The following is a 123,428-nucleotide window of genomic DNA, read 5'->3' as shown; positions in this document are numbered from 1 at the left end:
GAATGTCCTGGGAGATTGAAGTGTTCTCCTACTGGTTTCTCTGTCTTGTGATTTCTGATGTCAGATTTATGTCCATTTATCCTTTGGCGTAGGGTTTGGCCTCTTTGTCCAATATAGAGAGCTGAAGGGCACCGTTGGCATTTGATGGCATACACAATGTTAGAAGATGAGCAATTAAATAGTCCTGAGATGGTATGTTGGATGTTGTTGGGGCCAGTAATGATGTTGTCCGGGTGTATGTGGCAGCAAAGTTGGCATCTGGGTTTATTGCAGGCTCTGGTACCAGTGTCCATGTTAAGTCTGGTGGTTGTATTATTGTGGGTGAGGAGTTGTTTAAGATTGGGTGGCTGTCTGTAGGCAATGAAAGGTCTTCCTCCCAGAGCTTGAGAAAGAGAGCTGTCATTGTCCAGGAGAGGCTGTAGATCACTGATGTTGCGTTGTACTGTTTTAACTTGGGAGCTGTATGTGATAACTAGTGATGGTCTGTTATTTTCTTTTTTGGGTCTGTCTTGCAGCAGGTTCTCTCTGCTTTCTTTGTTGTAAGCCAATTTGAGCATGATTTCTTAAAACTTTATTTAAAATTAATTTTCATTTTTCACATCACACATAAAACAGGATAACACACAACACATCAACCGCTTTGACAGTGGAACGGACTCCCTCAGGAGGTTGTGGACTCTCCTTCCTTGGAGGTTTTAAGTAGAGGTTGGATGGCCATCAGTCATGTATGATCTAGCTGAGGAGGTTCCTGCATTGCAGGGGGTTGGACCAGATGGCCTTTGGGGTGCCTTCCCACTCTACAATTCTGAGTCTATGCTTCTGGGATTGCAGCCCCAATGAAATGCATTTCTGATTCATTTCCAGAACTAACTACTCCTCCGTTAGAGCAATTACCTCTAATGATTTTAAGATCCAAAGAGGTTAAAGGAAACTTCAAGGAGCATCATTTGCATATGAATCAAAATCTAACTTTGAGTTTATTTTATTAAGCAATTTGGTTTGAGGGAGCGGTTTCAGAGCCGGCCAATTTTGAATTCATTGATAATCTCCTTGATGATCTCCTTCTATCCACTTGGGATAATTTCTTATTCACTACGTAAGTGGGTATCTCCTTAACTCTGTGATGAATTAATTCCTGAACTGCCTGGTAAACAAATCTTTGAATTTATGGATGAATTAAATAGATGGAACAAGTTCTTATATAACAGTGAGGAATTATACTTTTGGATCTAACTCTTGATTTACGATGAGAACATCAGAGTACATACCCTCCAACATTTCTCCAATAAAAATAGGGATGCCCTATTCCATTATTATTATTATTATTCCCCGCCCATCTGACTGGGTAGCCCCAGTCACTCTGGTGGCTTCCAGCATATATTAAAACATAACAAATCATTAACATTTTTTTAAAAAACCTCCCAACCATACCCTCCAACATTTCTCTGATGAAAATACAGTGGACGCTCAGGTAGCGAATGTGATCCATGTGGGAGGCACGTTCGCAACCCACAGCATTTGCAACCTGCAGCGCTGCATCTGCGCATGCACGGGTCACGATTCGGCGTTTCTGCGCAGGCGCAAAGTGCGATTTAGCGCTTCTGCACACGCACAGGTGCCGAAACCCGGAAGTAACCTGTTCCGGGACTTCCGGGTTCGGCACGGTGCACAACCCGAAAATGCGCAACCTGAAGCGGCCTCAACCCGCGGTATGACTGTAGGGACATTCTAAGGAAAAGCGGGACATTCCAGGATCAAATCAGAAACTGGGATGGCTTCCGTAAATCTGGGACTATCCCTGATTCATTCATTAGATGTGTATAGTTTTCTTTCACAGAGATGGGGAATCTGTGGACCCCAGATGTTGTTGACCTCCAGCTTGGGTGTGCTGCAGTCCTTCTTGGCCACCACTTGACGGCTGGGGGGTGACACAGCAGCTTAGCAGGTTGCGAGCCCAGCCATGGGCTGCGCTGCTTTTGGGAGCGGCGCACCCACATTGGGCAAAAGATTCCTGCATTGTCAGGGTTGGACTAAGTGATCCTTCTGGTCCCTTCCAACTCTATGATTCTGTATGCTCTTTCCTGCCCAGGTGATGAGGGGAAATGACATCACACAGAGCCCTCTCTACCAATTGCATTTCTATGGTCTGAGTAACTGCCTATCAGCAATACAGCTCTGTGGGCTTGGCCCCTTCTCATGCTAAGTAGCAAGACTATGCATTTGTTAGGTTTGGCTACTATTCTCACACACTGGTCTGCTGACCACACATGCTAAAGAACCTGCCCATGTTCAAGTAAGAACGAACTGTTAGCCCAATTGGCTTCTGAGCATGGAACACAGACGCCATTTTGTCCTTCATTGAGGTGGCAGAATGCCATTGGCTGGCCCTGTATACAGAAGAGGAAGTGTCTGCTGATGAAATAAAATTTGGGGAATCCCATGAGTATGAAATAATAGTTTCTGTTAGATCAAACAGTTATAAATGCAGGGTGTAACATTAATTTGATTCATTAATTGGCCAAGCCTTCTTCTTAAGATGGGTTTATTATTTGATGAGACATCACTGCCAATTTGTTCTGAATATCTCTGGTTACTGTATTATTAAAAGTGATGTATCTGGTGAGCGAGTGAAATAACTTTATGCATGGATCAAATAAGGACATTCAGGAAGTAGTTATGCTGTTTAATATGCTTTCTGTTCACACTCTATTAAAACTGGTTTGTGATTTCTCGGCAGATGTCTACCAGTGTCTTACAAAGAGGTTATTTTTTTAATAATAATTTTTTATTAGTTTTCAATTACAATCCAATAATAGCCTCATTATAACAACACCAATTTATAATACAATTATTAATACCAATCGTTCAAATAACAAATTATATGATTTAGATAAAGTGGCCCCCTGCGTACTAGATTTGATGGTTTGATTATTTGCTTTATTTCTGCATTCCAAAATCTTATTAATTTCCATTACATGCCAGTAATAATAATAACCCCCTATACAACTGCAATATTAACGGACTCCACTTTTCTCCGAAACCGCTTGACTAGTTGTGTTGAAATTTGGACACAACGGTCCACGGCAATACACGAGTGTTTGTATAACCTCACATTCTTCACATCTCATACCTAACACAGGTAAAAAATGTGTTTTTACGCAAACAAAAATAGCGCCCTCCAGTGGCATAATCCCCACAGCTCCTCCTCCTCTACCTCCTCCCTCCCCATGGAGACTAGGCCACACCCAACAGACTCTACCTCCGGCATGAGCTATGCCAGCCAGGGAGATCCATCCGCTAACAGTATCGGACACAGCCGACAGCAGCACATCCGCCTCCTCGGGAGCAAGACTGCTCCCTTAGACCCACGACACAAGCCTCAGTGTCGCCCCAAACTCCCGACGCACACGAACCCAGCCTGGTCCATAGCCCACTACGCCGCCCAAGACCAGAACCGTCCACTCCCCAGATCGTTCAACAGACCGCGACTCCACCGTCAATCCGGACCACACACGGACTTGCCCCTTTGAAGAGACCACACCGCCACCCGAGACCCCTGACGGAAATGGACCCAGGCCACTGTATACCTCTCCCCTCTGACCCACATCAGGGCCATCCATGGACCAAACACCCTCCTCATCCCTCCCCAACCCCTACCCCAGACCACAACCCTCCACAACCCTCCCCCCCAATACCAGGAACCCCCAGAACCCCTGCCCTCTCATCGACCCTCCCCTCCACCCCGAAAAATCCACACCACCCAGAGACTCAGACCATCCCAAGGGTGGCGACCAAGGTGTGGAGATACAGGGGGGAGACCCCAACAATCCCCGGGGACAACAGAGGGGGGCTATCCTACCATCCTCCACTGGGATACCTGCCCCTCACTGGGCCACAACAATGTGTGGCCGGGCCAGCTAGTGATTTATAAAATTACAAGTGAGGAACTCAAACTATATCCTTGTTCTTCCTGTGTGTGGCAATTATTCTGTCTGTGGTGTTTCTTCCTGTCCTTGTAAGATGTTATGCCTTTCTTTCCCACGGTTGTTGTTGCTATCCATCATGCCTTGGGCGGTGCCGATATACAACGTAGTGTGTATTTAAGGAATGAAAATCAATAAATTAGCAATAGCAGGGGCAGGGGCAGAGATGTTGAAAGGAAGCGCCAAACATTTGGACTATAAACTGATGGAAACAGAACACAAAATGGAGGAGACTAGTAACTATTTTAATTAAAAATAGGAACTAGAAATTAGAAAGGAACCAGAATGGGACAGATTTAACTTCTTATTACATTGCCTCTTAAAAGGTTGTTGGATACATTATGAGGGATAGCCAATGTGGTGTGTCCTTAGGTGAACTACAACTCCCATCAACACCAGCCAACATGGCCAATGGTCAGAGACCAAATATCTGGGTAGAACCACAATCACTACCCCACTTCAGAGTTTGCCTTCTCCTAGATGGGCTACCTTCCCAGGTTGATAAGCCCCATCTGCCCCTCACTGGCCTTCCCAGCACATGCAGAGACTGCATTCTTGACCGTTGGACCCATTCTTGGTCTCATCTGCTCTTTCCACCGGAGCCTGTCTTCGCAAGCAGGGTAAGTCCCTAACTCCCCAAGGATTTGAGACCCACCAACTACCCTCAGCTGGTTTAGCCAGCCAGTCAAAGCCATTCCTGGGGTATGGCTGCTGTCAGGGTGTGCCAACGTAATGCACACACTCTGCGGGGCAGGCCGACATCACATGCGCACACACGCACACTGTGGTAACACCGACAAACTCCGGGTCCCCTCTGTCACAGGGGCAAGACAGCATGCCTGGGCCTAGTTCTCCAATCTGTTAAGGTCATCTAGAATCCCAGTTCAGTGGCCCTAAAGAAGCCAGACTATCCTCCACAAGGGCCAGAGCCTTTTCAGTGATGGCACCGACCTGGTGGAATGCTCTGTCCCATGAGACTAGGGCCCTGCGGGACTTGATCTCCTTCCACAGGGCCTGTAAGACAGAGTTATTCAATTTAGCCTGATCTGTCATCTCTTTTCCCTTTCCTTTTTTATGAAGAAACCCTTCTGGGTCTCCACATCAAAAAATTTCCCTGGTCTCCTTGCTAGCCTTAGCAGGACTAACTTGGCCAGTTGCCCTGGTGATGCTATATTGATGTGTATTTTACGTTGTTTATAAGTTGTTTTTGGTTGATGTTTTATATTTGTTGTTAGCCGCCCTGAGCCCAGTTTCTAAACCGGGAAGGGCAGGGTATAAATAAAAATTTATTATTATTATTATTATTATTATTATTATTATAGATGCTCAGCCGATGGACACAAATGCTATGCACCAAAAGCCTTACTGTATGTTGTAAATTTGATTTTTTTTTTAAAAAAAAATTCTCATTAAAGGAGGTGCAGAAAGGAACCGTTGCTGGATGAGTCCTTCCTAGCTTGTCCTTGATTTGTGAAATGATTTCACCGCTAATGAGCAAATGCAGTTTATCAGGGAAAGCCCGTGCTAAATGCAGGGCTGTGGCTTTTTCTCATTTTCCATTGTGCAGCTAAGTGAAGTTTCACTCCAACTGGCAAAACAGAAATGATGGTTTCCGTGTGCAGGTGTCACAAGTTTCCATAGGACTACTCTTCAAACTCTGCCCCCCAAAATATCAGATGGATAAGCAATTGCTTAGCAGGTCAATAAATGACCATCTCTTTATATGTCAGGCCAGAGTAAAAAGCTACCCACCCTGTTCTGCATTCCACTTTAGGCGACACACCTAGAGATAGATTTCTTTCTTGTTTTTAGAATCTTCTAAAAGGTCAGTCAGGCAATTCTAAAATTTGATGGTTGTTGGCCAGTATACACAGAGTACAGAGTCCTCTTAGATCTTAACCCTTACCATCTACAGAAGGCAGTGACCCCTCCCAGCTCTCACCTGAGGTCTTCCTTTTCTCCTCAGCCTCTCACCCTGAGAGAGCAACATTTCCCTATTGGAACCATTTAAATCAAGGAGGAAGCACCTGCGAGACTCCAGTTGTTGTTGGGCTATAACTCCATCAGCCTCAGCCAGCATGACCAATGGTGAGCGATGATGGGAGCACATCCCTCATAAACATCCATCCCATGTTTTTTTAATTTTTAAGCAGCTCACCTGGGCTCGCTTCCTTGAATGCTGCCTGGGTGGAGCCCACATGGGAAGAGGAACAAAACTCCAGGTGTTAACCTCCAGGTGTTGAAAACCTTTCCCACACCCAAAGCATAGTATGGAAGCTTGGATTGTCAATACTGAGTCAGCGTTTGCAATGTTTACGTACAAGCTGTTTCTGCAAATGACACCCGGGTCAGGAACTCTTTGCCTACCCAAAGCCGACCAGACGCTCCAAATAAAATACAGTAAGGCCAAGCTATGGCGAGCAGTTTCTGGCAATACTTTTGAGACAAGTGGAGCTGAGCTTTCTCAGGTGATAGAACATTTCAGACATAGATTGAGGGCTTTTTTCCAGGTGGAACTCACCGGAACTCAGTTTCGGCACATCTCAGGTAGGTGCCATTGACATGATAAGAGAACGAGGGAGGAGTTTATGGTGAGTTCCAGCACCTATTTTTCTAGAAAAATAGCACTGCTTAGATCCTACCATTTTTGTTTCTTCAGGTGAGACGGTAATCTGTCATGTTTGGCTCTGCATAGAAAAAGTGGGTCATAAAATGACATAACAATTTAGAGAGAGCTCTCATTTTTGAGCACCACAGTTCAGAATAACCACGACAATTTCAAAAGCTCCAGAGTTCTAAATATTTGTTGGTATCTTCCATTCATTTTAAACCCTCTGTAGAAAAAGTGGAATCATTATTTGGTCATGCTCGATGGCCCTCTGACCATGGATGCTTTAGTCGAGATTCCTGTATTTCAGGGTCTCTTCCAACTCTGCAGTTCTATGATTCTATGTTCACACCATAACCTTAAACCCCAAAAGAATATTGGGAGTTGTAGTTTACCCCCACAAAGCTACAATTCCCAACACTCTTAAGAAACTTCAGTTCCCAGGGTTCTTCGATATCCCAAGGCTGCTAGGTAGAAGAGCTGGAAGCAGTAACCTTAAAAAAAACACAGGTGTGTTTTGGACAGCAAAAAGTTTGAAGGAGCGGCTCCATTTTATCATCAAAATTAGCATTCCTTATGTAATCGTAGCAACCAGCACAATTAAAAGTAAACTTGCCTCCTGATAAGCATTGCAGTTGGGCCCTAATGGCACATTTTAAATAGTTTAGTTAGGGAACAGACTGCAACAAACAACACCAGATCAAGGCAAGGTATTTGGGGAACAAAATATGACAGCATAACGGCAATATTCCTGTCAGATCCAGTATGAGAATCTTGGGCTGTGGGCAAATGGAGATGCTGTAAGCAGCAGGACGGGAAATGAAGGCATAATAAAGAGGGCACAAGTTGCTGCAGAAACAAGCAAGGACTGTGGAAAGGGATGCATATGTTCTACAATGGGGTGGGGGACCTGGATGTATGTGGGAGGGGAATATGTTAATTAACAGAAGCAGTGGGAGAAGATAACTTGTTTGCTTGCTTGTTTGTTGCAGGTGGGACCTTCTGGTTTGCTTCAGGGAGCAGGGAGCACTATAAACGAGAAACTGCGAACTCCTCGCAAAGGTGTACAGGTTGCCTTGAAGTGAAGAGGGTGCTGTAGATTTGGGGGGGGGGGCTTGCTAAACGCCATAAATTAATAAATGATAGGATTTTGATGCACGTGAAGGGAGAAATACAAGCTGCAGAGGAATTCCTGGGCTGGCCTATGCAAAACGACCTGGCCAAGTTACGGCCATTAAGAAACAATACAGGAAATGTGACCTCCCGTCAGTATAACTGGGCTAAAGTAAAGCAGCCTATTGAACTGGCACATTCAACGCTGTCTCGTCCATGCGCCTGAATGAGAAATTGGGCCTGGGGGGCTTCCTAGATGTGATTTCTGTTTGGAACTGCAACCGAGCATTCCCTAGTAATTCATGCCAGCCAGTGTGAAGTGTGTGGGATCTGTCAGCCGCAACATCAATGCTACTCCTCAAAATTGCTTAATTTTCTCTTTATGAGGCTAGAGCTTGATAGGTGTCTTAATTCAGAAGGGTAATTAACTTTTAGGAAAAGGAAGGTGGGTGGCAGAGCTTGGGCTTTAGAACAATATTTGTCTCATGTAATATCTCTGGCTGCGTTCCTTTTACTGGGATAACATTAGGCCAAATTCAATCACCCACTGTATGTCTTGGAGACTTCTGCTGGAAGGTCAACCCTGTCTGGGGTTTCTTTGGGGGATGTTATTTCTACCACTCCCCCCCCCCAATGTTCCAAACATTATTGCGGAATAAATAGTCGAACTGTTTTGTAGACATTTGGCAGACTCACCTACATAGTTCATCCAAAATACAGTGGTTCCTTGGTTTACGTACTTAATCTGTTGCGGAAGTCCGTTCTTAAACCAAAGCGTTCTTAAAGTCCATTACAAGTCATAGAGTGTAGTGGCGTTTGCGGGCAAGCCTGAGAGAAATCTGGGAGGGGGTGGGCTGTGAGTTAGGAGGAGTCACGGGGCGTGACTAGGGTTTGATTGACAGTCACTTCCAATATAACAATCCACACTCCTTTTGGTTTCTCATTCTTGAAAAAGCTGCGAATTCCCGCCCTCCCTCCGCTGCTTTTAGGCTTAGCTGGCACTGCTTGCCCGACAAGCGGGGTCGCCTGTATTCAGGGGCCCAGTAGGAATTTTTCCACTTGGCTGATTGGCTGTTGCCTTGTGGTTTTTGCCTACTGTCAAGCAATTGTCACAACTTGTTAGGTTGGCCGTTGTTGTTGTTGTTTAGTCGTTTAGTCGTGTCCGACTCTTCGTGACCCCATGGACCAGAGCACGCCAGGCACTCCTGTCTTCCACTGCCTCCCGCAGTTTGGTCAAACTCATGTTCGTAGCTTCGAGAACACTGTCCAACCATCTCGTCCTCTGTCGTCCCCTTCTCCTAGTGCCCTCCATCTTTCCCAACATCAAGGTCTTTTCCAAGGATTCTTCTCTTCTCATGAGGTGGCCAAAGTATTGGAGCCTCAGCTTCACGATCTGTCCTTCCAGTGAGCACTCAGGACTGATTTCCTTCAGAATGGATAGGTTTGATCTTCTTGCAGTCCATGGGACTCTCAAGAGTCTCCTCCAGCACCATAATTCAAAAGCATAAATTCTTCGGCGATCAGCCTTCTTTATGGTCCAGCTCTCACTTCCATACATCACTACTGGGAAAACCATAGCTTTAACTATACGGACCTTTGTAGGCAAGGTGATGTCTCTGCTTTTTAAGATGCTGTCTAGGTTTGTCATTGCTTTTCTCCCAAGAAGCAGGCGTCTTTTAATTTAGTGACTGCTGTCACCATCTGCAGTGATCAAGGAGCCCAAGAAAGTAAAATATCTCACTGCCTCCATTTCTTCCCCTTCTATTTGCGAGGAGGTAATGGGACCAGTGGCCATGATCTTGGTTTTTTTGATGTTGAGCTTCAGACCATATTTTGCGCTCTCCTCTTTCACCCTCATTAAAAGGTTCTTTAATTCCTCCTCACTTTCTGCCATCAAGGTTGTGTCATCTGCATATCTGAGGTTGTTGATATTTCTTCCGGCAATCTTAATTCCGGCTTTGGGTTGGTCGTTAGGCTTTGGTTAAATTGGTATAGGAGGGGCATGGCTTAAAATGCCTACCCCCCCTTTATTGCTCCTTATAGAAGTATTCCGTTAAAGGAATCCTGGGGCTCAGGGACTCTAGTCCATCATCCTGCCATAGGCAGGGTTGGTGTGTCCATTACAGAGCCGAGCCTTGGGGAACACTCCTAGGGGGAAGGAGAGTACAGTAAAACCGTACCTCCAATCCCTTGGGGGTGTTTACTTGACTTACCAACCCCTAGGTAAGTCGGAGCTGGTCCTGACCCAAATGGTCAGATGGAATTGGTCCTGCCCAACGGGGCAGATGGAAATGGTCCTGTCCCTTAGAGTGGACAGAAGGATTAACCAAAGACTAAGCCAACACTCAAAATTAATTTGTATTTTAAATAAAGTTGTGGCCCAAAATTAATGCCCAAAAACAAAAATTATTGTGTCTGTTGTGAGTTATTGGGATTTCTTGGGGCTTTGTCACGCAAACCAAGGCGTGCTTTCCCATAGCAGCGGGGGACTCAAATTACAAATGGAACACACTCAACAAGAAGTGGAACATGTTCTGCTTCCAAGGCAAAGTTCACAAACTAAAACACCTACTTCTGGGTTTGCAGTGTTCTTAATCCAAGTTGTTCATAAACTAAGCTGTTCTTAAACCAAGGTACCACTGTACAGAAGTATAATTACGATTTATCCATCTCTGCTAGCCATGATACAACAGGAGAGAGTTTTGCTCCTTGAACGTCCTTCATAAAAAACAACTCTCATTCCTGGAACGGCACATGCCCTCGGTTCATAGAGCTCCCAAGTTTGGACAGTGTGCATTTATTTTATGCTAAATTAATCACACCACACACCTTTCAAGCCGGTGTGAGTTTTCAAGACTAAAAGCCAATGCAAACACAGGACAGACTCTTGTTTGTGCTTAGCCAGTTTAGCACTGGTTGGAAAGAAGGAAGTCCAATAGGAAGTCCTTCTGCCATACAAACTGGTCCTTCAGCTTCACAGCACATAGTACTTTGACACATAGAACTTTATCCGAACGAGCTCCTAATTCTCTCTGACCCTCCTGTGCTCTCCTGCCTTCATGCCCTCCAACATGCCGCAGAGGAAAATCAGGATGCGTGACTTTCAGGGCTGCACTCCCACGCAAGTCATGTAACTTGCTTGAGAGCACGCCCCCCCAAAAAATGTGTGTCTTTGGGGTCCCCACTCTTGTGGGAGCCAGGTAACTTGCGAGAGAGCACAGCACCACAAAATGGACATCTTTCGGGGCTGCGCTCTCACAGGAGCCAAAGCGGGGCATCCCGGGATCCAATCAGAAGCCTGGATGGCTTCTGCAATTCTGGGGTGTCCCGTTCAAGTTGGAGCAGTTGGCAGCAGGTGTGCTTTCTGCGCTGAATCACTTCCATGGTAGTTGTTCCCTCAACCTGTGCCTTCCCTTTGAGTCAGTAACTTCCTATCTCTGTCTGCAGCGCCACAAATCCAACTCAGTGGTGTAACGTTGGAAAATGTCAATCACTTCTCCTACCTAGGCAGTTACCTTTCTACAAGGGCCAACATTGATGCTGAAATCCAGCATCGCCTGAGCTCTGCGAGTGCGGCTTTCTCCTGATTGAAGTGCAGAGTGTTTGAGGACATTCACAGGGAAACAAAAATGCTTGTTTACAAAGCTATTGTCCTACCAACCTTACTATATGCTTGTGAAACATGAACCACTTATAAACGCCATCTCCAACTCTTCAAAAGATTCCATCAACAGTGTCTCCGAAAATTTTTACACACAACTTGGGAAGACAGGCGAACTAATATCAGTGTACTGGAAGAAGCAAAGATCACCAGTGTTGAAGCAATGATTCTTCAACATCAACTTCGTTGGACTGGTCATGTTGTGCGGATGCCTGATGATCGTCTTCCAAAGCAACTACTCTATTCCGAACTTTAAAATGGAAAGCGTAATGCTGGTGGTCAACAAAAGAGGTTTAAAGACTGTCTCGAGGCAAATCTAAAAAAATGTACGGTAGTATAAACACTGACAACTGGGAAACACTGGCTTGTGAGCGCTCCAGTTGGAGAACAGCCTTTACCAAAGGTGTCATGGGCTTTGAAGTAACTCAATCTCAGGACACAAGGGAGAAACGTGCTAAGAGGAAGGCACGCTTGGCAAATCCACACCATGATCAACTCCCGCCTGGAAACCAATGTCCCCACTGTGGAAGGACGTGTGGATCCAGAATTGGCCTCCACAGTCACTTATGGACCCATTGTTAAAACCGTGTTTATGGAAGACAATCTTACTCGGCTACAAGTGACCGCCAAAGAAGAAAATCTGTCTGCTGCCCTCTCACTGAGTTCTACATACATGGATATAGTGCAGAGGCTTTCTTAATTTTCCCGTACTACATTCTCAGTTCCCTTTGTGGACCATGCATTTTGGCAATGACCGAAAGAGGCGTTTCTCAAATGTCAGCAACGTGTGCCCACCCTGCCCCTGCTCCTCCTGCTCTGGAACAGTTACCCATCTGGTTAGGACACCGGAAAAGGAAGTTTCCATTACAGGCAGCAAAATGAATAATCCTTGCAACCTTGTTGCCACTCATGACGAAATCCTTTGCTGTGACTGGAGTGAGTCAGGACACCTTCCTGAAGTGCAACAAACACTAACCTTTCGCCTCCTTTGCAATCCAACACGTTTGCAGCTCCATTCGGAAAACATCACAGAATCATAAACAGAGTAATAAGAGATGGAAGGGACCCTGAGAGTCATCTAGTCCAACCCCCCTGCAATGCAGGAATCTCAGCTAAAGCATCCAAGCCAGAGGGCCATCCAACCTCTGCTTAAAAACCTCCAAGGAAGGAGAGTCCACCACCTTCCAAGGGAGTCCGTTTCACTGTGGAACAGCTCTTACGGTCGGAAAGTTCTTCCTGATGTTTAGTCAGATTCTCCTTTCTTGTAACCAAAGAAAATGCAACATGTTGGAAATGCAACAAGGAACTTCTTAACCACTGTCCATAGTTCAGGATAGCAGCAGCAGCAGCAACAACAACAACAACAACAACAACAACAACAACAACAACAACAACTTGTAGCCAACAATCTTGGTATGATTTCTAAAACTTTGGCTTCAGCTAAATGTCATTTTGTAGCTCAGTTAGTTCTTCCACTACCCCAACTTCCTCAAGTATCTGAAAATGGATTTATTCACCTACCACAGAAGTATGATAGCTATTTTATAAAGAAAAGCAATGGCTATTGCCAATAAGTGGCTATTGCCAATCATGTGACTTGTGACAACTCAGCAGAGGCGGATTTAAGGCTGTGTGAGCGGTGTGGGTGCCTTCTCAAAGCCCGGCTTAGGGGAAGGAGGCATGAGAGGTCTGACAGGATCCTAGAGTCCACCTGTCTCTTCCCAAAGCCGGGCAAACCCTTGCCAGGCGTTAAGAATGAAGTGGGAGGGCTCTGGGACTCTCCCATTGTCTTGTGCCTCATTCCCAAAGGCCAAAGCCTGGCTTAAGCTCAAGCCACGAGGGCTGAGGGGAGGGCATCAAATATTGGCCTCACACAGACCGGCATATTACCAAGGTCCGCCCCTGAGCTCAGAATTGTATATGCAAACATGACCAAAGGAAATGACTCTGAAAAGGATAACAGCATTAAAATGTTAAATACAAAGCAAGCAAGGATGATTATTTTGCTCTAGGCTCGAGCCTGGACTAGGGCTGGCCAATGTTGGAATATTCTAGAAAGAACTTGAGAACTGGTCTTGAACAGGTTGCTAGGCAACAGAAAAATCTCCCCGGCAACAGGTGCCTTTATTAAGGGCATGTGGTCAATAAAGGTCAGTCAGTGTGTAGATGAACAGAAGTTGTAAATGAATCAGCAATTGAGTCTCAGAGCCGGATGGCTAGAGAAGAAGGAATTATGTTGTTTTGTTTTATTTGACCAGTGTAAATTTTTGTAAATAAGGAAGATGTTTTGTTCTAGGCTCTAGCTAGGGCTGGGCAATATATCAATATATCGTCCAAACTGGCTTTCAGTTTGGGTACTGTTTCAGGAAGTGTGAATTAGGTAAGGTATCCTTTAAATGCAAACTGAATCAAATTTCTCTTCCGTCCGTAACATGGAAGTGCACTTGGTTTTGTACACTGCAAGAACTCTACCTTTTTTGCAGGAATGTAGTGGTCATGATTCCCTCCTCTGAATCAGCATACGAAAGCTAATGAAACTGAGCCATTTGGCAAAACAGTTTTATTCATCACAGCAAGCAGTTTTTACTTCTAATAATAAAGCATCAGGTTGAATCCTTCCCGAAAAACCAGTTTCCTGTAGTGACACCCATACACACACGGGGGGGGGGAGGTAGGGAGGGAGAGATATGCTAATAGAGCCATGGAAGGGGCAATACACAGGCACCGTTTTGTTCTTGTGCTCTTCCCCTTCCATGGCTAATTGCCGCTTCAGGAGGCATTTGAATTGGGTGTACCGGTTTGTTGTTGTTGTTTAGTTGTTTAGTTGTGTCTGACTCTTCGTGACCCCATGGACTAGAGCACGCCAGGCACTCCTGTCTTCCACTGCCTCCCACAGTTTGGTCAAACTCATGTTGGTAGCTTCAAGAACACTGTCCAGCCACCTCGTCCTCTGTCGTCCCCTTCTCCTAGTGCCCTCAATCTTTCCCAACATCAGGGTCTTTTCCAAGGATTCTTCTCTTCTCATGAGGTGGCCAAAGTATTGGAGCCTCAGCTTCAGGATCTGTCCTTCCAGGGAGCACTCAGGGCTGATTTCCTTAAGAATGGATAGGTTTGATCTTCTTGCAGTCCATGGGACTCTCAAGAGTCTCCTCCAGCACCATAATTCAAAAGCATCAATTCTTCGGCGATCAGCCTTCTTTATAGTCCAGCTCTCACTTCCATACATCACTACTGGGAAAACCATAGCTTTAACTATACGGACCTTTGTCGGCAAGGTGATGCCTCTGCTTTTTAAGATGCTGTCTAGGTTTGTCATTGCTTTTCTCCTGAGAAGCAGGCGTCTTTTAATTTCGTGACTGCTGTCACCATCTGCAGTGATGGTGTACCGGTTACACTCCCGTCCTGTTTATTTGGCTTGCCATTAATCACAGTGGAAGACCCAGCTGTCTTCGGCCAGTAACTTTGGTGTTTTCATCCAGACAGCATAGATTATTCAGACCGCCAGCTATTTCTTGAAATGGTTAAGGCAGCCAAATTTCATATAGATAGGCAGGGCTGGCCCAGGATGTTTTGCCCCTAGAGGCAAAACAGAAAGGATGCCTCTGCCGCTTTGCACCTGCCTCCCGCCACTATGTGCCCACCCAGCCTCTGTGAAGTCTAGACAGTTGGCAAAAGTGCAGTGGAGGAGGATGCAGAGGTGGCCAAAAAGCACAGGAGGTGGAGCGACAGCCCCTCCCAGTTTCTCTGCCTCACCTTGCCTCATGGGTAGGCTGGCCCTGTAGATGGGACAAAAGGGTCCTCATTTTAGAGGCAATTTTAAAAGGCGCATCTCCTACAGGCTTCCCACTGGTTTCAGGGCGGGACCTAGCCAATCTTCTAATGTCTGTCATTTGAGTGTTTTCTACCCTATTGCCATGAAGGCTTCAGGCCTTTCGATACACCTCCGAAGGATTAGAGCAGCCACATTTCAGACAGATGGGATAATGGGCTCTCACTGTACAGACAATTTTGAAAGGCACCCAGCCTTCTATAAGCTAAACAGAGCTACAAGGCGACAGAGCGGAGGAATGAGCAACATCTCTAAGAAAATATCCAACAATCTGATACTTATTCTGACTCGGAGGTACTGCTAAGAAAAGAATCCTACAGATAAAACACTTTTCCGCTCTGAAAATTTCACTGCTCTCTCTTCTCTTCATCCTTCTCTGTAACCTTTCCTTTACCTGAACAGGCTGTTCCAGGACTGCCTTAAGAAATACTGGCCTAGGTGTAAAAAATTGTCTGACAAAGTATCTGGCAGTTTCCTGTGCACAGTGGCTTCCGAAGCACACAAGTTTATCTCGGACATGCTACTCTTAATGTCATAGGTACCATTTTCATGCATCAACACTGCCAAGAAGACCAATTTCTTCATCATCGTCTGCACTGTTCTCAGCAGGACTCCCACACCTATCAGTGACTTCTACTGCAAGAATAAAATCCCCAAACTATCATGAGTTTGCAACGCTGTTTCTGATCCACTGCAATTCATCTCCTACCAAAATCTACATTACTGTACTTGTCTCGCTGTCCACCAGGGCAAAATTATACAACTTTGCATTGTGAATTACATACCATGCACAACTTACAGAAATTGTATTGTCACTATGTTGTTCCATTGCACTATGGAAATGCAATGGAAATGTTATTCCACCCCACTATGGAAATGCAAAGTGTAAAGGAAATGCAATGCAAATGGATGAAAAAACATAATCAATTATGTATTGTTTGCAGACCAAAAGCAATTGCATAACAATTGCATTTACCAGATTGATTTCCACCTGGGACAAATAAGCAAATATCTGCAATATCCATACCCATTCCCATTTCCTTTGGAATCCTTGAGCATCCCTATCCAAGCCATTTTGGAGAGACTGAGTGAAGAGGTTAATGGGAAAGCCAAACCTTCAGCTGTATGATGGAAACCCATGAACAGTCATTGACCTCTCCTGAAGGAGTGTCTCCAGCCCCATCGTTCAGCCCGGATACTGAGGTCCAGCTCCGAGGGCCTTCTGGCGGTTCCCTCACTGCGAGAAGTGAGGTTACAGGGAACCAGGCAGAGGGCCTTCTTGGTAGTGGCGCCCACCCTGTGGAATGCCCTCCCTTCAGATGTGAAGGAAATAAAGAACTATCTGACTTTTAGAAGGCACCTGAAGGCAGCCCTGTTTAGGGAAGTTTTTAATGTTTGATGTTTTATCGTGTTTTTAATATTCTGTTGGAAGCCGCCCAGAGTGGCTGGGGAGGCCCGGCCAGATGGGTGGGGTATACCGGTAAGTAATATGTTGTGGTGGTGGTGGTGGTGGTGGTTGTTTCTCAAAAGTTTCCACATGCATTTCAAATACTACAGTGAACTAGGCATACAGAAGAAGGGAAGGAAAAAGGAGAATGTGGGCTGAAGGAAAACAGTAGGAACAGTATAAGTTGCTGAATTGGAAATCATTACCAAGCTTAAAACCATGGAAGCACCTGGGATGAATAGAGATATCGGATTCTTATCTCATTATGCATGATCAAGCTTTCTTTAGCACCTCAGCCCAGGACTAATTGCAGCCATCAGCAGCCATTAACACCCATCTACAGGTTTACCACTCCCATCAGCCCATCTCCCATTCCCACCCACCCCCACCACCCTCTGTATATATATAGGGTCTGACACTTCTGTTTCTAGTGTATCTGAAGAAGTGTGCATGCACACGAAAGCTCATACCAAAATATAAACTTAGTTGGTCTTTAAGGTGCTACTGAAGGAATTTTTTTATTTTGCTTCGACTCAGACCAACACGGCTACCTACCTGTAAGTAGGAACAGTGTTTTGCTTATGACAGGTAGTGGGAGATGATGTATTAGTCACCGAACTGCTGAAAGGAACACCCAGAAATTACACCCATCACCATCAGGTAAAGGCAACCCAGGTGACTATGGGCATATCTTTTTGATGTTCCTGCTGCACGGGGGCATGGGAATGTGGCTCTGCAATTGAGTACTGTACTGAATTGATGGTGGAAATTTCTCCTCCCAGTGTTGTAATATGTCAGCAAGACATAAAAGACCCATTGTTCCCGACCTTTACCTTGTCATTCCTGAATCCTGAGTGTCTTCAGAAAAATCAGCGGTGCCAAAAAAATCACCAAGTAAAAACTCCCATCCATGATTTTGCTTTTATTTTGCTTCAAATATTTTCTTTTAAACAATAATAATTATAATATTCAGGTTTTACAATAATGGCTATAGTATTCATTAATAGTGTTCTTCAGTGCTTCCCCCCCCAAAAAAAAGAATGTTTAGGGATACTCTCATTTTCCTACTCATATTGAAATACTGCCCATCAATGAGGCCAAACTTAGATTCACAAAATGTTTAGGGGTATGCATCCCCCCAGAAAAAAAAGCAATGGTGTTATTAGTAGGGGAGTGCCAGACGCTTAAATTCCTGGACCCAGTACATTCTAGAATTTAATCAAGCATCCTGGATCCAGCAAGGGTTGAAATATAAGCCAGGCCAATTTCCTGTTGAGATAATTGCCTGGAAGATGATCCAATAAGAAAGCAAAAGAAAGGTAATGAGCCATTCAGAAAGCCAAGGAAGGGGTGGGGCCCCTCCTCCAGCTCAGAGTTAGTTAGAAGGCAAAGCCAAAGTTTTAATTGGAGTCTTTAGGGTTGGCGGGTGGCGCTGTGGCGCTGTGGGTTAAACCACAGAGCTCAGGGCTTGCCAATCAGAAGATCAGTGGTTCAAATCCCTGCAATGGGGTGAGCTCCCTGCTCCTGCCAACCTAGCAGTTCGAAAGCACGTCAAAGTGCAAACAGATAAATAGGTACCGCTACAGCGGGAAGGTAAACAGCATTTCTGTGCGCTGCTCTGGTTCGCCAGAAGCAGCTTAGTCATGCTGGCCACATGACCTGGAAGCTGTACGCCGGCTCCCTCGGCCAATAATGCAAGATGAGCACCGCAGCCCTAGAGTCGGTCACGACTGGACCTAATGGTCAGGGGTCCCTTTACCTTTAGAGTTGGCTGTTATGTGAACTAGAGGAACAAAAGTTGCAGGCTGATAAAGGCAGCAAGCTGGAGAGCAGGTCAGAATTCTAGTTACAGGTAGGTAGCCGTGTTGGTCTGAGTTGAAGCAAAATAAGAAAATTCCTTCAGTAGCACCTTAAAGACCAACTAAGTTTATATTTTGGTATGAGCTTTCGTGTGCATGCACACTTCTTCAGATACACTAGAAACAGAAGTGTCAGACCCTATATATATACAGAGGGTGGTGGGTGGGAATGGGAGATGGGCTGATGGGAGTGGTAAACCTGTAGATGGGTGTTAATGGCTGCTGATGGCTGCAATTAGTCCTGGGCTGAGGTGCTAAAGAAAGCTTGATCATGCATAATGAGATAAGAATCCGATATCTCTATTCATCCCAGGTGCTTCCATGGTTTTAAGCTTGGTAATGATTTCCAATTCAGCAACTTCCCTTTCCAGTCTGTTCCTGAAATTTCTCTGTAATAAAACAGCTGCTTTGAGATCTTGTATAGAATGTCCTGGGAGATTGAAGTGTTCTCCTACTGGTTTTTCAGTCTTATGGTTCCTGATGTCAGATTTATGTCCATTTATCCTTTGGCGTCAGAGTGTGATGGTTGATTTCTGCTTGAATCCAAGGCTGTGGGAGAAACAAGACCCTTTTAGGGTGTTGGTGCTGTGAACCTTTTCATCGTTGGCTCACATTGTATATCTGTGATAAAGAAGCCATTTATACTAAAAACACCAAAGTCTCTGCCTCATTCCCAAAAGGAAACACAAACCCTGGGTTAAGCATTCTGAGCCCTTGGAATCCTGATAGGGGATGGCATGCAGCAACACCTCCAATGAATAAGGCTTTTCAATAACAGCTGGAATACATCACAGACAGAACACAAAAAACCCACAATATTATGGCAGTATACCAAGGGTTGTATCCAATGCTACTGTTATTCAGGGTAGACCTAATGCAGTTAATTAACACAACTAACTTACTAAGAACAACAATGAGCTTGGCATATTGTCTAATACAGACAACCTCCCATTTACGAGCGCGTTCAATATGTGGGCGACTCTGCACATGTGCATCCTGATGAAGCCAGAAATGAAAAAGTCACCAAAAAAAAAGACGGCAGAATGGGGCAAGGGGCAGGCAGAATGGGGTTTTTGCAGGCTTTTTCTACAGTGTTTCAAATACCCTGTTTCTCCAAAAAAATAAGACATACCCATAAAATAAGCCGTAGCGGGATTTCTAAGCATTTGCGCTATATAAGCCATACCCCGAAAATAAGACATAGTGATAGGCGCAGTTCTGGAGGGCGCCAAGGAAGAGGTGAGGCTGGACACGTAATTTAAAAATAAGACATCCCCTGAAAATAAGCCACCGTGGTTTTTTTTTAGGAAAAATAAATATAAGACGGTGTCTTATTTTTGGAGAAACAAGGTATGCACGATTTCACTGACACGTGCCAAGCCTCGGATTGTGACCCCTGCGTAAATGGGATTGCTTGTATGTCTGTCAGCAAAGTGCTTCAAACTTCAAATGCAAATCAGTCCTGACCAACGAAATAGGTGTTGCTCAGAAGGTCATCTGATACACGTTCCTATAACAGCGCCATTGCTTCAGATATTGATGACGCCTGTCATCAATTTGTTCAGCTGGTGTAAAGGGCAGCACCTGCAAAACGTGGGGAGGGCGTTGGCCAAATATGATTGGCTGTTGTCCAAGGAAATGGTACTAATACATTCCGTCTACTGTCACACAATCCACAGTAATTGGTGGCTCACCTGTCACATGACTTTCTCGGTGCCTTAGGACAGAAGGGAACGATCATATTTCTTCAGTGTACCACTGCAGGAGAGTCAGTGGAAAAATACACCTCGTACGGCTATGTCTACTTTTATTTTTCTCAATTGCTTCTCTCATCACCAGCTTCTTTTGAAATTCTTTCCCACCAATGTAGGGGTTTTTTCTCCTTCGTTTCCACAACTCTCAGAGCATTGATTTCACACAATAAACCCTTCATTGCAACATTCCTCATATTTGACATTCAGGAGGAATCCTCCAGGTTGCTGCAGCGGAAGTTTCTTCCAGTATAGGTTTGATAGTGTTTATACTGCCATTAAAGAGATGAACTGAGCCTCTTGCGCTTGCCGATCAGAAGGTCGGCGGTTCGAATCCCCGTGACGGGGTGAGCCCCCTTTGCTCTGTACCAGCTCCTGCCCGCCTAGCAGTTCAAAAGCATGCCAGTGCAAGCGGATAAATAGGTACCGCTGCGGCAGGAAGGTAAACGGCATTTCCATGCACTCTGGTTTCTGTCACAGTGTACTGTTGCACCAGAAGCGGTTTAGTCATGCTGGCCACATGCCTGTGGACAAACACCAACTCCTTCAGTCTAAAAGCGAGATGAGCACCACAACCCCATAGTCGCCTTTGACTGGACATAACCGTCCAGGGGTCCTTTACCTTTACCAGACATGGACAGTACCTTGTGTTTTCATTCAAAACAATATCATTCTGCAAGATATCATGATGTGACTGGACTCACCAGGTGTGGCTTTTAAACAGTATTGTTTTAATATTATTGTCTAATATTGTTATCGCTTGTGTCCACTTACAGCTCTGCTATACTCCTTGCCGTCAGCTTCACCACCTTCCTCTATTTCATATAAAGGAGATGGTGTAATTTACTGCACCCCCCCCAAAAAAAAGGTCATCCAGGAACCCAATCAAGTTTGTAAAATGTTTCTGTTGGTTGGAAGATATAGATATTTATCTGTGTATGTTAGACAGAAGCTGCATAGCTAGGCTTTTAACAGGTTAATGCATAGTTGTCAAATTTCGGATTTGAAAATAAGGGATCAGCAGCAGCCTCACCTGTCCCGGGGACAGTCTACGGTATATCTAACAATCCAGGATAGCAGCAGGAAACAGCACTGGAATAAGGGAATTTCCAGCAGAAAAAGGGAAGGCTGCCAGCTGTGGCTTGGAATAAGGGAGTTTCCCGCAAAAAAGGGAGGGTTGACAGCTGTGGGTTAATGATCCCTGGCATTATTACATGAAGATCAAGAGACAGATTAAAACTCAAAGATGGAAATCCTAGGAGGAATAATTAAAAGCAAAAACAAGCTTTGAGGGCTCAAGGTGAAAAGAAGAAGAAGCCTGTTTTACTCTTGATCTTGTTGATTAAAACAACCCTAGAAAAACAACAACCCTAAAATCTTTCCTCCAGATCTTTGTTCCTCCCTCTGTTTCCTGCCTGTTTTAAAAAGCTTGTGTATTTGGGTCACTGTTTTGTGGTGGTATTCAGTCACACCCCTGCAAATCCAGGCTGTGCAACTCAAGCTGGTTTGGAGAAACAAACACACTGACCCCCAAAAAGATCTGGCCCTTTTTCCTTCTTGGAAAGCGGTGGTGAAATGCACTGAAAAGTGTAGATTAACATTTGCTTTGTCGCAACGCCAACTGAAAGCAACTGACTCAAGGGTTGCACAAGGCAGGCCGAGCAGTGAAAGCAGGAAAGGCCAAAATACAGGTGATGTGGAAGGGAGATCTCTGATCAGATCTCCTGATCTGTGTTTTCCTTTAAAGTAGCCACAGGGATTGAGGTTTGTGGTTGTAGCCGTGTCCAGATTCGATCAGAACATTGACAGTTGGATGGGGATGATTCAGAGCCTCTGTAGCTGCTCCTGAACTAAAAATACTAGGACTGTTTCATGATCACCTGCTTCCAGTTTGTCACTTATGCTGTATGTGTGTTGAGATCGCCGTTGGAGGCCTTAATAATAATAATAATAATAATAATAATAATAATAATAATAATAATATATTATTTATACCCCGCCCATCTGGCTGGGTTTCCCCAGCCACTCTGGGCAGCTTCCAACAGAAAAATAAAACACAATAATCTATTAAACATTAAAAGCCTCCCTGAACAGGGCTGCCTTCAGATGTCTTCTAAAAGTCTGGTAGTTGTTTTCCTCTTTGACATCTGTTGGGAGGGCGTTCCACATGCTCAACTGTCTGTGTGCCAATGAGTAGGCATATGGAGGATTGCATTGTACATTTGCATTGTTTACAAAGTAGGCAGCAATAAATAATACTTCTGGCAGGCTCTTGTGGTTAAATTGCAAAGGAAGAACATACTATGTATCCTCAGAGGTATTCTCTTCAGCCAGCCTAGCTAAGGTTACAGACCACTCAACTGAACTGCTTTAAGAGGGACAATCCTGGAATTACAGAAGCCATCCTAGCTTCTGATTGGATCCGGGGAAGTCCCGCAAGAGTGCGGCCCCAAGAGACTCCCATTTTTGCAGGCCATGTTCTCACACAAGTCACGTGACTCACATGGGAGCGTGGACGTGAAAAACAAATGTCCCAATTTTCCTCTGCAGCATGTCAGAGGGCATGAGGTTGTATGTGGGAGGCTTCCCATTTCTAAGAACAGTCTTGATTCAAATCAATACAGTCAAACCTCGGTTTGCGACTGCTTCGGTTTCTGACCACTGTGGACCCGGAAGTGTTTACATCTGGGTTCCACAGCACTCGGATGCACAGAAGCGTTCTGCGCAGTGTGCGTGTGCGCAGAAGTGCTCTATCAGCGCTTCACGCACGTGTAGAAGCATGCCTTCGGCGAGCGACTGATTCGGGGAGCGACCGGCTCCGCGGAACGGATTGTGGTCGGAAACTGAGGTACCACTGTACTAGTTGAAACTTCATATGGCTGAGGTTCCCTTTATTACCCCTGTTTTAAAACAGCTGCATTGGTTGCCAGTTCATTTCCAGGCCCAGTTCAAGATGCTCACACGAGAGCTTAAACTAAGCCATAAACAACTTATGCCCGGAATATCTGAAAGACATCCTCCTTCGCTATAGACCACCTCAGGTTTTAACAGTGGCAAAGGGGACTCTCTTGGTAATTCCCCTCAGAAATATTGGGGGGAGTGGCAGCCTGGAAGGGGACAATCTCCATGGCAACTCCTTGGTCATTCTTCCCCCCAAAAGTGTGCCTGGCACCTTCACTACATAGTTTCACCGTATGCTGAAGACACACCCTTTGGCCCTGGCCTGAGATAGGCATATTCAGGATCAGGACCTACCCTGTTCCTGTTCCTGTAATTTGCTTTATTTGTTTTCTCTATAGGTTTTTACATTGTTGTAACCCGTCCTGGGACCTGATAGCGAAGTATGGGTAATAAACTGAAATAGCAACAGCAATGGGGGCACGAATTGCCTCAGATAGACCATAGCTCTACAGGAGGACCTTGTTGCCTCAGATGAGCTTGCCCACCAACTGAGATATGCTTCTGAAACCCTACTCTAGATGCCTCCACCTTCAGAGATTAGGCAAACGACTAATAGGAAGAGGGGGGCCTTTTCAACAGTTGTGGAACAGAGTGCCCAAAGAGCTACTGCATTTGCCCGCTGACGTATTTCCTATATACTACAGATGCCAGTCCATCCTGTTTGCCTGGACTTTTAATGCTAACCAATACCTGCTCATCACAATGGTTTTCAGCATTAAGACTTGCTTAATCTGTTGCTAAGGGCAGCTCTCTTTGTTTGTGCTTGTTGTTGAACGATGCACAGCATGCAAACTGCCCGGGAGGCTATGTTGAGGGCAAAGGCGGGGTAAACTTAAAAATCACATACTCAACATACATTTAACCATCCTTTGCCTCTTCCATTAAGAAAAACATACTCTTAATGTAAAATGTGGCATAGATGCAAAAGGGACAGGAAGTGCCAGTGCCTCATGCATCCTGTTCCTGCATCTTCATCTCATTTAACCTATGATGTCCTCGTCTCCCTTGCTGCAGGGGATGCAGCGGCTGGGATTAGTTGATGAGCCACAGTTTTGTATGCATAAAGATTTTGTTCCTCGGCATCTCCAGATGGAGGACCTGACGCTCCGTAGCTGATGAATGGAAAGTAGCCGATGGAAAACCATTTTAAACCCAAGGGGTTCGGGGAGAGCCATGAAACTGCAGGCTAGCTGGCTTGACACCTGTTCTGGAAAAACTGGCAGAAAGCATAATTATCGGTGACATTATTCCAGCCTACAGAAGAAAATAAGACTTGTTGAAGAAGGGTCGCCATGGGAAGGGTAAGTCCTCTTTCACTAAATGTTTTTGAGAGTAAATAAGCATGGGATTGGAGTGATCTGATAAGACAGCATGTCTTTTGACTTTCATAAAGCAGTCCTTTGCTAAAGGACAACTGTGTAAACTTCACAGTCGTGGGGTAAGAGGAGGGGCCTATTTATCAGTTGACAACCACTTAAAGTGCAGGGGAAGATTGTAGACTGTTGCGATTTTCACGAGGGGTTCAGTCACAAAGCGGCAAATTCAGGTTGCCCAGTTCAGATCGATCGGAAGCTCTTGAACAAGAAAATTGCTTCCCCTGCCTCCTGGAAGTTTTGCGACAAGGAAAGTGATGAGGAAATGCACTAGAAAGCATGAGGTGGCTTTTGCTCGATGCAACTTCGTCTAATCTCCCAGCAAACAAATCAGGGCGAATGCTCAATAAGCAGGTCATCAGGAAGCAGGGAGAATAAACAATTCTTGCAATGGGTGCTCCGCGTCCCCGCAAAGGACTTCTGTTTTGGGACCAGAACATTTGAACTTGCTCATCCATGAACTGCAGACGGGAGTGAGCAGCTAGACAGCCAAGGATGCCGATGACACAACAGTAAAAGCAAAATCTAACCATGAAGAAATACAGAAGGATCCGCCCCAAACTAGAGGAACAGGCATAAAAATTACAAATGTGGTTCAGTGTAAGAAAGTGTGACACAGGGATGGGGAAAATCTGTTGGTTTCAGTTTCTCATTTTGAAATCCTTAAGTTCACTTCTGCACATTTCCATATTGCTTTGTGTTTTGTTTTTTTAAAGTCTCCATGAAGCTCAACAAATTTCACCTCAATATACACATTTTGGGGGACAGGGAGTTCCTTAATGCATTTTATGTTGTTTTCACTAATGCACAGTACCCGATTACCGAATAGGCACCAGCCTATGGGCCTTTTCGGTTCCCCACAACAGCGGATCAAAATAATATTGATTTGATTTTGAAAGAAAACTAAAACTAAGCTTTCTTAGTTCAATGTCATCCCACTAGAGTGATGCACAAGGGGGGACCCGAGATTTCAGCTGCCTAGGAATCTCCACAGGGTTTAATCTGGCACAGCTAATATATGCATTTTAAAGTAAAAAAGTGCCCCTATATATGCATTTTGTACACATGACTTGGCTTGGGAACTGCATTGCAAAATTCAGAACATTGCAAAATTTTGAAGGATGGCTGTTTGTTGGTCCATGTATGGTTCTGGCAAGCATGGCGTGTGAATATTCACCTTTAAATACGAACTGAATCAAATATCTAGTGTCAAATCACACACGTGGGGCAGTGTAGGAAGCCTAACTCCACATCTCCATCACTGACAGTGACAGATCAGGGAAGGGATGTTGAGGTCATGGTGAATTTCTCAACCAAAACATTGACTCAGTTTGCAGCAGCTGTGAAACGGGTGGATTCCATGTCAGGAATCATCAGCCAAGGGATTAAAAATAAATCTGCCAGAATGATTGTACAATCTATGTTGCAACTGTACTTGTAATACTGGGTGCCGTTCTGGTCGCTCTGCCTCGAAAAATATACCGTCAGTGGAAAAGTTGCAGAAAAAAACAATCAAAATGGAGGTTGGGATCTCTGAGAAAAGGGAGTTTTAAAAAGGCAAGGGGGACATGATAGAGGTGTTTGAAGTTATGCATAGTGTGGTCGATTGTGTGTGAATAAACATGGTATAGAGAGGAAATCGATGCAGAGAAGTTGAGAAGTTTTTCTTCCTCTCCCATAATACTAGACTTCTGGATGACCCAATAAAGGTGAATGGAAATGCTCCTTTCACACACTGCACAGTTAAACCATGGAACCCCTACCACAAGATGTGATGATGGCTGTCAGCTTGGGACAGCCTCTACACGGGGATTAGGCAAATTCACAGGGAACAATACAGTACTGTAACAATAGCTAGTAGTCAGGGTGGCCTATATAACTTACCTGCAGCATTAGAAGCGGCAGGCCTTTGAACACCAGTTTAATAAAGTGCTTTCCTCTCACCACTTGAGACAAAGACTTTTATTCACTTAACTTGCACAGTGTTCAAGAACATTAACAACCACAGCAGCTGTCACGGTCCGGTCGGCGGGCGGTTGAAGCCCTGGCTGAGGACGTCAGGACCAGAGGCAAGATGGTGGTGTAGAAGCAGGAACAGGTGCAGGGCTGAGGATCCAGCAGCAGGCAGTCGCAGAGTCAAGGAGCAAGGCAGAGGCAAAGGTCTGGGAGTCAAAGAGCAAGGCGTCGGCAAGGCGAAGGTCCAAGTGTCGAGGAGCAAGGCGGCGGCAAGGCGAAGGTCCAAGGGTCGAGGAGCTACCGAAGGCAAGGCAAGTCTCCAAGGAGCAAGGCGTCGGCAAGGCAAGGGTCGAGGATCAAGGCGTCAGCAAGGCAAGGGTCCAAGGAGCACGGAGCAAGAGGCCAGATGCAACCAGGCAGGGATAGTGTTGCTGTGGCAAAGAGCTGAAGGGAAATGCTGAGCTTTTATCCCTCCCAGCTCCTGCCACCAGGTGCAGTGAGGTATCAAGTGGCCTCACCTGAGTGGCCACTCCTTGCTTCTCCAGCACAAGCTGAGGCAGGCCCCAGTCCTGCAAAGCACTACAGGCCCCAGAGCATGACTCCTGCCCATACTCCTGACAGCAGCCGATGAATATGAAAAATAAAAATGTGAGACGAAAAGAAACAATCATGCCAAATAGCAACAGCATGATTAGAAATGGATTCAAAATGTTCCACAGAACAGGGATCCCCATAAACCAGGGGTGGGAAACTTATGGTCCTTCAGATGCTTTTGTAGATGCATTTCCACTAGATCTCTAAAACAAGTTTGAGACACACTTGGATTTTTAATACATAAAATGCCTTGTGAGTCCCCATCTAATCTTGCCCATTTCGTTGCCCCCCCCCAAATTATTTTTATTATTTCCCCAAATTATTACAAATCAAACCAAATGAATTTAATACAATTTCTTAAAAATGAGGTTTCCCATCCCTGTTCCAAACATATGATCATTATCATTTCCTCGCATAGCCACATCATTTCTTATTTAGACTCCAGTTGACACCCTTCACTTGCCGTTAAACCATTCTTCCAGCTGGCCGCTTTTTTCACCTTACAAACAACACCTCCGTTACATTTTATAAATAATTAATCCATTTCATTGTTGGTCCGGACCTTGTGCGCTGGGAAAGTTAATTACTACTGTATCTTCCATTGTTTGGTTCTCTGCAGTGTTTATCTGGATGGGACAAGGTGACATTCCATTCCTTCCGCTGTTTACAGACTAGCTTATGAGCTGCAGCCATAAATTCATGGAGTACATATCCAAACTCTGCCATTAAAGTTCCACTTTGGAGTTCTTCCTTTGCACACAGTTAAAAGCAATATCTTTTCTCAAATTCGGCCTCATTTACCGCATCTGTTCGGCAGCAGTCCGTTCCCCTTCCACTCCATCCCTCCAACAGCACTCCTAGTCCAGTCCAGGAAATTTTTAAGAAATTGCATTCAGCCTTGGTCGCGTGAGGAAGGCATAGTAAAACCTTGTCAGTCCAGGAGTGCCTCTTGATTAATGCCAATTGTCCGGATTATTTAGGAACCAACCACAAAATCATGCCTGAGACGGAGGCTCGTCCATGGCAGGGACACACTCCCAGGTCTGCCTTTCAAGTTGGCCGACACTGTCATAGTCCTGTGGTGCCAGCCACAGCAGAGCTCAGTGGAGGGGGAAGCCAGCCAACCAGCCAAGTCTCAGAGGGGAACTTGCCTGGAGGCAGAGTCCGCAAACAAGGTCCAGTCCAGTCCTAAGGTCAGGAGTATCTCAGTTCACGTAGTCAGACGATCTGGGGTTCAAGAAAGCCGAGGGTCTATGGTCACGAGAAGTAAGAAGCAGCAAGGTCTGGTCAGGAATGGCGAATGTCGTTTCCAGCGACTGACTGAGTCTGGAAACCCTGCTTAAGAAAGCTGGAGCCAGCTGGTTCTCATCAGGAGCAAGAAGGCTGATCAGCAGCAGGTAGAATCACTTCTGCTCCTTCAGACTGCTGCTCAGCAGGTGAAGCCGACTCCTGGCCCATGACAGACACAGGCTTGAGTGGCGCAGCGGGATGCAGTGAGCTCCCCAGACCCCACTGAGGAACACTGCCAGGATTTTTGCATCATAAATCCTGGCTTTCCCCTGTCTGAACATCCGCACTGCCCGCTGGGCAGCGAGGAGTTACTGCCATTGACTTGTGACATAGCTGGAAACCTAATCTTCTAACATTTAGTTATTGGTGTGTGTTTTCCTTTTTGTAAATCTACCGAAGACTAGCCAAAAATATAAGCTGGATTTAGGGGTTTTCTCAGGACGATGGAGGGTATGTGGGCTGTGTCCCGTTGGCAGAGTGGTGGCAGCCCTTATTCTGATAGGAAGTGCTCCGCCGTTGGGGGACAAAAATAAATAAATGGGTTGAGGAGGGTCAGTTGGTGGGGAGTGAGAAATGTCTCTATTTTCATCTGAGGAATATGGGAGGGTACTAAAAAAAAGCATTGGTCCTAGCATGAGGAAGGTGTTTGGTGCTTTGCTTCAGGCTGCAAAAGGCTCTCATTGTCACTGGCATTCTAAGTTTGCAAAAGAGGCGGGTTTGGGTGGGAGTCAGAGAAATGGGATAATCTGGGAGGCGGTTGGTTCTTTCCCATTATCTTTGGGGAAATCGGGAGCTGTCAGCTTTTCCTGCATTTGTGGTTTTAGGGGCAGAGTCTCGGGATTTTCTCTGTGTAGGCAGCAGGAACCTTTGCAAAATATCCTCGGATGCGGTCTCCTCTGTGCAGTGGCATTAATCACACTAATGATCAGGAAGAGCCTTTGTTTTGCCACAACAGCCCGAGATGCCCTGTGGGCGGCTGTGGAATTTCTTGGCAGCAGAAGTCAGGCTGCCTGGCGAGGGCAGGAACCCAAGTGAACAGGGAGTGACTCAATATATTGCCGGGCCCTGCCACACGTTGTCGGTGTCTTCACCTGTGCTCTCGGTCTGACTGGCAGGTTGTTTGGCTGCCTCCAAACTAGGATATACACTGCAGGATTCAGGATCAGCTGTGGTTTGGCAGGAGGGTCTGAACTCCAAAGCAGGACGGATGAAAGAAGAAGGGGAAACCCACGTAGCCAAGATATCAGGTACGGAGAGGAGAGTGAACAGGGGTACGTACATTTATTGGCTAACAGGGGCAAGGAGCTAACTTGGCCCAGTGGTTTTGTTTTCTGAGAAATAAAACGAAAGAAGTAACTTGTGAAGGGGACGACTCCGTGGCAGGTTAAGTCACTGCACAAGAAAACTGAGAACCTCGGGATAATATATCGTGCGGTAGGAAGGCACTGGAGGATGAGAGAGCCTTGAAGGCAGAAGTTCACAGCTTAGGAGAATTCCACCGCATTTATTAACTGACAGTTTAAAATGAAGGCGGATTAGAAATCAAAGCATTTTTAAAAAGACCCAATAATACTAAAAGAAAAATCTCACAGAAATAAGCAAACATATGTACCGCCAGACAAGATGCCACATTAGTGTAAAGCTGAATTTTGGAATGCATTGGCCTCATGTTTGGTGGAAGGGGAGAGAAGCAGAGTTTTAACCAAAGCCTAGTGCAGCTGGCAGTGGGGTGATCATCTTATAAAGTAGTTGTGTTCTATGTTACAGATCAAGCACTGCTAGGAGATTCCTGGGAACTGCAGTTTGTTATGGTGCTGGGCGTTGCAGTTCTGTGAGTGGTCACGTACAGTTCCCAGGATTCTTTGGGGGGGGGCTTTATGCTCTGAGCCTCTCTCCAGCTTGCTGCCTTTATCAGCATACACATCCCTCTAGGTCACATCACAGACAACTCTCAACTCTCTGCTTCAAACACCGGATTTATCTTCTAACTTAACTCTGAGCTGAGGCTGGCACAGAGCCCCCTCTCCTTGGCTTTCTTAAAGGCCCATTACCTTCCCTCCTAATGGCTCGTCTCCCAGGTGATCTCCTGGACGTGGGGAGCTGGCTCCAGGGTTTAGCAGTCTGGCGTCCAGTTTAGCTCCCCAAGCCTTGACTAAATTCTAACACCTACTAGACCTAGGGAATTAGGGGAGCCTGGCACCTAGAAACCCATAACAATATGTTAGTGGCTGAAAGATTCCACTGTTGGGATTAGATGAGTGAAAACATGTGAGGAGAGGCAAGTCCGAAGGAAGGAATATGGGGGCTGTGAAAATGTTCCACCAAAGAAACATAAGACAGAAGAAAACTTCCAGAGACAGTTCTACCAGGTCTTGCTTCCTGTTGATAGGAGGCACCCGCACTAGACATTTAAAGCAATATCATACCACATACCAAAAGGGACCCAGGTGGCGCTGTGGTTAAACCACTGAGCCTAGGGCTTGCTGATCAGAAGGTCGGCGGTTCGAATCCCTGTGACGGGGTGAGCTCCCGTTGCTTGGTCCCAGCTCCTGCCAACCTAGCAGTTCGAAAGCACGTCAAAGTGCAAGTAGATAAATAGGAACCGCTACAGCGGGAAGGTAAACGGCGTTTCCATGTGCTGCTCTGGTTTGCCAGAAGCGGCTTTGTCATGCTGGCCACATGACCTGGAAGCTATACGCTGGCTCCCTCGGCCAATAATGCGAGATGAGCGCGCAACCCCAGAGTCGGTCACGACTGGACCTAATGGTCAGGGGTCCCTTTACCTTTACCTTTACCATACCACTTTAAACTGTCATGGCTTTTCCCAAAGGATACTGGAAAGTGTACTTTGTTACGGGTGATGAGAATTGTTAGGAGAACTGTATTCCCTTCACACCGCTACATTTGCCAGATCTCCTTGGGAAGAGGGATTGACTGTTAAACCACTCTGAGGATTGTACCTCTGAGAGGGGAATAGGGGGGTCACCTAACAACTCTGGACACCTTTAAGAACCTACAGTCCTTGTGGTGGCGGGGGCGGAAACATAGGTGCTTAGATGTTGCTTTAAATTCACATGGAGCCTTAGGTCTGCTTTGTAACAGTTGCATTTGTATTTACCATATATACTCAAGTATAAGCCTACTTTTCAGCACCAAAAATGTGCTGAAACAGCCACCCTCGGATTATATTAGAGTGAAGCGGGCGGCGGCAGAGAAAGGCACAGGACCGGGGGTTTGGAGAACTGCGACTCTCTGAACCCCCGTCCTATGCCTGCTCTGTGTGAGGCGGCGGGGAGGGAGAAGTGGCGAGGAAGGGATCCTTCCTCGTCGCTTCTCCACACACACACCCCGCCGCCAACAGCTGGGAAAGGCATAGGATGGTATTTATTTTTGTTTTTGAAATTTACTAGTAGCTGCTGCATTTCCCACCCTCGGCTTATACTCGAGTCAATAAGTTTTCCCAGTTTTTTTGAGGTAAAATTAGGTGCCTCGGCTTATATTCGGGTCGGCTTATACTCAAGTATATACGTATATAGTAATATGCATAGAAATAACACACAGAGGAAGAGAGGCCCACCTACATGGCAGCAGATCCAGTACCTATATCAGAATTCGAGAGAGAGAGAGATCTAATACTCCAAGCTTCAGTCAACTCAGCACAACACAACTCCCTCTCTGTGTCCCCGTCTTTCATTCAGAAACAAAGGGCACTGCTGCGTGAGCTGCTCACCGAGCACGTATCCTGATTTGTTTGCAGGGAGATTAGGCAACAGCTGCATGCACACCATATCTTTAAAGCACGCACCCCAAAGTAATCCTGGGAATTGTCGTCTGTACCCTCACAGATCTACAAATCCTAGCTCCCATAACAAACTACAGCTCCAGGGATTATTTGGAAGGTGGGGAGTGATGTCACATTATTTAAATGTATAGGGTATATGCAGCCAGAAGCTATTTAATGAATATTCATTCTGATTTGCTGGTGGAGTGGTTAGATGACATTCCTTCAAAGGAAGTGTCATCCTACATTTCCCAATAGTTTTGCTTATCACAAAAACTCTGAGATTTTGGGGGAAGCGGGTTTGCTGAGCAAGGCCTCAGAATCGACAAAAATTGTGCAACCTGAGTTTGCAAGTGTTTGACTGAAACCCATCCAGCAATTTTCAAGAGTCTGGAGGTGCTCAGAGAGGCATTCCCAACCGCCAAGAGATCGTCTCCTATTAGTTCCCATGAATGAAACATCAAGCAACCATCCTGGACTACAAACCAGCAATCTGCCTGACAAAGGAATATTCTGCTAGCAGCTGTCATGCTAATGTTGAAGGAAGTAAACAGGCCTAGCCCTGCAATCTGGGCCAAGTGACCTGCTTCAAGTGGAGCAGATGAAGGCAGGGACTATAATGCCTGAACAAGGCCTCAAGGCCTCTTGAAAGGTTGGCCTTAGCTGTGGGTAAATCAGAGAAAGGGGGATGTTATGTACTAAGTACATACCTAGTACATAACAGGGGAGAAGGAGACAGAAGGAAAGAAACTGATGAGGGAACAGGCATGAAGAAAAGAGTGGACAAAAGAGGATGACCGTGAAAGTCAAAAGGAAATGGAAATGCGGAAGAGGGGAGGAAGGGAAGTCCAGTGCTGGCTGGACCAGAGGTTATCAAGCTTGAATCACTGCAGGATTATGGGGCTGGCATGCTTCAGAGAAGGTTTCCCCAAGCCTGGGTTGTTTACTGAGGTTTCACTCTGGAAAGGAACAGAAGGCTGGAGACAGAAAGCCAGGCGTTAGCAAACCTGGCAGGTAAGGCTTAAACAGGGCACTTCCAGACCGCCACAGTTTTCGGTTGGGATTCGATCACATACCTGCCAGTTAAGGTTGCCCAATTGCAGTTGGTCAGGAGGCCTTGCACAACAAACCACTTTCTGAAATGTTTGGATTTTTTTCCGACAAGGAAAGCATTGGGGAAATGCTTTGGAAAGTGTGGCATAACTCCTGCTTGAGGCAAGTCATCTAACCTCCGCACGAGCAAATTGGGTTGCATGTAGGATAAGCCTATCAATGACAACAAGCCAGTGTCAGAGGCAATAAGCCTCTGAGTACCAGTTCCTGGGAATCAGAAATTGCATACAAAGTGTCCTGATTTTCCAGGGACAGTCCTGGAATTACAAAAGCCACCCCGGTTTTTCATTTGATACTGCAATGTCCTTATTTGCCCCACCAGCGTTGAGCTCAGGGGGGGAGAATGAGCTGGCCACTGCTTGCCAGCCTTCCTTCGGCAGCTTGTAGCCGCTGCTGGAGAGCAGGTGAAGAGGAGGAGAGGCTGCCGCTACCGCCAAAGCCCAGCCTTGCGTGACAGCCAGGGGCGAACGGAGCGGAGTGTGAAGAATCTTGATTTGATTTTTTTTAATATAAAAAATGCTTTGTGCATCTGCATCTAATCTCACCCCTTTCTAAAATTTATTTATTGGTGTGTGTTTTTCTTTTTGTAAATCTACCAAAGAATAAACTAAAATAAAACCAGGATTAAGGGGTTTTCTCAGGACGGTGGAGGGCGCCTGTGCTGTGCCCCGTTGGTGTCATGGTGGTGTCACTTCTGAAAGGAAATTCTCTTCGGGACGGGGACAAAAAAAAAGAGGGGGTGTTGCGCAGGGTCAGTTGGTAGGGAGTGAGGAATGTCCATTTTCATCTGAGGAATGTTGGAGGGTGTGATATTAGGAAAGTGTTGTTGCGCCAGGTCCTGTGTGGCCACTGTGAGACCAGGCAGCTGTCAGGGACCGTGCTGCGGAGGGCTGCAATGAGGAGGAATGGTGGGAGCCACCTCCTCCTCCCTGCTCTGCTCCTGAATCTTCCCAGGAGCAGGAGGACAGTATAGATTTAGAACAGTGGTTTGCAGAGGGGCATAGTTCAGAAGGCAGAAGCTGGCAAATACTGGATGGGGAACAGCTAGCAGAAGAAACACGAAGAGAGAGAGAGTTAACAGATTCACAGTCTCTGGATAGTATCCACCCCCCATCTCCAAATTCACAGAGAACTCAGAAAATGTCAGAACAGAAAGCACAGAGGCTACAGGCCCAGAATACAAGATGTAGGAGTGACGTAGATTAATTAGGGACGGAGGGGGGAGTGACCCTTATTTGGGAGCACCTCCATTCTGGGTAGATGCTTTCTTTTGTCCTTCGCTGTGTTTATTAAAGAAACTAACTGGTAAGAACTCCTTTCGCTTGATCTGCTCATTTACAGCCATGGTGGAGGAAGCCGATTCCCCAAAGCCTGACAGCTGCAGGACTAGATGGGCCTTTGGCCTGATCTACTGGGGCTCTTCCTGTGTCCTCAAATCATCCTGGAAGCCGAGGAAGAGAATTCTGTGCTTTCCCCCTTCGCCCCACAGCCCAGTTTGGCTCAGGCTCACCCCAAATAACGCAAACACACTGACTAGATTCGGTGTGGGGGAGGCAGGAGGCCTTCCATGGGCATCGCTCCCCGAACAAGTCCATCTTCTCTATGTCACAGTGCATTCTCCCCATTTTTTTTTGTGATGAGCCCAATGTGGCTAACACCCAGAAGGAGAGGGCAAGGCAGGTATAGACAGCCATTTCCTCTCTTCGCTTGTGTGGTTGCTTGCATAGGACAGATGAACAGGAAGTGAGGGCAAGGAGGGGGCTAAAGGCTCTGAGGGTCGGCAGTGGGGCCCTTGTTGTGGAGTGTAGCTCAGTTAATGCCCAGTGGTACCAAATCCAGGTGCTGGCCCTGGGTAGAATTCCAATGCAGGTTTCTGCCTGAGCCCTAACCTCCCCTTTCCCACCCCTACCCCTGTCTCTCCACAGATGTCCATCATCCTCTCAGGTCTTATCCATCTCTTTCGGCCATTGCTGTCCTCCCTCTCCGGTGCACTCGACTGCGAGGGCTTGAACCCATGGTACTTCCTGCTGGGCCTCCGCATCATGGCCATCTTCTTCGCCAACGGCCCCTGGGACAGGATCAAAGACGACACCAGCTGCAGTATCGTCGAGCCCGACCGCGACCTGTCGCGAGAGTTCTGCACAGCCCTGTGCTTCGACCAACATTTCCCCGTCTCCATCGGAGCGACGTGGGCGCTGGTATTCATCGCGTTGATCCTTCTTGTAGGGCTCCTGCGGCTCACCACCCCCAAGGAGAAGAAGAAGAAGAAGAAGAAGAGAGAGAAAGAGGATAGGGATAGAAGGGAAGGCTTGTCCATTGTTGCCACAGCATCCCACACTGGCGCCCCTGACATATCCACAATCTACAACGTTGGGCGCGGTGGTCTCACTAGGCACTATGGCCACGAATTCCACCACAATCTCCACCCTGCCCACCATCCTTACTATACCCACTGGAATGATTGGCACGGGGGGCATGCGGCCCCCATGGCCGAGGGGTATGGCCCCAGTGTGAGCTATGGTCCAACAGACACTAGGCCGGACAAGATGGCCGCACATCAAGGCCACATGCGGCAAACCACTGCGGCATCCTATTGCGGCGAAAAGGAGCAGTGCCACGTGGCCACCAAGAGCACCCCGGCCTCCCTTAGCGGCTCACCTTACATAGGCAAAATGCCCCCTCAGTGTTGGTCAGGGGACGAGCACAGAGAGCCCCTCCATTGGAGATATACCGACCCTCAAGACTCGGGTGGTTTGGCTAATGACGGGTATGCAATGGGCATACCTAAAAGATACATCGGCCAAGGTATTCGTGAAGGTGGCAAATACAGCACGGCCACCAAATGTAAGTCAGACACTGAAGGCAGCATGGGCTACGTCCCCGCCCATCCCAGGGTAGAAGAAAAAGCAAACATGGCCATCAAACGCAGGCCGGCTCAGGGGTGTAAGGTGCACGTCCAGCGCCATGTAACCTTTGACGCCACAGGCAGGAGTGATGGGGACTTTGGAAGCAATGTGTGCAACCAGCCGTGGATGGCTGGAGACTCCCACTGCAAGCCCGTTGGCCAGGCAAAGGTCATGGCTGGACCAGGCACGGCTGCCAGGCCGATGCTGTGTTACCATGGAGACACGGCCTGCACATGCACCGAGGCTGAGCCATGTCACGCGACCCCGCCGGGTGAAGCTGCCCACCACGACGACCGACACAGAGAATCTTCTTCTAGGCGGAAGAAGAGGCCCAGGATCACTAACATCTGTGGTGTCCCCCTCTTTGATATCTGGGTGGGACTTATCCTTGCCTTGGAGATCTCTTTCCTCTGTGTCATCTTCATCTTCCAGATGCCCAGGCTTTTGGGTGCGTATTGGATATGCACCCCGTCGAGTGCCAGGTGCCAGCAGAGGATTGAGTGTGCTGTGAGGGGCAGGGCTGAGAAGCGGGTGGCGCTGTGGGGGCTGGTCTTCACCTCCGTCCTTTTCATCATCACCTGCGCCGGCTACTTCCACCTGCGGATGTGCTGGAACGAGAGCTGCCAGAGAATGTGCGGGGAGAAGGAAGAGGAAAGCCACGAAGAAGTGTGCTCGGAGGAGACGGAGGAGAAGGAGGAGGACGACAACAGCAGCAACAGACGGCCTGAAGTGGGGGTGTGAGAAGGGTGGCGAGAGGCCCAGACAACCACGTCAAGCCTCGGGTCACAGGCTCGCATCAGAACTGAACGTTCCTCCATACAAAAAGAAGTCCCCTCTCAGGAAAAATCAAAAGGAGGATTCTGGGAACTGTAGTTTGTTGAAGGTGCTAAGGGTTGTTGGGAGACCTGTATTCCCACCCCAAAGCTACAATTCCCAGAGTTCCCAATGAAGAGGGATTGGTTGTTAATTTGCTGTTTAGGGAAGTTTTAAATGTTTGATGCTGTACTGTTTTTAATATTCGGTTGGAAGCCGCCCAGAGTGGCTGGGGAAACCCAGCCAGATGGGCAGGGTATAAATAATAAATTATTATTATTATTATATTATTATTATTATTATTATTGCTCTGAAAATTGCAGTGGGGGGGTTATCAGCCGGAGCATACGGGAGCGCAGTTCTGGCACCTCTCGCATGGGCACCATTGTAGGCCGGCGCTTCGCCTGCCCACTTCTGTTGTTGGAAAGATCTTTGCAAAGTTTAGACTTTGCTTGATTTTCTTGCGCTACTGGTAAAGAGTGCTAGCAATGTATTTATTTTACTTCCTTTCCTTTTTTTTTTAAATGTGCCATTTCAGTGCAGTGCTTATTTGTGACAGCTCACGCTGGTTCTGCGAATGGGGAGTACCAATTAGTCGAGAGAGATTTTTGTGGTAGATGAGAGTGCTATAAAATTAAAGGTTGTTATATGGGCCGGGTGAATGCTAATTTGGATTGTCACACTGCTGTTTATGAAGCAAGATTAAAAAATGGGGCGGGGGGGGGGAGGAGAGAATAAAGCAAGATGCTTCCTGAGCCATTTCCCCGCAGCAAGTTAGCTATAATGACTTCAAGAAATCCCTTAAGATCTGGAATCAAAGGAATGTAATTTGGATGAAGTTCAGATGAAGGAGCAGAATGAATGCATACACACAGAAGGAAGGATAATTTCATTTCTTTTTAAACCACAGCACGCTCATTAGTTTAATTAGCCTCTAACCAACTTTGAGCAAAAGGGACGAGTTACAACTCCTTTGAAAGCACAGTCAAGAGGTAAGAAGTACATACAACCGCCACCCTGAAACTGTGCCCCACCCCAGCCTGTAATAAGAGCGGGCAAATCAACCCCAGGGTTGATTTAGGCCCCTAATGCCTTCTCCTGTTTACCCATACAGGTGAACAACCAGTTTCTATTAAGGAGAGCCCAGGAGTCCTGGCATAGGGATCCTGCAAACTAACTGTATGCAAGACAAAAACACCACGAGCAGAAATTAGAGCAATTCATTCCCGCGTTCTGAACGCCGCCTTTGTTTTCTTTGAGATGAAGAGCTTTCATTAAATCACTTTTGCACCTTCCTTGGCAAGATTTGAAAGGTTCAAATCGTCAGGATATGAATGCTTAAAACCATTGTTTGATTGTATTCAATATCAATAAACTGAATTTTAGTATTATACAATATAAAAAGATGGGTCTACTGCGTGTCACTCGGAACTGATTGAAAATAGTGGGTTTCGACATCGTTCCAAACCACGCTCCAAAAAATTAAACCAAAGTAAAACTTCTTTATTGATATATTTTGATATGGCAACACACACAAAATAAATCTGTGGGGGGAAACACAACAAATTGATGCAAACAGCAATTGAATATAAAGTGAACACTACACAGGGTTATCAAGAGGGTGAATGGAGGAGAGCCAAGTTGGGAAAATGGCAGATGGCCTCTTGCACAGCTCTTCCTATTTATTTCATTGGGGCTTGTGCGGGCGAACACTGTTGCAGATTATGACCTGCAGCAGAAATTTAAATTGGAGCAAAACCGGGATAATTGCCATGTTTTCTCCTCCAATGAACTTTGGAACCTGTAATTCTGTGAGGATTTTAAAGCATCTGTCTTGTGGTGGTGCCCTAACACTGGCTTTCAGAAAAGCAATAAAAAACTTTTGGAGATTCTTTGGTTTGGTTTCCCTAAGTGCCTATTCACAAAAGTATCGTTAACAATTTGGTACTAATAAGTATGAGATGATTACCACATATTATCTCAGCCAAAACAACAGTGTAGCTTCTTTCATCTTAGGCAAACAAATTTTGTATGTGGCATAAGTATTTGTGGATTAGAAGCCACTTCATCAGATAAAGAGGATTCAAGTTATTAATTCATTTGTCTCTATGGTGCCTTAAGCCTCTTTGTTGTTTTTGCTGCTACCTCTCAGGAAATTGTTGCCTCACACTCCAAATGAGTTAGAATCCTCAACTCCTGGTTAAATAAATCACGGAGAACTCTCTCCAATGCCTTGATAATTGGTCCAAAGAGGCAACAATCTGTAATGTTGTAAACCCACTTAACTGTAATGGTTATCCAGAAATAAATATTGCCCATCAGTCTGGCTACACTCCTCCTATCTGTGGTCTACTTTAAATTACAAGCATCTATACTCTGCTTACCCTGGAACAGATCCTGGAGAATTGGCTAATAAGGGTTCGTTCACTGGCTGCTTGAAAAGATGTACTTTTGATATGATACAAAGCAGTAAGCTGTCTGGTTGGAAAGATTTGGGATGATACCTGAATTACGGTAAATAAGAAGAGTGTCCATATGTCCACTGGCCTATATAGATTTAAAGAATAGGGTTGGGATATCTGGTTAGCCTATTCGCACTTCTGCGCTAAAAGTCCCCCGCAAACTGGTTCTGATAATAGGGCTCATCGCCCACAACTATTTTCGACGTGGTGGAAAATTGCAGCAAATTTGACGTCGTCAATTTACCCTCTTTCTGAAAATGGCGACCAAGACTTTCTGCTACAAATAGAAGGCCCTTGTTTCTCCAGCACAACCTCCCTCCTCTTTGTAGCCCTGGATTTTCCACCTGCACAACCACACCAAGCTGCGAAAAAGCAACAGCTCAAACCCCTTGTCTTCTAGAAGGAAAAAGAGGTTTGGTGAGACTAAGGCAAAGGTGGCTGGGAAACCAGGACTCCTGGTTTAAGATCACTGTCTCTACCTTGCAGATACCATACAAACAGGAAAAAGGATGTGGTCGGAAACACTGGTGATGCAAGCGTTTCTCTCTTGGGCTCCTCTGCCCTTCCACCAGCTCCTAACGGACCGGGGAGAGGGCCAATGGAGTGTCCTAATCTACTTGAAGGGGGGTAGAAAGGGGCATACAGTAAGAAGTGTGTCCTCCATTGGTCATTGCGGAAGAGGCTACTCCTGGTTAGCTGGGGGTGGAGATAACACGATCTCCTGAGAGGACTGCATGGTGGATTCTGGGAGTTTACCATTTGCCTGCCCAGAAGCCTCTGGGCTGGAGCCTCCGCCAGCATCTCTACAAAGCAGTTTCTGGTTCTCCTCTCTCTCTCCTTTCTCGCCTATTTCCTCCATGGCTACTGAAGGCACCCTCGACTGACGCTTGCCGGAGAACGTGATGAGTGTGTTGCGCTTGGTCTCCTCCTCCTTTGCAGGCGCTGCCCCTTGCTCGACATCCCGGTCCAAGGCCAAGTCGTCTGGCAGCGCTGCCTGTCCTGCCCACCTTTCATTGAAGCTGGTTGAGCCAGAGCGGCGCCTTCGCCTGCAAAGGAGGACAGCAATCAAGACGATCAGGAGCAGAAGGGCACAGAGGACAGCGGCCACAATTATTCCAGTGTGGTTCTTCTTCTCCTCAGGGCTTGCTCTTGGGACACGGGCAGTGCCTGGTGTTTGGGGGACAGCTGTCGTGGTTGGGGGCCGCTGAGCAGGCCGAAGGGTGCGGTTGTCAGTCGTTTTGGTGTCATCTAACACATCTTGTTTTGGTGTCGGACTTGGACGTGCTTCACCCTTGGTAGTCTGTTTTGAATTTGACCTTGGTTTGAGGCCGAGTGAACTTCCAACGGACGTCTTGAGAGGGGCTGTTGTTGTATTGAGAGGGTTCGCCATGCCACTGGTTGTACCAGATTTTTGTCCCACAACAGCTGCTTCCATGGTAGGGCTGGTCGCAAATTTTTGTCCCACAACAGCTGCTTCTGTGGTAGGGCTGGTCGCAAATTTTTGTCCCACAACAGCTGCTTCTGTGGTAGGGCTGGTCGCAATTTTTTGTCCCACAACAGCTGCTTCTGTGGTAGGGCTGACTGCAATTTTTTGTCCCACAACAGCTGTTTCTGTGGTAGAGGGATGGATGCTTGATCTATGGTCATCTTCATCTGTGCTGCTATCTTGGAGAGTAGCCTCTGCAGTGGTTGCTTTTAGAGACGTTTTTTTAGCTGCAGCAGTGGACTGAGACAAGGGGAGAGCAGAAGGCTTGGCTGGAGAGGGTGAGGTTGCAAGCTCTGTGCTCACCCTTTCAGATGTGAGACCTGGCGTGGGGGTAAAGGAGGTGCTCCCCACAGGCCGTGTGTTTGAAGTAGCAGAAACTTGCCCATCAACCTGTGCAGCCACGGTCAAAAGAATAAGGATGCCAAAGGGCATGCCGTAGCCAATTATTTGCCTGAGAAGGGATCGCGTTTCCATGGTGGCAGAACTCAAGAGGGCAGGGCCTGCTTGGCTAGTGATATGTAGCGGAGCAACACGGAACAGCAACCTGAGAACAAAATGTGAAAAGTTTTTTTAAAAACATTTTTTCCTGGAAGATTGCACTGAAAGGAGAGAGGAGTAAGAGGATATCTCAGCACCTGGGATTTTTAAATTAGGGACACGTGAATCCTTCTGATGGGTTGGGAACTTCGTGCTCAGATCATGTGGAGCTACACATCATGGACATCTCCTAGGCCATTGTGTCTTGTTTGGCGCCTGGCTCAGGGCATCCCAGAGAAAAATTCCTTTCCAGCGTTTAACAAGGTCTGGAGCTGACCGCACCCTTTCTCTAGTTTTGCAAACTAGTTTTATTTGGTGAATTGATTTGTATTGCTTTAATGTAAATGTTGTTCGCTAGTAACATAAAAGGAAGCTGTCTTATATGCAGTCAAACCACTTGGTCCATCTAACTCAGTGCTCTCCCCACTCACTGCTAATGGCTCTCCGGGATTTCAGACAGGGATCTTTTCCCCAGCCCTGGGGGTTAAACCCTGGACATTCTGCACTCAAAGCAGATGCTCTAACCACTGTGCTATCAACCTTCCCCAGCTGCTTTGAAATGAACATGATATATGCTGGATAAGAGAGAAAAAGCAAGCAAGCAAGCAAGCAAGCAAGCAAGCAAGCAAGCAAGAAAGAAAGAAAGAAAGAAAGAAAGAAAGAAAGAAAGAAAGAAAGAAAGATGTATGCAAATCTAGGACAGAAGCCATAAAAGGATGTATTTGTGGGATACTCAGTCCCATATAACCAACATGTTGTTGTTTAGTCGTTTAGTCGTGTCCGACTCTTCGTGACCCCATGGACCATAGCACGCCAGGCACTCCTGTCTTCCACTGCCTCCCGCAGTTTGGTCAAACTCATGTTCGTAGCTTCGAGAACACTGTCCAACCATCTCATCCTCTGTCGCCCCCTTCTCCTAGCTTAACTCTAATTAATGCATGAAGGGGTTAAGACCACAGAGTAAGCTGTCCTGCCAGGCTTAGGTCATTCTCCCTCATCTTGGGAGAAAGGGTTATCAAGCCTTGTTCTTCCCATTACACCCTTTGCACTCCTGCAAGCAAGGAGGCTAAGCTGGTTGCTCCCGCTTAGCTTCATGGCTTTCTGCAAACTGTCCTTGTGTTTCTAGGCAAATAAACATTCACCATAGCTGTCAAGTTCTCCCTTTTTTTAAAGGGAAATTCCCTTATGCTGAATAGGCTTCCTCGCAAGAAAAGGGAGAACTTGACAGCTATGCATCCACCACTTTGGAACCTTAGTTTTACTGCCTGTCTTTTTCTGACTCCTGTATGGGAAAGCACATGAATCTGATCTTTGAAGGTTTAGTATGTAAACCATATTTAACTTCCCAAACATGTAATTTCTTTCTGTGCTAAGGGAAGAGGAGGACTTGGGAAGCATCTTGGAAGGGGATATTTCAAAGATCCAACAGCCTTTATTTCCATGCTTTGCTGTGTATTTTTAAAATTTCAAATCTCTGCTTGGGTTTAAAATTTCAAATCTCTACTTGTGCCAAACATGGATCTTGGCATCTGTGAATTCTCTTTTAAACTAGACAACAAATGAACCAGCAGTATTTTCAAGTGAGATGCATGAGAACGTAAAAAAAAGGGGGGGGCTCCAATCAAGAGGAATTCCTAAGGAATATGGTGGACAGGAGCACTCACTATTTTGTGCCTGGGGATTGGGTGAGGGCAGAATTGCCTACAGCCGTTCTAGAAAGGATTACCATAAGGCAGGAGTACCAAGCAGACACATTTCTCATGTCTGAAATCCACATACATCTGCAGGAGGGCAGCAAATGATGCATCACCAGAAAAGGAGGAACTGCATCATTCAAAAAAAGTTAACAAACGATGGCACATATAATTAATATGCATAGCTGAAAATTTAGAATTAATGATGGGGAGGGGCTGAGAAGAGAAGAGAAATGTTAATTGTGTGTTTCATGATCCACGGCCAGTTAAGCAGGGGTGGAGAAACACAGCCCAATGTCGACAGGTGGGCAGGGCAGCCCATTTGTCAATCATGTGACATCACTGAGGTTTCATGTGATTGACAGGCAGGTTGTCCCTCCCACCTGTCAAAATCTCTTGTGTGAGGTTCCCAAGCGCCCGGCGGCCAGCTTGACTGTTGGGTGCTTGACCCTTTGTTTATTTTTTCCAATAAATAATTTTTATTGAGTTTTCAGTTTCTTACATTTCCAAATAAACGTTTTACAAACTTTAAAATATCCAGTGACTTCCCTTTTTCTCCTTCCATGGTTCATATTGCATAGCATACATTCCTGCATATTTTACTATAACCATTCAAAACAATTTTCCACTTTTACACCATTCAAATGTTAACTCTGTTGAATGCTGCCAGCGTTTTCAGCTAAGTACAATTACCGTATTTTCCATATATTCAATAAATATGTTCCACTCTTCTTTAAATATACGTTCTTCTTGTTCTCTTATTCTGTGTGTTAAGCCTGCAAGTTCTAACATCTTAAGTTGGCAATCCTCTTTACATGGGACCTCGCTCACTTTCCATTCTTGGGCTAACTGAACACACTGTTGTTGCATACATCAATAAACTTCTGGCACCTGGGAAATTCTGTTCGGGTTATTCCCAACAAAAAGGACTCTGGTTTTTTGGAGAAGGAAAACTTAAACATTTTTTTCAACTCATTATAAATCATTTCCCAGTATTCTTTTACCTTTCTGCATGTCCACCACATATGAAAAAAGTTCTTCTCATTTCTTTACATTTCCAACACGTATCTGATTCAGCTTGATACATCTTAGCCATCCTACTCGGAGTTAAATACCATCTATGAATCATTTTCAAATAGTTCTCTTTCAGAAAAGAACACACAATCAATTTCTAATCTCTTTTCCAGAGTTTCTCCCAGAGGTTTAAATCTATATTGTGTCCTATATCTAATGCCCAGTGTGGAGTGCTTGACCCTTTGGGAAGTACTGAACATAGGGCTGGAAAAGTATCTCCCCCCCCCAAAAAAAAATCAGCTAGTAGAGGTGGAGATAGCTCAGATTTTGCAGGTATCAACAACATGGAGGAGAACTCCTTTGCACAGCCCATGTTCACAAAATGCTTCCAGAACAAGACACAGGAGCACATCTTGCTTGCAAAGGAACAAGCGGGACTTTCCTTTAAGCTTCCAGTAGTTACTGTGAAGTCACATCTGGGCATCGTTTGGGGGGGAAACAACTCTCATGGGCCAAATTGGGACCTGTGGCAGGTCAGGTTTGGCCCATGGGCTGGTGGTTCCCCACCCGATTGAAGGGATCTCTTTTAAGACTATTAGGGTTCAGGGTCTAGATTCGAATTAGCTCACTGTGCCACTTGGACGGGACACGCCTTCCTACAGAGGTGCCATTCAAACAAAGGGCTGCTGTCCTCTGTAAAGTGGGAGACAGGACCAGTTTATTTCTGCAGCCTTCTCAAGTCTTACCCCCAAATCAAATTAAACTAGGAAGAACTGAAAGAGCAGGAAAGGGCGGGGAGCAAGGCTGATGAGGTTTGGGGGGGGGGAAGGAAGCAGGGATCGGAAGAGGAAGGTGTGGAACGAGCCGATAGTTGAGAAAGACAAGTGAGGAAGACCACAAACGAACAGGATTCCATGCTCCAGATTTCCTCTGTGGTTTTAATTTGAATGCATTATAGACACGAGCATTTTTTTTTTTAACATTTCAGAAGCTGTAGATTGCATGAGTGATGGCTCAGAGCTCAGCGGTAGAGCTAAAGATGCCAGGAGCTGCAATGAAAGATGAGCCCTATCAGACCAGGCGTTGTTCGGGACCTGGAGAGAGGCTCTGTATATATATTGGGGTGGGGTGGGGGGAACCAGAGAAGAGTCTAGAATGGAGTTGCCACCTTTGGAATCTCATTTGTGCTTATGCATTTTTCAGAGTTATATCATGCCTGGGCTCTTTCGGGGTAAGAACTTGCTGGATCAGGCCAGTGGCCCATCTAATCCAGCATCCTGTTCTCACTAGCAGTCAGAGTACAACACCTCTACTCCCCCCTCCTGCAGTTTCCAGCAACTGGGATTCAGCAGCATTACTGCCTCCAACAGAACAGAGTCACCACCATAACTAGTCATTGATAGCCTTGCCTTCATGAATGGGTTTAATTTTCTTTTAAAGCTATCCAAATTGGTGGACATCAGAGCTGTGGCCTAGCTGGTGAGGGCTGCCCAACTCAATGGTTTGGAGGGACAAAATCTCCCCAACCAGCAGGGCCACACCCAGGATTTTCCACTCAGGAAGAATAACTCATTTTGCCGACGGAAGTGGCCTGTAGTACGAGCGGCAGAGCTAACCGCTCACAACGCCACCTCGCCATCCAGTACTAACGGGTAACTAGGGGGAAGGAGGAACCATTCAATCCTGCCCTCATTTAAAGGCGAGCCTACCTAATCCGCACTTTCTGAAACAATACATGAACTAAAACACAGCCGTCCTTTGCAGCTCGCCACTTTTGCAGCATGGTTCTCCAGCTGAGTCACATGTACAGAAATGCAACAAAGTGTGCACACAAAAAATGCACATGTGGGTGAAAATATTGTACAAAAATGCATTCTATTGGGGGAAATTGCTTTGCAAAAATGTGTAGACTAGGCACAATTGCATGCAAAAATAAAAATAAAAATATGTATATTAGGAGAAATGGGCACTGAAATTTTCACCCACACTCTTTTTTAAAAATTGTCAGTTGATGTGGAAATGTGAAGAGTTGAAGATATGAGAAATGGAGAGAAACTGAAAATGGGCAGATATACCCACCATTCCTTCCCAATCCAGTGGGTGTGGTCAGAGGCAGTGGGCGCTGAGTATAGGGAGCGGTTTAGCTGTGATATAGCAAATCGAGCAGAATGGAAGGCGAGAGGTGGGGCTGTCAAATTTTGGCTTGCAAAGGATGCCACTGAAATTTGAAAGAGCAAAGTCCCGCTCTTGGTGCGCCAAAGGCACATGAGTCTACTCCCTTATGGATGCAAAGAAGGCTCAATGCTGATCGGTGCCTGGATGGGAGACCAGCTGAGAACTTACATGTACACTGCCTTGAGTTCCATAAGAAGAGAAAGGTGGGATACCATTGTAAGAAGGACAGTAGGAGTCAACCCAAAACCTGCCGAAATCCCATGCTGGCTGGATGCTGAGGAAGACAGCAAGCAAATGGCCCAGTCCTCATGCCCACCCAGAAGGAGAGGCTAGCAGAGACTGCGACTCCTTCAGCTCACTTGTCACATTTTCCTCACTCGCTCAGTGAAGGTTAGCAAAAGGCGGTGGCAGCCAGGGCTGGCGGTTAGTCCCCTGGTCAGGAATGGGCCGTGACACCTGCTCAGCCATACCATACCCTCCAAGACCTTGAAGCCAAAATCCAGGACGCCATCTTCCTGGGCTGCATTTCCCCATTTTTTATCATGAGAACCTCATGGTCATTTGGGTTGCTATGATCTTGCATGATTTTGCACCATGCCCCTTCGTCGCCAGTATTAAATTGTGGGTAAGCATAGCAGACGACACAGCAATCTCTCCAAAGCAGCACTTTATTTGGAAGATGGAACAGAACTGAACTGCATTGCTGAGCCGGCCTGCTTTTATAGAGGCTGGCTCAAACAATGTATCAAACATAATTCAAAGTTCCCTCCTAAAGTTCCCTGCTAAAGTTCCCTCCTAAAACAACTGACAAGGACCTGAGGACCTGAGGGAAAACTATATACACTAATACATAACACCCCCCTCCAAAAAAAGAGCACTCATTTGGGCAAGGCACCCAAAAATGAGTGCTTGGGGATACCTTGTGAGATCACGTTCTGAAGAAAGTGCTTTTCTGGGGGTGGGGGGGATTGCGCCACAAAACCATGCAAGATCACAGCAACCCAAATGGCCACTGTTCTCTTGCGATAAAAAAAGGATGCCCCATTTTCCCCTGGGACACTTGTGGGGTATGCAATATCAACTTCTGATACCTCCACCGTGCCCCAGAGCTGGGATTAGGAATATGTGTGTATATGTGTGCCTGTTGAATAGGAAGCTGGCAACTGGTGGTGGCTATGAAGAAATTTCTTCAGACAAGGGACCGTTTCCTCTCATGGGAACCTGGCTGCTCTTCCATATCAACAGGGAAGACTCAGGCTAGGCTTTCCAGAAAGAAACATCCAAGGGTGCAGCCTGGAAAGTTATGATAGAGCACATGACATAGTATTTGAGGGAATACTTCAAGGGCAAGTGGTATTGCTGAGGGAGCTGGGTGATGCAGTGGAAGCTGAAGCCCACTGAGGGACATCTTGGCCAAGGCCTGCTCTGAAACCTTAAACTAGCACTGCCCAAGGCCCTACCTGCTGCCACTTGCAGCTGAAGAATTTCCCTCACGTACCAAGTCATGTGCCCAGTGCAAATATCCTTGCCAACCAACTTGGCACCACAGTAATTATGGCCATTAGAGAACTACTTGTAAATTCAGAGGCTCCTGGTTTTTTTTGTCACCCTGCACCCTTGAACGTTTCCTTCATCTTAACAAGCTGCCAGGCTCCTACGAAAGGAGACAGCCCTTTAGGTATCCTTGTCTGACACTGAAACATTCTCTTAATGAGATAATTGGGTAGAAATGGTGCCTGTGTGCTGCTGTGTGCGTTGTGTACGTTTATTATATTTCTATCCTGCCTTTCACAGGAAACCACAATGTGCCTCATGGAAGGAGCATAAAACAAAAATGGGTCAAATGAGGCCAATGGAAGGGGCCCCACAAAATGGCTGACCACTGAGAGAACCTGGGGAGAGGAGGGGCCAGGTGGCAGTTGTGTAAGATGGGTGGATGGAAAGGGCCGCTCCCTCTTCCTGCCACAGCCTGATGCTTCTCTTTCTAGTGTTTTTCTCATACTGCCATAATTAATAGAAATAGAAGCAAGCAAGCAAGAAAGTCGAAGGATCAGTGTTGTTCCAGCGGCCAGCCCAAGAGAGTTCTCTGCCTGAAGCATTGCTAGGCCCAACCCTCTAAAAAATATTGCAGTGCCATTTGGACACCCATTTCATGTGTTTCCCTTGGTGTCTTTCTAAGAGGGCAGGCTCCAAGTCAGGGAAAGATCCTGGTATAATATTCCTTCTAGAGCAGTTTATCCTCCACCCTGAGGATAAAGGATGATTATAGCTGCCCATTTCAATTTCTCTCAGTTTCCCAGTCTTAAATTAACATCTTTGCATTCCCACAGCAAATTGCAATCTGTTTTTTAAAAAAATGCTCGTGAAAATTCCTCAGGTTTTTTTAGTGCAAAATCCTCTCCAAAAACCCACATTTTTTTTGTAAGCGGTTTCCCATAATACAATGGATTTTTCTACATTATATTTGCTAACATATGCATTTTTATGCCTACTGTATGCTAACACAGGGTTCCCAAATTGTGCTTGCGGACTACCAGTGGCTCATAAGCTTCATTCAGATGGTCTGTGGCATCTCCACAAAGGACACTTGCACTCTGAAGTCTATCAAATCCTATGGAATTTAAAGTGCAGTACTGTACAAACAAGTACAGTATAACAAATAAAAGCAGCAACAAAAATGCAGCGTCTAACATGGTGCATTGCAATTGCTACAGCAGGCAGGGGGAAAAAATAACCAAGGGGTCTGTCAAGACCCTCAACAATTCATGTGGGAGGTGGAAAATTGGAGAAGCACTAACATATGGATTTTTGCACACCTTCTAGGTTTGGAGATCTACATTGCAAAATCCGGAAAGGTGCAAATTCCAAAGGATAATTCATTGTGCATTGGCTTGAGAAGCCTGGATTAGGAAGTTTCTCATTAGAATGCAAATAAATCTGAATTTCTACCTCATCCCATCCCCTGAGGGGCCAGAGAAGTGCCATGAGAGGCTGCCCTGAAAGAAACTTGTCCTCTCTGAGTGCTTTTCCTGCGGTTTTTGGGAGGGGGATTCCCCACATCTCACCACAATGGACCATCCTCTGTCAGTTCCTGCGTAGGAAGCTCAGACAGGAGATGCCAAGTGTGTGTACATTGTGCCTCCTCCGCTGCGTCTCTTCTGAATCTACTGTGAGATATCGTAATCTAAGGCGGGTGTAGGGGAAACATGAGGGCTGCGCACTTTCACTCATCCACGCAGCATGGAACCTGTGACTTATCACTATAGAAAAAGACTTCACTATAGAAAAAGACTTCACTATCACTGACTTTCCATGTTTCGGCATGTGTTATTCACAAGCAGCGAAGAGTTTAAGAAATGCGGCCAGCACCCAGGAAGGAAAATGTGGCTGTAGACTATAAAGCTATATAGCTGCCTAGATTATAAGGGTGAAATCAGAAACCTGATTTAGCCCTCACAATGCAGTCCTGTGGAGACTCCTGTGCCAACACAAGTCATTTTGCCGCCTGAAGCTGAGCCCCAGAAGTACCACTTCCCTTCTGTTAGGGCCGGCACTTCAAAAATTCAAATTCCTGTCTTTCCCCATCTCTCTATCATGGTCCTGCCTGAAGCAGATTTCTCTACTTTGCCGCTTGGTCGAGATGTTGGGTTCTCTGCATAAAGCAGCCTCTTTTCCACTGTTCTTCCAGCACTTTCAGCTCTTAATCCCAGCTCAGGGCAGACTACTTAGCAGACAAAGTGTTTGATTTAGAGCCATGTTCAAATCCCGCCTCAGCTAGTCGCTAACCTACCTCACAGGGCTGCTGTGAAGATAAAATAGATGCCCCACAGAACTTCTTCGAGGGATGACAGGTGGACGATACAACAAACGCACTTTAACAATGCACCTCTCATTTCCGCAGCCGCCACCCCACCTTCCCCACAACCATTTCCACCCATCCTGCTCCCCTCTACCTTTTGCTTAGGAAGGCTTCACACAACGCTGGTCCCACCTTTTGAGGGAAGGTTCTTGTGGGGCAGGCCTCAGCTTTGCCTTTGCCTCGCCAATTTTCTGCTTGGCCAGGCAGGAAGGAGTGAATGAAACCGAGAAGGAGGTGGCGGTGGAGAAATACTGAAAAAGAAGAAGCAACCGTTAAATGCACACAGAGAGAGGAAGTGGTGTAGTCAGCTTGGCAATGCATCGCGGGTGTGAGAGGGGCCTTTTTGGCCCACATTGGGATATGTGGGGGGACCGAGAGGCTCTTGGAACCAAGGACCTCCAAAGTTATCCACCCTCCCACACAAAATGCCAGGGCGGCAAATGTGAAGAAAGGGTGCCTCAGAGCTCATGCAGAGCGCACTTGCCTCTCCAGTAAGCAAGCCCGATCAGCCCCTGCTCAGCTCCGCTTCCTGCACCCTACAGCAGAGGAAGGCGCAACCACAGAATGGCCGAGGAAAATGAGATTGATGGGCTTGCCAGGCAAGCAGACTGGCTGTGCAAGTGGGTGGTGGTTTTCAGACTAGGGCAGTAACGTTCCTTTTTATTCATCTAGATATCAGTATGGCATCCACAGGCTCCCTGAAGCTGGCAAGCGCTTATCTCCTTTTGCACCTGTCAGAGGTTGTTATGGCTACTCTTGAGTAACGACTTTCCACATACTTGTCTTTAACAGATTCTTTATTGGTGCACGTTATTTACAGTGTAGAGAGCTGTCGGTTTCATGTCCTCTCATTCCGTTTCAGAATCCGGCACTGTCCCTTTTCGCGACTTTGACCAACATAACAGCCTCGGGACAGTGAATCTCCTCCCCTTTCTCCTCCTCCTTAATTCTGGTGCCGGGGGGAAAGGGTCTACGCTCCATCTTTTCCCTGTGCCCCCTTTCCGCCTCTCTCTCTCTCCCCGCCTGTGGAGCAGGGGCTCTCCCATGCTGCCGGAGACCTGGCACTCTCTCTCCACTTCCTGACTAGCCCCTTCAGACCCCACACTTTCATGGCTGCTTGGGGATGAACTGCTCCTGATGAGAGGGGGAGGTTCTCTGTAATCTCTCCCCCTTACAGCACCTCTTCCCCTTATTGCTGTGGGACTGGGTGGGGTATGTGTGGGTGTGGGTGTGTGACTTCTCTAAGTCTTCCTCCCATCTCTAGAACATTCAGACCTGATAATGTCTCGGTGGTTCCACTTCCACCATCTTTGGGCAAACCGCAATGGAGAGGGGTCAGTGTGGTATAGTGGTTAGAGCATCAAACTAGGAGCTGGGAGATCAGGGTTCCAATCCCCGCTCGACCGTGAAGCGTGGCCTTGGGCTGGTCACTGTCTCTCAGCTTCACCTAATGCACAGGGCTGTTGCCAGGATAAAACGGAAAGGGGGAGAACCATAATAATAATAATAATAATAATAATAATAATAATAATAATAATAATTTATTATTTATACCCCACCCATCTGGCCGGGTTCCTCCAGCCACTCTGGGCGGCTTCCAACAAAATATTAAAATACAGAAATCCATCAAACATTAAAAGCTTCCCTAAACAGGGCTGCCTTAAGATGCCTTCTAAAGGTCTGGTAATTGTTATTCTATTTGACCTCTGGTGGGAGGGCATTCCACAGGGTGGGCGCCACTACCGAGAAGGCCCTCTGCCTGGTTCCCTGTAACTTGGCTTCTCGTAGCGAGGGAACCGCCAGAACATATTGAGTATGGGGGGAAATTGATATGTAAATGAAATAGATAAATGCATTCCTAGTGCCCACCCACTCCCTCAGGGGATGGAGCCAGTCGCCTGCTGAGGCCCACCAAAAATCTTGAAGCTCAACACTTTAGGGGCGAGCTACACCCAACATTGACCCTCCTTGAACATAAGCATTTTCTTTTACAAATTGACTGGGCTGTAGTGTGGGTGGATCCAGAGGTGGAAGGTGGAAGTGCTTTAAGCCTCTTGGCCCCTGCCGTGGTTCCAGTTCAGACTGAGAGGAGTCCCATACCTGCAATTTGCACTGCAGAAAAGCTCCCACTGGAAGCTTTAAAAGATTTTATTGATGCTTTAATGTCCCCGGTGGATTTTTTCTTATTTTGTTGCCCTTCCTTCAGTCTTCCCGTTCATCAGTGTCTCGGGGAAAAACAGAGCATCCCATTTTTTTCACGCGAGATCGCAAGGGGCATTTGGGGTGCTGGGACGCTGTGCAATCTCACAGCAAAATCACGCCCCGAAAAAGTGCTCTTTCAGGGCCACAATCTTGCATGGCACCCCAAAATGCATTTTTTGGGGGTGATTACGACCGGGGGGGGAGGGGAAGCACTTTTCCAGGGGTAGATCACAGCACAGGTCATGGACCAGGAGCGCGTCCCAGAAGACGAACAACCCACTTTTTGACCTGAAAAAATTGGACAGTATGTCACCATTTATTGGATGTTTTCATTATTGCCTTGGCGTGTCCCTTGCTATCATTCTAGGATGGGGAACCTAAGAACTGAGTGCCAAATGTGGCCCTCCATACCTGTAGGGCCCTCAGAACTCTCCCATTCCATCTCTTACTTGTCCTGCTTTGTATCCTCCCTGAATATTTTTGTCTGACTGGAGCATGTCCTCAAACTTTGAGAATGCCTTGTCTCTCCCTTGATGGGGGATAAAGAGAGTTGTGTGAGAGAGCAGGTGCAGAAACTCGCCTGCACTAAGAAGGTAGGTTGTACCTTTGTTGCCCCACCCCTTTTGCCTCTGGCCCCACCCACAATTGCCACATGGCCCTCGGGAAGGTGGCCCGGAAGGGAATGCGGCCCAGTGCCTGAAGAAAGCATTCACCATTCAGTTTTTATTTGCTGAGAATTTTCTATTCTTTAAAAAAATAAAACAAATGATAACAAACAAACACATAAAAAGACCAGGACAGGCCTAGCCATGGAATGTGAGGTGATCTCCTTCAGACGCCACCATGAAACGGTGGGAAATAGATGAAGGTGAATTAAAAGAGATGTTTTAAAGCACTATAACTCCCATCATCCCTTTCCTCTTGCCCTTCTGGCCTGAGCTGATGGGAGTTGGAGTCCAACAGCATTGGGAGAAGCACAGCATCTCCCCACCCCCGTTTTAAATGGTTGGCCCAAGGGCTAGAGGCCCATTTCAAGCAGCAAAACGTTTTTGTTGCCTCCCCAGTCTCTGTACCCACCAGTGTTGTGGCAGATGTATGCAAATCTTGTGTTGGCATGTAGGACTACCAGACTAACCTTGTCTTCTGAGAAGGAAAGTGCATTGCACTCTAGGGAGTTTACTCCCAGGTAAGTGGAGTTAGGTTTGTAATTAGACTGGGTCCCTTTCTGACCTGGCCCATGTCTGCAGCCTGGTTCTTGTTTGTCTAATCCAGTGTTTCTCAACCTTTTTGGGGCCATGGCACACTTGTTCCGTGAAAAAAATCACGAGGCACACCACCATTTAAAAAGTTAAAAAAATTAACTCTGTGCCGCCCTATATTATAATTATGACTGTAAGAAACACTTGCCAAATATTGCTTTCCGGCGGGTCAGCGCTGTGTATTGGCGGCTGCCAGGCTCGTTTGCACTGAGCTTTGGGAAAGAGGAGGAGAAATATTGCTTTCCAGCGGGTTAGTGCTGTATATTGGCAGCCGCCAGGCACGTGACAATGCAAATCGCCCTTCTCGTCGCCGCACGTCGCGGCACACCAGCCAGCGTCTCGCGGCACACTAGTGTGCCGCGGAACAGTGGTTGAGAAACGCTGGTCTAATCTAATACGGTGGTACCTTGGTTTTCGAACAGCTTACTTAGTTAAAGAAGAACTTGGAACCCAAACGCTGCAAAACCGGAAGTAGGTGTTCCAGTTTTCAAACTTTTTTTGTGGAATGTGCTCTGTTTTGCATGTGTGCCCCCCCCCCGGTGAGTTTCCTGTTGTGCTACTAATTTGCGTCCCCCCATTGTAATTCAAGCCTTCCGTTTCCAATTGCAGTGTTCTATGGTGTCTTTGGAGCTTATATTTGGTGCTTTTGTTTTTGCTATTTATTTTGCGTTTTTTGATTTGAGGCTGTTTCAGTTAATTTGTTTTTGTGACTGTGTGGATCCCAGCTCAGCTATTGATTGATTGATTGATTGATTGTGTGACTGCGGAAATGGATAAAAGCCTCCCATCCAAATAATGACTATCATCAGTGCAGGTAAGAAAAAATAATAATTTTATTTTTTATAATCTACAATACTGTTTTATTTATTTTATTTTATAGTACAGTACATTGATTGTTGCTTTCTTTTTTGGATCAATGGTCTCGTTAGATAGTAAGATTCATGTTAAATTGCTGTTTATGGGGTTGTTTTTAAAAGTCTGTAATGGATTAATCGGTTTTGCATTACTTTCTATGGGAAAGCATGCCTTCGTTTTGGAACAGACTTCAGGAACAGATTCAGTTTGAGAACCAAGGTACCACTGTAATATTTTTTATTTGCAAATTTAACAAGGAAAACAGCTGGGGGGGGGTGACAATAAAAAATCAAGAAGAAAATAAAAATATATGAACATTTGCAGTCTGGTTCTTCTTCTCCTTACATCATGTTTTTAAATCATCATTTTAATTTATTATTGTTTCAAAGAAAACAAACACCCCCAGTATGAACAAAACTCCTCCCCAGTAAAAGCCGAGGAAACCAACATGTCAAAATCCTTTGAACAGTAAATGCAATCCCATGATTACACAGCAAACTCAAACGATCAGGAAAATCCTCCCCCAATATCCTCTATACTTCCCAAATAATATTTATTCATTTGCTTATATATTTATATATTTGTATTTAATATCTATAGATTCCACTATTCATAAAAAAAACCCAGTCATTTTCAACAATCATATGAACAATCACACACATAACAGAAATCAGCCAACTATTTTGAAAAGATGCATTCTTCATTGCCTGCATAAGCCTGACTGAATAGAAAGGTTTTTGGGCAGGTTTTCAAAAGGTGAATCAGAGGGTGCCTGCTGAATCTATTCCCAGGACTGAGCTGATGACACTGAATACTTGGTTTCTTCCCAAGCAACACTTGGGAAGGCAATATAAATGATTCCCTAGTTGCTTCACTTTCAGAAGTAGAATCCAGGGCTATTTTAAAATAAGCACACACTGAGCCCCTGGCCCACCTCGCCTAGTCAGTATTGGCTCTCCAGGGTCTTCAGCACTGCGCCACCATTACGTATTTCAGCTGGAAGAGGGAGCTGAACCTTTGAAAGGCCATAGCTCAGTGGCAGAGCAAACCCTCTGCACACACAACTTCGCCGGTTCAATTCCCAGCATCTCCAGGCTTGGAAACGCCCCTAGTGGAAACCCTAGACAAACCACTATGTTCCCCCATGGGACTCCCTGCTCAGCTACCCCTGAATTGTGGCCCCCTTCCAAAACATGGAGATTCAAGGAATTGGACCCAGGGCCTTGTTGCACCCAGTCCCTGAACAAACACCCCACTCCTAGTGGCGCAGCAAGAAAACCGCTAGCACATTTGCAAAGCTAAGCAGGGCCCAGTATGGATTCAAATTGGATGGGAGTGCGGTGTGTTGAGATGCCTTCCAATGCTACAATCTTACGATGAACTGCTCCGACACTTGGGCTCAGGCCCGGCTCTAGGGGTAGTCTCGGTGGCGGGGGGTGCCCGGGCGCCCAACCAGCTTGAGACGGCCCTGCTTGGGCTTCATGGTGGCCACTGTCAGCGTGGTGCATTGGGAAGGCAAATTTAAGCCTTCTCTCCCCTGTTGCAGTCTCGGTAATAATGCCCCCCAAATGGTTGATTCCAAATGAGATGTCTGGCTCACGTGGGGCCTCAGCAGGGGTGGCAGAGCAAAAAAACTTCTCCGGGCACCGAGATATGCGCAAAGGGAAGCTTTTCACTTGCTCAGTTCTGGCATGGCAGTTTTGTTTCAGGCTGCAGGGCACAAAGAAACGAAAGTCACGGGAGGGATGCCCGTCTGGGGCAGCCTGATAAGGGCCCATGAACTGCAGCGGTTGAACAACAAAAGGAGTCGATAAGGCAAGACCAACGCAGGAACAGCTGGGTGGTGAAACGGCAAAGTTAGATGGGTTAATCTAGGTCTTCAAGGTCTTGAGGTGAGAGGAAGGTAATCGAGGAGGAACACAGTCTCATCAATGTAACACAGTCCGAGAGCTTAAAGGGCTGATCTCGGAGCGATTCGTTCAAAAAACATAGAATTTATTTCACACAAACACACACTATATTTGGGGCTTAAGTGTTTGGAAGTGGAGGAAATGTCCCAGGCGTATTTTCAGCATTACTGCAATCCTACCACATCCATGAGTGAGCCGACTTCATGGTTTGGGAGCCCCACATCAACCAAGGGGGTCAGATGAGTGTCAGAAGGAGAGCAGGAGAGAGAAGACCACGGCCATGATGATTCCAAGGCTTACTGTCAGATCACCAGATCCACAAAATGCAGCTGATGCGGTGGTTGATGTTCGGCAGCCAGCCCCACAGCCCCTGTTACCAGGGGTTTGGGTTGAATTCCGCTCAACTGACTTAGGCGGTGCCCTCATTTCTCCTTCCCCCTCAGCCTGTCCTGGTTTTGCTCTTGGCTTTTCGCCGGGTGAACTCTCAGTGGTGCTGATGGTTGCATTCGGAGGCCGTTTTGCAGCTGCAGCCAATTCTTCGGAAGGAGGCTCCAAGGCAGCAGAGGTTTTGTTCTTTCCATGTTCTCCGGACGGATGAATTGTCTCGGAAGTGGCTGCATTTTGAGACGATTCGGTAGCTGACAAAGGGGAGCTAACAAGGGGAGCAGAAGATTTGTCTGGAGGGTGTGTGGTTGCAGAGTCATCACCATTTGCGGCCATGGCCAAAAGGATTAGGAAGCCAAAAGGCACGCTGTAGCCCATTATTTGCCTGAGAAGAGATCTTGTTTCCATAGTGTCAGAACTCCAGAGGGCAGGGGCTAGAGATATGCAGTAAAGCAACAAGGAACAGCAACCTGAGGACAAAATGTAAAAGAAATATCCATGCATTGAGAAGAGAGGGCAGCCAGCGACTACTTCAGTTCATAGGCCAGGCTTCCTCAACCTCAGTCCTCCAGATGTTTTAGGCCTACAACTCCCATGATCCCTAGCTAGCAGGACCAGTGGTCAGGGATGATGGGAATTGTAGTCTCAAAACATCTGGAGGGCCAAGGTTGAGGAAGCCTGAAGGAGCGTCTCCACCTCCATCGCTCTGCCCGGACACTGAGGTCCAGTGCCGAGGGCCTTCTGGCGGTTTCCTCGCTGCGAGAAGCCAAGTTACAGGGAACCGAGACAGAGGGCCTTCTTGGTAGTGGCACCCGCCCTGTGGAACGCCCTCCCACCAGATGTCAAAAAGAAAAATAACTACCAGACTTTTAGAGGACATCTGAAGGCAGCCCTGTTTAGGGAAGCTTTTAATCTTTAAGAAATTAGTGTATTTTAATATTTATGTTGGAAGCCGCCCAGAGTGGCCAGCCAGATGAGCAGGGTATAAATAATAAATTATTATTATCATAGGCTTTTAAATCAGAGAAGTGCTAGTTTGAAAGGGTAGTTGTGTTTGGTTCATTGGTTTGGAAAACGCAAATCTGATGCTTTTGAATTTACCTAATTGGTTATGAATGAATTTCTCTCCATCTCTACAGTTCAGCCCCATCATCATGTTTATCCAGTTGCAAGGGTTTCATTATGGCCTCTGCCTGTGGGACAGAGAGGAGTTTGGGTGGAGATGAGCTTTCCCTTTCATCCATCCACAGGGATGGAGTCGATGCCATTCTCCACCGGCTTCCATGTAGCAACTGACCGAGGATCTGGACCAAGGATTTCTACAGCGCTTGGGGACACGGCCCTATTTAGGTGGTATCGAGGTGGTCCGAGGGCTTGATTCCCCTTCCCCACTAGCCCTGCAGTCTGTGGGTGCCGCACAAGACCCCCATCTCTATCGGTGTCATCAGCCGACCACATTTCAACACTTGGTTGCTTTAAGAGAGCCAGTGTGGTGTAGTGGTTAAGAGCGGTAGACTCGTAATCTGGGGAACCGGGTTCGCGCCTCCGCTCCTCCACATGCAGCTGCTGGGTGACCTTGGGCTAGTCACACTTCTCTGAAGTCTCTCAGCCCCACTCACCTCACAGGGTGTCTGTTGTGGGGGAGGAAGGGAAAGGAGATTGTTAGCCGCTTTGAGACTCCTTCGGGTAGTGATAAAGCGGGATATCAAATCCAAACTTCTCTTCTTCTTAAGTTTCGTGGGGGTGCTGTAACCTGGTCTGTGGGAATGCAGGATAGCAACTGCACCAGGTGCCCGGGGGGGGATATATTAAATACATATAATTAGCATTTGCAACCTGCAGCTCAACATATTAAAAGGGTGCAGGACTGCAGGTGGTGAATCCTAGAATGTGGCCAGGCGTGCAGAATCCGGCTGAAACACTGGACTTCCCATGTTTCAACAGGCCTTCTTCCTCAACATGTGGCAACCTTATCATTTCTAGACAGCTGTCAGCTCTCCATTTTCAACTCACGGCTGGCGCCACCACCAAGCAAGGTCGGGCATCTGCCAAGGCCCACGGATATTGACAGGGCCTGCCAGATTGAACCAAACAGGAAGTCTGTCCCAAACCCAGAGCTTCCCAGCAGTTAGAAGGCCGCCGGGATTGTGGAGCTCAGCAAGAGCTGAGAACAGCCTCCATGGAAGCTTCTCAGGGCCAAACAACATGACATGTGAGGGGCTGGTGACTGGCTCTCCCAATGTCACACGGGGGTAGAGGAGAATTTACAGTAATTTGCTTTGCATTTTTAAGCAAACTGACCTAATTTGCACCTCCCAGACTAATATACAAATTGGAACATCATTCGCCCTCAGATTTTGCATGTCTCCAAAAAATGCAATATATTTTTCAGGTCGAATACAGTTCTTAAAATGCATTACAAAACATGTGTTTTAGGATAAAATTGGTTTTAAAATGTATACATTGAAATAATAATAATAATAATACAGTAATAATAATTTATTATTTATACCCCGCCCATCTGGGTGGGTTTCCCCAGCCACTCTGGGTGGCTTCCAACAGAAAAATAAAATACAATAATCTATTAAACATTAAAAGCCTCCCTAAACAGGGCTGCCTTCAGATGTCTTCTAAAAATCTGGTACTGTAGTTGTTTTTCTCTTTGAGATCTGATGGGAGGGCGTTCCACAGGGAATGCATATCTAAGTACATATTTTGTTAGGGAAAGTATCAATTTAAGGACACATTTAAATAGAAAGTTGCATTTCTGTGGTGGTCTAGGTTAAGCACACTCCAGCAACAGACTTGTTTCTCTGCCCACCCACTCCCATCCCACCTGCTCATCTGTTTTTCAGCTATTAAAAAAATATATTGGGAGACCAGAATTTTTTAAGTTACAACCATCCCAGAAGAGATTAACATAAGTAGTGGCACTTGCTACCAGATATTTCCCACTTCTCAAATCAACATACGCTTGCAAGAGGGGAGTAAGTATGCATCACCAAAAAAGAAGAAATGCATGGCCCAGAAAGCAAACAAAAGATGGCATAGATTTACGAGGTCTTTGCATGTGTAAATGTATATGTATAGCTGCAAATGAAAACTAACATTGACTGTCGGTGACCTGTCTACCTCCTTGGCCTATTGTTCAGGTAATAATAATAATAATAATAATAATAATAATAATAATAATAATATATTAGTTACATCCCGCCCATCTGGCTGAGTTTCCCCAGCCACTTTGGGTGGCTCCCAACAGAATAATAATAATAATAATAATAATAATAATAATAATAAAGCAATGGCAACAGTTGGTGGGCAAATTCCAGGCACCTCCTGCAATGTACGCAGCATCATTTAAATATCTGGCAGTTGGCCCCTTTCAGATAGTGTTCACATACATAGCCAGGCCCATGCTGAAATTTCTGGAATGACTGAGAAAATCCTGACCCGTGTCAGAAGGGTGTATTTCGGGATTTTCCTTAAAAATAGCTCTCTCTTTTTTTAAAAAAAAAGCTCAATAAATTTTGTGTCTGGATTTTCACTTTTTTAAATATGGCAACAGACAAACAGGTGGCTCAGAGGCCTTGCTGGAGAGCTTACTACTACGCTTTGCAGACTCCTAGGCCTCATGATGTTCTCATGAGAACATTATGTTCTCATGAAAACATCTAGATGTTCCTAGAGAACATGTTCATGAGAACATCTAGGAGAACATCTCATGTTCTCCTAGGCCTCATGATGTGCTCATGATGTTATCATGTTTGTTCTTGAAGCTACGAACGTGAGTTTGACCAAACTGCGGGAGGCAGTGCAAGACAGGAGTGGCTGGCGTGCTCTGGTCCATGGGGTCACGAAGAGTCGGACACGACAAAACGACTCAACAACAACAACAGGCCTCATGAAGAATAAAGTTCTGTTCTACTATTAATTTGGTTTGTCGCGAGTTTTTTTCATAAACAGCAGAAGGCATCTCGACTATTATACCCCATTATTATTCTATACCCCACCTTTTTTACAAGGAGCCCAAGGTGGTGTGCATGGTTTCCCGCCTCAACACTTAATCCCCACAATGTCCCTGTTAGGTAGGTTAGGCTGAGAGGCAATGACTGGCCCCCAGGGGTGAAAACAGGAGCCTATTTCAGCTTTCATAATGCATGAGGGCAGCAGCGGGGAGAGGAAGACTGGCTCACTTTATTAGCCCCATTAGATTTATCTGTGGCTGAAACATCCTTTCTGGCAGAGCTTCCGTGCTCTTGGTTGCAGTGGGTACAAGCTCCCCTCCTCTGGCATGAAGGCAGCATACTACACCTGTGGAATTTCTGCCTGCCACTCAGCTGCTAAATTGCAGAAGACCCTTTGCCAGAGCTCCCCAAGCTGTCCTGCAGGGAACGCAGTGCTGGCCTGAGACCTTTTGCTGCTTGAAGCCGAGTCCAAACAGTGGGCATGCCACACACATACACACAGCTAGAGCCAACACTTTAAAAAATTCAAATTTCTGCCTTCCTCTATCACAGGAAAGAAAAAGAAGAGACGAAAAGGTGGGACTCGGAATGGAGCAAAGCCTTACCCACTGAAAAACGCCATTCCCGACCCTGTTTCCGCCCCCACCCTTTTGAAAAGCAAAAAACCAACAGGGAAGGGCAGCACTGGCAGAGAGCAAGCGGGTGGATTGGGGGCGAGTGGGGTGGCTTCTTTGCCATACCTGCCAATGGTCTTGTCGAGCAGTTGCGTCCAGACCAGGCTAGCAAGGTCCCTCTCTGAGCATCTGCACATCTGCAAGGCGACAAACATTTATTGACGTCCTCGGCTGCTTATCTCCCCTTGCCTGTCTTCCTTATCGGCGCTGGACTGCGGGTGCTGAGAGGGCTTTCGCCAGGCCCTCCTCCCAACATTTTCACATCCAGTCCAGAGAATGCCTTGGTGGTGCCACCGTTATTTGGCAGCCGCTATGGAGAGGGTATTCTCCGGGGTGGACCCACAGCTAGCTTGAGGAGAAGCGTGGGCTCCCCGGCCCTGTCCAAGGTAGTTGCTACGTGTGTACTTGGGCTCTGCTTCAGGCAGCAAAATGCCTTGGGCCTTGTCTTTGTCACCTGCACTCTCTCTGCCCCCATCACTGTGGTTGTGGCTAAGATCTTTGTACGCATGTAACTGTTGTGTGCATGACAGCACTAGACTAACCTCGCTAGAGTTTTTCTCTCCGAGTGACCGGTAGTGTAGGTGCCTTTCCCTGCATTGATGGGCTGACTGTTGCAGGAGCATTTCGTGGGCCCGTCACCGAAGTCATTTGGTGATACGCTAACTGTCCCTTCCTAGCAGCCATTGTGTGACTGTCGCCCAAGGAGACATTCTCAAAATTCCAAATATGACCACTGGCCCCCAAATGTTGGCAACTTACATTGTTCCAAAGCTTTTTTTCCCCACCCACCAAAGCCACTGGTTGCCCAGAAAATTGATAGGACACATACATTGTTATTCGAGGTAGTGAAGGACCATGATAGAGAGCGGTTATTATTCAAGAATTCTGTACAATATAATGATTTCCTGTCCAATAAGTTAAGTATAAATCTTTTCCCCCAAAAAATTAGCGAAAATGTATGGAGGGCCGAGCCCTCAATGCTGGCGTTGTAAAAAAGAAATTGGATCATATTACCACATGTGGTGGACCTGCCAGGAGATCAAAAGATATTGGAACAATATACATGAAGAAATAAAAAAATTATTTAAACAATCAATCAAAAAAAGGCCAAAAATATTTTTGTTAAATATACTACCACCAGAAATCCAAAAAGAAACAAAATCTCTGCTGCTGTATGCAATGACCGCGGCCAGGATATTAGTGGCAAGAAAGTGGAAGAGTGAGAACTTACCCACTGTAATTGAGTGGCAAACGCTCATGTTAGAATATGTACAACTGGCTAAACTTACTGACTCAATAAGGGGATCATCAACACAAGATGTATCCAAAGAATGGAGTGTTTACAAAAAATATTTAAAAATGTATTATCCTAACTATTCCATACTAGCAGCTATAGAATAACGTTTGAAAATATAAAAGTGAGATCAGGAAAAACCAAGAAAAGAAAGGAGGAAATTCATAATGCAGGCCCATGGAAAATAAAGAATCTGCTATTGAATTGTTAAAAGGACGGGAAGTATCTAAGAGGGAAGAAATAGGATGAAATACAAGGATGGCATACTGTTCACATTGCGAATAATTTATTTTGAATTATATAATTTGTTTTGCATATTTTTTCTGTATGTGATTCAACGAGAAGAAAATGTATGTTGTAGTTATATATATGTTATGTTTTGTATTATTTTAAACAATAAAGTATTTCTAATTTTAAAAAAGTATGTCTTTCCATCTTTGTGCATATGAAAGCCTTGCTATTATATAGTCATGTATTAGAAGCTCAATAATCTCATTGTTTGTTGTTTGTTAAAACAGACACCTCCAGGATGCTACACTGAAGCTTTGTTCATATCATACATCTGTCTTACAGAGTACAATTCAACTACAGTTTTCTTTTATAATGTACTAGCTGGCCCTGCACGCGTTGCTGTGCGTTAGTCTGTGAGGTGAAGGGTAATAGCCCCCTTCAGATCCCCCTGAGCCTCAGAGTCCCCCTGAGCCGAGGCGAGATACTGTGGAGAGGGCAGGTTTCATTCTAATTGGCAATGTTGGGCCTTGTTGCTGGAAAAGGCCTGTTTTCAGTTGGTTTGGCCTTCATGGATGTGAGTGGTGGATCTCGTGCTGGAGGCGGGGTTTGTGGGTGTGGTGTAGATTTCACAGGAAGGGAGGGGGTGTAGGAGGATGAGCTGAGGGAATAACGCCACATGAGGGCGCTGTTTTAGTTTGTGGAAAAGCAGGTCTGTACCTGCGCAGGTAAGAGATGTGAGGCATCCGTGGTTCTGCAATCACTCGGGAAGTGTCATGGATCATTGTGTCCAAATTTCAGGGGGATCGGTCAAGCGGTTACTGAGAAAAGTGAAGCCCACAGTTTACATTTTTATATATATAGATCAAACAGTCTGTGCCATTTGACATGAGTATTTTAAGTTTCTAAGTTACTTCACCTATGTATATATCCTGCTTTAATATTTTAATCAATAAACATTTTAACTGTTACTGTAACTTCTACTTGAGAACAAAGAGGGAAGACAGTTAGGCATTTCAGGATCAGATAAGGAGTACCAGTTAGGCGTTCAGATACAGATAAAGGGAAAGGGAAAGGGAGGGTGGCAGTTTCAGGTTCTTGGAATGATGTGATCTTTGTTAATTAGTTTCAAATTCCTGTTAGTTTTCTGTAAGTTTCGTTTTCCTATAAATCACGTTTTCCAAGAAATCAGGTAGTAACTAGTCGCTTGTAGAGGGTATAAGAAGGCAACCCACCCCAGAAGGTGTGTGCAGATTGCGAGCTTATTGCGCTGCACCTTTGCTTAAAGGTAAAGGGGCCCCTGACCATCAGGTCCAGTCGTGTCCGACTCTGGGGTTGCGGCGCTCATCTCGCTCTATAGGCCGAGGGAGCCGGCGTTTGTCCGCAGACAGCTTCCAGGTCATGTGGCCAGCATGACAAAGCTGCTTCTGGCGAACCAGAGCAGTACACGGAAACGCCGTTTACCTTCCCGCCGGAGCGGTCCCTATTTATCTACTTGCACTTTGATGTGCTTTCGAACTGCTAGGCTGGCAGGAGCTGGGACCGAGCAACGGGAGCTCACCCTGTTGCAGGGATTCGAACCGCCGACCTTCTGATCAGCAAGCCCTAGACTCTGTGATTTAACCCACAGCGCCACCTGGGTCCCTGCACCTTTGCTTAGCATATGCTAAACAAATAAACCTTGTTGTATCCTGCCTGGCGTGTTGCCTCTTTGTGTTGGTTCCATTGCTCCTATTACCCGGGTGGGACTTAGGTCCTACAGTAGTAATAGTATCTTTTTCTAGAACAAAATGGTGCATGTTCCTAAATAAATAGGATTAGAATCGAGGGCAACAGGTCCAAAACCGGTTTGACCTGAACCTGTGACTGGTGCTGTGATTCAAATGAGTTTAAAAATGCAAAACTTATTCAACAACAGAATACAATTCCTTATTCTAAAACTTCTAAAATCAGTTTTAAAAACCAACCATCTAAACCAGTTAAAAACTCTAAAAAACTTCTTTGAAAGAGTAATCAACGTGGGCAGGGATTATTGGTAGGAATGTCCCTGTTTTCCTATGACATTAGCGACCGCCTAAAAAATGGTGAAAATTAGCAGAAATTTATCCAGGTATGGGGAAAGAGTGAAGATTTTCTCCTGCTCAATTTTGGCATGTTAGCCTGTCCTTAAAGGCTGTGGGGCAAGAAAAACGAAAGAAATATGAGGAGGCGAGGTCTTTGACAGCCTGCGAATGGCTTGAGGACAGCAAGAGCTGAGTTAAACGTAGAAGACACCACAAGACCAACCACAGGAAAGGCTGGGCATGGGAACTGCAAAGGTTATGCGAGATAATCTGCATCTAGTGTGTTTCAAAGGATGTGATGGGGCGTTTATATCTGAAAAGCCTGCTTCTTAATATAAGCAAGAAGTAGATAGTTGAGAAAAGATGCATGTAATCTAGGGTGAGATCAGGCCCTCTATCCCAGCCAAATATCTTGAGGGCCAGTGCTGGGTGCGGCTGCTTCCAGAAGATATAGAGGCCAGATTTGCATGATACATTGAAATTTCTGTGGTTCCACTTTAAACTTGCCATGGCTTCTCCCAAAGAATCCTGGGAACTGTGGTTTGATAAGGCTGCTAAGTGTTGTTAAGAGACCCCCATTCCCCTCCCAGACTTACAGATCCCCTGTGAAAGGGATCATCTGTTAAATCACTCTAGGGATTTTAGTCCTATGAGGGAAACAGAGCTCTCCTTAACAACTCTCAGCAGCATCCTGACCAAACTACAGCTCCCAGGATGCTTCGGGGGAAGAAGACATGACTGTTTAAAGTGGCATCATAGTGCTTTCAATGTCTCAGGTCAATGTGGCCAGAATGTGCTCCTTATACCATAGCTGCCAAGTTTTCCCTTTTCTCGCGAGGAAGCCTATTAAGCATAAGGGAAAATCCCTTTAAAAAAGGGATAACTTGGCAGCTATGCCTTATACACAGACAACCCCTTGCTCTGTTGGGGGTTGGTGTGCGTGTGGAAGTCGAGGGGCCGCAGGGGGCATATTTTCAGGTCATGATTTGACCCATCCACCCCACTTCTATAGGCAAGAGAGGGCAGTGGGCCCATTTTACCAGTGAGGGTTAGAGGGGGTGAGAGCAGTGACGCAGCTACATAATTTTAGTCCTTGTGGACTGCCTCATTTGTGAAGCACATGTTGTTGTTGTTGTTTAGTCGTTTAGTCGTGTCCGACTCTTCGTGACCCCATGGACCAGAGCACGCCAGGCACTCCTGTCTTGCACTGCCTCCCGCAGTTTGGTCAAACTCATGTTCGTAGCTTCAAGAACACTGTCCAACCACCTCGTCCTCTGTCTTCTCCTTGTGCCCTCCATCTTTCCCAACATCAGGGTATTTTCCAGGGAGTCTTCTCTTCTCATGAGGTGGCCAAAGTATTGGAGCCTCAGCTTCAGGATCTGTCCTTCCAGTGAGCACTCAGGGCTGATCTCCTTCAGAATGGATAGGTTTGATCTTCTTACAGTCCATGGGACTCTCAAGAATCTCCTCCAGCACCATAATTTAAAAGCATCAATTCTTCGGCAATCAGCCTTCTTTATGGTTATAAAGCACATAATTATCATTTATTTTAAATCCCTCCTGCAATCCACTCACTCAAGACCACTCCATGTTTTACACCTGCTTCTCTGTTCCTGATAGGTTACAGCAGAAGAAAAAGAAAGAAAGATGCTAAGCGTGTGCGGTTATCAGTCATGAGTACAGGGATAAACTGGAACTTGCCTCTGCTGGCACCAATGTGAGACATATTTGAGAACAAGCACAGTTCAGAGCAGCGAACCATAGAGAGACAGAAGGCCAAAAAAGCTCCAGGCGCAGACTGGGTCTCTCCTCTTTGCTTGAAATAGTGTTCTGCACACTCCGATCCTCACACAGATATTTAACAGGTATTTTGTATAAAGTACATTTACATTGCAATGTCGCCGAAGCAAAATTCCAAGTACAGTCGTACCTCGGGTTACGAACACCTCGGTTTGCGAACAGTTCGGGTTACGAACTGCGCAAACCCGGAAGTGTTTTCGCCGCGCGTGTGTGTGCAGAGGCGGTGTGCGCGGTCTGCGCATGCGCAAAATGGCACCTCACGACACGTTCGGTTTACGAACTATTCGGTTTACGAACTGCGATCCGGAACGGATCGCGTCCGTAACCCGAGGTATTACTGTATGTTGGTACTTGGCCAATAAATTATTATTCTATTCTATTCTATTCTATATTAAAACCATCATCTCTTTTAATCGTGATATTTAAAAGTCTGAGCAGTGCAACAAATAAAACTTCCAAATCAAATAGAGCTCCGAGACTTAAAAAGTCCTAAAACATGTTATGAAAAGCCTCCAGCATAGCCACCAACTCCCTGGGGCCTTGAGCACCCACAAAATTCCCCATGAAGGAGGAGACCAGAGATTATTTATGTATGCTACAACCGCGGCAAGGACTTTAATAGCCCAAAAATGGAAATTACAAGAGATACCGACAATTGAGGAGTGGCAGACGAAAATGATTGACTATGCAGAGCTAGCAAAGTTGACCTGCGGGATCCGTGACCAGGGAGAGACAAAGTTCCAAAGGGAATGGAGTAAATTCATTGACTATATAGAGAAGAACTGTAGAAGTTTAAAGACACTTGCAGGACGGAAATAAATCCTACGAACTGGTTTAAAATGTGGGTAAAAAGGAACTGCGAGATAAGAGTGAGAAATAAAGCCGAATGACGGGAGGGAGGGAAGTCACAGCACAGCAGAGCGAAACGAACTGAGATGGGTGAACATAAGATGAATTGTATTTTAAAAAATGTTTTTGTTTTGCTTGTTTGTTTGGAAAATTTAATACAAATTATTTGGGGAAAAGAATTCCCCATGAAGGGACTGGGCACCCATAAATTTCAGTGGCAGGGCCATGCACGCTGCATGGCACCCACAGCCCTGGGCACTCACGGGACCAAGTTGGCACTCCTGGCCTCAAGGTAAATTAAAAGCTGACAATAATGTTACACACACACCCTATCTCCAAGTGGTGAGAGACTCCAGGGGTTGTTAAGCGCTGTGTTACTTTTTGAACAATGAGGCACAGCAGAGACTGTGGTGTCTTTATGGTGCATGGTTTATTTACACATCTATGCATCTAAGTCTAGATGGGGTGGCTCAAAGCATCACTTTCCAAGGGGTTTTTGTTCTTATGGCTGCAGCCTTGCAGCCCAGCGGCAAAAAGTCATGTCCCTCTGACCCCCAACTTCTGTCAGCTTGCATCACGATGCTCCTCCTAAGCTTTCATTGCCTCTGCAAGGCCCCACTCCTTTGGTGTGCGAATAACTCATTCTCCCCTGGAAATTAGGCTGGCTCTAGAACCTTTCAACACCTAGTGATTTCCTAGGATTAAGGAGACCCTAATGCAGTTTAGGAAGTTTGTGCAGCAAAAATTAGGTTCCAGACATGCTAATTAAATGATTAGAAGCGGCGAGTACAGAGGTCAAATACACACACGGATCTGCCTTAAACACACAAGTCTGGCTTTTTCCTGGTGCGAACACACAAGCTCTAATTAAATTCTGATGTTTGCTGAACCCAGGCATTTCACACCCTGTATCAATAAGGAGAGATCTGCTGGATCAGGCCAGCAGCCCATCTAGCGCAGCATCCTGTTCTCACAGTGGCCAACCAGAAAAAGAATTGGATTCGAACCCAAGAGCACTCTCCCTTTCTGCAGTTTCCGCCAAGTGGTATTCGGAAGCATTGCCGCTTCCCATTGTGGATGAGAGCCGAGCCATCAACCTGCCATCAACGAGGCTTCTTGAGAACATCTCACAACGGCAGGGTGTTGGGTGGCGATGACAGAAAAGGCTTTTTTGCGTCACTTCAAAAAGCAGTAACAACACCCACTGAGAATGACAGGATAAAAACCCAGCAGCCCATCACTTAGTTATTTTAAATTCTTTTTTTATTTTCTATACAAACTTAAAATGCTGCCTACTGTAATAAAATGTAAAACAAGCCGCAGGTCAACCATTTTTTTTTAATCAGCATATTAGCATAAACTGCCAAGAGCACAAAAACCATTACAAAATGTCCGCCGTTTGCTTCGTTGCCACATTCACTCTTGCGCATGTCAGACGTACAGTTGCGGTTTCTGAAAGCCTGCTTTCATCCTGCATCAGCAGCAGGTTGGTCTAGTTGAGCTCTGAAGGTCCTTAAGGGCTGATGACTTGTAGGAAACCAGAGGGCCCCAACCCTTTATGCCGAAATGGCATATTTTGCATGGGAGATGTATGAAGCGAGTCAGGTTGGAAAGCTTTAAAAAAAATGGGTATTTGATGAAGCAAAACCTCTGTGGGTTTTCTAATTACTTATTATTATTATTTTTTAAAACAACTTTCCATTTTTGCCTCCTTCTCCAGCACACCGAGATGTTAACTCCTTGGTCCCAGAATTCTCATTCCTGATGTCCTTTAATCATAGCCTATGTTCACACCAACCAGCAGGGTATTAAAAAAAAACCATTTCCCACACACTCCCTCCCAAGCACTAACACCCCAAGAGTGAAATTTTCCATCTCACACCCCCCAGTGACCTTTGAGCTTTCTTGGATTCAGGAAGGAGTGGGCAGGGAAGGTTTTGGGCGCCTTAAGTGAAACCAGCCATGGAACACTCTAGGTACCCCGACCGCTGTGCTGGAAAAAGCTCTCTAGGTCCTGCAGGGTGACGCGTGGCTGTATCCTCCAGGTGGGTTCGCCGTCATCCCAGAAAGGGGCAGAGCTGCTTGGGCTCTGTGTCTCCATCTGGGTATCTTCGGGGGAATCGCAGCTCCCTTGCTCCAGAAACCAGTCGTTTGAGCGCTGGATCCAAAGGGGCACCGTTTCTGACGGCCTAGATAGGAGATCTGGCTCCCTACGGCTCCTGGAAGGCTCGATCCACAGCGTCCCGCCTTGCCTCCAGACAGACGGCAGCCCCCTTCTCTCTGAGGGCAGGGACCCACGGAAGACCCGGTCGCAGAGGATGGCCGAGATCACGATGAAAAGGCCGGCAACGAAGGCGATGCCGGTCATGATCAGCAGGCAACTGCCGCACTCGCTGAGCGGGGAGGCCACAGAGGAAGGAGGCATCTGGGCTCCCGTCGAGGGGGCCGGCGTTGACAGCGTAGCAGGGGGTGGACCACTGCGATGGAGCCACATCAAAGCCGCATCCAGAATCAGAACGGGCGTGTCAGAACTGTGGAGAAAGCGAGAGGAGGCAAATCACCAATTTGTATCAGGGCGGTCGTATTGGGCTTTATTTTTGATGGAATCGAGGGATGTGGGTGGAGTGGTATTAAAAAATAAAAATAAAACCTCAGCCCTTTTTTAAAAAAAAAAGAAAAGAAAAATACAATGGTACCTCAGATTACAGACACTTAAAAAGGTTACAGACTCCACTAACTCAGAAATAGTACCTCGGGTTAAGAACTTTGCTTCAGGATGAGAATAGAAATCGCACGGTGGTGGCACAGCTCAACCCATTTGTGAAGTCCCGCTCAGTCCTAGTCCAATTTTCTGAGACCCTCCCAGGATGGCTCAGTCGGTACAGCACGAGACTTTTCATCTCAGAGTAGTAGGTTCGAGGCCCACGTTGGGCAAAAGATTACAGAGGCATTTGGGCTAGATGCCCCCGGTGGCCCCTTCCACCTCTACAATCCTAGGATTCTCACCCCGCTTAACTTTGCAGCCATAAAGATAATGGTGATAACTTTTATTTTGTACCCTGCCCATCTGACTGGGCAGAGTAGATGCTCTGCCACTCTCCCACAGCAGGGCTGGGGAGCTTGTGGTCTTCCCATCAGCCCCAGCCAGCATGCCCAATGGTTAGGGGTGATGGGAGCAGAGGTGCAGCAAGGCATGGAGGGGCCCAGATTTCCCACCTCTACATGGGCCTCTTCCTCTGCGTGTTTCCCACATCAGGAAATGAAGAGGGAAACTGTCTCCCACCTACTAATGGCTGGGTCCGGTAGAGGAGTGGGGAAGTGGAGAGGAAAGGGAAGACCAAAAATATATAAAACCTCACCTGATAAGCGCCAGATTCCTTGGTTTGCGGACACCCAAGTGTGCAGTTCTGCCTTAGAGGAACTTCCCAGACAAAGCAAAGGTTGCCTCCACTTTGACAACAGTGGAAGAAAAGGATGTGGTCGAGGCGTCCTGATTGCATCATTTCCTGAGCACGCCCTGCGAGGCTGGGAGCCCACAGAAGGGCACTTCCTGCTTACAATCTCACTGGGGCAGGTGCACACCCCAAACCGCCCCTTGAAACCAACCTGCTGCCCCAGCAGAACTGGAAGTGGGATCCAGATGTGCAAGAGAGTTGCCAGGAAGAGTGCTTTTACATTCAAAGGGTAGAATAATAATAATAATAATAATAATAATAATAATAATAATAATAATAATAATAATAATAGGAAGAGAAATTAAAAAATTCACAGGAGAAAAATACACAGCATAAATTTAATTCAGCTACCATGGAGCACAATTAAATTAGGAGGAGAAAAAATTATTACAGCCAAGACAGTTCAAGTTTCCAGGTTGTTGGTTGTGGTTTTTTTTTTTTCATTTTCTTTTTCAGGGACAAAGGAAAAATGCACACACGCACACACGCATTCAGGATTTGAGTTTCTAAAAACCGACGGGGTCATAAATTAATGAATGAAACTGAAAAAATTAATAATAATAAAAACATCCAACGGCCCCCCCTCTCCTGCAAAAAAAGTCAGGAAAGCAAAATACAAATTAATCAACAACAGAAGTATGAAAGTTCAACACCCCCCCACACCCCGGCTAAAAATAACAAACACACAAACCAAACACACACTAGGAGAAAAGAGGTAGATTTTCGAACGGGTGTGGAAATAAGGAAGGAATAAATGTCCTTGAGGAGTGCTAAGAAGAACTAGGGTGGTTTCCTGGCTGCAGAGTGGGGTGGTGGGAGAAGGAAACTTTCAGAGATTCTGCTGACAGGATGAAGGCCTAACAAAACTATACAGTAAACCCCAGCAGTGATTTTTATTTTTTATTTAAAGGCCACGTTGGGCGATGACAAAATGGAGCCAAGTGGTACCTCAGGTGTTTTTCTTTCTGGGGGTTGGTGGTAGGACAACTGGAGCAAGCAGACAAGGAAAGGCTTGGGCCCCCCTCTGCCACACACACTTCAAATCCCCGCCCCAGGCTTTCACTGTAATTTTTACTTACTTAAAAAACCTATTGGTGTTCCATCACTGATCATATTTACTCAGGCCCAGAGTCCCCTTTTCTGATTGTAAGAAGTGGCAGAATATTCAGTGTGAACAATATGGTTGATAAAGGCTGTATGGATACCAGCTAGGAAATTGGGTTCCCCCCCCCTCCAAAGCTGTGGTTCTTTTGGGACAGTGCATTTAGGGGAACTAATACAACATGCCGCTTATTTACGGGACGGTTGCCTTGCAGACAGGAGGGAAGACGCAGCCAGTAAGAAGACCCTTCACTGATCCTAAAGAGAATTTTTTTTGGGGGGGAGGTGGGGGGGACAGCAGGGTTTGGTGCAGAATGGGCGGAACATACTGGGAAAAGCAAACACCCCTTCGCTCCAATAGCTGCAAACCCTCTAGAGCAAGACAAAACCCTAATAACGCAGGAACAGGGAGGGAAGGGTTACTCAGCCAGGAGATGGACAAATACAGGCGTGTCGGGGAACAGTGCAGTTTGGGGGTGAGTTTGCGGACAGGGAGAGTTGCACAAGGAGAATACCTACAACCTAAAGGGTTTTCCAGTGCAGAACAATAAAGGTGGAGGGGGGAAAAAGACATCAATTGATGCAAAAAACAATCCCTTCCCAACCCTCCCACCCACCCCCAAATAATAATAATAATAAAAAAGACACAGACGTTTCCCCCCCAATCCCAAATGTTTGTCCATGAGTCAAAATATTCAAGAGTGCAGGATTAAGAAGAGTGGTTGTTTATTCTTCTTCTTCTTCTTTCTCTCTCTCCATCACCCGATGAAAAGGCTCTCTCATTCTGCCCTTCTCCTTTGCTTTCCCTTTTTCTTCTTCTTCTCCTTCCTTCTCTTTCTCCCCACCCTGTCCACTGGGCGCCTTCATCTCTCCTCCTTTTTGGATACTTTGGAGGAATGCCACGCCGTGGAGCTGCCAAGTGGAAACAAGAAGAGTTTAAAGATCCTCATTTCTAGGCCAAAAACCCACTCCTAAGGTATAGTGGATGGGGGGATTCCAGCTAGGCCATGGGTGGGGGGGAGCCCCGCACACTCACCGGATGAAGGTTTTGAAGGCAGCCGACTGGGGGTTGATGCAGAGGGGGACGCGTTTCCCCCGCTGCTGGTCCAAGATAAACCTGTGCACCAGCTCTGGAAAGGGAGAAAGGGGTCCCTGTCATTCCAGTCTTCCCATTTATTCACCTCTCTTTTCCATGCCCAGTTCACCCCCAGCCTCACCGTTGCTCTCCCATCCCAGCTCTATTCTTCCCCCGAGTTCAAGCAGCTCTTCATATCTGTAAATGTGCTTTAAAACTTGTTCCTTCCCACCCAGGGCTCCTTTCTTTCCTGCCCCAAGGCCTGCCGGACAATCACACTTGGACACAAAACTTACTGCCATCATTGATTTGATGAAGTGAAGGGCCGCAAGGCCAACCAAAGCTGTTGACCTTTACTTAAGATTGAAGTTGTTGAGATTTGGGGGGGGATTTTACCCCAGGAAATAAACTGCCACAGGGGCCAGATTAAAGTGACCAGCAGGCTGCATTGGGCCCCCGAAACGGACTTTGGGTTTAGGCTGCATGCTGGGGCCAATCTAAGCAAACCCATTTTGCCAGCTCTCAACTTAGCCTTGCAGGCCGGGGGCCTGTTTCCGAGCTCAGTTCAGAGTGCTGGTGTTTGGCCTTTTATTTTGTTGCATTCATACCCCACCTGTCACGGCGCAGGCAGGCAAGGATGCCCCTGTGGTGCACAGGTGTTTTTATGACCTTGTTGCTGTTTCAACCTTGTCGCTGTGTGTTTCCCCCCTACGTTCCTGCACACAGACACACATAGGAAACCACAGGTTGAGCAAGCCTGCAGGGCGGGTGACAGCCTGGAGCCCTCCAAAGGTTTCAGGCTGCAGCTCCCATCGATGAGCCTGGCGCCACTGGCCAACACGGCGGGACACTGCCAAAGAGCAGCGGGGGTTCAGGCGGGCCCCTCACTGCCCCGTTGCTCATCGCCGAGGCCCCCCACTGCTGTTACAGCGGTGGGCAGGCAGGGTTAGCATGTCGGCATAGGAGTGAAACTCAACTTCCGCCCGGGGGAGCCACCTGTCATCTTCATTTACCCAGAATGCAATGCTCTTCTGCCGATGCAGATTCTGATCCCGGTCAGTGAACGGAGAGAAAAGGGACTAAGGGGACTGTGAAAAGCACCCCATTATACCCTGTGGAGTGATGGGCCATGTGGCTGATCCAACTATGGGGCTGTGGGGGGGGTCAGGGCACGGTGCTGAGGGCCCCCTGCAGTCTGGCGCTGGCCCTGCCCCTCATTTATAACCACTTGGAGGTGCAGGCTGGGGCTGCTGGGAGATAGAGGGCGCCAGAGTAAGGAAGGCTGGCCTAATCCTGCCTGCTCCTAGATCCGGCAGACGCTCCTTCTCCTGACCTCCAGAGCCCCCTTCCGTCTTCTCTCCCTCAGTTATTAAACCCCGCTGTAGCCCTTGGCCACAATCGTGGCTCCTCCACCTCCTTATCCCCCTTCCAGGGCCTGAGGGTCTCCTTACAAGTAATGTAGGAATCTCTTATCCTTTGCTCGCTCTGGCTCAGCACTGCCCACACTCACTGGCAGCAGCTCTCCAGGGTTTCAGGCAAGGAGACTCTCCCAGCCCTGCCTTGGGGGGTTGAACCTGGCAACTTCTGTACACGGAACATGTGCTCTAACCACTGAGCTACGACCCTTTGCTGCCCTTCGCATGCTTAGAACGGCCTCCTGGGTCAGCGGCACGATGCCCCTCCCTTCCTCCTTCTTAAAAACGGCATTTTCCACGACCCGTTTGGCGGCACATGAGTTCCCAGACCCCTCCTGTGACTCAGACGGTAACTCAGCCCCACACAAGTTTCCCCATTTCCTTCCACTTTCCCTGCTATTAATTTCAAACCGTTAACATGCAGCTTTTCATTTCTTAAAAACAAAACAAAAAAGCATTGCAACAATTAAAAGACACATTGCGAGTTTCAGAATCTAACGTGGCGATAGGCTGCAAATGTATGGTTGCAATTCTCCTGCTTTTAAACCGTTGCTATGCTTTCTTTACAAATACAAGATGTTTTAAAAGATACAGGCATGCTGCCTTTCTGAAGAACAACAACAACAAAATCCTCCCGAGCAGCTTTTCCCACATAGACGTATCGGCTGGGTGATGTTACAGAGGGTGGGTCCCTGTCAGATGCTAGATTTTCTCCTCCTTGAAGAAAGGACCTGCCCTGCTGTTGGGCCTCTGTATATATAATTTAACAAACCGCCTTGTTCATGTTTACATGCAGGTAAGTCCCGCTGTCTCCAACTGGGCACACCCCTTGCAAGCGAGCCTAACAGTGCAACCTTTCTAGATTATCCAGGAGTCCAAGTGGGGCGCAGGTGGGGGTGGGGCAAACCTTTGGCCCTCCAGATTTTCAAGACCCACAACCTTTGGGGGGGGGCACCACAGGGACCCAGGTGGCGCTGTGGTTAAACCACTGAGCCTAGGGCTTGCTGATCAGAAGGTCAGCGGTTCGAATCCCTGTGACGGGGTGAGCTCCCGTTGCTTGGTCCCAGCTCCTGCCAACCTAGCAGTTCGAAAGCACGTCAAAATGCAAGTAGATAAATAGGAACCGCTCCTGCGGGAAGGTAAACGGCGTTTCCGTGTGCTGCTCTGGTTTGCCAGAAGCGGCTTTGTCATGCTGGCCACATGACCTGGAAGCTATACGCCGGCTCCCTCGGCCAATAATGCGAGATGAGCGCCGCAATTCCAGAGTCGTCCGCGACTGGACCTAATGGTCAGGGGTCCCTTTACCTTTACCTTTACCACGTTTCCTACCCTTGTCTCAGTTTCCAGGCAGTTTTCCTCTGCTCATTTTTTTTCTGCTGCTGCTGTTTCAAAACGTATTAATTACAACTTAATTGCATACGCTATCAGCATCAGTTGCCTGGGGGATCCTGGTGTGGCAAGCCAAGATAGAAATTAAAATAGCAAAGGAGGAAGGAAGAAAGCCAAGGGTGGAACCGACCGTGTGCTCAGAGTTCTTGGCAAGGAGGGAGCCCTGGGGAGGAGGACACTCTACCTTTGACCTGCCAGACGGAGGTGAGGCTCTTCTCGTAGGATCCATCAAACTTCGGGTCGGCCCGGGGTTCAAAGTCACTGGTGTAGACGCGGCCCGAGGACACGGAAAAGCAGCAGGTGCACATGCAGGTGTGGTAGCGGAGCCGGCCCTCGTCCAGGTAAGGGTGGGAGAGGGCATCCTTGGCAGAGATCCGCTTGGCCTGCAGGCAGGAGAAGGAGAGTCAGACAAACATTGAATGTTTTTCGCCACAATTTGAACAGCGGAAGCTGAATATTCAAATGAGAACGAAGCACCTTGCACTTGGAATTTCACACCTGAAAAGCAAAACGTGGCTCACCACAATTCACTTTAAGCTCTGCGTTTGGTCTGCAATGAAACATTTCTGTTCCAAAATTATATTAACTTCCGCTTTAAGGCAGGGCTTCTGTTGAGGGCAGTTCTTTGGGCGATCTGCTCTCGAATGGAATTCAGGTGGTTTGGATTATCAAAATTAGACAATCTAGCACTTCAAGGAACCTGCAGTGGGTACCAAAAAACCAGCAGGTTCTGAGGCTCAAGTCTGGCTGGCTGAGAAAGCAAAGGCTGTGTCCCCCACCCCCGAGGGCCACAGACTGTGGAATGGAAGAACATACAGTCGTATCTTGGATCCCAGACGCCTAGCGAGTCAAACGTTTTGGCTCCTATCACCACAAACCCGGAAGTGAGTGTTCCAGTTTGTGGATGTTCTTTGGAACCTGAACATCCGACATGGCTTCCGCAGCTTCCGATTGGCTGCAGGAGCTTCCTGCAGCCAATTGGAAGCCATGCCTTGGTTTCCTAAAATTTTGGAAGTTGAACGGACTTCCGGAATGGATTCCGTTCGACTTCCGAGGTACCACTTTACACACTTTGTGCTTGCAGGTGGTGGAAGTGAGGAAGCATCACCGGAACGGCTTCTTTCCCATGCAGTGGGCAGGGGAGAGAGCAGCAGCCTACCGTTTCATCGTTTATTTTTATTTCATTACTTTTACACCCCACCTTTCTTCCAGAGAGCTAAAAAACGCAGACATGGTTTTCCCCCCCTTTCTGTTTCACCCTCACAACATTCATGTGAGGTAGGCCAACCCAAGAGGCCGTCACGGGGTCAATACCTTCCCTGACACCAACTCACCGGGTCAAAGACCAGCATCCGGCAGAGCAGATGGACGGCTTCGTGGGTGGCTTCTCCAGAGAGCATGTAAAGGACAGACAGCGACGGCTGGAAAGAGACAAAGAGGGTTGAGTCTGCGAGGGGGGGGGGCACATGCCTGGTGCCATTCTCTTCCTCTTTCCCTCCCTCCCCGTCCTCACAGTTCCCCCCCCCAACAGACAGTCCCAGCTGTACTCACTGGCTTGTGGTTGCCACGCAGAATGTGGGCCCGAGCCCCCTCACAGGCTGAATGGAGGGCGGCCACAGGAGGAGTCCCCAGGAGGTCTGTGATCAGGTCCAGCTGCCGACCGCAGAACAGTGCAAAGGAGCCGCGAGGCCGGAAGGGAGAAGGAGGGAGCAGCGAGAGGGAGCAGGAGGACAGGAAAGAAAGAAATTTACTGCTCCTGCGTTATGATCAGCTACAGAGCCCCTCCCCCTTGAATGCCCACAGGTACAATCCATTACGTTGCCAGCCAAAGGCGGGGCCTTCTCAGTGGTGGCCCTGAAGTTGCAGAACTCCCTCCCTAATGGCACTTCCAGGCACAGGCCTTCAAAAGCGGCTGGAAATCCAGCCTGCCTTTCCTTTTTTTTTCCTGGGATTTTTTGCCCTCATGGAAGGGGGCCAGCTTTCGTTCTTTTTTTTCATAATAATGTTTATTCATTTTATAAGAAAACAACAGCATACAAATAGCATTTTTAATGAATGGTGAATTCACTTGATATTACACACATATTAACACAAAAATTAAGCTAAACGAAAAAAGAAACACAAAAAACAAAAATGCATAAAATATTTCTTATATGTACCTTAATTTCATTCACTTCTTCAAATGACTTCCATCATTCCTTTCGTTCTGATTTTCATTATAATACATCTTTAGCAGTTTATTCCTCATCTTTAGTAATCAAAGCTTTATTTAATCATTCCTTACTTTTTTTTAATTATTCCTTACTTTATTAACCAATTTCTAAATTCTATACTATCTAACACTACATCAACTCCTATTTTGACGCATACAACCTATATATCTTCACAAAGGAAATAACATTTTAATCAAAATGATTCCAGATTTTTACTTTGCCTGATTTTTAATGTGTGAGTTTGTTTTCTAAACCTATTCAAAAGTATCTCAATCAGACCTCCTTTAGTTGCACGCCATCTTATGAGGACCCTATAAAACAATATGTTTTATGGCACAGCATCTTGCTTAGTGTGCTGAAGGTCCCAGGTTTAATCTCTAGGCTGAGGTGGGAACGCCCCTTGTCCGCAACCCTGGAGAAGTTGCTGCCAGACTGTGAAGGCAATACTGAGTGAGATGGACGAGTGGTGAGACCAATAGCAGCCAATGTGGCAGGACTCTGGCTGATGCATCCATCCGGCCCCAACCTCACTGCCCTGCCTCACCCCAGTGCCTCCAGGCACCTGGTGTCAATTTGGGAGTGATCAACATCCTTAGAAGCCTAATATGCAATGTCATTTTCATGTCACCCATCATTAAGGAAAATGAGAATTTGTCTTTTTAGCATTATAGGTGGATGGATTGCTGTTTGGTGCCCACTGGTGGCTGTTTTGTAGAATTACAAGCACCGGTGATATGGGACTCAGCTACAACGGCAAAGAAAAAGCACTTTATATGCATTGTTTATGCATTCTAAGACTGTGCCACCAGATGGTGCTGTGGAGTCCCATTTTTTGCCAACCTGATTTCTCATACGAAGTTTACAACACATTTAACTGAAACGCCTCTAGATCCAGCCAGGCTCTTTGCCACCAACAGCTTCCCACCCTTTCTCCAATACAGTACAGTGGTACCTCTACTTACGAATGTTTCTACTTACGAATGTTTCTACTTACGAATGGAGCTCCGTCCGCCATCTTGGATGCGGTTTAGATAGGATTTTTTCTACTTACGAATTTTTAGATAGGGTTGCTTCTACTTACGAATTTTTTCTCCCAATGCATTCCTATGGGATTCGACTTACAAATTTTTTCGACTTACGAATGTGCATTCGGAACGCATTAAATTCGCAAGTAGAGGTACCACTGTATTGGCTTTCTATACATTACCTGCTGAATTGGGCTCTGGGCCTGGAAGAGGATACGCCTGCCCAAAAGTTCCGCGAAGATGCAGCCCACCGACCAAATATCAATTGGGCGTCCGTAGTGCCTGGTGCCCATCAGGATCTCAGGGGCCCGGTAATATTGAGTTACCACTTCTTGAGTCATGTGCTGGGACTCATCTGGCTCCTCTACCCGGGCCAAGCCAAAATCGCAGATCTGAAGGGAAGACAAGGAGCGTGTCAAGCGGTAGAAGGAGGACAAAGATCATAGACATCTGGTCCCAAATCCTCTCCAACTTCAGCCTGGTGTGCAGCGCCCCCTGGTGGAATGAACAGACTTCCTTCAAAGCCACAAGTGACCCTGATTCCATTAGAGGTGCTGGGGCTCAAGCCTTCCAGAAAGTCACGCCCTTTGACCCGGAAGGATTTTCTTATGGATCCCAGCTGGGTATTGGTGGGCTGTGGTGATTCATTGCATAGTAAGAAACAAAAAAAGCTTTTTCTGAGCGTGACACTACGTTCCTTTCCTTCACTGTTGTCTCATGTCTTCCACGTCAAGTCCTGGCACTATAAAATGGTTTCACTTCAAAATGAGAAGAAGAAAAAAGCCTCCTGGTTCACCTCCGTTATCAGGGGAAAGCTGCCCTCTGCCAAAATGAGGGTGGAAATCTACAGCATTGCTTAATTTGAACATTTAGCTGTGCAGATTTATTCATTCTTTACAAAGGCCAAAATTGCCTTTTAATCCTTACCTCCTTTGTCCCCGTTACAAGATGCAGGTCTGTTTTAGTTCCATTGCAGGGGAACTGAGCTGGAGGCGAGCAAATCGTTTGGAGGCAACCGATGGATCTACTACAGAGGATGGACTTGAGCCAAAGTCTTCCAGCGGGGGGGGGGGGGCTGTGAGGACCCCATGGCCCTACAAATGCTGTTGGGACTCCAGCATGCCGAGTAACTTGCAACCCAGCAACTACTTTTCCTTGGGTTGGGGCGGTGGCAACAGGATCCCCACCCCTGTTTTAAAGTACTGTTCTTAAGGGCAGGACTAGAATTGGTAGAAATTGCAAGGAAGCAGATTTCATAGAATCTTAGAATCATAGAGTTGGAAAAGACCACAAGGGCCATCCAGTCCAACCCCCTGCCGAGCAGGAAACACCATCAAAGCATTCTTGACATATGCCTGTCAAGCCTCTGCTTAAAGACCTCCAAAGAAGGAGACTCCACCACACTCCTTGGTAGCAAATTCCACTGCCGAACAGCTCTTACTATCAGGAAGTTCTTTCTAATGTTTAGGTGGAATCTTCTTTCTTGTAGTTTGAATCCATTGCTCCGTGTCCGCTTCTCTGGAGCAGCAGAAAACAACCTTTATCCCTCCTCTATATGACATCCTTTTATATATTTAAACATGGCTATCATATCATCCCTTAACCTTCTCTTCTCCAGGCTAAACGTACCCAGCTCCCTAAGCCGTTCCTCATAAGGCATCGTTTCCAGGCCTTTGACCATTTTCGTTGCCCTCTTCTGGACACGTTCCAGCTTGTCAGTATCCTTCTTGAACTGTGGTGCCCAGAACTGGACACAGTTCTCCAGGTGAGGTTTGACCAGAGCAGAATACAGTGGTAGTATTACTTCCCTTGATCTAGATGCTATACTCCTATTGATGCAGCCCAGAATTGCATTGGCCTTTTTAGCTGCTGCATCACACTGCTGACTCATGTCAAGTTTGTGGTCTACCAAGACTCCTAGATCCTTTTCACATGTACTGCTCTCAAGCCAGATGTCACCCATCCTGTATTCGTGCCTTTCATTTTTTTTGCCCAAGTGTAGTACTTTACATTTCTCCTTGTTAAAATTCATCTTGTTTGCTTTGGCCCAGTTGTCTAATCTGTTAAGGTCATTTTGAAGTGTGATCCTGTCCTCTGGGGTATTAGCCACCCCTCCCAATTTGGTGTCATCTGCAAACTTGCTCAGGATGCCCTCAAGCCCATCATCCAAGTCACTGATAAAGATGTTGAATAAGATTGGGCCCAAGACAGAACCCTGTGGCACCCCACTAGTCACTACTCTCCAGGATGAGGAGGAGCCATTGAAGAGCACCCTTTGGGTTCGGTCAGTCAGCCAGTTAAAAATCCACTGAATGGTAGCATTGTCTAGCCCGCATTTTACCAGCTTCTTTACAAGAATATCATGGGGCACCTTGTCAAAGGCCTTGCTGAAATCAAGATAGGCTACATCCACAGCATTCCCTTCATCTACCAGGCTTGTAATTCTGTCAAAAAATGAGATCAGATTAGTCTGACATGACTTATTTTTCAGAAACCCATGCTGACTTTTAGTGATCACAGAGTTTCTTTCTAGGTGCTCACAGACCGTTTGCTTAATGATCTGCTCTAGAATCTTTCCTGGTATTGATGTCAGGCTGACTGGGCGGTCATTGTTTGGATCCTCTCTTTTCCCCTTTTTGAAAATAGGGACAACATTTGCCCTCCTCCAGTCTGCTGGAACTTCGCCTGTTCTCCAGGAATTTTCAAAGATTATTGCCAGTGGTTCTGAAATCACCTCTGCCAGTTCTTTTAATACTCTTGGATGTAGTTCATCTGTAGTTCATTTCGATGAACCATTAGGAGATACTTCCAAGCTGCTCATCATAAGAACCTCATAGCACTGAAGGATTTGTTGCCCAAGTCTGCTTAGAATCATAGAACGGTAGGGCTGGAAGGGCCACGAGGGTCATCTAGTCCAACCCCCTGCAATGCAGGAATCTTTCACCCCATGTGATGCTCAAACCCACAACCCTGGGATTAAGAGTCTCATACTCTACCGGCTGAGCTATCCAGCCTCATCCAGCTTGTTTTCCTTTCCCTCCACATCCTGTTTTTCCTTTCGTTACATGTCTTCTTAGACTGCAAGCCTGAGAGCAAGAGCTATGTTATTTCTATGGACCTACAAGTCACCGTGGGAGCTTTTTGCAGTTAATGGGGGGGGGGGGCATTAATGCTACGAATAAAGAAAGGGTCACTTGGCACAGAGTTTTCCTTCTTCACAAATGGTCACAATCTGAACAGACGTTTTCAGTGAGCAACAACCATGAGATGTCCTATTTAGTAGGGTTGCCATACATCCAGAATTTCCTGGACACAGCCAGGATTCGGCCGTTGGGAACTGTGTCCAGGAGGAAATCCCTGAAATGTCCAGGAAAATCCAGACGCATGGCAACCCATATCGGAAGTGGCCATTTCTTGAAAAAAATAGCTCTAAAACCTGAAAAAAAAATTTGCTCAACAAGCTCAACAACTTTGGCCAAAAAACAAAACGGACCAAAAAACATATTTGCCTAAAAAAGCTCAACAACTTTTCTGTCCGGATTTCCACTTTCTGAAATATGGCAAACCTATGATTAGCAATCACAATACAGTATTAATTAGTGGGATAAGAGACAATTGCACCCAAGGGCTCCCCCTAGTGGCTACAAGGCTGAATTACCTTGAGGACACAGTTGCTGTTGACCAGCAAATTCCCAGGTTTGATGTCCCGATGGAGAACACCGGCAGAGTGCAAATATTTCAGCCCTGGCGGAGAGAGAGAAAAGAATTTGCAGTGTCACAAAACTTCCCTGCACCAAATGGGCTGACTGAAGCAAAAAGGAAAAGGGCTGAGATGTTTGATTAGAATGGCTCCAATTAATTTTTTAAGGATATTTTTTAAATAAAAAATGTGCAACTACTTATAAAAACTAGAGGGCTAAACACTATTCTTTAAAAGAGGCATTTTTTTCCCGCCACCATCTTTTCTCAAAGTGTTGGTGCTGACCTTTAAAGCCCTAAACAGCCTCGCCCCAGTATACCTGAAGGAGCATCTCCCACCCCCATCGTTCTGCCTGGACACTGAGATCCAGCACCAAGTGCCTTCTGGCGGTTCCCTCACTGCGAGAAGCAAAGCTACAGGGAACCAGTGGAACACCCTCCCATCAGATGTCAAAGAGATAAATAACTACCTGACATTTAGAAGACATATGAAAGCAGCCCTGTTCAGTGAATTTTTTAAATGTGTGACATTTTAATGTATTTTAAATTTTTGTTGGAAGCCGCCCAGAGTGGCTGGGGAAACCCAGCCAGATGGGCAGTGTACAAATAATGAATTATTATTATTATTATTATCATATTCTCTTAAAGGTAAAGGGAACCTGACCATTAGGTCCAGCCGTGACCGACTCTGGGGTTGCGGTGCTCATCTCACATTATTGGCCGAGGGAGCCGGCGTATAGCTTCCAGGTCATGTGGCCAGCATGACAATGCCGCTTCTGGTAAACCAGAGCAGCTCACGGAACACCATTTGCCTTCCCGCTGTAGCAGTACCTATTTATCTACTTGCACTTTGATGTGCCTTCGAACTGCTGGGTTGCCAGGAGCTGGGACCGAGCAACGGGAGCTCACCCCGTTGTGGGGATTCGAACCGCCGACCTTCTGATCGGAAAGCCCTAGGCTCTGTAGTTTAACCCACAGCGCCACCCGTGTCCCATCTATTGTATATTCTCTTACAAAGCAGGTAATGCCTCTTCTAAAATGACATGCTTGCGTGATCTAAAAACAAAAGAAATTATGCTTCTGGCTTCAGAACTATCATTTTACCCATATGCCAGCATTATTGATAAATCAATTAACAACAACTCATACGATTAATGGACTAAAAACTGTGGTTAATCCGGTTTTCAGCTCTGCAAAGAACAAAAACCTCAGAGAAGGAAGGAAGGAAGTGATTGAAAGGCAGTAAAAAATACATGAAGCGTGATAGAACGAGGTTGAGAAAGAATTGAGAAAGTGCAGGTGAGGGACAGAAGAAAATAGCAATAAAAGTCAAAAGGGAAGAGAAGCATGAAAGAGAGGAGAATAATTTAAGACAGGCATCCCCAAATTTCAGCCCTCCAGATGTTTTGAACTACAATTCCCATCATCCCTGACCACTGGTCCTGTTAGCTAGGGATCATAGGAGTTGTAGGCCAAAACATCTGGAGGGCCACAGTTTGGGGGTGCCTGATTTAAGACGATGGAAGGAAGAGGGATTCTAGGGATGGAACTTCAGAGCTGGGTTGGACATCAACCCTCCTACAATAAAAGGTTGTGGCATCTCCACATCCTACAGAGATCCTCTGATGGGCACTTCAAGTGGCTTCTCATATCCCTGAGGTTCAGTTGCCCTTGACCAGGCATCCCCAAACTTCTGCCCTCCAGATGTTTTGGACTACAATTCCCATCTTCCCCGACCACTGGTCCTGTTAGATAGGGACATAGCTGCCAAGTCTTCCGTATTCCCTGGGAAATCCCCGTTTTTCCAGCTGTCCCCAGCCGAAAAAACGGATTTTTTTGTTTTCCCCCGGTTTATTCTGGCGCAGTGGCCATTTTGGAACTGGGCGGAGCATGCTCAGAAGCGACATTTGATGCTGCTCTGCCCAGTTCCAAAATGGCTGCAGCGCGACTTCTGGTGCGGCGGCCATTATGGAACTGGGCACAGCAGCATCAAAAGTCACTTCTGAGCATGCTCCGCCCATTTCTAAAATGGCGGCAGCGCTACTTCCGGTATGCTACTTCCGAGGAACTTGGCAGGTATGGATAGGGATCATGGGAGTTGTAGGCCAAAACATCTGGAGGGCGGAAGTTTGGGGATGCCTGGCCTTGACTATGGGCCAAGCCTTTAATGTGGCAGGCGCTGCGCTGGGGAATTCCTTGCCACTAGAAGTTCAGCAAGAATCATCCCTGTCTACTTGCTATGGTAATGGTGTTATTCAGATGAGCCTTTGAAACATGATTCCCATCCCATAACGAGCTTTTATTGTTGTTTTTCTAAAAGCTACTGTAATTTGGTGTGTTGCATACGGACTGCCTTGCGGCATATTGTGAATGAACAGCTCAGTTTAGAAATGTTTAGATACTCACCCCTGAGGATCTGATACAGAAAGACCTTGATGTGGTCAGCGCTGAGAGGTTGTGGAGACACAATGACTTTGTGAAGGTCACTTTGCATCAACTCAGTGATGACGTAACTGGTGGACATCGTCAAGGAGGATGCGGGAGATGGGACCAGAGAACGACCAGGTATCTGAGCGCCCAGCCCCTTCCCATCGTAAGCAAAAAAGAAAAATTGGTTCTCCGCCACTTAGTTGAACCAACTGCTTCCAGCAAAATTAGGAGGCAGAAAGCACAGAACACACAAAGGCAAGGGCAAGGGAAAATCAAGGCAAGTGTAAAAAATAACAATTATACAGATGGACCAAAGACAGGTAAAAGGAAAGTAAAACACACTGCAAAATGAAAGAATGTCATCAAGACAATTGAAACGATGGAAAAGGCCAATGCTGCTTGTAAAGGAGACACCAAGAATGAATTTTTTTTGGGGGGGGGAGCGGATTATTGAAAACAAAAGCGGATCTAATGGAGGTTATAATTGGGGAGGACAGACAAGTAGTGTTAACAGCAGAAGGAAGTAAAATAAGAAGAAACAGTCAGGGGAATGAATGATGATATTCTTGAAAGCAAATAGGTTACAGAAAAAGGGAGACCCTGAGGAGTGAAGGAAAACGAAGACAATAAAAAGAAAAGAACTGAAATGAAGCCAAGAAGAAGCCGTGAAACAATTGCATTGGGAGGGGGGGGGGGACTGAGAAATGCTTGACAAACTGTAAATTAAGGAAGCTGAACACAGATAGGAAACAAAAATTAATTTGGAAAAAAAGCATGGCAGAAAAATTATAGGGGGGGGACCCCAAACCAACACAATCCCTGAAAACTGTAAGAAAAGCAATTACAAAATAAATAAATGAACGAACACATAAAAGGGGTGGGTGGGAAGGAGACAACAAAAAGAAAATACCTATATTGGCCTCTCCAGCAAAGGATAGAGGTGGGGGGCAGAAATGATAAGCAAAGGAATGCTGGGAAGATAACTGAGCAACAGGCCCACCGGCCTGCGTGTGGGACGAAGGATACATCTCCTCAAAACAGTCGATTTGTGGAGGTTGGAGAATGTCCAACGCTGAGAGGACCTGAGAGAACAAGAGAAAGAACCTTCAACAGTTGGGTTTTTGTTTTTTTAATGTCCAGTCAGAGAAAGTTATGTGGGGTGAGCTATCTCAATGCATTACCAATGTAACTGTTACGGCTCCTCGGCCCTCTTTTATCACTCAGGGGAAAGATTATTTTGCTACTTCAGATACCCTTGTGAAAGACGGAGACACAAATAGGATCCAGTCACAACAAAGTGGTCAGGTTTCTAAACACTCTGAACGACTGTGTCCTGGAACAGCTAGTCCAGGAAGCAGCAGGGGAGCAGAGACCGTGGACTTGCAGTCAAACCTTGGTTGTCGAACGTAATCCGTTCCGGAAGCCCGTTCAGCTTCCAAAGCGTTCGATAACCAAGGCGCGGCTTCCAATGGGTTGCAAAAGCTTCCTGCGCTCAAGTGGAAGCCACGTCGGACATTCAGCTTCTGAAAAATGTTCGAAAATCAGAACATTTACTTCCGGGTTTTCGGCCTTCAGGAGACGAAACGTTCCAAAACGGAGCCGTTTGGGAACCAAGGTTTGACTGTAATCGTAAGTGGCAGATGTAAATTCTATAGAGCTGACTGGGGACAAGTGACCATCGCGTTATCAAAACCAACATTTATGGGAAGGGAGACAAGTGCCAAGGAAATCCCAAACTAGTCACATTTAGCTTCCAAAGAGGAAATCTCCCCAAAACGAAGGGACTGGTACAAAGGCAGTTGAACACTAAGAGGGCCAAACCTCTCCAGAATGTGGGAACCACTTTTTGGGAAGCTTTTAATGTTTGGTGTTTCATTATTATTTTATATCTGTCGGAAGCCGCCCAGAGCGGCTGGGGCAACTCACGTCAGATGGATGCGGTAGAAATAATAAAATTACGATGATGATGAAAGCTCAGCTTGAATGTGTACCACAAACCAGGGAAGGTACCGTCAAGGTCCTAAGAACATAAGACCAAGTCAATGGCCCACCTTGGCCAGCCACTGTCCATGCCATGCACAATTTTATAATCTTCTATCATGTCACTTCTCAACCGTCTTTTGTCTGAAGTCCCAATGCTGCAACCTTGGTTCAGAAAAAGGGTGAGCGAGGGTGGGGACACGACAGACGTGTATAAAAGCAATGCACAGCGCAGAAAAAGTATACACAGTGATGCCACATCAGGGCTACAGGCAGAAATCTGCATGGCGGCTGGCACTGACGGGACCACTCGCTCCCCTACCCCCTAACAGATAGGCCCATGGAGAGATGCGCTGACCTACGGTAGCAGAGCAGCCAAGCAGAGGACACTTTGCCGAGCCCCACCAAACTCCCCTTGCACCCTCTGCACACTCACGTTGTCGTGCTTGAAGTAACAGAGCATTCTCAACTCCCTGAAGACCCGTTTGCAAGAGACCAAGTTCTGGAAAACGTTGGGCATCTTTTTGAGTGCAACTCGCGACCCGTCTCGGGGATCCGTCACCGACCTGCGGAAAGAAAAACGGAACGCCTTTGACATGGCCATTCACAGCTCTCCTGGTCCTCTGGCTTCGGACTGTGGAACCAGTGGTCCTCCAGATTCGGACTCCAATTCCCAGCAGACCCCAACGGTCAGGAATGGTGGAAGTTGAACACCCAGAAGGCTCCAGTTTTCCTGATCCCTACCCTAGCCCCTTCCTTCCCTGCTTCAGACTTCAACCTCCTCAAAAAACTAAACGAAACCCAGTGACAGGAGCAAGCCAGCAGAAAATCACACTGAGCAACTTGGAGTTAACTCGTTATTGGCAAAACCAAGATACGCACAGGAGTATCAGGCTACTGAGCACAGCAACTCACCTGCGACAGGTCTTGTCCCCATAGAGCAGAAGCTGAGACTGCGCCTGCATGCAGCCAACCTCTCCTCTGCCCTTTCATGCCTCTTCTATCCCCCCCCCCCCACAGTTTTTAAATTGGTTGAAAACTTTATAACAGAAATATGCAATAGATGCTCTAGGCAAAATAAGAAATAAAAAACAAACAATTATTCATTCTTTAACTAATACTTGCTTTGTACATCCATTTGTGATTAAATTTGACAAGACCTCCGATCTTCCCCTTGCGTTCCCGAATTAAGTTCCTTAAATACGCACTTAAACTTTACTTTTTCTGTGTTATTTGACTTACTATCAATTTTATTTTATAAAATGACCCTACTCACACACCGAAGCTCAACCAAGACCTGCCAGCGGATTGATCTTTTGAGTGCTCTTTCACATATACCCTGTATATATCCCGCTCTCTGATAAATTTTTCATATGTAACGTCTCTTAACCTTGCTGATAATCTCGCCAGTTCAGCGTACTCTCTTATTTTGTTTTGCCATTCTAATAAAAAAAATGAAAAAAATATATTCATGCCTCTTCTGGTTCTGGGAGACCAGGGGGAAAAAAGAGATTGCTGCAGCATGAGAGGGAGACCCTCGTGTCTCTTCCCCAGCCAGCCTCTCCCTGCCCGTCTTCTTACTTACAAGCAGTCTATTAGGCTGGTATTGCTGCAATCTGAGACTGTACCTCCATGTCTACCTTTGCTCCCCCCACTTCATGCCTCTCCTGGTCCTAGGAGACCAGAAGGGAGGGGAGCTTGCTGCAGCAGGAGAGGGAGACCCTTGAGTCTCTTCCCCAGCCTGTCTCATCTCTGCCTCTCAGCTCCCTCCTCTCCTGCTTCAGCTTCTGGGCTTCTCTCTGCCACAGACTCTCCCAGCTCACTAAGCCCTGCTACAGCTCACTAAGCCCTGCTTCAGCTTCCAACGTCTCCTCCTCCCAGTCTTCTCCCTCTGACCACTCATGGTTGCCCCACTACCACTCCCCTGGCTCTGAGCCTTCTTCCCTTGGGGGCTCCTCCACCGGTTCCCCCACCATTCCTCCACGTCCAACCAGCCCACAACCCCCAGCGACCCCCAACTCCTCACTCACTCACCACACCACGCCAAAAGCTCCATAGCCAATGGGCCGATCGGGCTCCGGCTCCACCACCACTGCATTGCTGAGTGGCGTCTGCGGCGTTTGCGTCTGCTGCTGCTGCGGGGAGGCTAGCTGTACCCCATTATTGCAATAATACTTCTGCCCCCCACCTAGCCCGGCTGCTAAAGGGGGTTGTATTAACCCAGTGAGCGCCCCAAAAACATTGCTACAGAGCTGGGCTTGCAGGGGGTGATTCGGGTCCTGAAAAGCCATTGGACAAATTGGGGGGTGGGGGCCAAAAGAAATGATGATTTTGAGAAAGGGGCTACAGAGAGCCTGCTTTAGGAATCAAAAGCGGGATGTGCTCTTGGGTCTGAAGTTAGGATTTCAAGGCACCCTTGGGACAGCGGGGAAGCTCTGAGCTGGGGAGGGTGGGATTTGCAGGTGCCTATTGAAAGGCTGGCTGAACGCAGGTATACAGGGCTGAAGAAACGTCTGCAATATTGGGTGCTCGAAAGTTTTGGGGTGTCCCAGAATCTGCAAAGGAGTGTTCTTGACAGTAGTATGGCCTTAGCAGCACCTGGTCTTGAGAGCTCTCACGTCTTAGAAAGAAAAGGGAGGTATTTAGGGATACCTTGAATGTAGAAGGGTCTGGAAAACGCGGGTTGTGGGTGAGTGTCTTGGGTTATGGGGCACTACAGAGGCAGTTGGGGGGGGCTCAGATCACTACTTTCAACTCTCGTTGAAAGCGGGGTGATTTAACACATGAAAACTCTAGTTATCCAATTCACGTCCCTCTAACAAGAGATGAGACGCTCCAGGGAATATCTCTAAGGAGGTTTTTTCCTCTGCAAATTTCAGACTGAATTAAATGAAAAGGAACAATTTGTCAGAACAGATTTTTGGAGCCCTGGTTCCAGAATGTTGGATAGGCTGGAAGAATTGTTGGCTTTTATATCAGGAACCTCTGGGATTAGGTGTTTACTAGAGAGTAGGCAGGCACTCAAATGTTATCTCACTATATAACTGAGATTTAGGGAATCTGTTATTACTATTACTGTTCTTTTACAAACAGATGAAAATGCTGGACCCTATAGAAATGTGGTGAAGAAGCCCAGGTTCCTCCCTGCTAGAGGGATGGAAAATTTGGGGATCCCCGTAGACATAAATGGATAGTATGACCTATAGCTATGGGAGAAAGAAAAGCAAGGCGCCCGTCTGGAACCAGGGAAGCAGGAGCAATTTCAGAAGTGCACTTCAAAATATAGGGGAAGGGGATCTATTGCCTTTCTAATAAGGTTGGGGGGGTGATAGATTCAGGGTTGTACCACAGAAATCATGAGAGGTGGCTGAAGTAAACAGAAAATTCAAGAGCAGCAGAAATTCTGGAGAGTGTCCAAAGAGATGTTTGTGTGATTCTCTACAATTATGACCAGCAAAATTCAGACCCACAAGGGATCTCTTACACAGAGGGGTGAAATCACTTTTGGGGGAAGCCTATTGAGAATTGGGGGGGGGGGTGTCAGGAAAGTAGACTCTTCCTTGAAAGGGGTTTCTTTTTTAAAATATGTGCGCGGAGGGGAGCTATCTTTCCGGAATCAAATCTTCCTTTATGATTTGGAGAAGTTTGATAAAACCTAGGGGTGCCTGGAAAAACCCTCTCAAAGGTCAGCTGTTGATTGTGGCGGATGTTGATGCGGGGGGGGGGGGTTGCTGATGGTAAATATTAGGGTGCTGGAAGGGTCTTCTTTTGGGGGGTGGGGGGCTGGGTGTCTCCTAGTGGGAAAAAGGTGTTCCTTGGAAATAGAATCAGATAATTTCCGGGGTGCTCAGAGAGGATGAATGAGGGTGGCGAGGGTGGGGGGGGAGAGAGAAGAGCCTTAAAGGAGACCCCCCTCCCGACGCGGAAGCCCCTCCAGCGGTGGTTGCGGGGGGGAAGGTGGGGCGCCCATCGCGGCGGAATGGGGTCCTCCCCCCCACCCGCCCCCCCGGGTGGGCTTCGCAGAGCCTCAGCAAGGCATGGGGAGGTGGGGGTGGGTGGGCGCTGCTGCTGCTGTGGCCGGAGACAAAAGGGGCTCCCTGGGGAAAGGAGAGGAGAAAGAGATAGAGACCCCCTGCAATCTCCCCCCCCCCAGCAAAGAAGGGCAAACCCGAGCGAGGCGGCAGCGGCGTCTAGGCGGGCAGGCGGGCGCCTGGCGGGGTCTTTGTTAGAGGCGCTGCGGGTCCATCTTTGCAGGCAGGAGGGAGGGAAGGAGGGAGGGAGGGAGGAAGGAAGGAAGGAGGCAGCAGCCAGGCAGGAAGGAAGGAAGGGGAAGGCAGGCGGCGGGACGCGGAGAAGCCCGAGAGGAGGAGCAGCAGCAGCAGCAGAGAGAGGGGAGCCGGGCGGACCCCATCTACCGGCCGCGGGGAGAGAGGCAGGCTGGCCGCCCAGGGAGGGAGGCGGGGAATGGAGGAGAGGAGGAAAAACAGGAGGAGAAGAGGGGCGAGAGGACAGCAGGCAAGGGAGGAGAGAAAGGGAAAGGGAAAGGGAAAGTGGAAGCCGCCTGGATTTGCAGATCAGGTCCTAAAGAGGAGAAGGCGCAACTGGCCTTTCCAGCGACTTGTAGATTTATTTAGGATCATTCTTCTAGTCCAGCCCCCTGCAATGCAGGAATACGCAGCTGGCCCGCACGGGGACCGAACCTGCAACCTTGGCCGTATCAGCACCGTGCTGCATATGTAACCAACTGGGCTCCCAAAATCTGTTTTGACAAATTGTTCCTTTTCATTTAATTCGGTCTGAAATTCGCAGAGGGGAAAAAACACCCGCTTGGAGATATTGCCTGGAATGTTTAATCTCTGATACCGGTAGAGGGACGTGAATTGGATAACTAGAGTTTTCATGTGTTAAATCACTCCGCTTTCAACGAGAGTTATGAGTAGGGTTCTGAGACCCTCCAAACTGGATGATCTGGGTGGGATCATCTAGTCCGACCATCTGCAACGCAGGAACCTTTCACCTGAAGTGGGACTTGAACTCATGACCCTGAGATGAAGGATCTCCTGCTCTACTAATTGGGCTATGCCTCAGGTGGCCCTGATATCTAAGAAGAGGCGTGGCGTGAGGAGTAAGGCCTAGGATAGGTGGAGAGTGGAAAGGGACCGCAGTGTATCCAAAACTAGGAGACTGCAAGGGGCACAGGGTTCCTTGATTTTGTACACATTCCCCACACACACACACACCTCTTCAGATAGCAGACATCCATATTGTTATTACGTATCTTGTGTTTTTACTATTGTGATTTTGTGTTGCGAACTGCCCTGAGATCTACGGGTGTAGGGCAGTATACAAATTTAATAAACAACAATAATAAATACTAATAAAGCACTGAATATGTACGCCTTAAAGCCGGCAATGGGTGCATGCATCAAACCTGTGCTGAATTCAGCTAAAGCGTGTTGCATGTTTGTGGCAGGGAGCCAGAATCGGACAAGCCACTTCCTCCTCCTTGCCAAAACAGCAGCAAAGGTTGTGTTTGCCACAAACTGGATCTCCTCCTTTCCTCCCACGCACACTCACACAGATGATCACATATTGCTGTGACATGGGGACAGGGTGGGGTGGCATTGGATGGCCCTTGTCCTCGTAATGCCCTCTGGACAATCCCATGTTTTCTCAGAACAGCATATGCCTGGGATGGGCCAGGCCTGGCACCCAGCCTCATCTTGGGCGAGGTCTGCCTGAATTGCTACTTTCCAGATGTCTCTGGCAATTTTCTCAGCAGGCATTATCAGGGCACGGCCCCAGAACAGAGCATGTCCTTTGTTCCTCATTGCTGTCAGGCACGCAGCTGCCTCTGCCTTCCTTCTCCATCATTTTGCTGCTTTCTGATGAAGCCACTAGGCCAGGCTTCCTCAACCTTGGCCCTCCAGATGTTCTGAGACTAACAATTCCCAGCATCCCTGATCACTGGGTCCTGCTAGCTAGGGATCATGGGAGTTGTAGGCAAAAAAAAAAACATCCGGAGGGCCGAGGTTGAGGAAGCCTGCCATAGCTGCCAAGTTTTCGCTTTTCTCGCGAGAAAGCCTATTCAGCATAAGGGAAAATCCCTGTAAAAAAGGGATAACTTGGCAGCTATGAAGCCTGTACTAGACCCGTCTTAAACCCAGAGGCCGAGGAGCAGTGGAGATGGCCAAACGTCCTGTTAAGAGCTTTGAGGCTGAGCAAGGATGTGAACAGGAGGAGAAAGAAAACGGAGCACAAATCTTTGTGGGTTTTCATTTTCTCCTTTGGTCAGTAATAGGGTGGTGTTTTGAAATGGCACGGCATGCAAGCATGCCAAGGCTTTCTCACCTAACCACCTCTCTTTTATTTTCTAAAAAAGTAAAAAATAAATCCCACATGCTTTTTAGCGATTTACCTCAGGCTTCCTCCCAGGAGCTCTCCAACCTCCCCTTCTAGGCTCACAACGATCCTGTCTTTCCAACACACATCTCTTTAATCTTCCTCACAACAATACTGTGAGGTGGTGACTGACCCAGGTTCATTTGGTGAGTTTCGTGCCTGAGCAGGGATTTGAACTCGGGTCCCGGTCTCTCATTCTAACCACTACACCAGGCTACACCACCCAACAGCAGGCGGACCCAGAGCCAGTGACAGGCAGGGCCCAGGGCCAATGGCAGGTGGAGCCAACTGGTTCTTGAGTTGTCCCCATCCTCATCTTTGCTCATGCCATGTCCCTAGTAGAGGAGTCATCCTCAGAGAATGGTGTGCTGCTCCCTGAAGGGAACTACATGGAGGAAGAGGCAGAGTCAGGCCTTGCAGCATCCCAGCTGTATTGGGTTTAAGACATCTTTGGTTGCCAGGCACGCGTTCCAACCGATCGTATAAGAGTTGGCAGACGAACATTCAACTGCCAACTGTCAACTGGCAGTTTCTTGCTGGGGTTTTAGTGTGTACGTTTACGTTCTGTGAGTTCTGTCTTGTTTGTCTATGAGTGAACTGTTGTCACTGACAAATATTTAATAAATGTAGTTGATGAACTTATACTGCCTTGGGCCTCTGACTTTTCTGAACATTTAACAGGTGCGCCCAGATTCACAGGCAGAAGCTGAGACAAAGCAGACCTTTCTCTCCCCATAGGAGGTCTTTCCTTGCTGGGCTCTGGTTAGAAGAGATTTGGAAATAGTGAAAACAAAATTCAAAAAATCCTTCCAGTAGCACCTTAGAGACCAACTAAGTTTGTCATAGGTATGAGCTTTCGTGTGCATGCACACTTCTTCAGATACACTATTGGAAATAGTGGTAACTCCGCGTTTGCTGTTTTACAGGTCTATTCCGGGAGAGCCAAAATGGCGGAGAGGGAGAATGAGAGAGTCGTTCCTGTCAGGGTGCAACCCAGAGAATCTCGTCCAGACAAATCACTCCCCCCCCCCATGGGTGTTTCAGCTCCAAGTCTAGGCTAAATCCCTGGGCTGAGCCAGACTAGTATCCAGACTTGGAAATCAGGTGGAAATTCCACAATAACTGAAGTCGTTCTGTTGTGGCCCTTTCAGGTTTGTACCTTCCATAACATCGTTGGAGAAACTTCTTTTAGTGCATTTTTTTGACTTCCCACATTTGATTAGGAACAGCCTCTCAATGAAACCATGAGCAGAATGCAAGGCTGTTTGCGTATAATTTCTTGATATGTATGAAGAGGAAGATCTGACTTCCTGATAGTATGGATTGGTTTCATATATTGGGTTCTCTTAAGACTGGGAAACAGATGGCAGCCAAGAACCAATGTGCTCCTTTATTAATAGGAACAAAAATTAAATCATCTTGAAAGATGTCAACACAACCTGTCCATCTTTTTACCTGCCTGTCCCATTTCTCCTCCCTTCTGGTTTAAGGCATGTGTAAAAGAAGGAACTGAACACATGAGTTCTATCAGCACCTTCCTTTTTCAGTTTTTCAAGCACCAGATAATCTATATATATATAAATGTAGGCATTGCGTGCGCAGAGGTCACAGCCTTTCTCCGTAACCGCTGAACTGTAATGTAACAAATTTGGCCACAACGTTCCATGCCCATCAGTGAGGGATCTGGCATTAAAAAAATTCCAAAAAAGCACAGCTTTCGCACCTAAAATAGTGAATAAACACACACAAAAGTGGCGCCCAAATTACACGTCACCAGCAAAAGCTCTGAAGACACCAGCAGCATCCAATAGAAAGGCAGATTGCACGCTGTCACCAGCAAAAGCTCTGACGGTCGGCGCCAAATAATGACACCATCAACCAAGCAACTGAAACCACCGAGGCAGCCATTACCAGACCCCTAGGCCCCTGCCAGGCTGCTAGGCCCCCACTAGGCCCGGGGGGGGGGAAGAGGGTGAGGGCCCGGATCGCAGGGCGCAGCACGGCATTTGTTTTATGTAGGCCCCTAGGTCCCTGCCAGGCCGCCAGGCAGCCACTAGGCCCGGGGGGGGGGGGGGAGAGGGCAAGCACCCGGATTGCAGGCCGCAGCACGGCCTTTGTTTTATGTAGGCCCCTGCCAGGCCGCCAGGCCCCCACTAGGCCCGAGGGGGAGAGGGGGAGCGCCCGGATCGCAGGCTGCAGCACGGCCTTTGTTTTATGTAGGCCCCTGCCAAGCCGCCAGGCCCCCACTAGACCCGGGGGGGAGAGGTTGAGCGCCCGAATCGGAGGCCGCAGCACGACCAAAAAAATAAAAGCCATAAATACAAGCACAAATTTGAAACATGCAGAAAAGCATATTACATTAAAACACTAACCAAAAACAAGTCATGCAACTGTTACCATTCAAAATACAAATGACATCAATAATCCCCTCAAAAAATCCACAGCAACGCGTGGCTGGTTCAGCTAGTTTCAGATAAAAACTGATGATTGTGCTGTTTAAATATTCTTCATTTAAGCGCTGAAGATCTTCGTTGGTCACACAGCTGCAGCAATGTGAAGATGTGACAAGGTGCCCCATGATATTCTTGTAAAGAAGTTGGTAAAATGCGGGCTAGACAATGCTTCCATTCAGTGGATTTGTAACTGGCTGGCTGGCTGACCGAACCCAAAGGGTGCTCATCAATGGCTCCTCTTCATCCTGGAGAGAAGTGACTAGTGGGGTGCCACCAGGTTCTGTCTTGGACCCAGTCTTATTCAACATCTTTATCAATGACTTGGATGGAGGGCTTGAGGGCATCCTGAGCAAGTTTGCAGATGTTTGCAGATATTTCTGCCCTGAACATTATCCAAGCAACAAGAGAGGCTATCATCCATGCCACAATGACTTAGAAGGGAAGGCAAGAGGCCAGAGGGTGCCAAATTTTGGTGTCACACAGGGTGCTGCTGAACTTTGAAAGCCCACTGTCCACCAGTGACCCAGGGCATCCTGATCAAGTTTGCAGATGGCACCAAATTGGGAGGGGTGGCTAATACCCCAGAGGACAGGATCACACTTCAAAATGACCTTAACAGATTAGACAACTGGGCCAAAGCAAACAATTTTAACAGGGAGAAATGTAAAGTACTACACTTGGGCAAAAAAATATGAAAGGCACGAATACAGGATGGGTGACACCTGGCTTGAGAGCAGTACATGTGAAAAGGATCTAGGAGTCTTGGTAGAGCACAAACTTGACATGAGTCAACAGTGTGATGCAGCAGCTAAAAAAGCCAATGCAATTCTGGGCTGCATCAATAGGAGTATAGCATCTAGATCAGGCATTCCCAAACTTCGGCTCTCCAGATGTTTTGGACTACAATTCCCATCACCCCTGACCACTGGTCCTGTTAGCTAGCGATCATGGGAGTTGTAGGCCAAAACATCTGGAGGGCTGCAGTTTGGGGATGCCTGATCTAGATCAAGGGAAGTAATAGTACCACTGTATTCTGCTCTGGTCAGACCTCACCTGGAGTACTGTGTCCAGTTCTGGGCACCACAGTTCAAGGAGGATACTGACAAGCTGGAACGTGTCCAGAGGAGGGCAACCAAAATGGTCAAAGGCCTGGAAACAATGCCTTATGAGGAACGGCTTAGGGAGCTGGGTATGTTTAGCCTGGAGAAGAGAAGGTTACGGGGTGATAGGATAGCCATGTTCAAATATATAAAAGGATGTCATATAGAAGAGGGTGAAAGGTTGTTTTCTGCTGCTCCAGAGAAGTGGACACGGAGCAATGGATTCAAGGTACAAGAAAGAAGATTCCACCTAAACATTAGGAAGAACTTCCTGACAGTAAGAGCTGTTTGACAGTGGAATTTGCTGCCAAGGAGTGTGGTGAGTCTCCTTCTTTGGAGGTCTTTAAGCGGAGGCTTGGCAGCCATCTGTCAGTAATGCTTTGATGGTGTTTCCTGCTTGGCAGGGGGTTGGACTGGATGGCCCTTGTGGTCTTTTCCAACTCTATGATTCTAAGGTTTGGTGGAAGATCAGCATTTCCTGCATTTTCCAAAGGTGGCCAGGATGCATCAGGGTTGGACAATGCAGTTTCCCTTCCATCTTTGGGGCTCCAGGATTCCCCACATCCCAAGGTAGGCCCCAGTGCAGCAGATGGCTGCCGTGAGCCATTAAAGGGAGGGCCTGTTTGTTTGGGTCCCTCCCAGGAAAATGCCAATTTAAGTGTTTTATAATAGATGGATGGTGTTTGCCCAGCAGGCAGGTTCCCAAGATAAGGTGGCGCCATATTGTACTTCACGGACAGTATAAAACATGAAGCTCCCCTTTGGCCTGTTCTGCAGAGCTCAGGCACCCAGACCACCCAAGGACTGCGCAGGCTGCAAGGTAAGTCGGGGGCTGAGAGCAACCCTTCATGCAAATAATTCTTTATTGCATTTGTATGCCCATTTTCTGCCTCTCCTCCTTCACATTTTAGCCTCACAACAGATCTTTTGTGTGGGTTTTTTTAAGGAGGCTCTGAAGAGGTCTATGAGATCAAGGTCTTTCTATAGAGACTTGGAGGTCTCTCTTCAAGGCTGCCTAGGGTTGACTGTTTGCTTTAAGGGGTTTGGACCTCCTGGGTTCCTTCCAAGTCCTGCTGGATATCTTACTTGGTTAGAGTATGGTGCTGATAATACCAAGGTTGCAAGTTCGATCCCCATAAGGGACAGCTTCATATTTCTGCATTGCAGGGGGTTGGACTAGACACTAGAACGATTCCAACTCTTATGATTCTGTGATTAAGCTGGCTGGCTAGCTGTTCGGTATGTGGCCCTCCAGATGTTGCTTGATTCCAAACTCTTGAGAACTCCATCTAGCATGACAAGTGGTGAGAGAGAATGGGAGCTGGAGTCTCCCAACATCTGGCTCTCCATTAGTTCACAGAAATAAGGTTGCCAGCCTGGGATTTGAGCCGGGACAACTTTCCAGAGGCCGCGCTCCAGAAAAATGGGTTTAAAGTGCAAATTAAGAGGTATTAATAAAGAGAGCAGAGAGCAGACCACTGGCATAACCACGTCAACATATGCACAGACTGGACTGAGCGGTGTTAACATGGTTCTTAGGCAGAAGCTGTTACCACTCATTGCAAGCTTGTTGCTGTTATTCAAGGGCGAATGCAAGTCACTCTGCACATGCTCAAAAGCACTCCCTCTTTACGTTTTTACAGGGCTGAGAACAGGGCTATGCTAGGTGAATTTGGTTCAAATTATGCTTTAGTTTGATTTCCAATGGAAGCTCAACTTTGCACAAATCATGTCAAAGTCCATGTAGCAGAGAGCCTTCGTGGAGTCGGCCGTCCTGATCCAAAGGAGCTCCTTTAAAAAAAGAAATAGATGTAAAGCCGGCTCGGGTATCAGGTTTTCAGTGTAATGAAGCAGTGCTCTGGTGGGTGTGTCTCAGGTGTCTTTGGGACACCTGCTATTTCATAACTGGAAGGAGGATCACAACTCAGAGCATCTGCTTTGCACAGAGAAGGTAGCGGGTTCGATTACTGACATCTCCAGGTAGGGGTAGGAATGGCTTCTGCCTGAAACTCTGGGAAGCTGCTGCCAGTTCAGACACCATAGACAGTAATGAGCTAGATCAGAGTTTTCCGAAACTTGGGTCTCTAGCTGTTTTTGGACTACAACTCCCATCATCCCTAGCTAGCAGGACAGGGAAGATGGGAACTGTAGTCCAAAAACAGCTGGAGACCCAAGTCCTTTTTTGAGAAGCTCTGAGCTAGATGGACCAATGCACTAAGGAGGCTTCCTATATCCAAAGTGAGTGGGTAGGCATTGGTTAGAGAGGCCTGTCTTCAAATCCCTAAATTCAGTGGTGACTTGGGCCAATTCACCTACTCCCACCCCCACCCCCTACCTCACAGGGCTGTTGTGAAGGATAGAATTAGAGGACCAGGACCAGGATATGTATGACACTTTGAAATGGAGGTAGGAGGGCAGAGTGGATAGAAGAAACATGTAAAAGTACTGAAATCAATGCAATTATTTTGTTAAAAAAAAACCACAACCCTCTCTTTTCTAGGATGTTTTGGTTCACTGTCCTTGCTTTACTCTGTTGCGGCATCACCACCAGCACAGGTAAATCCCAACGGGGGCCGGAGGGGAGGGGAGTTGTCACTGTCCCCCAGGCTGTGGTGCTGTCAAAGGGCAGGACTAGGCTGCTGTGCTGAAGTTCATCCGCTCTGTGTTGCTTTGGGTCTTATTCCAGCTCAGCTACGTTCTTCTTCCTATTCTGGCGAGTACGGCGGAGGTGGCGGGAAACGCTTCTCCCACTCTGGGAACCAGCTGGATGGGCCCATAACTGCCATTAGGATACGGGTGAACCGGTGGTACATTGTGGGGTAAGTGTTTCGAGGCTGGTGAGGATCTGGGAACAGGCCGTGGCTTGGCAGTTTGTAGGGTTTGGAGAAAAAGCGATTGGTGGAGGGATTGACCTTAAAATAAGGTGAACCCTTTCCTTGCGGGGAGGTTTAGGGCAGTCTTTGGAAAGTCCTTTCACTTCCACACATCCTGTGTATCGAGCATTTGCCCTCAATAAAATTTGTAGGAGGTTAGAGGGTGGCACTGTGATCTAAACCACAGAGCCTAGGGCTTGCCGATCAGAAGGTCGGCGGTTCAAATCCCCGCAACGGGGTGAGCTCCCGTTGTTCGGTCCCAGCTCCTGCCAACCTAGCAGTTCAAAAGCACAAAGTGCAAGTAGATAAATAGGTACTGCTCCGGCGGGAAGGTAAACAGCGTTTCTGTGTGCTGCTCTGGTTTCACCAGAAGCTGGCCACATGACCCGGAAGCTGTCTGCAGACAAAACGCCTGCTCCCTTGGCCAGTAAAGTGAGATGAGGAGCACCGCAACCCCAGAGTCATCCACGGCTGGACACAACGGTCAGGGGTCCCTTTACCTTTACATTTAGATGACATCAGCTGTTTACTGAGCATTCATTCTGATTGGTTTGCAGGGAGATTAGACAATCAAGCAATTCTTATCGTATATTTTCCAGTACATTCCCCCATCTCTTTACATTACTGCAAATAGTCCAGGATTTTTGGGGGGAGGGTAGAGCAGGTTTGGTGCGCAAGAGCTCCTGGGCGTTGTGGGGGGTTGGACTAGATAACCCTTGGGGTCACTTCCAACTCTACAATGCTATGGTTCTGTGGCATCTTTTGAGAGGAAGGGCAGGATAGAAGCCTAATAAGAAATTGAAAAATAAAACAGTTTTCCAGTATGCCACTGAAAACAGCAGCAGTCTGGAAGCGCCCTCTGTTCCTTTCATAGGAGAGAGCACTGAAGATATGTTTGTGTGTAGGGTGAAACAGTCTTTCTGTGTTTCTAGCCATTCTAATGTGTGCATACCTTAACCCTCAATTGTGAAAGTGACTTAAGCCGCATGTCTGAATATGCTTGTTTGTGAATTTGATCCCAGCAGCAAAACCATTTCAGAGCAATCAAAGGCTCCATGGCGAAATGAAAATGGAGAACCCGCTTTCCTTATATTGATCACTTGAGGTCCAAGAGCCCAGTGCACAGCTCTGAACCAGATTCTAATGCTGTGGTTGCTCTTGTTTGAAATTGGCTACTCAAACTTGCTATCCCTCGTTTGTTTTCTACTGCGTCTTCAAATGCAGGACCCTGCTGCCCCAAAGAGCTTTCAAACCTAAATTCTTCTATTTCTGTCACATGTTTGATGCCTCGTTGCATAAAACTAGCTGGAGAACATGTTCTGTTTTGGAGAGCTTGATAGTTGGAGAGGAGGAGTTGTATCGTTCATTGCAACTTATAACCGTTTGCCGACCATGGCAGCCCAACAGCATATGGTACAACAGCAATAGAAGTGTTTCCTGGGTCAAGGGCCACATTTCTCAGCAACAAATTAGGAATATTGGGGGGAGGGAATAGGGGGTGTCCTTGCAATCGGCAGAGATATTATGTGAATTGCGCAAGGCAAATGTGAATTTATTGTGCCAAACGAAATGATAACATGGAAAGGCTGAAGAGAACTTCTAGTTCCTTTGGGACGGAAAGGGGTGTACAGGAATCAAGAGCAGACTTAGGCACCATTGAGAGCTTTTGTTTTAAGGGGCTTAAGCGCAGCTAACTCTGCACTGGGATGTTGGCCTATCGGGGAAGATAGAAGATGGCCTAAGAAGCCTGTCTTTTACCTTATTCCAGTCTCCAGGTCCGTTATGGCAAGGAGTGGAGCAACTACGTGGGGGGTTCTTCTGGTGACCTGGAGGAAATCTTCCTGCACCCTGGCGAGTCCATCATCCAAGTCTCCGGGAAATACAAAAGCTACGTCCGCAAACTTGTGTTTGTCACCGACAAGGGGCGCTACTTCCCTTTTGGGAAGGACACAGGCACCAGCTTCAACGCAGCTCCTCTCTACCCAAACACCGTCCTGCGTTACTTCAGCGGCAGCTCTGGTTCAGTCATTGACGCCATCGGTTTCCACTGGGACTTCTACCCCAGTGACTGTCCCTCCTGTGGAAAGTGAGGGAGCACAGCAGGGAGAGACCAGCTGATCAATGGGGCAGGGAGCAGGGGCAGCTCAGGGCCCATGTCTTTCCACCCAAACCTTGGGGATTTTCTTTCCCCTTATCGACTGATTGTTCGTGAGGCAAATAATTTTCTAGCACATTTTCTGTCACCTCTTTTGTTAACTCTGTTGAACCTCAACCCTGCCCCATGTTTTCGGAGCTTCCTCTCCTGTCAAACAGCTAGCGCAGCACTGCTGTCGATCGGCATCAAGCAATAAAACAGCAAATTTGAAACAAGGGATTGTGGATCTCTTTATTTGTTGTCGGTCTTGAATGTGACATCATCACGGCAGTGTGACATCATCACTGTGACTTGTCTTAGACGGAGGTCTGAGGTTCTGTTTTGGAGCAAACCCTACACAAATCCAGAGTGGAGTCCCTAAGGCAGTTGGGTGACATCTTGTATGCCTCCTTCTGGCAACTCCTGCAGCCAAGCTGGTGCCAAATGTATTGCTCTGCTTTCCTTTGGACCACACCAGCGAGACCAAGCGTAATTGGGGGGGGGGGTCTTGTTGTCTGAGCAGCCCAGGACCTCCATACACACTGCCCAGCATTGCACCCCAGAGGGGAGTCACTTTAGTGCTGCTAACACCCTCCCCCCCGGAGGTGCACTCCATTATCTCTCAAGACAGATGGATGCCATCATAACATACTTAGTTGGTCTTTAAGGTGCTGCTGGAAGGAATTTTTTTTATTTTGTTTCGACTACGTCAGACCAGCACGGCTACCTACCTGTAACGTCATCATAACAATTATTATTAATATTCACTTCCATAAAATGATGGTTGTTATTATTATTATTATTATTATTATTATTATTATTATTATTATTATTAGAATAACCATCATTAATATTGATCTAGCACCAGAATATTCAAAGCACATCACACACATAACCCTGGTAATTCTTGTAACAACCCTAAATGAGCAGAATCATTTACTGGTTGACTTTAGAGGGTTGTTGTATGGGTTACTGAGAGGTGCTTTGAACACTCTGATGCTGTATAAATGGTGGTGGTGGTGGTGGTGGTGGTGGTGATGACGACATAACTGGTAAAAATATAGGGAAGTGAATATGTGACGGCAGGGGGAAGGGAGATTTGTCAGGAAAGAGCAAATTTGTACAGGCCACAAATGTCATCTGCAGCCTGGCCTGCTTACATAGGATAATGCAGGCATCCCCAAACTCGGCCATCCAGATGTTTTTGGACTACAATTCCCATCATGCCTGACCACTGGTCCTGTTAGCTAGGGATGATGGGAGTTGTAGTCCCAAAACATCTGGAGGGCCGGGTTTGGGGATTTCTGGGATAATGTGTTGGTTAAATCCTGAGGTTGTAGAATGGATTGTACCGCTGCCGGCGAGAAGGCAATTTCGGAATGTTCCATGAGAACTACCCAAAACACTTGCTTTATTTCTCGCATGAGCGAGAAACAGCCCTCTCTTTATCAAGCCTGTTTTCTTGTTAAAGGGAGGCTTTGTTTATTTTAAATTCAGAAGAGCATGAACAAAATGTGATTTCCCGTGTTTAGTCTGACGTGGTCCTGCAGCCTTAGAACTCCTTATCATCTCATTCAGCTGCCAGCGAAAACGAGACCTTGAAGATCTGGATGTTGGCTGGAAGTGCAGGATTCAAGGTCGTCTTGCCCTTTTAAAATTGCACCTGGATTCAGCCTGTAAACAAGCCCAAGTTTTAAAATGGTTATACTTTGGCTTCTATTCTTACGCGACCCTCTCTGTAATCTCCCATACCTAACCCATGCCTGCATAGCTCCCACGTAATTTGCTGGACCCAAAGCAATGCTTCTCCCACCCTGCTTTTATAGATATATATCATAATAGCTCAAGAAATTATTTGCACATTAGGTAAGGTGGGGAGACTGAGAAAACCTCTGCAAAAGAAGGGGCATTAAAGAGCGAGAGTTGAAGGAAGAAAATGGAACTGTTGGGTGAACAGAGAAGAATGGCAGTCCCAACTGCTGCTGCTTCCTGGCAGGGCTCTTGGGCATTTAACAAATTTATGGCGAACAGAAATTCAGCTGGTAAATGTCTCACTGTCTCTGAATGCTGCCGAGAGAGAGAGAGAGAGAGAGAGAGAGAGAGAGAGAGAGAGAGAGAGAGAGAGAGAGAGAGGGAGAGGATTCAGGTTCGCGTCTCTACTCAGCTGTTAAAGTCAGCCACTTCCTCTCAACCTAGCCCACCTCACAAGGTTGTTGGGAAGCCAAAAAAGGAGCCATTTCTGCTGCCCTAAAGAAAAGGTGGGGCATCGATACTAAATGCCCATGAGCCCTACTGCCAGGAGTGGGCAATGCTCTCTCAACCCCAACAGAAAAAGGGAAATGGTTTTAGACAAAGTTTCAAGTCCAGGGGTGGGAAACAGCAAATGTAGGTGCTTATGTGCACCAGTTTCTGCTCCGCCAGGGCTGGCTTAAGATATTTTGCAGCCTGAGGCATGGTGAGCCATTCCCACCCCCCACCCCTGAGGCTGACTAGCCTGACAAGTGAATTTTGCTTTGGTTGCATTCCCACATTCATTGGGAACTCTGAGAACTGTAGCTCTGGGAGGGCAGTAGAGGTCTCCTAGCCACTCTCAGCACCCTTAACAAACTACAGTTCCCATAATTCTTTGGGGGCAAACCATGACGGTGCAAGATGGCGTCAGTGTTTTAGACTTATCTTGGGAATGTGGCCTTTGTAAAGCAACACCCTCCACTGCCCCTGAGGGCAACAAGCTAGCTTAGGTAGGGCAAGGCCGGGCAAGCTGCCCCCACAGCTCCATCCTCCAACACCTTCCTGCCACCTCCTGCCATGTATCCCCAACCTCTAATGGTAGGGCCGGCCCTGGCTCTGCTCGCATCTCAGAGTGCATCCTTTCAAAGAGGGAACACTCTGCCTCTTCTGCAAAGGCCTAGGAAAGGTTTTTCCTATTGGAAGGTTAATGCCCGCCCGTAATACTGTAGTCTCTAGGTGTGGATGTTTGGCGGGAAGAAGTAAGAGGAGGCAACTTCTGTCTTTATTGCCCTTCACACATGCACACACCATTTTGGGGTGTGCCTTCAGCCAAGCTTGTCCATTATGACTAGAACCAGGGCTTTTTTCCCCCAGCTGGAACTCAATTCCAGCACCTCTCAGGTGGGTGCCATTGCCATCCTGAGAGAATGATGTTCATGTTGGGTTCCAGCACCTCTTTTTCTAGAAAAATAGCACACAGAGCCGTTCCTCAAAACCTATCACCTGGTTGGCCTTTTATTTAGATATTCCTTTCCAAGCTTTATGCTCAATATCCATTTAGTAAGTTATTAGACAGACTCCACACAAATTATATATTGTGTGAAGGACAAGCGGGCTTCGGAGAGGGATTCAGTAACAACCACCACCAGTGTTTTATGTTGAATCACATCATTAGAAAATACGCCAAAAACAGTAAAAAAACAATCGTTTTGCGGCCTTTATTGATCTCTCTGCTGCTTTTGAGTCCGTTAATCATCACAGCAGATGGCGAGAGAAAGCTTCTCAATACTAACAATGACCACAGGCTTCTCCTACTCAATCGAGACTGTACTGTGGCACAGAAATGAGGGTCAGAGTTGGTCTTAAAAGTGGCTTGCCTGAGGCCTTTCAATCGACCGAAGGAGTGAAACAGCTGTATTTTGGCCCTTATGCTTTTAAATCTTTATATTAATGATGTAGTTCTTCACCTCCTTTCGGTCTCCCACTTGGGGCTTAAAAATCTATTGGTGGTTTTTAGTTCATATTATAAACAGGAACACCTCTCCATAAACTATTCCAGGACTAAGCTGGTGCTCTTTGGAGAACACAGCCCTAGATATAAATGGAGTTTGGGGCAACATGAATTAGAGCACACTTGCTCCTTCAGATAGGGTTGCCTTTTGTCTAGAATTTTCCAGACATAGCTGGTAAACTCTGTCTGGGCGGAAATCGCTGAAATGTCCGGGAAAATCCAGACGTATGACAGGCCATGTCGGTAGTGTAGATTTTGACTAATTTAATAGGAAAGAGCTCAAAAACTATTTTTAAAAAATCTCAACAACTTTGGGCAAAACAAAAACAAAAAGCTGCAGCTGAAGAAGTCTGCATGCACACGAAAGCTCATACCTATGACAAACTTAGTTGGTCTCTAAGGTGCTACTGGAAGGATTTTTTTTTATTTTTTGTTTTAAAAAAAAAGCTCAACAACTTTTGAAATATGGCAACCCTACTTCAGATATCTTGGAGTCCTTTTTTAGTGAATCCTTATCTTGGAAGTGGCATATTGAGGCAGTGAAATCCAATAGGGCAGTAAAATGTTAGTAAAGTGATCCCACAAATTTTGTGTGGAGCTGAAATTTGATGTGAGGTTTAGAAATGGTTCAAAATAAATTTCTTAGACTATTCTCCTTACTCAATGAAACATCAGCAGCACTTCAACGTACAGAAGCCCGATGGACAACGGTCAAGGCAAGAGTAGACTGCTCTCGATTCAACTACCTGGAAAGATTACTTCCTTACCCTTCAAGCAATTTCCTGCCATGCGCTATACGGACCCGGGGAACAGTTATTGGTGGAAATCAAACATTCAACGTTGCCTGCATTATTATTCAGATTATTATTGAGATTTTGCAGACGTACTCTACTGGACAGAATCTAGAAGGGACAAGTGGTTAAATCTTCCAAAAGTTCTCTTAAAAACAGAGCATTTTAGAGCCAGTTCTTTGTCTAAACTCTTGCCTGTTCCATTGAGATTTTCCTTTATTGGGGTGCATTTCCAAGCAATGCCCTCAGCTGTGCTGGAAGGGCGTTATAACAAGATTCCATACACAGATAGACTCTGTACATGCAGGCAACTGCAAATAGAAGACATTCATCGTTATTTGTTACATTGCCCATTATACACAGAACCTAGGAGACACCTTCTAAATCCCCGGTTTGTTAGAGAAAGCAATCTCTCCTTGGCGGAGAGGGTTCTGTAGCTGCTGAGTGACTCGAACGCCTCAGTGACTCATAAAGTGGCCTATTTCATGCTGGTGGCAAAAAAGAATTGGACAAAATAGAAGTAAATTGTAAGGGTATAATTTGAAACACAATGTATAGAGTCATTGGTGCTCCCCATTTATAGTCTCGCTTGCATTGCATGGTTCTGTTAGTTTAAACAGAGGATTTGTTCTATATTTTTGTTGACTGTGTTGGTTTTGTCATGGCCTTTGGCTAGCACAGTAAACTTATTGAACTGAGCTGAAATATATAACATGTTACAACAGTGATCAAGGCAAACCTCCAGCCGCAAGGACCACTCTTCCACACCAGCTCACCACAGATCTGCATACACTCGATCCAAGTCCAGGCAAGGATGCACTAAAAACCCAAAAGGCAGGTGCATTGTGGGATGATGCCACAGAGATCTTGAATATTTTTTATTTTAAAAAAGTACCTAAAAGCATGAAAGGGGAAAGGCCAGGCATCCCCAAACTTCGGCCCTCCAGATGTTTTGGACTACAATTCCCATCTTCCCCGTCCACTGGTCCTGTTAGCTAGGGATCATGGGAGTTGTAGGCCAAAACATCTGGAGGGCCGCAGTTTGGGGATGCCTGGGAAAGGCCCATGTTGAGCAGCACCATAAAAAGTTCTCACATCATTTCAAGACAGGGATTTTCCTTTGGAAAGATGTCAAATAGAGAAAATGTATAAAACCTGGAGGGTGGCGCAATGCCGTTAGACACGTACATCGTGCCACCTGCCGCTTCTCAGGAAACTTCCATTCCTGAAAGTGAAAAATATTTTCAGGGACCACTTTGAAGTAAAGATAACTCTGGGTAATACACAAATAAGGACATAGCCACGGTAAGACAAGGAACCTAGTACAAAATTTACTTGTGCAACGCGGGAGGCTATAAAGCGATGCTGCAGAATATGAGACGTGCTTGCTGTGTCGGAGATTGGGCACTCATTGCTGTACAGTTCTGTTTGTTTTTATTAGGGTCCTCTTGTATGCTGGGCTGTGGATTTTAATGAATTAAGTCCCCCTTCCAGTACTCTTATATGCGGACGACGCAGTTCTACAATTGGAGAATTGATAGCCAACCTATTGATCAGGTGGCAACCTATAAATATCTGGGAATAATGTTTCAGGAAAGGGGCTCATGGCATCATCAGATGAAAAATGCCATTGCCAACGCAGGAAGGACTACCAAAGCCCTAACAAGATTTTTCTATGGTGAAGGGGGTCAATATGTTCCAGCAGCCTCCCAGGTCTTTGTCACAAAAATACTCCCGCAACTCACTTATGGATCCCAGGTTTGCAGTTTTAAAAATCTCGTGCCGGCCGAGGCATTCCAAACCAAATTCTACCGCTGTCTATTGGGGATTCCCCCCCCCCCCCCGTGTAGCCAATATAGCTGTCCGACTTAATGCACAGCTGTGGATTGCAAAGATCCATTTTTGGCTAAAACTTATCTTCTTCCCGGCTGGGTTGGCATATTTAACACTGTTAGACTCTTATCATTTTACCTGGAAAGCCTCCCTGTTTGAAAAGATAAGAAGTCTGGGACTCTCCCCGCAGATCTTGATTGCGGCAGGATACGAGAGAGCCAGGACTTTAATCCACCAGCGAATCTGGGACGTAGAATTACAATGCCACATGAGTGAAATGACCAAATATTCAGCAATAAGGGACCATGGGAGAGGTTTCTCCCCAGCTAACTATCTGTCGGAAATTCAGATACCCAAATACAGACGGTCTTTTACCCTCGTCAGATTCAATGTTCTACCTTCTGCCTTACTACAGGGCAGATTTGAGGGTAAACCATATACAGCACGGGTCTGCCCTTGCAGCTCTATGGAAGTGGAAACTGCCTCACATGTACTTTTACGTTGTCGTTTGTATGAAGATATATGTTTGACTTTTATTACACCTGTCTTGCAAAAGTCCATAAAAGAATCCAAACATCATAGTTTAAAACTACTGCTAGAGGACAGGAATCCCAAGACTACATTAAATGTAGCCAAATTTTGTGTGTCTGCAATCAATCGCAGGAAGCAAGTGGTATCCCGTAATGACCCAACCCCTAAATGTTAACCACAGGGGGTTCGTTAATAAGTAATTTTAATTTTATATTTAAATTATTGTTGTATTCACACTGCCCTTTGTATTTTTGTCATGTTTTATGATCTGTGACACTGTGCATGTTGATGCTGGTCTGCGACCGTATTAATAAATTCATTCATTCATTCATTCATTCAATGAATTAAGTAAAGACAAAGAATTTAAAGCTCACATGGAAGTGGACTTTGTTTCCCCAGTCCTAATCCAACCAAGGGTGCTTCCAGACTTTGCTATTTGGGGGTGCAACTGAAGTCACCTACGGGTAAATCCAGGTTGTGCAATTGTATTTGGTTGGGAGGTCTTGTGCGAAAGCAGGCTTCTCTCCCCAAATTCAGCCTTTTTGTGAAAAGGAAAGTGATAGGAAAATGCACTGGAATGTGTGGGGGTCACACTTGCTTTGATGCAGCAGCATCTAACCTCTCCAGAAACAGATCAGGATGAGTGCTCACTAAATAGCCAGTGTCATCTAACCTCCCCGGTCCTCCAATCAGAAGCCACACTTTAGAAGTCGAACAGACTTCCAGAACGGATTCCGTTCGACTTCCAAGGTACAGATGTACTGCGATTTACAAATTCAAACAGGTTGCCCTAGAGACAAAGGAGTGGGTCTTTTCTCACCCCAGGGGTGGAGCAAGTGGGGGCAGGGGGGCAGTACGCCCCAGGCACCGCCTCTGGAGGGGGTGTCACTTGGGGTCGCGCCCCCGCCCCTCACCTCTGCACAGCAGCCTTGGAGAAAAAAAAATACAAAAGAAAGCTGTAGGGACGCCGGCCGAGCGATGTTGGGTTGTTTTTTTCCCCTGAGGCTGCCGGGCTGGGGGCTGGGCTGGGGCCCTGGGAGGAGGTGAGGGGCAGCGGGCTAGGCTAGCGAGGTGCCTCTGCGGCTCAGCCCAGCAGCCTCGGAGTTTTGTAGCTGGAGGCGCGCGGCTTTGGAGGCGCGGGGGGGCGGCGATACCCCGCCATGTAACGGCGCGTGTGCGGCATCCCGCTGCGCATGCGTGTTACGTAGTGGGGTATTGCCGCTGCCCCCGCGCCTCCTAAGCCGCGCACCTCCAGCTACGAAACTCCAGGTAGACAGCCCGCTCAGCCTGCCTCGCTACGCCCCTGTCCTACCCCACCTGGCTGGGTACCCTGTTATCCAAGGAGGAAGAACAATAGGCTGGGTGGAGGGCTGTAAGAGAGTGTGATGGGCTGATGCTGGAAGCTGGGTACACAGAGGCACAACTTACTCTGTGGTGCACTTGGAGTTCCCCTGGAAACCTAATGGGGAAGCAAGATCTATTGGAATGTTAATGCTGTGACCCCCTCCACCTTCCAGTGTTGGGGGCTGCTTTGCAGTATCCACACTTACCTGGGAATAAGACCCATTGCATTTGTATTTATTTCATTTTCAAGAAAACATGAAGAGACAGGGAGGAGATATGATAGCCATCTTCAAATATCTAAAAGGCTGACACGCGGAGGATGGAGCTGCAAGCAACAGCATACAGTTAAACCCTCATTTCCAAATTAAGATGCTCGATTAAGATGTGGGATGAGGGAGAAAACAGTTTGGTAGCATAAAAATAAACAAACAGCCTACACTCTGGAGTCTAAATAGCCTACACGAGACAATCTTAAAAGAGAAATCTCAAACTCACCGGTGAGAGAAGCAAGGCTAACCCGTGGTGACAATTTTTTTAAAGGGAAAAAATAGTCCCCATTTAAAACACTGTAGAATCAGAGCAGGGTGTGTGATGTGGGGAAGTTGGACCCTCCAATCTGGGTATTGGCAGGTGGGTTTGGGTAAACTGCAAGGGAAATGCACAGCTCAACAGGTAGGGCTCCAAAAACTGAACCACCTGGATAGCTCAGTTGGTTAGAGTGTGGTGCTGATAAAAAACCAAGGTTGCGGGTTCAATCCCCATACAGGACAGCTGCATATTCCTGCACCGCAGGGGGTGGGACTAGATGATCCTTAGGGTCCCTTCTAAATCAACAATTCTATAATTCCATGACTGGTGAGGGAGAAGGGCCATTAGCAATCTTCCACTGCTCAGGGAAGGCAGAAATAAAAAGTGGGAAGTGCGAAAGGTTGCTACTTAGATAAGGTCACTCAGCTCTTCAGATTTAGCCTGTATTCCCATTGTGCATGGAAGATGCTTGAAATGTGAGAGGTTGGTTTTCTGTGTGATGGGGAAGCCTGGCTATCCTTCAGGCTTGCTTTTTATTAGCTGAACCTGATTGCTCGCTTCTTTGCAGTCGCCCCCTGCTCATGTCTTGTGAGTTTGTGCCTTGAAGGAGACCTCCAGAATCCCTCTCTCCTTTGGCGAGGGTCCTGACAACGATCAAAAGTTAATACCTGGTTGCAATGTGCAGCTTTAGCCTTCAGGTGGAGACGTTTGGCTGCAGGAAGCCAGCTGCACCACAAGAGATGAGTGAGTAATAAGAACCCAATACCTTTCTTAAATGGAAGGCAAAATCTGATGGAAACAGGGACTCTTGGCTTATCCGGAAGTGGTGAACGGTATGATAGAAAGAGCAATAATGGCCGCAGGCTGCATCTGTGCCATATATTTAAAGCACATCCCCACCACCCAAGAATCATGGGAACTGTAGTTTACTCCTACAGTTCCCGGCACACTTAGCAAAATATAGTTCCCAGGAATCTTCTTTGAGGAGGAATATGCTTTAAATGTATGGTGTATATGCAACCGTGATCTCTGAACTCTTGTTCACTGGGAGAAATGTGGGATCTGATTTCTGTGTCATGAAGGGGCTGGGAGACAAATAATAATAATAATAATAATAATATATTTGTACCCCGCCCATCTGACTGAATCTCCCCAGCCACTCTGGGCTGCTCCCAATCGAGTGTTAAAACAATACAGCATTAAATATTAAAAACTTCCCTAAACAGGGCTGCCTTCAGATGTCTTAAGGTATTAAGGCTTCTAGGAAGGAAATATTGCCTAGTGGTTGGAGGGGATGGGCTGGTTGGAGGAAACCAGCACTCCTGATGGTTTGGTGAAGTTGAAGTAATCCCAGAAACAACATTAAAACCTAAGGTGGCAGGTTTTACAACACAAATCCTTTTGTTCAATTGCAGCAACGAATCTCTCCCATGACAACATATTCTTTTTACTGCTGTTTCATTTAGTGTGTCAGTCAAATCTCCATCCCTTCTACAAATTTCACTAATCACTCAGTAATGAGCAATTGGCATGTAAAACACAGGAAATGGCACAATGAGGTGTTAGCAGCCAGTCAAACTTCATATGCCTGACTTTTCAGCTGAGATGTTTGGTGGTGGTGGGATGGTATCATTTGTAGAAAGAGTGGAATAAATGACCAAGCATAAAAAACCACTACACATATTACTCAAGAGTGGATGACTAGTGGAACTCCCTGCTGCTGTTGCATGCAGTAATCAACCCAGTGAAATCTCTCTAACTGATATTTAAGTGGCCATCTGCATAAATACATACAGTATATGGAGGTGCAGTACAATGTTCCAAAAATGAGCTTCAGAGAATGCTGTAGCTCTTGCCCTTGAGCAAGGAAAACCTGTGTCAGATTGGGGTGCCTTTATTCTTTTGTGTAGGAATAAATGGACACGACTCTGACATAAGATTTGCTATATTCAGAAACCAGTGGGAGATGGTTTAAAACTCCCCGGATAATCTGTTGTTGACTTTAAGGTAGCCATACTGGGGGGAAAGAAACTTCAGTGTGAAACTGCTAATTTAACACTTCGCTTAACATTGCTTTTTAATAAGAGGGTTTTTTTATTAAAAAAAAATATGAGTTGCATAATTATAACTTGGAGAGATTATTTCCCACAGGGACATAAAACAGTGCCGTACTGGCTTCAGAAGAGCCTCAGACTATTTTTCCTGAACTACAAAAGTCTGAAGCAGCATAATATATACCACATAGTGAGTTTTCGTTACTGAAATAAATTTGAATGATTAATTCCCCCCCCAAAAGCATGTTATTAAAAATTGTGTGTGTGTGTGTGTGTGTGAATTTGTCCTCTGAGCTCACAAAACAAGGAGATGCACTTTTACAACCAAATGCCACTGAAGGAGACTTTATAGACTTTATAGATTGAAACACATGTGTTATACCGGGGCAGCTCTTTCTGTTTTTCATTGCTGTGGGGCAGCCAGCATTTGAAAGATATATTCAGCCAACACAGTTGTGATAGTTTAGAATATATTCATGTGATACTATACACAAGTCACATACCCACATTTTAATTCTAGAATCAATGGAGATGGAGGACCAGGGTTTTTTCCCCTACATAGTCCACACACATGGTCTGAAGCTCAACATCAAAAAAACTAAGATCATGGCCACTAGTCCCATCACCTCCTGGCAAATAGAAGGGGAAGAAATGGAGGCAGTGAGTGGTTTTATTTTCTTGGGTTCCATGATCACTGCAGATGGTGACAGCAGTCACGAAATTAAAAGACGCCTGCTTCTTGGGAGAAAAGCAATGACAAACTTAGACAGCATCTTAAAAAGCAGAGACATCACCTTGCCGACAAAGGTCCGTATAGTTCAAGCTATGGTTTTCCCAGTAGTGATGTATGGAAGTGAGAGCTGGACCATAAAGAAGGCTGATCGCCGAAGAATTGATGCTTTTGAATTATGGTGCTGGAGGAGACTCTTGAGAGTCCCATGGACTGCAAGAAGATCAAACCTATCCATTCTGAAGGAAATCAGCCCTGAGTGCTCACTGGAAGGATAGATCCTGAAGCTGAGGCTCCAATACTTTGGCCACCTCATGAGAAGAGAAGACTCCCTGGAAAAGACCCTGATGTTGGGAAAGATGGCGGGCACAAGGAGAAGGGGACGACAGAGGATGAGATGGTTGGACAGTGTTCTCAAAGCTACGAATATGAGTTTGACCAAGCTGCAGGAGGCAGTGGAAGACAGGAGTGCCTGGCGTGCTATGGTCCATGGGGTCACGAAGAGTCGGGCATGACTAAACGACTCAACAACAACAGTCCACACACAATCTATATTTTTCCCCACCCCCCTTTTTTTGCCCCTGAAAAGTGCTTCTTGAGAAATTGGTTTCAGTCCAAAAATGAAAGCTCGTTGCAGATTAATTCTGCCTTGCCCTGCTACATTAGGCTTAGTGCATACACAGGCAAAGTGTCTCCATAAAGCCACATCAGATTGGTTATTACTGTATGTTCTATAAGGCACAGACTTGTTCCTTTTAAAGCTGTAAGAACTTTTCATACCCATAAAAATACACGAGGCTTATTTAGTACCTTATTCTTTTGCAACAAATTTGTTGTTTTTAAACTGCATCAAGATTCTTTGTTGTTTTCACTGCAACAGACTAGGAAGGCTAGTTAGTCCACTCAAGCAGCCTTCTCCAATCTGGTGCCCTCCTGATGTTTTGAATTACAGCTCCCATGCTGACTGTGGCTGATGGGAGTTGTAGTTCAAAACATCAGGAGGGCACCTGGCTGGCGAAAGCTGCTGTAGAAGACCTTCAAGCAGAAGACGTAAGAAAAGAGGGAGCCAGTGGAGAGAACGGAAAAGAGAAATAGCACGATTGTAAAAGGGATAAAACAAGTGTACCTATTTAAAATGTGTTTGCATAACGTTTTATGCTTGTGTTTATATTTTAGAACAAAAGGTGCTCTTTCACTTATTTCTGAGGACATTATGGTAAAGGTATATAAAATTATGGTAAAGACATAAAAGGTAAAGGTAAAGGGACCCCTGTCCATTAGGTCCAGTCGTGACCGACTCTGGGATTGCGGGTGCTCATCTCGCATTATTGGCCGAGGGAGCCAAGCCGCTTCTGGCGAACCAGAGCAGCACACGGAAATGCCGTTTACCTTCCCACTTTAGCGGTACCTATTTATCTACTTGCACTTTGACGTGCTTTTGAACTGCTAGGTTGGCAGGAGCTGGGACCGAGCAATGGGAGCTCACCCCATCGCAGGGATTCAAACCGCCAACCTTCTGATCGGCAAGCCCTTGGCTCAGTGGTTTAAACCACAGCGCCACGTGCATCCCATGGTCTGACATATGACCCAATAAATACAGTTGCACAAGAAGTTGAATACTTTTTGCAAGGTTGTAACGATTTCGGTTCTCTTTCATTATTTTATATTGTACGCATATCAGTACAAACGTATGCAGATTTACAGAAGTCTACACTAGCATTTCTTGGGTCAGGCAGCCCTGTTTAGGGAAGCTTTTAATCTTTAAGAAATTAGTGTATTCTAATATTTCTGTTGGAAGCCGCCCAGAGTGGCTGGGGAAACCCAGCCAGATGGGCGGGGTATAAATAATAAATTATTATATTATTATTGGGAAACCATGGAGAAGTAAAAACTTAAACTTCATGTTGGCTGGGTAATCCTGGGCCTGCCCTCAAAGCAGCCCACAGTTGGCTACTGTTGTGAAAATACAATGTCAGTCATTTTTGAGAATACATTAGGAGTCTACCTTGGATTCTTGAAAACTCACTACCTGGCAGTGGAAGAAGACATGATCAGCGGTTCCCGAGTTCCTGGGCCAAAAACCAAGATTCAATAAATCAGCTCTGCTGATCCCATATTTTATTTCCTGTAGGTTCAGCTTTCCTGGCAGATTACAGGGAAAGTGATGAGAGTCGGCAGGTAATAAAAAGCTTTCTATAACTAATAAAGGGGAAGTATTATTGTATTGAGAACAACTTGTGTGTGGAAATTGTACTGAGAACAACTAGCCTTTCTGCAAAAGATCTGGGGGAACAGTAGTCCGAGGAAAAACAGAGTCTGTAACACCTAGATTCCCCCAGTTCATTTATTTCTTTATTTTTCATGCGCAGCTCACCTTCCCTCCAAGGAGCTCAGAGTTGCAGACTTGGGCTCCCTTCACTCGGCAAATACCTCAGCGTTCTTGGGCAGCCATTACACAAAGAGTGAGAGATTATGGATAACTGTAAGTTGTCCTTTTATACATGCTTCTCTGGATAGAAACACTTGAAGACTTTGAACCGCCCTGAGACCTTTGGATGAAGGGCAGTATATGAATTTAATAAATGAATAAAAGAAGAAATGACGAAAGCACGAGCTCTCCCAAAACAGTTAAGACAGGTCAAATTTCCCCCTGGGCCAGAATTGGCACACTAGGTGCCTCCAGATTGTCAGCATTTTGCAGGAGAGATTCAGATGCATATCAGAACTGTAGATATGCCAGAACTGCCAGAGTGGCTTAAAGCTCTCTGGCACCCTATTGCAACAAACATACTTTTTTTAAAAAGGAATGTTTGCAGTGTGGAAACGCAAATGGGATGAACAAAGGATTAAGTGGGGAAAGTCTAAAGAAAACCCGCAAGCAAACAAGGGTGAATGCTCATTGTCATGTAACCTCCCTGTAAACAAATGGGAACAAATGCTCAATGAAGTCTAGAAATCGGTTGTGGCTCAGTGGTAGAGCATCTGCTTCACATGTCCCAGGTTCCCAGGTTCAATCCCCAGCATCTCCCATCTACCCCACAAATAACCCAGAGATGCATTTTAAATAAAAAGCACACATTCTACTCATGTAAAAACACTAGACGGGCCATACAAATAACCCAGAAATGCATTTTAAATAAAATGACACATTCTACTCATGTAAAAACAAGCTGATCCCTGGACCGTCCGTGGGCCGGATTGCGAAGGCTTTTGGGCCTGAGGTTGCCTACCCCTGCCTGAAACTGTGCCGGGAAACATTTCCAGCAGTATGGATTTTATGCAAACGTGTTAAAAGATTCATATGGAGCATAGATTATAAAAAAACAACAATTGCCCACCAGGGGTTTGGATGGCACAAAGCTACCCTAAACTGCAGACAGTGCTACAGGAAACACATTTGCGGTTCGAGGACCCGCCCCCCGCAAGAAATAAAGACACAGTGACACGTGGTATTAAGGTTAATGGGTAGAATAAGGCCACAACTTTATTGGTTAAAGCAAGTGAGAGGTATTGGCTTAGGCATTGGACTCCCTAGCAAGCGTGACTCCACCCCGCTCGGCGGGGGGTCATATCAGGTTAACACCCCAAGGGAGGAGCCTGTTGATGCAAATACAACTGAAAGCTCCCCCTGGTGCCACCGGGGTCGTGCCATGGCCCTAGCCACCCGCAGGGCGTCGGACGGGATCCACGACCGCCGGATCCCTTAAGGGGATACCCCTATATGAGGAGGGTTGGATGATGGCCACAACCAGTCCTCGAACACACCAGACAACTCCATATTCCAATGCCTACCGCCAAATACCGAAGAAGAAGTTGTGACGAATTGCTACGAGGTAGGCGAAAAAACCAAGAGGCCGGTGCCAATTAGCCAATTGGAGAAAAAACTCCTACCCGGACCCTTTGGGCCACCAAAGGCGACCCAAAGGCGACCAACCGAAGTCCATAGCAAGGTCGAAATGTACCTGACTAAGGGACGACCTAAAGGGCGGGTGGGTGGGAGATCCGATGTGGTGCAGGGGCAAAGAGGGGCGATCTGGAGCCTGCCGCGCTATTTTAAAGACCTGTTAGCTCCGCCCCCTCAGCTGGCCCTATTGGCCAGCCCTGAGCGCGGCAGGTAAAGGTGGAGCAGGGGGCGGATCCCGCCCCCTGCCTGTTGCGTAGAGCAGGTCCCGTCCGCAAATCCCCCCCTCTCTGAAGAGGAGGGGTCTTGCGGTTCGAGGACCCGCCCCCCGCAAGAAATAAAGACACAGTGACACGTGGTATTAAGGTTAATGGGTAGAATAAGGCCACAACTTTATTGGTTAAAGCAAGTGAGAGGTATTGGCTTAGGCATTGGACTCCCTAGCAAGCGTGACTCCACCCCGCTCGGCGGGGGGTCATATCAGGTTAACACCCCAAGGGAGGAGCCTGTTGATGCAAATACAACTGAAAGCTCCCCCTGGTGCCACCGGGGTCGTGCCATGGCCCTAGCCACCCGCAGGGCGTCGGACGGGATCCACGACCGCCGGATCCCTTAAGGGGATACCCCTATATGAGGAGGGTTGGATGATGGCCACAACCAGTCCTCGAACACACCAGACAACTCCATATTCCAATGCCTACCGCCACCCGAGCCCAAAAGGGGCTCGCCGCCAATACCCTCACCGCTGTAACCAAGCCCTAATGCTTCGTGTGATATCAGCCAGCCAGATGTCGTTTCCTTGATCTGAAAGATGCACGCCATCATCACGGTAGAGAGCCACCTCACTGAACTTGATTTCAGGGTGCTCCACAACATTGCCCTCCATGCTACGCAGTTTGCGTGCCAAAACACGATTCAGCAGTTTCCTGGATTTTTCCAAGGCCCGTGGGTTATGACTGTCGCGCCACACTCTCCTCTTGAGCAGTGTGGACCAAAACAAGGTAGTAGCCGGGAACAAGGCAGCAAGTCCATCAAAGTCCTTCTTTATATGGAGCAATAAGTCCACGCTCTTTCTGTAAGCAAGATCATTTTCCCCCAGCTGGATAATGAGGATATCAGGGGGACCGCAAGCAGCAGCTCGAGCTGTCACAGCAGGCATCAGCTCTTCCCAACGCATCCCACGCCTTGAGATCCAGGAAACGCACACGTCAGCCGGCAAACGCAGGTTGTTGCCAAGGCCCCGATCGCACGCCCGCACTCGTGCCCAGTGCACGATGCTGTGCCCACAAATCCAGACTCGTACTGAGGATGAAGCTGCGGAATGAAGGGAGGAGAGGGGGGAGGTAAGTGGCTGCCAGCTAAAGATCTTTACGAATGTACCCCTTATAGGCGTTCGACTTCCAGCGGCCCAATTCCTTAATCCTGTCTGTAGGGAGGCCTAAATGTGCTGCAGTGGTAGCAGCCCCTATCCTAAAAGAATGTGCGGCATATTCCTTTGCTGGAAACCCGCATGCGTCGATTGCCATGCGCAAGACCCGCGTGAACTGGTGCCTCATCAGCCGGGAACCGTCCTCATGAATAAATAGTGGGCCAGCGCCAGCAGGTCTCAGGCACAAATAACGCCTAGTGTCCTTCACAGGACATGGACCTCGATGGTCAGAAGCTGTTAACTTTAACCAGGCGCCCTTGCCGCGCTGATCAGTTTTCGAACTGCGGATATGTACTAACAGTTCTGCGCTGGACAACTGAATGTCATTCAAAAGAAGGCCACGATATTCATTGTCTGAGTGCTTTTCCACTACTATCTCTCCGACCCTGAGGGCCCCAAAGAAGGAGATGGCATAGGCTGCAGAAAATAAACGTGCCTCGTATCTAGACCAACAAATTAACCTTAACTTTTGGCGAACCAGGCAGAGCAATTCGTAAGTTATTGGCCTACGCCCTTCGGCTTTTTTGGGCTGAAGCCTGCCCCAACCGTCAATTGCCCTGTGGACGATGAAGTCCGCACAAGGGTCCAAGGAGAACATAGACTTACTGAAGAAAGTAATTGCAGCTGTATGTATTTTTAAAGTTTTTGCTGCCCGCCCCAAAGTGTACTGATGCTCCAAGTATTGTAAAACGTGATCTGTGGTCGGAGGGATATTATGTGCAAGGGCTAGAACTTTGCACCGGTAGTCCAAAAAGTTACCCCAGATTTGATTGTATGAACGGAGGGTAGAAGGGGCCACGGAGGCCAATACTCCCTTAATCACGTTGCGTTTCCAAGGCTCCAGAGGTGGTCCGGGAAGGGTTCTGGCCACTGCTGAGCCAGAGGTGCCAGTGACCGGAAGCGGTCCATCTGAAATCGAGATAAAGCATCCGCTATGTCATTCTTTATCCCAGGCACAAACTTGGCTGAAAACAGTATGTTACACTCTAGGCAGAGCAGCACAAATGAGCGCAGTAGACTGGAAACCCTATCAGAACGTGAGGATTGCTTGGCCAATACGTTTACCACAGCTTGATTGTCGGTCCTGAAGCAAACCCGGCGGTTCCGGAATTCGGCTGTCCACAGGTGCACTGCAACCACTATTGGGAAAAACTCAAGAAAAGTGAGATCCCTAGTGATGGCCTTGCCTTGCCAGCTCTTTGGCCAACGCTGAGCGCACCAGCGCCCTCGGAAGTAGACGCCGAACCCAAGGGACCCCGCCGCATCAGATTGGACCTGAAAGTCTGCATGTAACGTCAAGGTGTCCTGCCACAATGAGATACCATTATAATGCTTCAAAAATTTTAACCACATTTCCAAATCTGCTTTGACGGACTTTGGGAGGCGGACCCTGTGATGAGGCAGCTTGAGGCCGGCGGACAATCTAGACAGCCGCGAGCAAAAGGGGCGGCCAGGGGAGACTACCCTACATGCGAAATTAAGATGGCCAAGGAGGGATTGGATCTGCCTAAGGGTAAGCTTTTTAAGTGGAAGGACCTCACGTATGGTATCACTAAGGGCGCGGATTTTATCTCGGGGTAGGCGGGAAGACTGAGAAATGGTATCTAGCTCAATGCCAAGAAAGGTGAGGGAGTGAACTGGACCCTCCGTTTTATCGGCAGCCAGGGGAACGCCTAATTCATGGGCTAGGGACGCAAATGCATTTAAAAGAAAAGCACATTCTGCTGTGTCTGGTTTTCCCACGAGTAAATAATCATCCAGATAATGACACACCCCTGACAGGCCGGTCCTAAACCGCAGGGCCCATTCCAGGAAGGTGCTGAAGGTCTCAAATGCAGCACAGGAAACCGAACAACCCATCGGCATGGCCTTGTCATAGTAAAAATTTCCTTGGAACCTGAAACCCAATAAATGAAAATCCCTCGGATGAACTGGCAAGAGCCGGAAGGCGGACTCAATGTCACACTTTGCCAGGAGGGCACCCGGCCCATGTCCCCTAACTAGCTTTACTGCCTGATCAAAAGATGCATATTTGACTGAGCATAACTCGGGTGGTATCGCATCGTTAACGGAGCCTCCTTTTGGATAGGAAAGGTTGTGAATTAACCGATATTCCCCCGGGGACTTCTTGGGGACAATGCCTAAAGGGGAGATGTGTAGGTTTTGAAGTGGGGGGTCAGGGAAGGGGCCTGCCACCCTACCCGCTGCAATCTCTTTTCCAATTTTTTTGATGGCGACCTCGGGCATTTCCCTGACGGGTTGGGCAAGAGTTAATGCAGAGCACAGCTGGAATTGCCAGCTCCACCTAGAGATAGAACCTGTGGCAGAAAGGGCTATAGGACAAAGGCATTGTACAGGAACCATTATTATTCTTTTGCAAATAGGCCTTTCCCCCAAGGTGCTGTAACAAGCAACAAAGACTCCAGAGTTGGCTGGCTGGCTGATTTGCGGAGCCCTGTGGTGGCTTGGGAGGGCGTTTTAAGCTCCCTAGTCATATGGGGATTTATTCTCAAGAGCAGCTAGACTCAAGAAACAGTGGCTTTGTGTGTACTGAAGAACTCTCTGTTGTTGGTTCATCAGACAGCTTTGAAGTTTCTCTCTCTCACCCTCAGTGCTCCCCAGCTGTAAATGTCAGCGTGCATCTTCCCCAAAAGTCTGCTTTATATTGCTGAAACTTCATTCTGGAAGAGAGGTGTGACCGAATTTTTCCCCAGATCAGGTGGTGTTGGAAGGATGTAGGTCCAGCAAGCGATCTGGGGCAGAGGGAGAAGATACAGACAGACAGGCCACGTCACTCATTGTGGATCCATCTGGACTCTAGTACAAAATGAAGCTGTTCTAAGGCAAAACCCCGCAGAGAGATCAGCTAATGGGTGACTTGTTTTGAGGAGAGCTGTCTCAACCAAGGCTGACTGCACACTAGTGATTTAAAATGCAGTTAGGCCATCCTTTTCTCAGTTTGGATCGAAGCTGGTTCGGGGATGAACACATCAAAACTCAGCATTTCATAAGAAACGACAGGATCAATTCAGGACAGGGAATAGATATGGATTGTGGCTAACATCGCCCACATCTACACCGTACATTTGAATGCCACTGTAAACAGTCATGGCTTCCCCCAAATTCTGGGAGCTATATAGAATCATAGAATCATAGAGTTGGAAGAGACCACAAAGGCCATCCAGTCCAACCCCCTGCCAAACAGGAAACACCATCAAAGCATTCCTGACAGATGGCTGTCAAGCCTCTGCTGAAAGACCTCCAAAGAAGGAGACTCCACCACACTCCTTGGCAGCAAATTCCACTGTCAAACAGCTCTTACTGTCATGAAGTTCTTCCTAACATTTGGGTGGAATTTTCTTTCTTGTAGTTTGAATCCATTGCTCCGTGTCCGCTTCTCTGGAGCAGCTGAAAACAACCTTTCTCCCTCCTCTATATGACATCCTTTTATATATTTGAACATGGCTATCATATCACCCCTTAACCTTCTCTTCTCCAGGCTAAACATACCCAGCTCATAGCTGTCAACCCTCCCTTTTTTGTGGGAAACTCCCTTATTCCAAGCCACAGCTGTCAAGTTTCCCTTTTTTGTTGTTGTTGGAAATTCCCTTATTCCAGCTCCATTTCCCGCTGCTATCCTGGATTGTTAGATATACGGTAGACTGTCCCCGGGACAGGTGAGGCTGCTGATCCCTTATTTTCAAATCTGAAAGTTGACAGCTATAACCCAGCTCCCTAAGCCGTTCCTCATAAGGCATTGTTTCCAGGCCTTTGACCATTTTGGTTGCCCTCCTCTGGACAAGTTCCAGCTTGTCAGTATCCGTCTTGAACTGCGGTGCCCAGAACTGGACACAGTACTCCAGGTGAGGTCTCACCAGAGCAGAATACAGTGGTACTATTACTTTCCTTGATCTAGATGCTATACTCCTATTGATGCAGCCCATAATTGCATTGGCTTATTTAGCTGCTGCATCACACTGTTGACTCATGTCAAGTTTGTGCTCTACCAAGACTCCTAGATCCTTTTCACATGTACTGCTCTCAAGCCAGGTG

General features: G+C 46.7%; 5 protein-coding genes and 1 long non-coding RNA gene across 13 annotated transcripts; 2 read left to right on the top strand and 4 right to left on the bottom strand.

Moving 5' to 3' along the window:
• Positions 1 to 24,373: 24,373 nt before the first annotated feature.
• LOC118094484 (uncharacterized) lies at positions 24,374 to 37,323 on the top strand. 3 transcript variants are annotated; one of them, XM_088655891.1, is made up of 2 exons: positions 24,374 to 24,513; positions 35,245 to 37,107. In XM_088655891.1, the coding sequence occupies exons 1-2, from the start codon at positions 24,505 to 24,507 to the stop codon at positions 36,964 to 36,966; spliced, it is 1,731 nt and encodes a 576-aa protein (XP_088512017.1). In that variant the 5' UTR covers positions 24,374 to 24,504; the 3' UTR covers positions 36,967 to 37,107. The 3 variants fall into 3 exon arrangements, with proteins under 3 accessions (XP_088512017.1, XP_034990857.1, XP_060137662.1); XM_035134966.3 differs by lacking the exon at positions 24,374 to 24,513 and adding an exon at positions 29,514 to 29,672 and having other exon boundaries at positions 35,245 to 37,323; XM_060281679.2 differs by lacking the exon at positions 24,374 to 24,513 and adding an exon at positions 29,560 to 29,696.
• A 1,197-nt stretch (positions 37,324 to 38,520) lies between these two features.
• SPN (sialophorin) lies at positions 38,521 to 61,644 on the bottom strand. 6 transcript variants are annotated; one of them, XM_088655892.1, is made up of 3 exons: positions 61,581 to 61,644; positions 50,360 to 50,516; positions 38,521 to 41,530 (listed from the first exon to the last, which is right to left on the bottom strand). In XM_088655892.1, the coding sequence occupies exon 3, from the start codon at positions 41,458 to 41,460 to the stop codon at positions 40,183 to 40,185; it is 1,278 nt and encodes a 425-aa protein (XP_088512018.1). In that variant the 5' UTR covers positions 41,461 to 41,530; positions 50,360 to 50,516; positions 61,581 to 61,644; the 3' UTR covers positions 38,521 to 40,182. The 6 variants fall into 6 exon arrangements, with proteins under 6 accessions (XP_088512018.1, XP_088512022.1, XP_088512021.1 ...); XM_088655896.1 differs by having other exon boundaries at positions 50,398 to 50,516; XM_088655895.1 differs by lacking the exon at positions 61,581 to 61,644 and adding an exon at positions 50,750 to 50,901.
• Positions 61,645 to 69,072: 7,428 nt separating this feature from the next.
• Positions 69,073 to 71,374, bottom strand: LOC148683990 (uncharacterized). The gene is made up of 2 exons (XR_015946647.1): positions 71,108 to 71,374; positions 69,073 to 70,279 (listed from the first exon to the last, which is right to left on the bottom strand). It is a non-coding gene; the product is annotated as an uncharacterized LOC148683990 (long non-coding RNA).
• Positions 71,375 to 71,527: 153 nt separating this feature from the next.
• Positions 71,528 to 91,789, bottom strand: LOC118095230 (serine/threonine-protein kinase NLK2). The gene is made up of 11 exons (XM_035136298.3): positions 89,565 to 91,789; positions 87,967 to 88,096; positions 86,577 to 86,632; positions 85,527 to 85,633; positions 83,080 to 83,165; positions 79,604 to 79,813; positions 77,735 to 77,836; positions 77,518 to 77,604; positions 76,368 to 76,566; positions 73,341 to 73,434; positions 71,528 to 73,216 (listed from the first exon to the last, which is right to left on the bottom strand). The coding sequence occupies exons 1-11, from the start codon at positions 89,819 to 89,821 to the stop codon at positions 73,168 to 73,170; spliced, it is 1,377 nt and encodes a 458-aa protein (XP_034992189.1). The 5' UTR covers positions 89,822 to 91,789; the 3' UTR covers positions 71,528 to 73,167.
• Positions 91,790 to 97,374: 5,585 nt separating this feature from the next.
• Positions 97,375 to 102,728, top strand: ZG16 (zymogen granule protein 16). Its single transcript, XM_035135519.3, has 4 exons — positions 97,375 to 98,305; positions 99,986 to 100,041; positions 100,172 to 100,304; positions 102,127 to 102,728. The coding sequence occupies exons 2-4, from the start codon at positions 99,987 to 99,989 to the stop codon at positions 102,446 to 102,448; spliced, it is 510 nt and encodes a 169-aa protein (XP_034991410.1). The 5' UTR covers positions 97,375 to 98,305; position 99,986; the 3' UTR covers positions 102,449 to 102,728.
• Positions 102,729 to 117,497: 14,769 nt separating this feature from the next.
• LOC148683989 (uncharacterized) lies at positions 117,498 to 121,626 on the bottom strand. Its single transcript, XM_088655890.1, has one exon. The coding sequence runs from the start codon at positions 121,620 to 121,622 to the stop codon at positions 120,195 to 120,197; it is 1,428 nt and encodes a 475-aa protein (XP_088512016.1). The 5' UTR covers positions 121,623 to 121,626; the 3' UTR covers positions 117,498 to 120,194.
• Positions 121,627 to 123,428: the final 1,802 nt, after the last annotated feature.

The sequence above is a fragment of the Zootoca vivipara genome, chromosome 12, assembly GCF_965207765.1.
Source record: "Zootoca vivipara chromosome 12, rZooViv2.hap1.1, whole genome shotgun sequence".
Taxonomy (NCBI): Eukaryota; Metazoa; Chordata; class Lepidosauria; order Squamata; family Lacertidae; genus Zootoca; species Zootoca vivipara.
Note: the sequence above shows the minus strand (reverse complement) of the source record. Positions and strands in the feature narration are given on the sequence as shown.

Coding starts and splice junctions, on each gene's coding strand:
- SPN (XM_088655892.1), bottom strand. CDS start 41,460: ATGGAAACGCGATCCCTTCTCAGGCAAATAATTGGCTACGGCATGCCC.
- LOC118095230 (XM_035136298.3), bottom strand. CDS start 89,821: ATGGCTTTTCAGGACCCGAATCACCCCCTGCAAGCCCAGCTCTGTAGC. Junction 86,633..87,966: donor GTTACTTCAAGCACGACAAC/GTGAGTGTGCAG, acceptor TTGTTCTCTCAG/GTCCTCTCAGCGTTGGACAT. Junction 76,567..77,517: donor GGATGCTGGTCTTTGACCCG/GTGAGTTGGTGT, acceptor TCCTGCCTGCAG/GCCAAGCGGATCTCTGCCAA.
- ZG16 (XM_035135519.3), top strand. CDS start 99,987: ATGTTTTGGTTCACTGTCCTTGCTTTACTCTGTTGCGGCATCACCACC. Junction 100,042..100,171: donor CGGCATCACCACCAGCACAG/GTAAATCCCAAC, acceptor GTCTTATTCCAG/CTCAGCTACGTTCTTCTTCC. Junction 100,305..102,126: donor AACCGGTGGTACATTGTGGG/GTAAGTGTTTCG, acceptor ACCTTATTCCAG/TCTCCAGGTCCGTTATGGCA.
- LOC148683989 (XM_088655890.1), bottom strand. CDS start 121,622: ATGCCCGAGGTCGCCATCAAAAAAATTGGAAAAGAGATTGCAGCGGGT.